At 38.3% G+C, this 144179-nt stretch overlaps 1 pseudogene; it reads left to right on the top strand.

The window, feature by feature from the left end:
• The first annotated feature begins 86217 nt into the window (after positions 1-86217).
• LOC149170244 (tobamovirus multiplication protein 3 pseudogene) lies at positions 86218-86841 on the top strand (annotated as a pseudogene).
• The last annotated feature ends 57338 nt before the right edge of the window (positions 86842-144179 follow it).

Genomic DNA, 144179 nt, shown 5'->3' with positions numbered 1-144179 from the left:
ATCAGAAAGCAGTGCGACTTCGCAGTTCAACCTCACACATCCTCTTACCAGAATTCAGAGCGAAAAACTTGGTATTGAACCCACTGAGTTTCCTTTACCCAAAAGGAAAAAGCCAAAGAAAAATACTGAAGGATCTGATACTGGGGATTTTTCTTCCACATCCTCCATTTCATCTCCTCATCTGCAAAGTCAACCAACCACTCCTCCATTACATATTGTTGTTCACCAGGGAATAGAAACCTCAATATCCCAATCTATTCACTCCTCATCTTCAACCCTTTCCAACACATCCGGAATCCCAGCAGTAGTCCCAACCACTGCCGCCATTATAATGGCAGATCCATGGACTAGGCCAGGAGCAGTCAACATGCCTGGACCATTGCATGATCTACCCAATGACCCCGAAAAATGGCTACCTAAATTCAATCCAGATGATGGGATCCAGGCTGAAGAACACATCAACAATTTCATGTTAGCAGTTAACCTAAAAGGAGTGACAGAGCAAGATGTCGTAGTAAGACTTTTCCCTTACATTTTACAAGGATCAGCAGGATCCTGGTATTTTTCCTTACCCTCTGGTTCGATTACCAGTTGGAATACATGCCAAGAGCAGTTTCTCACCAAATATGGAGATGATAGGTCCCTAGCAACTTTAATAAATGACCTCTCCAATTTGAGAATAGAGCACAGGGAACCAATAAAGGAGTTTAATGCCAGATTTAATAAACTACTGAATAAAATCCCTACCGCTTCTAAACCAAGTGAGCAAATCCGAAGCGAATGGTACATCACTGCCCTACCTGCCAACATAGCTATCTTTGTAGACAGGGCTGGCAAACCTACCTTAGCTGAAAATATGAAAGAAGCACTTGCCGTTGAAAAGCGCATCAATGCTCTTGAAAAGAAAGCTGTTCTAGAAGATAGAAAAGCTAAAAAAGTCTCGTTTAAAGAAGATTCCAAGAAGAAAACTCCGAAGGACCCATATGACATGGAAGGTTTACAAAAGGTCCTTAAAACATTGTCTAATGAAATGGTTGAGATTAAAAAGCAGGTGGCCGAAACTTCAAGCAAAAGACCATTTAGGACTTTTAAGAGAACCGAATCAAAGCCACCTAATGTTATATCTAACACTGATTCGGACCAAGAAGAAGAGGAAGAGGAAACACCTTCACAGACCGATGATGAAGAAGAAGTAGCTGAATGCCACGGAATGTGGGATTTTATACTCCCAAACTCTGATATGGAGAATGAAGAAGAAGCCTTTCCGGTTACTACAAGAAGTAAAAGCACTCCTGAACCCGCCCAGGCAACTTCAAAGAAGAGAAGCGCAGGCGCTACTACAACAAAGGAAAAAGTTCCCCCAAAAAAGTCACCTGTGGTAGTTCCTCAAAACCAGCCTTCAACTTCTAGTGCTCCTTCAACATCCAAGACTCTAGTGGTATCTGATTCAATGGAATATAACATTGTTGATGATATGAAGAAAACCAAGGCAAATATAACCATGTTTGAACTTAGTAAACTGAAACATCAGCAAAAGCTACTTCTCAAAGAATTAAACGCTGTTCCCTCTACTCCCCTTCCCAGTACAAGAGCTGCCAACGATCAAGGCCAGCCTCCCGCAGGTATGGTTGAAATTACTGATTCAGTCTTAATCGGAGATAAATCAAATTCTCACACTCCACCCTTCCTGCTCACTTATGATATTTATAATAGAAACCTACACAACTGTTTAATAGATTCAGGGGCCTCATCTAATATAATGCCAGCTTCAGTTTGCTCTAAGCTGAACATTGAACCCCAGAAGTCTGCAATTCATATTGTACAGTTGGATAGAACTAAAGTGCAGGTTGTGGGAGAAATTAATTCTGTAACCATCAGGTTGTCAGCCGACCCCAGAATTGTCCAGAGAATTGACATTTTAATCGCAGACATACCTGAATTTTATGGTTTGATTTTAAGCAAAGATTGGTCCGAAAAATTACATGGGTATATTTCCACAGATTGGTCACATATGTGGCTTCCCTACAAGGGAAAGCCAAATCAGATAAGGATCGATCGTGAGAAACATATGACCCACACAGTTACTGAATTCGAGCAAGAAAACCAACCTGTGGCATTCAACAACAACATTTTGGGGAATTATTCGGCAGAATCATTCTTTGGCAACTTTGTTGCCCAACCATCTCCTTTTTCAGTCAATCATTTTACATCTCAAATAGAAAAATTTTCACAAACTGATAGGTCCAGATGTTTTAATGATGCTGAGGAAAATGTAGATACTTTTGTTAATATTCCTTTATTTTGGTCTCTGTATTTTGATGGCTCTAAGTCCCCTGAAGGTTCAGGAGCTGGATGTATATTGGTTAGTCCGCAAGGAGAAAAGACAATGTTGTCTTGTAGGTTAGAGTTTGAGTGCACTAATAATATAGCCGAATATGAGGCTTTAATCCAAGGATTATATAAAGCAATCGGTCTGGAGGTACAATATCTAAAGGTTTTCGGCGATTCGGAAATCATTGTCAAACAGGTTAGAAATGCAATTCATTGCCTTTCGACTCACCTTAAACATTACCAATCGCTCGTTCAAGAACTTACCTCACACTTTCTTGCATTCAACATTTCTTCTATACCTCGATCTCAAAATGCAGCCGCAGATTTACTAGCCAATGTAGCTTCAAAGCTTCTACCTTCTGAAGACTACAGCCTTGATATATTTTCCGTAGAATTACTTTTCAGACCTTCGATTCCTGACAATGTCACTAATTGGAGAGTATTTAATCATGACGATGATATTTTGCAGTTTTTAACTTCTGAGAATTCTTATGATAAGCAAGTTATCGAGGAAGATGATCATGATTCCCAGATGAAAGGAGTGCCCAAAGAAAATTCGATCCCCAAACCAGTGGTAAAATTAGAAGACCTTTATGATATTAAAGACAGGTTCAAACCTGTAATTAACACAAAGCTTCAAAGTTCTACCCTTAGGTTTGAATTAATAAATCTAGGAACCAACGAGTCTCCTCAAAACATCAATTTAGGAACAGGACTATCTCAGAACGAAAAGGAAGCATTTATTAAATTGTTGAGAAAGAACAAACAGGTTTTTGCTTGGAAATATGATGACTTAAAGACATACGATACATCTATTATCCAACATACCATTCCTATGCTTCCTGATAAAAAACCAATTCAGCAAAAATTAAGAAAAATACACCCAAATTTGGAGAGCCAGATTAAGTCGGAGCTTAATAAGCTTTTGAAAGCCAAAATTATTTTTCCAGTCCGACATTCGAATTTGTATTGATTTCAGGAATTTAAACAAAGCGAGCTTAAAAGACAACTTCCCATTGCCCACTATGGAGCAAATTCTCCAATCGGTGGCAGGTTTTGAATTGATGTCTTTTCTAGATGGTTTTTTAGGGTACAATCAAGTTCTGGTACATCCCGATGACCAGCTCAAAACTACATTCAGGACAAAATGGGGAACCTATGCATATCAGGAAATTCCTTTTGGTCTTATAAATGTCGGAGCGACATTTCAGAGAGCTATGGATATGGCCTTCAGAGGGTTAATTAATCGATCAGTAGTCGTCTATCTAGATGATATTACTGTATACTCTAAAAAGAGAGATAATCATTTGCACGACTTAAATCAGATCTTTCAGAGATGCAAAAGATATGGTATTTCTCTAAACCCAAAAAAGTCCTTCTTTGCTCTAGATCAAGGAAAACTCTTAGGGTTTATAGTATCCAAAGATGGTATTTATATTGATCCTGATCGGATTAATGAAATTTCTGAAATCCCTTTCCCACATAACAAAAAATAAATGCAGTCATTTTTAGGTCAGATTAATTTTGTCAAACGATTTATTCCAGATTTTTCACAGATTGTATTACCACTTCAGACAATGATCAAGAAGAATTCAGTCTTCAAATGGGGATCAGAAGAAAAGCAAGCTTTTGATGTTATCAAACAGTCAATAATCAATGCCCCAGCCTTGAATACTCCAAATTTTTCTAATCATTTTACACTATATACTATCGCATCCAACACTTCATATGCTGCAGTACTCACACAACTGAATGATAACAACCTAGAAGCACCCATATCATTTTTCAGTTCAAATCTTCAAGGTGCCGAATTGAATTATTCAGATGTGGAAAAACAAGCCTTTGCTGTGTTCAAAGCAGTCAAACATTATAGACCCTTCCTTTTGAAAACCCACACGAAAGTGGTAGTTCCTTTCCCAGCGGTAAGACAACTACTAATTCAGAAAGAATTGGGTGAAAAAAGAGCCAATTGGGTTACAGCGCTTCAAGAGTATGATTTAGAAATAAAGCCAGCAAAGATTGTTAGGGGCCAAGGTTTTTGCAGGATGTTGGCAGGAGCATCAAACATTCACGAATCAAGCGATGAAGATCAGATTAAATCCATCAATCAGATAAGTGTCACTGATTCTGAATCTCAGTATGCTGATTTGATATTTTATTTGAAGAACGGTTATGCTCCTCCAAATTTATCTTACAAAAATAAAAGGGCCATTAGGTTGAAAGCTAAGAATTTCACTCTCATTGATGATGTGTTGTTTAAACAAAATTATGATTCTATCCTGCTAAGATGTCTTGAGAAAACTGAAGCACTAAAGGTTCTGCAGGAGCTACATGATGGACCAGCTGGAGGACATTTTGGAGCTGACACAACAGCTCACAAGATTATTCATGCTGGATATTATTGGCCTACTCTATTTAGAGATTGCCATGAGTACGTAAGAAAATGCCTTAATTGCCAAACATCTGGTGGAAGACAACGAAAATCCGCTTTCCCTCTGCAACCTGTCAACATTGAACAGCCATTCGAACAATGGGGATTAGATATCATCGGGGAAATTACTCCACCATATTCCAAACAACATAGGTATATCCTTACCGCTACTGATTATTTTACTAAATGGGTAGAGGCTATTCCTTTGAAGGCAGCAAATGCAGAGGCAATCATCGAGTTCATTGACCAGTTCATCATTACCAGGTTTGGTGTTCCAAACGCTCTTGTTTTTGATAATGCCTCTTATTTCTCAGGAAACGCTATATATGAGTTTGCTATTAAAAGGGGGTTTAAACTGAAATATTCTTCCAATTATTATCCCCAGGGGAACGGTTTAGCCGAATCAACTAATAAGAATCTCATCAAAATCATTAAGCGAACTGTTGAACAGAATCATAGAAACTGGCATAAATCTTTGGTCTTTGCATTATGGGCTGATAGAATAACACAAAAGGCTTCTATAGGGACCTCTCCTTTCAATCTGGTATATGGAAAAGAAGCCGTGTTGCCTACAAATCTTGTTCTTCCATCTTTAGCCCTAGTGCAGTTTATTCAAGAGACTCCGTCTTCTTCTATCCAACTTAGACATGACCAAATTCTCAAATTAGAAGAAGAAAGGGAAAAGGCCAGAATCACTCATGCCAAACATCAACAAATCATCAAAGCATCTTTTGACTCAGCATCATCCGATTCCAAACAACTTCAAGTTGGTGACTTAGTTCTCAAATGGGACAAGGCCCATGAGGATAAAGGTAAGCATACCAAATTTCAGAAAATGTGGCTTGGACCATTTCAGATCTGTGAAAAGATAGGCCATTCAACTTTTATATTGCAAAGCTTATCAGGGTTGAGAGATTCTCTCCCCGTCAATGGCCTGATCCTGAAGAAATTCTTTAATTGAGAAGGTAACCCCTTCTCCTTTTTGTAGATTTGCGTAGTTTGTAGGATTGGTAGGAAATAAAACTGTAGAGTATCTCCATTGACCTTTTGTTGTGTTTGAGGAAGCTGTCTCACAAAAATAATATAAATATTTGTTTTTAGATAATAGAACCCTCAATCAAAAGGAATAGTTTCTAGGAAACTAGATATCCTTGTGTTCTGAAACTTTAATCTAAATTTTGAAGACTCCTCTCAGGAGGTAAAAGTTCTGAATCATTTTCTGTTTCCAAAACTAGTCTCCAAAGGTTATCTGTTAAAAGAAATAGAGGCTAAACCATTTTTCAGTATCTTCAACTCTTCACTTGTCATCCATCTGCTCTTAAGGAGAGAATTGTTCACCCCATTCACTAAAGGATGTGATTATTCAGAGTGTAATTCTAAAATATAAAAGATTAAAGATAAGAGGTCTTATCATAAGCCTGCTTACCATGTTCATAGGGAAATAGCTTAACTGACATTACCAATACTGCCTACCAAAACAGGGTAATGGCTTGAAATTTCAAGACAAGGGGTCTCATCACGAGCCAGCTTGATCAGTTAAATTATTACCAGTGAATGGCATTGTCATAAGCTGGCTACCAAACCAGGACAATGGCTTTTTATCTTATTTATTACAAAGAAAAACAGATGAAAAATAAAATATGAAAACATTTTATGGATTCATTCTGTTAATCACACTCTTATGTGAATGGAAAAGTGGACAATACTATGGTTAAAAGGTATCCCTGTCGAGACTATAAATGTTTGCTGGCAACAGAGGCTCTACCTATGACAAAGGGGTTAATTATAAAGGCTGATGTGGGAAAGTTTTCTATTTTATCACTATGAACCAATAAAGACTTATTTTAAGAAACTTTTTATGTATTTGGTTTCTTTAAACTAAATGGGACGAAGTTAACAAAATGGAATTCACTTTTGTCAGAACACATGAATATCTAGTTATATTAGAAATTTCTCCTTCTGATTGAGTTTCTATTTATGAAAGGCTTGAATGTTTATGTTAATTTCAGAGATAACTGGTTCTACCAACGAATCGCCAATTGTTGTGCCCTACAACAACCCCCCATTTCATATCATCTGTATTTACAAATAATCAACATATGAAATGGGTCCCTTTTAAAAAATTAATTGGTATTAATGAATTAGTTCGAAAAAGGTATGATAATCAAATGAGTATGTAAATTGAAGCCTTTTTCGAATAACAATGTTTCCAAAATAAAACAATCTTTTGTTATTGCGATAAAGCGATCGCAAGATCGCATATCGCAATGACAAGAGAGACGCACTTAAACGGCACTTTGGCCTTTGCCGATGCGATATCGCTATCGGCAGTCGGCGTTTTCATTGCATACACAAAAAGAGCACATATCTCATACCCCGATGCGACGCTATATCGGCGATCGGCTATCGGCACTGCCTCTTATGAGAAAACGCTTTAAGTTATAAACCCCGACCCGATGCGATATCGCTATCGGCCGTCGGCGGTATCCCATGCATTTTTATAAGGCGCCCAGCTCTTTCCCCGATGCGATGCGAATTCGCTATCGGAGTTCGGCAAATCACTTAAATTGTATCTGGTAATGTGTTCATATGCTAGTCCGATGCAATATCGCAATCGGCGTTCGCCAGGGCTACTTTCAAACGATAATGTAACACTCTCCCCCCATGCAATGCGACATTGTTCATCGGTAGTCAGCATTTTCAAAAAACGATTGCTTTAAGCTTAAAAGTTATATTTAAATCTGGTTGATAAGGCGCAGATTTCAAAAAACCGTTAAATGCAGGGATAAGGTAATCCATGCGTATTTAATAACTTTGCCCCTTCGATTAACGAATACTTGCGTCTAATGCATAGCATATCTGTTGCACGCGTTGGGAGGTCATTCAACTGAATAACAGCGTAAAGGTCATTTAATGGGTAGCAGGCCTTAAAATCACCATTAATGCATATGCGATCTCTTACCAGTGATTGGATCCGCAGCCACTTTTCGAAAATTAATAGCGCCACGCTTCAAGTGATATATACCTTTCCAATTATGCTTTGTCTTCATTATTCCTCGTGTTACGATTTCTCTTGCACTTGTGTAGAGTTCGTTTGTTGAAGAAAGCCTGAACATGATGGGGAAGAAGAATAATAGGAGTTCTGGTTCTACTACAACATCTGTTGCAGGTCAAGCTGCTCCAATTTCGAAGAAAGGCTTAATCTCTGACACTACGTGCGCTGGTCTTGCTAGGACCACATGGCAGGGCACATATAATCTGTTGGAGGCCGAGCAACCACAAGTGACAGTGAGAATGGCTAGTGTTGATGTACTAAGGAAGTCTGATGCAACGCTCAAAGACTTGGCCGACTCCTTTTTACACAGAATAGCGGCCAGAGAGCAGGTGCTCCCTTACACAGATGTGGTGCGCTGGGCAATTGAAGAAATCCCTATCACTGATAGAACTTTCCATACAAGGGACGGAAGGATTTTCGGGTCATTCAAGCCTGATGACCTAAGGCGAATGTATCATCTGCCTGAACCAGAGCTAGTCTACAACAGAGCCTTCGTGGAGAAATTCGCAAAAGAAAATGAATCACCATCCGAACCCCTCCGAGATTGGAGGCAGAACCCAGCCAAGCACAAGCATGAAAGTTCGGGTAAGTACTCCAACGTTTCTTTGGCTTCTCCCTATTGCTATGCGGGGATTATGATGTGTAGATTGTGGGGATTACATGACTCTGTTAATATCAATATTGACATGGTTCCCTTAATGGAAGCGGCTATCAATAGTACAATTATGGATTGGGCCACTATTCTTTCTGATAAGTTGGTCGTAGTTGTTCGTGAATTTAGACACAAAACTAAAGTCACCGAAAGGAAAATCCCGCCATTTTATTATACCGCTTACATTATGGATACCCTGTGTTTTAATTCTGAGTTTCCTGTCCTCGGTTGGAGATGGACCACCCAAGATCCAACACCCATTCATTTATACCATCAGAAATTGTGGAAGTCCTATTACAAGGATCATTTGTACCAAATTTGTAATGGTTTCATGGTGCCCATTTACTATTCTATCTATGACAAACCCATTCCCAGAATTTCCTATGAAGCTTCTTTTGACTTACCAGCCATAGCGAGTTGGTTCGGGGAAGAGTATTTCACCTATATCAGAGTTTTTGGGAGTAAGGCTAGGCCACATGTCCTCCCTTTATATATCCCAGACAAGCTGTTAGCCCGGGAAATCTGCTACCAGATTATGGCTGAGAGTGTCACACAAACTCTCAAAGAGGAGAAGAAGAAAGGTTGGCCCCCTTTTCCTTTAAGAATTGGGGTTTTTACTTTGCTTAATTACAAGCATGCAGAAAAGGAAGCGACAAAACTCCAAGCTTTATCCCTGGCCACTCTCCCAAGCAGACTCTATGATCCAAAGCAAACTGCCTACACTGCCCTAGAACAAGCAAAATTGACGAAAGTTGATCATCAAGAGGATATGTTTGATGACCTGTTCGTAGGTACCGAGACAATCAGCCAAGCCAAACAGCTTGCAATAATGAAATACAATGATGAGGCGTTGACTGAGTTTAATAAACTTAGGGAGGAGAGGTTGCAAACTCTGCCTCTAGATTTATTATCCACAACTCCAGCGTCTTCCTCAAGCGAGCCTGGTCGGCAACAGATACATCCACCTCCTGTCACAACTAAAGAACAGGATAAACAACAGGAGGAACGGCAGAAGAAGCTGCAGGCTGAGAAGCAAAGAAAAGAGCAAGCAGAGAGGCAGAAAAAGGAGCAGATAGAAAGGCAGCAAAAGGCAAAGAAGGAAGAAGAGCAGAGGAAGAAGAAGGAAGAAGAAAAACTGAAGAAAGAACTAGCAGATAGGCAGAAAAAGGAATTGGAGGAGCAACAGCGAAAAGCACTTGAAGAACAGCAGAAGCTAGAACAAGAAAAAGAACGGAGCAAAGCCCATACAGAGCAACATAAGCAAACCTCCACCGATCCTGAATTGATTAAACAATGGAACCAATTCGATTCCATTATCAGTGGTAAAGAAGGCTCCAAAGACAAAGGCTCCTCTAAAACAAGCGATGCGCCCGATACCACTTCTTCTCAGGTTCTAGGAGGAACCAGCGGCCCACCCATTTCACAGGATGTCGAGGTAATCAATAAGGACCCTTCCGATCAAATTGTTCTCCAGGTGGAAGAAATTCCTCCCCTGGATATTTTCTACAGCCCAAAGCATAGAGCCGTTATCAAGCGCTCTAAGAAAAGACGAAGGCTTGATCAACCTTCTATCTTTCCTGAGCAAACAGTCACGGGCAATATGGTCTGGAAGGAGGATTTGGATCCCTCCGATGATCTAACAAAGTTGTCGCAATTCGCGGGAGCTTATTCTGCAGCAACTATCGACAAAGCATCGGAGGTAAGTCTTCTGTTGAAGACTAAGGACCATGAAATATATGCATTACAGGCAGAGGTAATTGAAGCGAAAAACAAAGCAGCACAGGTGGAAGAGCAGTTGCTGGCTCAACAGCAAGAAAACAATTTGTTAACCCAGCAACTGCAAATTGAAAGACAAAGGATAGACCAAAGTGAAACTCAGAAGGCAAAAGAATTGTCGGAGGCATTGTCACAGTTGAAAGCATCAAATGAGCTGATGATGAAATCAAAAGATGAGCGAATAGCTCAACTATCAACACAGCTCGAAGGTATCAAGAGCACACAGAATGTGAAAGTCTTCAGAGCAGAGGCAACTCAAATAAATGGCGCATTACTGTCTCAGATCAGACTTTTATGTCAAAAACTTGCTAAGGCTGAGCAATTATGCGAAATATCTACAACAGTGTGTGAGCAAATAGAGAAGGCCAGGAATGAGCTAGATCAGGCCGAAGAAGCCATATCCGATTATATTGAGTGGCAAGATACTGACGAAGGAAAGCGGCGAATTTGTCCCGAATCCATGAAGCGTACAAAGACATCCTCTTCACGGAATGGAACACTCAGGTAATGAAAGCAGAAAGGGCGGCTTCCAGGTGTAAAATAATTGCCAGCAATATGATCGACCTAGTCAATGATACACTTTATTTGGCGAACATGATCTCCAAGTGCACACCTAGAAGCATAACAACAGCAGGTATGCTTGAAGAATCAAGTTATCCTGACTTGGAGGAACAGAGGAAGTTAATTACCGGAATAAATACTTTAACCTCTGATGCATATTGGCTCTTTCTAATCAAGCCACATACTCAAAGGTCTGCTCTCAAGTGTTTAATAGATGCCCTCGGATACCTGATCCTCGACATTCAAGATGCTACATATGATGCCCAGCTAACTTCGCGTCTCAACACTCCACCAGAAGTAGAGCCAATGCTGGCGATATGTCAGCTAAGGAGTAAAGGCAAAGAACCCACCGAATGAAGCATTGCCGCCAACTGCCAGATTGCCAAGAAAGATGGAACAAACATTTATTGATGCCAATTTAATAGCTTTTCAGTTGTTTAGATATTTAGATTAGTATAGTATTTATAGACCCTTTCATTGTTTTGGAAAGGGTCGTAAAATTTTGTAATAAGACTTAAAGGCTGAAGTTTGCACTATTGTGCTTCAGTCTATATTCTTTTTGTGAAACTCGACCAACGGTCCTTAATTTTGATTTGAAGGTTGTTTTATACAATTGCGCACGATTGTCTATTGTTTGGAATGTTTTCCGATTTGAAGGAAGGACTGCGACATAGCGATTGATGTACTGGATTGATCGATCAGCTTACATGGTACTATTATCTGTATCTGTGTTCTTTCTGATTATATGAATTACTGTGTTATTATCTTTGCTATTGTTGAATGCATGTATGCGATATAACAGCGAATCGTCATTTCACTTCACTATTGAATGCTTGTGTTGATTTGTTATCCCTTTCACTCATGCATGTATCAATGATATGAATGATTAAGCGTAGTAATTCGCTCTAATCGCTCTGCATAACTAATTATGCAGAGCAATGTTTAAATGGTTTAAACGTCTATGCTTAAAGTGTTAGAGTCATTTATATGCCTGCCTTAAAGTACAGATCATCAAACGCTACGCTTTGCCAAGTGATAAGTCCCGGGATCCGATTATAGTTATTACATTTTGTTTATGGTTTAGCTGTCCGCTCATTACCATCTTATCTCATAAGTCATTCATCCATCCCATTCACTTATACTTCTTGGGAAACTGGTCCCATTATCCCCAGTCGGAACCACTATTCCAAACGGAAAAGGAGCTGCATTAAGGTCCGGACCGGGTGGTATCCCCTTTGTTGTGGCAGCGATTTTCGAGGCCTCAACACCATCTCACTATGTGAATCTCCATGTTGAGAATTTAATCTTAGTCCACCTACACACTCCACTGAGACTCCCCATGCCTACTCATGGCTCACAGAGCATGACTCTACTTCCGCATCACTTCTCCGTTTTTCATTTATTTCTATAATACGTGTATGGGATATCAGAGATGCCTTTCTTTCAACATTAATACAAGCCCAATAGTTCTTTGATGGTCGTCATTACTCCTATGACCAACTCCTTTGTTCCACATTCAATCTTTCAGTTGTCAACCCATATGCCTTTAACTCTTTGTATTACACTATCGGAGCCCAATATGTCCTATAATATTACAATAGTGTTATATCAGAGCTTTGCCTTATCGGAACTTTATTCTTAAAAGACATTATGAAAACAATGAGTTTTGATGTCCTTGGCCCTTTTTATTTAGCCCCTTTTGCTTAGCTCCTTATCGCATCTCCACCATAGGACCACTACCTATGACCGTCGGTATATAAATTAGGTTCTAAGTCCTTTAGCATCTTGTCAGGGGCCTTTCTTCCAATGTTATTGCTTTGCACCCTTAGTTTTCTTAGTTTCCTCTTGACCATGCACTAGCCACATATCGGAGCCCCTCTCATCGAAACTTTTTTAATAACCAACTGTTATAAAGTTTTGATATCCTCAATCCTTTGATATTCGAACTCTGATATGAAATCATCACTGCCACATGGCGACTCCTCGGTGGTGACATTTGTCACCTAGATATGGCCCATTAGGCCACCTCAAAATGCTAAAACAACCTACCACATGTCGTTTTGTATTGCTACGTCATGCTAACGTTAGCTGCCACTTGTCTGTTATCGGAGTCAATCAGATCCTGCCATGTTTTCTTATCATATCTAATCACATGTTTCCATGGGTCCTTATCTGAGCCAATCATATGCCACCATGTTTCCTGCTAGAGGAGACAGAAAAGGGCTCACCCACCTTTGGTTTTGCGATGAATTCCTTTGTTATTTCTCTTTTGGCATTCCTGACAGATTTTAACGTTATCAATGTTTTAACCATGTCCCAACTTTTAAAAGGTTCTCTCATTCATAAGTTCTGATAATGTGATTGCTGATCTCCGATGTCCTGATCTCCTCCGATCGTTGATATGCCTGATATGGTAACCTTCGATATGAAATCGCCGATATGGTTGATGCTCTGATGTGTGATCATCGATATGCCTAATTTCATTGATGTTGTGATGCATTATTATGTCTAACCTCTGGTATGTGATCACCGATATCTCTGGACCTTCGATCTCTGATATGTCGATATACTTTCCTAACTAAGGCTTCAAATCCATGAACTTGAGTAGGCCATAACTTTTGATCCAAGAGTCCATTTTTGGACTTCCACATATTTTTGGAAAGCTTGTTCAGAGAAATTTTTAATTAGGAGGGTCTGATATAGGCTTTGAGTCCTTTTGTTGCTTGTAAGGTAACTGCAAACTTCTCTGCCCATTGCCTCTTTGGCCAGTTGAGCACCAACTACCATGATGATCATTTTATGGTTTCTTCAGTAAGCCTGTAGCTACCATGGAGTTCCATCCAAACATCCAATCATCATGCTAACCCTTGTTTGACATCAATGCCAACACTTACACAACCAATTATACACCATCAAATGTCCAACATATAGTTGTGCATGTAGTGATTACTAAGATTTAGCAATCTAGTTGAGTAATTGTTAGTTGAACTCAGTTAACTGAACTCTAGTCATTAGTTGAGTCAGTTGAAGCTCAGTTGCGTAGTTAAGATTGTTGTTAACTCACTGATCTCTCAGTTAACTAGTCAATTAGATAAAAATAGACATAGTCATGCATGGAATTCGAATTGCCTAATTGTGGTGGAGGAAAATGCATGTATGTATTTATATTTGTATATTGTTGAGTGTATAGTGCTTTTGCACTAGGGAGGTCATCAATTCCTCAAGCTATTGCGCAAGGAAATAGGGAATTCTCCTAATTTTTAGGGGCTAATTCCTCCAGTATTGTGTAAGGAAATTGGAGGTTGGTTGAGGCTTGAATTGGCTAAGTGTTGGCTAGATAAAGTCAAGAAGTAGGAGAATAATATTCCAGTGAAGGGTGTTCTTCAGATTTGAAGCAAGATATTGTAATTGTTTCTCTTTTCATCGGAATTAATGCAAAGCAGCAGAGGGATTTTTCTTAGTAGGTTCCCTTAGAAATCATTGTGTACTTGTGGTTTTTCTTGTTGCATGTCTATGCATGTTGTTCTAAATTGTGATTTTCATTCCGTAGATTAGTACATTATAATTTGTGTCTCTTGATTTTAGTTCAAATTCTTGAGTAGTTTCAATTTCTATCACATTTCTACATTGTATCAGAGCCCTGAAGTCACATTAGAACCAATATTTCGAATTTGTCCCTCGGGAATTTTGAATTTACAGCTTTAGTGCAGCAATTTTCCATCAGATTTAGGAGAATATCTTTCAAAAGACTAAGAATTGAGTACTCCCTGAAGGGTACCTCAAATTTCATAGCCTAGAAGGATTGAATGGAAGTAGTGCTTGATGATAATGGTGTGTTAGAATATCTTAAAATTTATATTGCAATACCTCCATAGTTGGATGTACAACAGTTAACCCAGTGGAAGAAGGATGTTTCTAGAGCTAGGAGGATCATCCTAGAGGGTGTGAGAAACCACATTGTCTTGAAGATACATGGAAAGGAGACTCCATTTGCTATGTGGAAGACACTCACTTAGCTATTAGAAAATAGCAGTAAAGCTAGAAAACTTGGTTTGATGAAAAAATTGAGGATTGAAGACAAAGGGTATGATGTAGTCTTCCGCAATGGGAAGGTATACCTCAATCATTTTGCTTCAAGTCATATCAAGCATATTGGTGTCAGGATCAAGAGCCTCTACAAATTGGAGGAAGATTCATATGCAGCCTTGAGGAACAAGGTAGAGATTCCTCAAAGTAGACATGTGATAGTTAAGTGACAGTGGGATAGATCTCTCAAGATGTCACCTTCTAGTATGGAGGGATAATTGTGGCCATACCTCCATGAGTGAGGTGGGACAATGTAGAGCCTTAGTCCCAGAGTTGCAAAGATTTGTGTAGGATTCATAGGATAGGATTAGTAGTTGCAGTATACTCTTCTCATGGATCATTACCCTTCCTATAGGGACCCACAATATTCAGTAGTAGAAGGATCAGTGTCACTATATGCAGTCATAACTTGAGCGACGATTTCAAACTAGTTGAAATTAGATGTTGAGGAGCACACAGAAGTATTGATAGTAGTGTAAGAGGCACAATTCATAATCAACAAAAATGAAGTTTTCTGAATAGACAATGCAGAGACCAGTAGTAGTCAGATGCTCAGGAGACAGTTACAACTCAAAGACATATGATAGTTAGTATTTTGGATGCTTCTCAATTGTAGTTGTTGTAGTTGTTGGAATCACGACTTTCGTTACACCAAAACCTGCAAGTGTTAGTAAACGAACACATCGCTAGAGTTACCATATCCATGAGAGGTGGTTAATCCATGTCACGAAACACATGGGGAGTGCTGGATTATCCAATGCCCAACAATCTTCACCCCAACACAAGCCTGGTGTGATTTGAACTCGAGAACTTTGGCTCTGATACCTCTTGTTGGAATCACAATTGTCATTACAATAAAACCCGTAGGTGTTAGTAAACAGATGCATCGCCAGTGTTAATGAATCCACGAGGGGTGGTTAAGCCATGTCACAAAACACACGACGAGTGCTAGATTATCCAATGCCCAAAAATTGGTGACCATACTCAGGAACGAAACTAGAATCTCTGGTTTCACAGAAAAGCTTGTTGGAATCACAATTTCTATTACACCAAAACCTGCAGGTGTTAGTAAACGGACGCATCACCAGAGTTAACGAATCCATGAAATGTGGTTAATCCATGTAATGAAACACACGGGGAGTGTTGGATTATCGAATTCCCAATAATCTCCCCCCCCCCCATTGTGAGCCAGGTGTGATTCGAAATTGATACCTTTGGCTCTGATACCACTTGTTAGAATCATGATTGTCATTACACCAAAACCCACAGTTATTAGTTAACCAATGCATCGACAGATTTAATGGATCCACAAGAGGTGGTTAAACCATGTCATGAAACACATGGGGAGCGTTGGATTATCCAATTCCCAATAGTAGTAGCACAATAATATTGAGAGGGATTTTTGTTACATTTAATTCCTATAGGAGCTAGATTGGGGTTGTGCAAATCCCTTTTCTTGCTAAGAGGGAGTGTTGAAATTGTAGCAAGAAAAAGGCTCAATTTTGACTTGGGACTTAGTTGAATTGAATAAATCGAATTTCCACATCAATTGGACAACTTTTAGGCAGTTAACTTGTGTGACATGGCCTTCTCTACTAGTTTGCTCAATAAATTTGAGTTATAGGCTAGAAGTAGAGTTGTGCATATAGTGATTTCTAAGATTTAGCAATCTAGTTGAGTTATTTTTAATTGAAATCAGTTAATTGAGCTCTGGTCATTAGTTGGGTTAGTTGAAGGTCAGTTGAGTAGTTAATATCATTGTTAACTCACTAATCTCTTAGTTAACTAGTCAATGAGCTAAAAATAGACACATTCATGCATGGAATTCGAATTGCCTAGTTGAGGTGGAGGAAAATGCATGTTTGTATTTATATTTGTATATTGTTGAGGGTACAATTATTTTTTACTGAGAAGGTGATCAATTCCCCAAGCTCTTGCACAAGAAAATAGGGAATTCTCTTATTTTTTAGGGGCTAACTCCTCTAGGATTTCACAAGGAAATAAGAGGTTGGTTGAGGCTTAAATTGGCTAAGTGTTGGCTAGAGAAAGTGTGGAAGAAGGAGAACAATATTCCAGTGTAGGGTGTGCTTTAGATTCGAAGCAAGACATTGTAAGTATTTCTCTTTTCATCTGAATTAATTCAAAGCAGCGGAGGGCACCACTGTGTAATGAGATTTTTGAATACTGGAGTCACCACATGGAAAGCACAGTGAATGATTTCATATTGTGTCCACCATAAATTTGACTAGATGTCTGTCTTCCTAAGGAACTTGTTCAAATCATCCCTGGTAACGATGCTACAAGATGTTGGGGTCCCAAAATCACAATACGTTGTGCTATAATGCAAAGCCTGGGAACATATAAGTGTGATATTATCTGCTACTATTTTTAAGATATTCTATTTAAATCTGCATGTGATTCCATACATTGTTATCCAATGTTTCTCGATGTAATTTTTTAGCCCTTAGCTTTAATAATCTTGTTCATTTGTTCTTGGCTTAAAGTTTGCTAAAAGGTGTAGATGACTTGAAATGCAAGCAAATAAGATTATATATTTATATTGTTCTTCTTAATGTGATATTGTAAAATGACTATGTAATTATGTTTTGAACTTAATTAAAATTACAAATTTGAGTAGAGGTTCGAAATTCCTGATTTTATTTTCTCTATAAGGTGTCACAAGAAAGTAAAATTACATGAGGAATTTATTAGTCTCTACTTTTTCTTTAGTTGATTGGTTCTAGATGTTAAGTGATTTTTATTCAACTCTATCTCAGTGACTTCTACTTTGGTCATTTGATTAACATATTTTATAATTGTTCCAGATTTTTCCAAATATTCCCTGAAGTCCTCTTGAGTGCATTCATTTCTTTGCGGTTTAGTCTATAAATTTTTATTTTTTTCTTGAATTAGCTCTAGGTGCCCCCACCGCTTTTATTTTAATTTCATAATTTTATCCCGAATTGGTTGTCTCGCATATTTGAAGGTTTATTTACTGGGATGTTTAATTTTTAAGACTTCTAATTTGGCCTCAACCTTTTCACCATGCTTTTGTGCTTGATACATATCAATATTAGTCCCTTCCAATTCCTTCTCTTTAGGTTTCAATTCCACATCTCAGGATATGAGCAAGGCCTGAAGTTTTTTTGTGTCTTCAGATACTTTCAAGGATTCAACCTACCCTATTAGAATGTCAGGAGTCTTTTTTTGTTACATGTTCTCATTTGTCTTTTCCTTCATCCCTTGTAGTTGTGCCTCTAGCAGTGTGATACGATCCTAAAATTCTTTGTTCTTTGTAAGGGTTTCATGTAGCTTTACCTTTAGCTCTTCACTTTCCTTTTCCACTATGGCTAGTTCTATTGTTTGCATGGGATGTGAGTCTGGGATCTTCAACTGATTCCTCAAGGAGGGAAGCTCCCCATTCTTTTCCTCCAATAGCTCCTGGTATTTTTGAAATTCCTTAAGATGTGTAGCCAAATGTACAATTTTATCTTCCAAGTGTTTCACCTTTATCCTATTGGCCCTCCCGACTGTCTTTCAATATTTGATTTGAGCATTGTTCTTAGTAAATTTCTTTGATCCCTTCTTTATTTAACCTTTGTAACCTAGTTATGTTGGGAAACGACAACATATTTTTGATGGCTTCCTGAGTCACGCTAATTATCTCTGTTTCTTCTCGGAGTGGTGTGATTATTCTTTTTTCGGGTAGGTATATTTTGGCACACCAATCCACCATTTATGGGAAATTAAAAACCTGGAAGAACATCATAGAATAAACCAGATGCCTACATGTTGTTATCATCCTTTAGCACATTCTTGGTTTTCAACACCACTTGGATAACACTTTTCATGTCATGTATGGTTAACAGAGAGTCCCAGACATCTACAAGTTCATTTATGATATATGGTTCCTTGCCTTTCCCTTTAGATTGGACATCAGTAGAACTTTTGGTTGAAGATGTTTCCATCGAGAAAGTATGGAATTTAGCTAAGGGTTGACTGACTGAAAAGGCGTGACGGTGCGAAATATGAGACTCTCAGGCAATTCAAGGAGTGGGTACGAGCATGCCACATGGCAGCAAGATATTGGTCGATGGTTGGAGGGAGTATCTTTTGAAATTTATGGGTTTGGAGTAGCTGGTGCAGGTGAGGAGCATGGATTCTAGGTTTGCAAATTAATTTGAACTCAAATTTAAAACATTTGAGCAAGAATTTGATTTACATTCACCTAGTGCAAGTGAATTAGTCTTCGGCCTAGGGATTTAGTTGTTAAAATCAAGACTTTTCTTGGTCAAAAGGGTTTTTCTTTAGGATCCCACAACTTTGGGTTTTAAATTCCAAATTTTGGGGTATTTCACTCGTGGAATGACTTGCAAAGATGGGAAACCTACTAGGAACAGGTATGGTGGCTGGAATTATCTAATTTAGTCTTAAAATCATAGAATTAAGTTAGGTCTCCCAAGTGGGTTTGCAGGTGAAACAATAAAGTAGGACAAGTAGGATTATGAATATTTACTCTTTGACCCCCTTTTTATAAGAAAAATCGGCTCTGACATGTGGCAGTTTTTTATTGGTCAAAGGACTAGGTGACATCATTACGGTGTGGGTGGCCTATGTTAATGGCTAACTATGCATGAAAATTGAGTGACCATGATGAGGACATGATATTCATGGTTTTTTGATTTGGGAGGTCTATATGGAGGGCTACGAAGTGGCCTTTCGCACTGTCGGACCTCTAGTTTTTTGAAAACCTTGGGGATATGCAAAGTGCATGAGAGGTTTCCACGTATCACTCTCTACACCCTTTCATCACTTTATTATTTGCATACATTGATGCTGTGGATATTCTAAGACCATCGGATGAGAAGTCTTCACCACCATAATATCTAGTGGCATGTATATTCATCAGGCTAAGGTGACATCAAGCTAACGTGAGCCTAATGTGGGAACAGGCCACGTGGAGGCTGAGTGGATGGGAAAAGTGTAAGCGTGGTAGATGATGAGATGTGTGACATGGAAAGTGACACGATTCAGCTAGCTAAGTTTACAGTGTATATTATAGACATGTGGAAGATGACTGGGAAGCATCAGAGTGGACATGGCATAAGGAGGTGTTGAGTTAGCCTTCAATGTGGAGGGAACACATGGCAGCATTCTGCACTTGTAGGGGACTGACGTTTGAACTTTTTGGAGGCATGCGGGAAGTGTAAGGGGATGAAACATGGCTTCCTCTATATGTCATTTCCCGGTTATCTACCATCCAGCATCAGGGCGCAGAGCTCTTCTAGCCATTGGATGGGAAAACACTCCCATTGTCTGATCCTTGCGGCATGCAACTTTGTCGGCGCCCTTGCTTATTTATTCTGGCTTGACATGCCCACATTGCATGTGCCCTCTTGCGCCCAACACCCATGAGCCATGATGTGGCACTTTGTAATGTTGTGTGCCTATAACGGAGGAATGGCACTGAAACCTGTCAATGACAACAATCAGTGGGATAAACTTCAGGTATTTTCCCTTTAAGGTCAAATTGGACCTAAGTTGTTCCTTGTGCCTCATGGCCCCCAAATTTTTCACAGGTGTTACATTTTGACACCAATAGTTGGATTCGTTTCTTCTTTTTCAACCCCTAAGGTTGGTTCCTCGTGTATATCTTCTTCTTCTTCTTCCTTTAATTCCTCCTCTTCACAATCTGAGTAGAATAATTTCTTATCAGCACATTTATGACCATTAGTGTATTTTTATCACAACTATAACAAATCCCTTGTTGCCATAATTTTGATTTCAACTTTTCTTGCCATCTTGAATGTATTCTCTACTGGCTTAAGTTCCCAAAGGTGAACCTCATGTTGGATGTAATCCTTTAAATTACCTATGAAGACATCAATCAAATCCTCCTGTGGAGTATTAATACCTTGATATTCAATTTTTGGAAGTCCTTAATGTGCTCCCCAAGTAAACCCTTTTGTTTAGATTTATTAATTGGCTAAAGAAGGTATTTGTCTTTGTATCCTTATAATATGTTATCAATTCCTCTGTAAAAATTGTCCAAATGGCAAGTGATTTATGAGAACAAATTTATCAAAATCACAAAAACTGATTAGGCTTTAAATATAAAGACGTAATGCATACCATTTGTCTGTGTTGCACATCACGTAGATCAAAGAACTGTTCCATTTTTATTATTCATGTTACCATATCATTGCCATCAAACTTCTTCATATCTATCTTTGGAATATGGTTGGTCTTCAACCCAAAGTTAGATTCTCCAAAATCATGATTCAAATTCCTTGATTGGATTCTTTAAGATAAAGTTGTAGATTCTCCCACAATGACCTAATTATGGGTTTGTTCAGTAGATCAAACTTGCACGGGATTCCATGCGTCATTGTTTTAAAGGTAGGACCTGAAATGCATACCCAATAAGCTAAAGTATGTTCACTTTCAGTCACCTTTTATGAAATTCACTTTCGATGCTCAAAGAGTAAGTTATTTCAATTTTCCCTAAAACATCTATCAAAGACTAAATTATGGAGCATGCAGAAACCTTAACTTCCTTGGACCATAACTTTGAAAATATAGTGAAACAAATTCTGAAATTGTAACCATATGTTCATCAATATTTCTCCTTCACATATCAATTTCATGGTCTAAATATTTGTAGAAAAAAAATTTATAGCAAAACTTCCATGATGACCTATTTGAAGCAGAAAAACCCTAGGATCAAGAGCTTTGATACGAAATGTTATGCATCCAGATTAGAAACAAAATGGAAACATAAGAAAATATAGATCAACAACCAGATAATAAGCCACTTTGAGGGGAAAACCTCCCTTTACATCACATAAATGAACAATTCTTTGATGATTCAAATGACAAGACCTCCTGCAAAAGAGAAAATGATAAATTATTTAGTATAATCTACACTAGCTAAGATAGGAGCATTAATTACGGAAGGACTCCTGCACGTTCAAGGTTGACCTAGAAGCCTTGCTGCCTCTCACAGCCCCTCCACTTGGCAGCTTCCTACTACTGAGCTCTGCTAAGATCGGGCTCGGCCCCTCTTCCCTCTTCCTGCGCAGCCTCCTGCTGTTTCCTCTTGACAGTCTCCTGTTGTCGATCGCGCGGTGCTCAGGGATGGGCCTTCTACTGGTCTTGGCACTGTGTCCTCGCATGGGGGTTCCGCTTGTGGCCTAGTTGTGGTAGGTTGGTTCCCTCTTATCGTGGGTGGCCTCCTTCACCATGGATCTTGGCGGCGGTTCTGAAGATTCTCCCCCTCCTCCTCCTGAGCTGGAAGTGTTTAGGTCTCTTGTCGCAGCTACAGGGAAATGACAGTCCTCTGGCCCTCAGCAAAGGTTCGTTAAAAAACTGGGAAGCATTCCAACGGTGTCTCTGCCAGTGGAAGATACTTGTAGAACAGCACTGAATCTCACCGAAAGAGGCCTTATTGGTCAGTTTACAGGGTTATGGCCTTCCCCGAAAGCTGTCGAAGAGTGGGTAAAGCGTAACTGGACTCCCCTGGTCAAAGAAGGAATAAAAAGCCATTTCGTGGGCAAAGGTTTTTTTGTGTTCGTGAAACGCAGAAGATAGAAGCCTGATTTTCAGAAATGGGCCATATTTCATGGGCCCTCAAGGACTCTACTTGAATAAATGGTCTCCCGAATTTGATCCAGCTCAAGATGTGCCCATGGCGGTGCCGGTCTGGGTGCGCCTTCCTCATCTCTCTCTCCACTACTGGAGTCAGAATTCACTGCAGTCCATTGGAAATGCACTTGGAAGATACATAGATCAGGCACCAAGGAAGGATCAATACTCTTGTGCTCGAATATGCGTAGAGGTCGACCTTGAAATTGGGCTACCTGAAGCCATTAAACTCGCGGTGGTGGACTGGACTCACATCCAAGAGCTTGATTATGAGCAGCTTCCTTTCAAATGTTGTCACTGCCACGAATACGGGCACTTCGCAAGATATTGTAAGAAGAAAAATGAGGAAACTATAGAAAAAGAAAAAGGAGAGCAATGGAAGCAAGCAAAGAAAACAACAAATAATAGGCAGAACAACAAAAAAAGGCAAGGAGACAGGGAACAAATCAGGGCAAGAAAACGAGAACCTTCAAAACACTGGAAACAAGGAAGCAATCAGCACAGTGGAGGACAAAAATCCCTTTGAAACTCTCACTCCTCCCTTAGATCCTCCGGAGACAAAACAGGAAGATCCTCTCCAGCCAAACAACATCGGCTTCCAAGATCCATGTAACACATCAAATCGGAATCTACGTAATAATTCTTCCCCTTCATATGTTGACATAATCAAAAAAAGAAGAAGAAGGTAGAAAATGTAGGCTCCTTTGATGATGAGAATATTGAAAGGCCATCCAAGCGAGTCGGAAGGAGATCAAACAAGGAAACTAGGGAAGAAGAATCAGAAAGGAAAAAAACCCTTGGAAGTCAAGCCACTATTGAAATGACTCTCGGGTGGAATACCAGACCAAGGGCTTCCAAGGGAGGCAGACCCACCCCAACAAGTTGTAAATGATGAAACTGGTCTCTTGGAATTGCAGGGGTTTGGGGAATCCCATTAAGGCAGAGGCCATCAAAGATTTAATGAAAATGGAACCCATAGACATACTCATGCTCCAAGAGACAAAAATAGAAGGGGAGATCCTCCTTAACACCAGTAGTACAAAATGGAAATTTGACTCAGGAAAGGCAGTCAGTGCTAGAGGCTTGGCTGGAGGAATAGGCACATTTTGGTCCAAAAATTCCTTCACTCTAGACAGATCCTATGAGACCCAACATTGGATATATACAGAACTATGTCATACAGCAAGTAATACTAAACTAGCCTTGTTTAATATGTATGTCCCGGTGCATTATGAGGAAAAAACAGAGTGCTGGAAGACACTCTCGGATTACTTAGAGCATCTCAACCCTACGAATATTGTCATAGGAGGAGACCTGAACATAATATTATACCCCAAAGAAAAGAGAGGTGGATCATCCACAAGAGACCCCTTCCTCTCCATAATGGAAAACCTCATTCAGCTATGGGATTTAGTAGACTTTAAGCCTGTGAAAGGCGCATACACTTGGACAAATAATAGAACAGGGGAACATCATATTTCAGCAAGGCTGGACAGATTCCTCACCAGCAGCTCTATCATGATGGACAACAGAATTGTTTTTTCCAAGATTCTTCCTAAACTAACTTCGAATCACAAACCAATCCTATTGTGCTTAAAGGAAGAAGAAGACCTCGGCCCTCTTCCATTTAGGTTCATCCCTCTCTGGGTCGAAAGTTAAGGGTTTCTTGAAATTGTACAAACAGCATGGAAAACAGATGTCTCCGACTCCCCAAGCTTTGTATGGGAGCAAAAAATGAAAAACACCAAGAAGGCACTAAAAGAATGGATGAAGAAAGCCACTAACACCCCCACCAGCCAGAGGAAAAAAGCAGTAAATTAGTTGGAAGAACTTCAATTTGGTTTGGAAAAGAAAGATATATCACCCACGGATTTAGACAAAGAAAAATCCGCCCAAAGGAAAACATATAGCTCCTTCAGACACAAGGAAGAACACTGGAGATTAAAGTCTCGCAGCTTGTGGCTCAAAGCAGGGGACAGAAATACTACATATTTCCATAGACAATATAGAGCTTTCCTTTCATGAAACCACATCATAGAAATCACTACAGCTAGTGGTCAGGTTTGTAGAGGATTTGAACAAATTAAGGAAGCCGCTGTGGAGCATTACCAAAACCTCCTTAGCACTGGAAAAGACGGGAGCGAGGAGGATATCATAGAATTCCTCTCAAACATACCTCATCTAGTCAGTTTAGAAGACAATGATATACTCCTAAGCCCAGTCACGGAAGAAGAAATAACAAATATTGTCTGGTCCATGGAGCCAGACAAAGCCCCCGGACCTGATGGATTCTCAATCCATTTTTATAGAATATGCTGGGAGCTAATTAGACCTGATCTTCTTCGAATGGTTCAAGGTTTCATGAGGAAGGAAAAGGTCGGAGGCGGCATAAATTCCACCTTCCTTGCCTTAATCCCAAAGGAAGCAAGCCCAGGTTCATTATATAGGTATAGGCCTATCTCATTATGTAACTCATCCTATAAGATTGTGGCCAAGCTGCTAGCAAACAGAATCAAACCCCTTCTACAAAAATTAATCTCTCCCGCCCAAGGGGGTTTTGTGAAAGGGCGACACATCCTGGATAATGTCATTCAAGTACAGGAAGCACTGCACTCCAGTCATTCACGAAAAGAACAAGGTATGCTCATTAAACTGGACATGTGTAATGCCTTTGACAGAGTTAATCGTTCTTTCTTGTACAGGGTTCTATCATCTTTTGGTTTCAGCCAGGACTTCATCAATCTAATCAAAGCTTGCCTGGAGAAGATATGGATAGCACCAATGATAAATGGAAGACCTGCAAACTTCTTCTTAGCCACCAGGGGTTTGAGGCAGGGTTGTCCTCTTTCACCCTTTCTCTACATCCTGATGGCAGATTCCTTAAGCAGAAAGTTGACTCTGGAAAAACAAATTGGCAGTATACCAGGGATCAGAATCGTGAAAGGTATAGAACCAGTGAATCATGCTCTTTTCGCTGATGACTCCCTGTTGCTAGGGGGGGGGCTCTCCAAGAATAGCAAATACCTTCAGAACCATTCTCCAAAAATTTTGTAGCATCTCGGGAGCACTGGTAAGTGAGAGGAAGAGCGCGGTGTATGGTTGGAATACAGACCAACACACAATTGGAAAAATTGCAGAAGATCTGGGATATACAGGGCACGCAGAATGGGAAAAAATCAAATACTTGGGCCTCCCTATAACGTTGGGCTCCAACAGAAATCACCTGTGGGAGGAAGTAATCTCAAAATTCAAAAAGAAGATAGTAGCGTGGGGAGGCTTTTGGCTATCTACAGGTGGCAAACTTACGCTCATCAAATCTGTCCTCTTGGCTTTGCCCACATTCCAAGCTTCTCTCATGATGGCTCCAAAATACATTTTAGATCAAATCTCCAGACTCATTCGCAATTTTCTGTGGAACGGAGGGCGCAGGAATTCCAATAGATTTCATTTAATCAGCCAGGAAACTGTGAAACGACCAAAGGTGGAAGGAGGACTTCAAATACGTGATCCTGTGCATGCAAACTTAGCTCTGGGTTACAAGTTGTTATGGCAGCTTCGCGCTGAGCCTAGCCACCCAGTCACCCAGATCTTCGAGCAGAAATATCTAAAAAATCAGACTATCATGACCTTCAAGCCGGAGAAATCCCCAAAAGGCACGCAGGCCTGGAAACTATGCAACAGAGGCATCGAGTTCTTCATAACCCACCTGTATCGTATTCCTGGGAATGGTAAAAAAACAAAGCTGTGGAAATACTATGTCATGGGACACCTCCCTCTTGTTGAAAACAATGAGATTTCTGAGATAAGAGATTGGCTTTGAGCAAAAGGCATTTGGAAAATCGAGGACATCTCAGAATGGGATAGCAAAGGAAATTGGCAGAGATGGAAATTCCCCAGAGTCCCAAAGCAATTTAATGCTCAGTTGGCTGCCCTTAACGACGCAATCTCTGACTTTGCTTCAGTTCATACTGATGATGAAGATGCTTGGGGCTGGGGCAAGAATGGAGTGTACACTGCAAGCCAAGGATATTATCAAATGCAAAGCAAACAAGACTCGCCATACCTGGCAACTGTATGGAAACAGATTTGGGATAGCTTCAGCATCCCCAAAATCAATTTCTTTTTCTGGGCTTTATTCCACAACAAAATTCTGACTAGAGATAAATTGTGCAAAAGGAATATAGCAGGGCCACACAGATGTGTCCTCTGCAAAAGAGATCTGAACACTACAAATCATCTGTTCATAGCATGCGATTTTGCGAAGGAGGTATGGTCCATCTTCTTCATTGGGCTGAACGTGAATTCCTCTACTCAAAGCACGATTGCCACCATGTACACCTCCTGGAATGCCAGCTATCCCCACCATATTGTCAGTAAATCAATTTGGCACAAAGTGTGGATAGCTGCTCCAAAATACGTTTACTGGAAAATCTGGTTAGCCCGGAATGAGATTATCTTCAATAACACTGAGTTGTCGGCAGCAAAAGTGGCAGAACAGGCAAAGAACCTCCTCTTAGAAACCCTTAACCACTCTTCAGTTAAGGATGACAACTCCCTTAGAAGCGAAGAAAGGGCGTGGTTGGAAGATTATACAGGAAAGGCTAGACACTCAGCAAATACGCGCCCAACTCACAAGGAAAGATGGCAGATCCGTGAATCAGAGGACAACTTTCAGCAGTGGTGGAAATCCCAGGACAAGTGCACTATTTTCTTTGATGGAGCCTCAAAAGGCAACCCAGGGAGGTCAGGAGCAGGAGGTGAGATCTTCTTTCAGAATGGGAAAAAAGGAGAATTCAGCTGGGGACTTGGACTGAAAACCAACAACCAAGCTGAAATTCTCGGTCTCTTGAAAGCCTGTCAAATAGCCAGTAAAGAAAACCCAAACAAAATTCTAATCATAGGCGATTCAGAATTGCTGATAAAAACAATGGTAAAAAAGAGAAGGCTCAAGGATCCGGCACTGAATAAACAGCTAGCAAGAGTAAACAGAACTCTGAAAGACTTCCCCTTGGTTCAATTCTGCCACATTCTCAGAGGATTAAACAAGAACACGGACAGATTGGCAAATATTGGATGCTCTCTGCAAGAAGGAATGATTAGCATAAATGCAGAAACACCGACCAAGGCAATTATTCCTTAAGAAAAAAGAGTGCTTTCGTCATTTTTGGAAATTGTAATGGTCGTTTAGGCTTTGCCCGACCTACTTTCTATCAATAAAAATTAACCGTTTCAGTTAAAAAAAAAAATGACAAGACCTCCTCGGTATATATAGGGTTCTAAAGGGTCAAAATATAATTAGGGGATACATAACAATAATAATGTAAGGGAACGACAATAATAATAGTGGGAATCTATTGGGAACACAATAAAAATATAGGGGATACACTAGTATTATAGGGACCTAACACATTCGGTTGAAGACCAGTCCACGGAGGAGAGAGAACGTGGGTCCGGCGTATTAAATCTCATCATGTGGGTCGAGAGGGGACTCGTGCCCAAGCATAATTTGGGTATATTCTAAGGAAAATTCCCAAAATATTCTGAACTTTTGTGGCATCTTGAAGATTGCTTGACGGGTCTAGCGGTGAAAGTGACAAAATCATATGAAGTTTATAGTCATTTTTCACAAAATTTCAAGATCAATTCATTGGTGTAGTTATAATTGGGACTCAAGTAGTATATTTTTGGGGCATTTCTAGATATGAGGTATTTCCATGCATTTTCAATTATTTTGCTAAGATAATGCAAAGGCCTCTCCATTTTGAAATTGAGCCCGGATGTTAGGAAAAATACTGGGGGGAGGCGGGGTGTTGACAAGCTGAAATGTACCACCAAAAATTAGGGGGTCTTCCTGATGTGAAGTCCCAATTAGACCTCACACCATTTGGGATAGGATCCTTGTCTGGTATGTGAGTCTGACTGTCACCATGAATATTTACGCTCTTGGTTGCCAAATGAGAAAGCATCAGAGTGGGGACAAGAATGAAATTCCCAGGAAGTGAAAAAAAATAAGCCCAAGATTGACAAACTATAAAAGAAGTAAAAACAAGTCTCGACAGTGATAAGAAGAGGTATGCCATGAGAGGGATCAGTGAGCCAAAACCCAATCAGACATACATAAACAATAACATGCCAAAAGTTAATTGCAAACTAGTTCACAATAGATCATTGACATGGAAAGGAATAAGGAAAGAAAATCATACATGCAACAACTATGAAACAATCCATAACATATTGCATATATGAAAACACACACAAATACAGTGGGAATATCAAACAACCAATACAACCACCATGAGTAAGCATGGGAATCAGTGCCAAACATGAAGAACATCTTATTAATGTTGCTACAAATTCAAGTACATATCTTGCAATTGGTCAAAACCCAACAATGGAACATAGAATGCTCATATCATTGCACAATGCAAAACCCTAGCCTCACTATAGATCACTCTACTAGCTTCCAAGCGCTGAGTCCCTCTACCTCTCGAGCACAAATCGACTATCTAATCCTAACCTCAACTCAATTGCTAAGAGTTCCTTGAAAATGAGGCATGTGGGCACATTTATAAAGATTAGGTGATTGTTCACCTACTGTGATCTTTGATATCCCCTCATGACTCTTGAACTTCCTCACTGCTCTCTCATGCTCACTGCCTTGTACATGCTCAATTGATCTTAGCATAATTGCTGACACCGTAATGAGAACATTTACATATTGATAGAGGAGAAAATGTGAGGAGAATGAGTAGGGTTGCTGGAAACCCTAATGTTGTTGTGCAGTCATGATGAGCCACTAAATAGGGTTACGATCCATTTTCCATGTTGAATGTTGATTTTTCAGCCATTTTTCCTACCCTTATGGTTGACACAGTGTTTCAGGTAGCTGCGTGGATTCAGCTAGCCAAGTTGTCGAAAACTTGACTGCAAGACTTCTTGCAAGAAACCCTCGCTTTCTCCATGCAAATAAGCATTCCCACCTGCAAACAAATAACATTGTCATATGAATATGTAGATGCCAAAAACATAACAAATTAACTGAAAGTAAAACATCAACTTGGACCCTTTTATAGTCCTCTTCTACACCACGATGTTGTTGCGATGTGCAGTCCATATAGGGTGATCTTGATCCCTAATTTGAGAGGATTTCACAACTCATATTACAGTATGTGACCATAGGAGCAAATCCCAGAAGACAACCACATTTTCCAACTTGGTTGGCACCATGCCTCATGACAGCATATGACAAGTGTCTTTGGAGCGATTTATTCAAGAGGAAAACACATTCTCCTTGCATCTTTGACTAACTCTCAGTGTGCAGGGCGCCAACTTTTCCCAACTAGAAGAGGCCTGTCATGGGCTGTTTAAACATGCTAATGACAGATTTTACTCTTCGGATTCTCCTAACTGCATCATTCATTCTGCTCATGGAGATCACATCTGAGTTCACTAGGGTTGTGAACTTATCAATGTAAAACTATGGCAAAGATCCTTGTAGTTTATAAATGCATTGTTCTCGTGGACTCCCCTGCCATTCAAGATGCTTTTGAAGTCCAAAGGAGTTCTTTTTCATGGTTACTACCTGCTAGTCTTGTCAATACTAGATTATAGATTCAAAATAATATTAGAACTTTATTAAGCACACAGGTTGCATTTCTTTGAATATGTGGAGCAAGTCACAATTCCAAGAGTAAGCGAAGTCGCATTTCAGATGGGTGGACAAAATCGCAGATACATTCTGGTGTTGGTAAAGTCACAATTGTGACATTTAGAATAAGATGTGACCTGCGACTGCATCTATGACTGTTGGAGGTCTCTTTCAGTAAGAAAATAAAGGATATTTTATATTAGTTACCGAGAGAGTTCAAGTAATGGGAAATTATCAATGTGATAAATGTCTCCTGATGTGTGAGAATGAGAGCAACGTCGCTAGTATATGATGTGTGAGAATGAGAGCAACGTCGCTAGTATATAATGCCAATCTCACGTACTCCCTTTCCATGGAAACTTGAATTTGTTCTTGACGTATGAATTCCTTGTAAAGCATCCTTTCAAGATAGCTCCACTCTATGCGAGTCCTTACATTTTCGAGCTTTATAAAACGTCCAATTACGGTTTTTGGTGCTATTTGGATGGATTTTTTTCTATTTATATGAACTTCCAACGATAAAACTGCTAACTTGTTGTTTAGGGAAAAAAAACGTGTATATTTTTCCATCTGAAGTCTTCTTTGTGGCCTGTTGTACCTGTTGGTCAGCAAAAACAACACTAAACCTACCGAGAATACTCTCTTCCATCTGTAATATTAGGTAGAGGACAACTGTTTTTTCCCAATGTTCCATCGAGTTTCCGGGACAGGGAAACGCGGGAGCCCGGATACATACAGGGGGACAGGCAATTCCTATTTCCAACCCCATTGAAACATAAATGCAGCCTGACATGCAAGGGATATAGCAGTTCTCTTGTATTTATGTTTCAATGGAGTTGACTTTGGCATTTTAGCAACAAAGCAACTGCTATATCCCTTGCATGTCAGGCTGCATTTATGTTTCAATGGGGTTGGAAATAGGAATTGCCCAGGGGGACATATATAAGCAACACCAACATTTACCGAATTTTTGGGGAAACGGGGAGACACCAAAGTCATAAAAATTAAAAACTATTAAAAATTTAATATAGATAAAAAATTTAAAAATATATATATATATATATATATATATATATATATATATATCCCAAAAAAATGTCAACAATTAAATAGAAAATTTTAATAATTATGAAATGTACATCTAAAGTCTAAATATGATCATCATTAGATTATTATCGTTTATGAATTATCTTTCACATTTATGCATTGTAAATCTAAAAGTAAATTACTAAATAGTAAATTGAATCCATGTTTGACATTATGCATTGTTCCATTTAAATTCATGGTTTGGCTAGATGAAAGGTACATCTAAATTAAATTAATAAATTTATCATTTGACAATTGAAATTATGCAATGCACATCAAATTTTCAAAAATGATAAAAATTAAATTCATCATATGACAATGACATTGACATTATGTTGAAGTCTAAAATAGCCATAGAATACTAAACTAAAGGAAAACATAGAAAACACTGAGAAGTGAAATAATAGTAAATTTCTCAAAAACTACTAAATAATATCAATAAATACTAAGTTTTAATATACTTCGTTATTATTTTTTTTAAGTTTTAAATTTTAATATAATTTAATTTATTTATTTATTTAAAAAAAATCAAGTTCTAATACGTTTTAAGTTTTAATATAGTTTCATTTTTTTCATATATTTAAATTTGCATTTTTTTTATTTTTAATGTTTTATGAAAATTATTAGGCAAAAAAATTGGGCGACGTATGCCCCCCTTGCGTCCCACCATACCCCTTGCAAAGGAGTCGTGTTTCGTCACCAGAAAAAATTCCCCTTGGAGTTTTCCCAAAAGGGGACATGGGGGAAATGTTTCCCCAAGAGTTTCCCCATCCCCGAAGCATGGGAGAGCACTAGGGCGCGTCCCCATGGAACGTTGGAACTTTTTCCCCAGGTATATTGAGTAAACCAACAAACAGCTATGGTTTTCTTGCTGCAAGTTGCTAAAAACCTTCTGGTAGTTATTGTTGATTGATTGCGATTGTTTTCCAGTGATAGAAATTTCCTCAAACGATTCACCTCCATGCTTCAGTCTTACCCTAAAGCTATTATTCTCCTAATTATAATGAAAGCTAGATGGAAATAGCAACACCTAATGTTGGCTTTCCGTAGTAATTCATTGATTTGGAATACTTGTTATTCCAACTATGCTCTTTTAAAACCATACTTTATTAGTTGCAATTGTCAAATGTTTGTTGGAAATACAGTATAATCACTGCACTATCAATAAAACTTGTAATGAGCATTCTTGAGAAGTTAAATAATGATGGTGTATTATGGTTGAGTTTCGTAAAAGTAACATAACCATTTTCTCTAGATTTTCTATAACATCTCTTATGCTTATTTTGATCAAAAAGAATTGAACTAGGATTTAAATCAAGGATGGGATAAAGAAGAAGAGTGGAAGTTGACTTAGCATTTTCTATTTTATAAACATGTTAACAATAAGTTCATAGGGATTTTTTTGCTTAAATAAATTTAGCAATAAGAATTAGGGTTTTGGACTTGCTAATGTTATTAAATCAATTTAGACTTTTGTCTAGACCATTTAGGGTGTTTGAAAAGTAAAACTAAGCTAGAATAAGACCTAAATATGGTTATGCGAATTGGGGTTTTGGAAAGAAATTTTCAATTTAACCAATCAATCATTATGTTAGTAGGAGGTTTACTTCCTCTAGACCCTAAGTGTCACACCCCTACACTGGCGGTACACTTCCAACCGCACTATAGCGAGGTGTCGCACTACCAACCGTTTTCTTTTCACCAATACTTACATTTGTAAACTACGCTTAACATTCCATACTTAGTTTATTTTTCGTTACCAAGTATTATCTTTGTCCTTTATACAGTGAAAGCCCATAAAATTCACATAAATAGAATTATACAATAGAAATGGACAACAGTATAAAGGGAGGGGCAACTCCCTGCAATATGAGTTTGCCCGAATCAATGTATATAATCTTCTTTTATAAGTACAAGTTAAATCTTGGGAAACCCCAAATTTACACTTAGCCAAATTTCCAACTTCGGCAAACTCGGTTGCCTAGCTCGTCGACGCCTCTACACGGTTGCCACACGACTCACCAACCCTTCATTCACCTCGTCGCACGTCTTCACCCGACTCGCTCTTCGTTTGGTCAGCAAACGTCCAAATCATGCTATCCTACCCGACCTCCATTCGGTGGACCACACGCAGTCCTGCCTGCCCGACTCTTCGTTCATGACCTCCGGTTCCAACCTTCGTTTTGCCCTGCACGGCGCACCCTCACCCGGCTACCCATCCGCACGTTCACCCGTGCCTTCGCACGACTCACTCGTGTAGCCTTAGCACGACTCACCCGAGTCCGCCAGAACACCTTCACCTGAACAACTTCACCCAAGTCGCCAAACGACTTCACCCGGGTCGCCACACGACTTCGCCCGGTTCGCTCGAACGACTTCACCCGAGTCACCCAACGACCTCACTCAGCTCACCCGAACGACTTCACCTGGGTCACCTGACGACCTCACCCAGCTCGCTCGAACGACTTCACCTGGGTCGCCCGACGACCTCACCCGGCTCGCTCGAACGACCTCACCCAGCTCGCCCGAACGACCTCACCTGGTTCGCCCCAACGACCTCGCCTGAGTTTCCTGCCCGACGACCTCACTCGAGTTCTGCCTGAATGACCTCGCCTGAGTTCTACCTAAACGACCTCGCCCGAGTTCTGCCCGACAACCTCGCCTGAGTTTCTTGCACGAGTTTTTCGCCCGAGTTTCTCACTCGAATTTTCTGCACGAGTTTTTCACTCGAGTTCTGCCCATCGTGCAGGCTCACCCACGCACCACAAAACTCCTCTACTAAACTTGTGTTGGCTAAATGATGATGGCTCATCTCCTCAAACACTCCACCAATATATATGGGTGGATGGCGGGTTATGTCACCCGGCCAACCCACGCCCAATGCCCAAGCCGACTCGTTCAGCATGTTACCTTCGCCCAAATGGAGGGTCGGCCAGCCCAACTCGTGGCACTGCCCTCTCAACTTGCCCAACATCGTATAAACTCGCCCTTGTCTCGTTCACTTCATATTTCACACGAGCTCCTCGCCCATCCTTCGCACGGTGAAGGTGACCCGGATCGCAGGTCCTTACACTAAGGATCATGTCATATTGGGGCATGTTACCCACTCGCATGTATGGGTAACCTTAGGAGAAATTGTTTATTCTATGATGCAATCTTCTAGCCAGCTGACATACATTATTTATTATATGTTGTCTTTTTCTTTCCATTTTCTTTCACAAGATTTTTAGCATGTAATTAGGTTGGCATGAATGTGCCTAAATTTTCTTGAAGGTTGAATACTAAGTTCCTAAGATGTTCTTTTCTATGGTGATATTTTATTTGTTTTGTTTTTATAGGTCAGCTAGCCACATAGTGGCCATTATCTCCCAACTGAAGAAAACTTGTTCAAGTTTCTTTCTTTTCTGAGAAAAAATGGCATTAGCATTACTTATGTTGAAGTATATGTTGTATAAATCCTTTATAGTCTACTTTAGTTTATATTCCAATGTTCACTTCCTTTCATGTCTTATACTCTACATTATATCTTCCTTCATTTTCAAAAGAGGAACTCAATATTGATGGTAAGAATCAGGAATTGAAGAAAGAGGAGAACAATAACATTAGAGCGAAAAATGCAAAAGGAGAGAGAAAAGAGAACCAGTCTAGTGATACCCTTAAAGCCAATATCCTGCATGAGGGCACGCACATACAAACTGAGGGTCAAGTCTTTAGAGATGGTGAATTCACCTGCGATGCCTTGGCAACACAATGATAATGTTTGAAGTGATGAAACAATATTTCATGTGTAAATTGTAGTCCAACCAATATTATGTTGGAAACTCTATTAAAATAAGGAATTATTGAGGGGGGGGGGAGGGTGAATTAGTAATTAAGAAACTAATTTTCTTTTCTTATTATGCTTACAGTCCATTATTATACTCTTTAACTTGTGAGAGAATTCATTCAAAAAATAGTGAACCAAAAATATTTTAGACACACATATTCAAACAACAATCACATGAGCAACACACATTTGACATAGTGTTTTTCGATTAGAAACCCACAGGGAAAAAGCCACCAATATTTTGTTGTTTGTTTATGATGTAAATTAAGAACCCACTTAATTACATTTGGTTTTTTATACCACCCACTAACAGGAGGCATCAACCCCCTTTTGTTAGCAGACACCAACTTTCCAAGAGGCACCAACCTACCCTTGGCATTGTTCTACTATTTCATATAGTTTTCAAACTAAAAACAAAGGCATACAATCATACAATTAAAATAGAAATAAATGGAATTTTACAGATCCAAATTCTACACTCTACCTTCTGTGCTCACTTACAGCAGATATCCTCGTGTTTCTCACAGCAACACTTCCTCCGCACTTTGCCTTAATTGTCAAGGGTTATTCACTGACTTCTCTTCAACATTGCCCTTGAAATTATTCACACAACCCTCTCACTACTTTGTTGCTCTATTAGACAGATTCCTCTCAGGTGCTTCAACCTCTCTATCATGATGTGCTTCACTCACAACACAACACCCTCACTCATTTTCTCAACTCCCCCATATTCACTCACTCATTTTGCTGGTGATGTTTTTTGTTCCACTGTGTTATGAAACCAGCTCACAAAAAGATAGAAAAGAAAGATCAATAGCTTAGAATTCGGCCTCTTCGAGGGGGAAACCTCCTTTACATTACACAAATGAACAATTCTTGGATGATACAAATGACAAGACCTCCTTTCTATATATAGGAGTCTAAGGGGTCATAATATAATTAGAGTCAACGTAATAATAATAATGTAAGGGCACAACAATAACAATAGTGGTCTTCTATGGGGCAAAATAATAACAACATGGGGACTACAATATAATAAGGGGGTTTCACTAATAATAATAAGGGGTTACACTAGTAGTATAGGGACCTAACATGCCCCTCTCCTTCAAAAAGTGTTGTCCTCAACACTTCAATAGTTATGGATGCTTTTGTATAGAATTATCTTCCTCCCATGTGGAATATTCAGTGGGTAAGTTCTTTCACTTGATGAGATACTCTGAAACTGATTGATTCCGTAGCTGTTGATTTCTTGTTTCTGTGACTGCTTTGAGTTGCAATATGAATTTTTCTTCGTCAAGTTCTGGGAATATTGTTTGAACTAGGATCTTCTACAACTTTTGAATGAGTGCCCACACTTCTTCGTCATTTTTCCATTCATCCTTTGCTTCATTTATCGAATTTGATTGGATAATTATACCAACCTCTAACATTTTAGCAACCATATGTTCAATTTCACTCCTTTGGGCATATGGATATCTGTAAGGCCTGCTGTTTGGAGGAACACTTCCTGGAATCAAATGAATAGCATGATCATGATCACGAATAGGTGGGAGGTCTTTGGGAGTCTCAAATACCTTGGAATGATTGTCCCAGACTTTTTGGAGATCTGGAGAAATATATGATTTCGATGTGGGAACCTCTCGCGAACATAATTGTGCAATTACAGCTCTTTGTTCTTTCTTTAGAAGCTTTGCCATTCTGTTAGATATGATTATCTTTCTCGGTTTCCATGTGATACCCCTTAATTCAACTTCATTTCCTTCCGAAGAAAATTTCATGAAAAATTCTTGAAAATTAAAATCTATTGTACCCAAGGATTGTAGCCATTGGACTCCTAGTACAACATCAACACCACCCATTGGAATGGAAAGCATTGGGCTATTCAATACATATTCTCCTGTGGATAGCTTGATATTATGGCACTTTCTAGAGAAATTTATGGTTCCTCCACTTGCAACCATCACTTGACACTCTGGTGTTGGATATAGGAACTAATTCAATTCCTTGGCTATCTTACAATGAATAAAATTATGGGTACTGCCCGAATCAATCAACACTATTACCTTTTTCTTCATGATATGTCCTTCTATCTTGATAGTTTTAGGAGTGGTAATTTTGGCCAATGAATTACAAGATATTTTTGGATTCATTTCTTGATGCTCAATGTGATATTTCACTTCTTGAACCTTTTTCTTCTTGATATGTCCTTCTATCTTGAGAGTTTGAGGAGTGGTAATTCATGCCAATGCTTTACAAGATATGGTCGGATTCATTTCTTCTTTCTCTGGGGTTGGTTCCTAGTGTATATCATCTTCTTTTGATGTTTCTTGATCCTTTTCTTCCTCCTCTTCACAATCTATGTAAAATAATTTCTTGTCACCACACTTATGATCTTCAGTGTATTTGCTATCACAATTGTAACAAAGCCCTTTTTCTCTTTTTTCTTCTAATTGTTGTCATTTAGACCTTGTAGGCTGTGGAAGGCTAGGAGAAAAAACACTTCCATATTTATAGTTGTGAGTGGTAGGATTCCTTATTTCCATAATTCCGCTTTCAATTTTTCTTGCCAACCTGAATGCCTTGTCCAATGAATCAGGTTCCCAAAGACAAACCTCATGTTGAATGTTATCCCTTAAAGTCCCTATGAAGACATCAATCATTTTCTTCTCTGGAATACAATTTACCCTTATATTCAATTTTTGGAAGTCCTCAATGTGCTCTACCATTGAACCCTTTTGTTCGAGATTTATCAATTGGATAAAGAAGGTGTTACTCTTTGTATCCTCATAATGTGCTATCATTTCTTCCATGAAAATTGACCAAGTGACAAGTGCTTTATGAGAACAAAGCCCTTTATACCATAAAAATTGATTCAGTTCTAAATATAAAAATGCAATATGTACCTTTTGTAACAATTGCACCTCATGTAGATCAAACTATTGCTCCATCTATAGTATCCAATTTACCAGATCATTTCCATCAAACTTCCTCATATCACTTTTTCTTGATTTTAGGCGCTCGATATTGAAATGACTATAACTCTATAATTTCGGATCTTTAATCTCTAAAATTTAGACCTGTTATAGCCCTCTAATTCCTTTTTCTAACCCCACATGTCTGATCACAATTGGATTCTTGAAGAAAGAGTTATGCCCAATCTCCCACGATGACATAATTATAGAATGGCTCAATAGAGCAAACTTTTACGAAGTGTCACATGTCACTGTTTCGACCTTAGGTTCGACAAAATGATACCTGACAAACTACAGTCTGTCCAGTTTCTGTAACTTTTTACAAAATTTCAATCTGATGCTCAGAGCAAAAATTATGATTCTTTTCCCAAGGTCACCTACTTGGGATGTAATTAGGGAGCCTGCAGAAACCCTAAATTTCTTGGACTGTATCTCTACAAATATAACAAAACAAGATCTGAATTTCAGGTCTGAGCTTCACCATGCTTTCAGATCAAATGGGTTTTAATTTTAGAGTCCGAACCTTTGTCAAAAACAAATTATAGTGAAAAGGCCACGATGACTTGTTTGAGATGGAATTCTGGAGCTTTTAAAACCTTAACTTCCTTAGATCATATCTCCGAAAATATTGCAAGACAAGATCTGAAATTTGGACCCATGGTTCAAAACGATTTCGGCTCAAATGGGTTCGTCTTTTAGCTTCTGAAACGTCGCAGAAAAGAAGTTATAGTGAAAATTCCATGATGTCCTATTTGGAGCAGCGAAACCCTAGAATCCAAAGCTCTGATACCAAATGTTATGAAACCATCTCACAAAAAGATAGAAAAGAAAGATCAACACCTTAGAATTCAACCTCTTCAAGGGGGAAATCTCCTTTCTATTACACAAATGAACAATTCTTCAATGATACAAATGACAAGACCTCCTTTCTATATATAGGAGTCTAAGGGGTCATAATATAATTAGAGCCGACATAGCAATAATAATGTAAGGGCACAACAATAACAATAGTGGGCTTCTATGGGGGCACCATAATAACAATATGGGGACTACATGGGCACAACAAAATAATAAGGGGGTTTCACTAATAACAATAAGGGGTTACACTAATAGTGTAGGCACCTAACACGATGAGGCACTCTGTGCAAGGAATTTTTTCCAGTCTGTCCTTTAGTTGCCCAATTGTACTTAGGCATGGCTCCCCTTGCCTCTCTTGCATCTTCTAGTGGTTTCTTGTCATAGTACCCAAAAATAGAGATGGACCTTGCAGTTCTCCATAGTCTGACTATGTAGAGCTCCCATGCTGAGAAATTAATTCTCAGGTGACCTGCACACTTCTCCAAGAGTCCCAATTTCATTTATCGCTCCATATATTTGACAAATAATAGAGGTGATCGCTCTATTCTCATTTAATACAACCATTCATGCACGCGAAGCAGTTGATCACTTATTTCATTCTATAGAATTTATCTTTGCTACAAATGTTGTCCTTGATTTCTTATTACAGAGTCTTTTGCAGGTTCAGCCCCTTTCAAAATACCAACTCCTTTGTTCCTGTATTCAATCTTGCAGTTGATGACCCATATGCCTTTAACTCTTTGTACTGTCTTATCGGAGAAATACCACATCATTGCAATGCTCTGATACTCCTTAGTTCCGATATCTTTAGCTTGTCTATCGTTGATATCCTTGAGCATTTCTCCTCCATGGGACCAAGCAATGTGACCTGTCACTTAACATTAACACGTTAAGCCTTCAAACTCCTGCTCGGGGCCATTCTTCCTTTGTTAACTGTGTGTGTGCTCTTATTTCTTTGAACTCTCATGACCATGTGCTAATCTCAGTATTGGAAGTCCCTTTTATCGAAACTTTTCCAAACTCTAACTTTTCTAGATTTCTGAAATCTTCAACCTTTGATATGCCGACCTTCGATATGACGTCATCACTCCACATGACGGTACCTTATAGGTGACACATGTCACCCAGTTCTGGCTCATTAGACTACTAAATAGGGTTGAATATGCCTACCATGTGTCCTATCATACTTCCATGTCATTTTGACATCAGATGCCACTGTAGCTTATCGGAGCCAGTCATCTGATGCCATGTGTCCTGCTAGAGGAGAGAGAAGAGGGTTTGTCAACCTTTGGTTTTGTAACAAAATCCTTCGTTAATATTTATCGACATTCCTCAGTGCTTTTTAATACTATCAGTACTTTATCGATATCGTAGCTTTTAACGGTTCCTCACTTTAAGAAGTTTTGATACTTCGATACCCGATATGCCAATGTTCCAATGTGCCGATCTCTGGGGTTTCGATATCCTCCAACCTCCGATACAACCTGCTCTGATGTACCGATCCTTCGATATTCTGATATCGTGATGTGTCAATGCACTAATACACTGACCTCTGATATTCCAATGCGCCGATATGCTGGACCTCCGACATTCCGATCTCTGATATGCCAATATTCCTTCCTTCCTAAGGCTTCAAATCCCTGAAATTCAGTAGACCATATCTTTTGATCCAGGAGTCCAATTTTGGACTTCCACATATCATTGGAAATCATGTTTAGAGAAATTTCGAATGGAGAGGGTTCGATGTAGGCTTTGAATCCTTCTACTACTTAGAAGATGATTGCAAACTTCTCTACTCATTGACTCTTTGGACTGTTGAACTCACAACCACAATGGTGATCATTTTATGGCCTCTTCAGTAAGCCTTCTATTATGATGATTTTCTACAAGAAGCCTGCAACTACCATGGGATTCCTACCAAACACCCAATCATTATGCTGACGCTTGTTTGACATCAATGGCAACTCTATCACAGCCACCCATACACCATCAAATGTTCAATAAAGTCATATTGTAATACTTGACATTTCATATAATATAATTTATGTGGTTGAAATTATTTATAGTTGTACTTGATATTATTTAGTATTGTAATTAACATATGTAACTTTGCGTTTTCATATTAGATGAACATGCACATTGTATGACATTTTTTTAATTTAGTTGCAAAATCATACTAATTAATTTATGTTGATTAATAATGAACACATAAAATCAATCTAAAACTACCAAATTAGTAATTTATATTGATTAATGATGAACACAATTAAAATTAATATACAACAACTAAATTAGTCATTTATAATGATTATTAATAAAATTAAATGAAATGAATATAAACTACTAAATGAGTAGTTTATATAATGAATTTGAAACTACCAAAAAAAGATAAATGACTATTGTAAATAAATTTGTGATTACAAATCATGACTAAATTTTGCATATATACGACTATTAGTAGCTAAATTACAGTCTCTTATAACATGACCGAAAATTAGTCATATTTATTTGGTCATTAATTGGTTTCAAATGATGACTAATGTTTGCCTATATATGACTATTAGTAGCTAATTTATAATATCTTATAACATGACCAACATTTTGGTCATATTTCTTTGGTCATTAATTGGTTTTTTCAGGTGATCATGTAGTAATATATATTTTTGTGTATTTGGTCATTAATGGTCGCAATTAATGACTAAATCAATTACTAAGTATACTACTAGATGATAAAATTGAGACAACCAATTAATGATTAAGCTAAATATGACTAAAAGTTGGTTGCATTATAAGGTACTGTAAATTAGCCACTATTGGTCACCGACTGAAAAGTGGTTGTTTATATGCAAATTTTAGTCATTTTTTTAGTAACTAATTAGCCATTTTGTACTAGTGATTGTATAATTTGGCCACACTATTGATTCACCCCCCTCTCAGTAGTGTCCTAGTTTCCATTTTTTCTAACATATGAACCTCCCATGATCATGGATCCAGAGGAGAATGGTCAGGTTGCATTAGTGGACGATTTTTCTCCATAATACTTGGACAATTTTCCCAATGACATCATCCTAAATAGAAGAACCAAGACTTCACAAAGGGGAGATGTGGAGTACCTTCGAGTAGGTTTCAAAGGAATTCATACTAGTAAGGCATGATGGATTCAAAAGGAGAAAGTGAGGGAGAAACTCCCTCATCTTCCTGTTGATTGATAAGGATTTTGGAGGCCCAAAACCTCATCAGTTGAGAATATTGATCCAGGAGGATCCAAAAAAGATTAATATTTGAAGTCACCAAATCTTAGCAAAACCACACCAAGTCATAGATCTTGTTGAGATGATTCCAATAGCATAAATAACACCTTAATCTATGTCCATATGAAAAAGTTATGCAGAATTTGAAGTTTTTGGCAAATAATGAAAATTTTGGCATTGAAAGTGCCACGTGGCATCACGAGAGGGCACCACATGGCACCCCTAGAGAGCACCACATGTCACCCACTAGACGCTCCACATGGCATGACGTAACATCATACTAGACAGATGACATGGTAGGACAAGGGTGACCAACACACATGGGGGCCAATGGGATGGGGCCACATGGCCTAATCAAATGGCACCACATGGCACGCAATTGACAGCCAAATGGACCTATCCAACCCATGACAAATATGACACATGGAAATTGGTAGTTTTCAAAATTTGGCCAAATATGAAAGAAGTGGACTAACTATGGTGGCGGTTAGAGTTCGTTGGAACTAGGGTATATATAATATTGTTGTTTCACAAAAGCGGTTTGGATTCACAGGTTTGAACCTAGAAACCCTATCAATGAACATACCCAAATATCACATGCCAACTAACATGGAAACGGCCCAAATGTTGGTACATATTCTAACTAATATTATAAAGACACCTACCCATTCAACCAATGACCAGTCCACAGAGGAGAGAGAACAGAGGTCCGATGTATGAAATCTTAGCACGTGAGCCAAGAGGGGACCCATGCCTAGGTAGGAATAGAAATCAAGGGAGAATATTCTATATCATATTATGGGTATATTCCAAGGAATATTTTAGGAGAATATTCTTGGAATATTCAAAATGATTGTGGCATCTTCAAGATTCCCTAAGGGGTCCAGAGGTGAAAGTGATAGATCCATATGAAGTTTATAGTCATTTTTCATGAAAATTAGAGATGAATCCACTAGTGCAGTCAGAATTGGGATCAGTGTAGTAGATTTTTGGGTAATCCCCAACTATGAGATATTTCCATGTATTTTTCCATGTATTTGCCATTATTTTGCTGAGATGATATAAAGGCCTCACCACTTTGAAGCTAGGCCCGGAGACATAGATCACACATTATGAGTGAACTCTGTTCAAAAATCTTGGTGCATTGTCTATGTTTCCTTTTTTCTGTTGTTTCTTCATGAATGTTTAATTTATGGTATTTTCATGCTCTTTAAGCAATTTTGTTGAACATCATCAAAGAAAAGATCCTAGATCACTTATACATTGTTTTTTTTCCTATCAAACTCATGTTTTTAACAAGTCTCTAGTACTAAGGGGGATATGCATCATTATTACTCATTTATTCTCTAATTCAGTTTATATTTTATTGTATTCATCTACCTAATTACTTTGGGACATTGTTTCTATTTTTCCCAAGTCACAGGAAGGATGATCATGGGTTACCAAAGGGCGATGGCCTTGTGCATCAAGCCCATGTTACTAGAAGTGGTCATTAAAGAAGTTACCAAAAATAGGAATAACTATATAGTCATAGTCCAATCAAGATATTCATGCTTGTGATCATTCCGGCCAAAGCAATCTTGATTTTCATTGTTTAGGAATGATCTTCTTATTTAAGAATATTATTTATATATGTATTGTTGGTTGGACAATTGTGTCCTTTTGTTATATTTTTGTAATATTTGGCCACACAGTTATAGTTGTTCATTCATGTTTTTTGGCCTAAACCCGAGCTCTTTTAAAATATATATATCTCTATAATCGACCGAACAACGATAGTTTTGATTAGTGTTGGATTAATGTTGTGGCCATTTTTACATTTTCGAACTTTGTACTTCTCTTTCAGATGATTTAATATACATATAATTGTTGTTGTTGGTTTCTATTACCATGTAGATTTTATTTCGACCTGTAGTGCTCCCAGTCAAGCAAGGCCCCTTGAGCTGGGATGCACTTGCAATTTCATATTTGTGTTAATGTGTGAATAGTGAGAGTCTATCTACGGTTCTATTTGTTTAACTTTTGAATTGAATCCTTTTTATTTAATGTTTATAACACCTGTGTTATCTATTATACCATTTTTATTGTTGCGAATTGAGTTGTTTTTCTAAATGGAGTGAGGGCCTTTGTGTTTAGGAATAACAACTCAGGGATCCAATGGAGGTTTTGTGTGTAACCCTAGGACTTGGACTAGTATTCCTCAATTGATTGGATTGTCTTATAACCAACATGGTGTATTTTTTGTATTTATGAGCTAGTTTTATTAGTTACCAAATTGATTGGACATCTCTATGATTCTAATAAATAAGAATAAAAATTGAACTTAAATATATCATTCTTTTGTATGATATGTGAGGTATGAATTCATTTACTATAATGATAGACCAATGATAGAATGGTGTTACATTTGATTGAATCTTAACCAATTAAATATATTTCTACATATACTTTGTGATACCTCATCATTTTATGACCTCTTAGTCAATAATTTAATGTATAGCAATTTAAGCAATTAAATTTCGCATCAACAACATTATAACAATCTCCCCCATTTCCATTGACAGCAACCCTCATACAAATCTGGAAAAGTGAACTCCTTATGTTTACAAACTCCCCCATATTTGCAACTTCTCCTTTGTTTGCAACTTCTTCATTATCTACAACTTCTTCTTTTTCTACAACTTCTTATTTATTTTCAATTTCTTATTTGACTACAATTTCTCCCCATTAGACATCAATGGTAAAGGGATCCTCCTACTAAACTGATGTTACTCCTTATCTACAATTCTTCCCCCCTTTTTATACATATCAAGTGCACGATACTTCTTCCCCTAAACTTATGTTTCCTTTTAACTGACGATATGAGAGATATATTTCTCCCAACTTTAGTCTTAAATATTCAAATGTCTCTCTAGGAAGGGGTTTTGTGAGATATCTACAATATGTAAGATAGTAGCAATGTATTTCAGGTTGACATTCTGATAAGCTACCCACTCTCTTAGGAAGTGTTATTTGATATGAATATGTCTTGTCTTTGAATGTAGAATATGGTTATTTGAGATATTGATTTCACTTGTATAAGTTATAAAATATAGTCAATATTAGTTTATCATATTATTTCTTAGTATATTTCATATTTTTCTTCATCCAGAGAAGTTGAGTGCAACATGTTGTTGTTGTAATGTTTTCAACTTCAATTATGGATAGAGAAATTGAGGTTTATTTCTTTCTCAACCATGATACCAAAAAATTTCCCAAAAAGAATGTTCCTCCAATTGTGTTTTTCTTGTCATCTAGATCTATATTTTCTGTTAACAGAAAGTGTTTTCTTCTTGTGTACAATAAGACAAAGTCCATAGTCCCCTTCAAATATCTAAAAATTCTATTTATTGGATTGCACATGTGTCTCCTTTGGTGTAGATTTAAATATTGCAACCAATCCTACCACTTGCATGATATTAGGTCTTGATGTTGTAAAATATAATAATATGACAATAGTTGATTTATACAAAGTTTAATTTGTATATAGATATTCATCATGTTTTCTTAATTTTTATCCTTGGACCATGGAGTGCTAATAGGTGCACAATTTTCCATTCCAAATTTCTTCACCATCGCCTTAACATATTTAGTTTGGTAGATGAATATGCCTTTACTAGATTGAACAACCTACAATCCTAGAAAGAATGGAATTTCTCCCAACATGAACATTTCAAACTATTTATGCATCTCTATTGCAAAGCTTTGACTCATTGTGTTAATATCACTTCCAAAAATGATATCATCCACACAAAAAAATAAAAAATAAAAAATAAAAAATAAAAAATAAATAAAATAAATAAATAAAAATAATAAATAAATAATAATAAAAAATAAAAATAAAAATAAATAATAAATAATAAATAAAAATAAAAATAAAAAAATAATAAATAATAAAAAAAATGATTAACATATTTTCATTATCTATTTTTATGTAAAGGTTATTATTTTTTGCTCCTCTCTTGAATCCTTATTGTTGTAAGTATTTTTCAAGTCTTGAGTACCAAGCCCTGAGAGCTTTTTTTAGTCCAGGAAAGTGCTTTCTTCAATTTGCATACATAATCTTCATTTTCTGACAATTGAAATCCTTTTGGTTGTTCAACATATACCTCTTCTTTTAAGTATCCATTTAGAAAATATAACTTGACATCCATTTGATAGACTTTGAACTTTCTAAAAGATGCCAATTCCAAGAAAGTTTATATTGCTTATAGTCTAAAAATTGGAGAAAAAAATTCTTCAAATTCAACACCTTCGGCTTGTGCATATCCTTTACAAACCAATCTAGCTTTATTTCTTATTACTTATCCATCCTGATTCAACGTGTTCCTCTAGACTCATTTATTGCCAATATTATTCTTATTTTTTGGTTTAGACACAAGTTACCATGTTTCATTTTTCTCATTCTAATTCAGCTCATCCTCCATAACATTGACCCAATTCTCATCTTCACTAGCTTGTGCAAAATACATGGGCTCTATTTTGGATAAGAAAGAAAAGTTTGCATGCTTTAGTGTGCTTGTCAATATTCTTATAGTCTAAACCCTTGACTCTTTATCACCAAAAAAATTATTTTTTGGATGGTTCTTATGAAAATACCTGGATGGAGTCATTGGATGTTGATGTTTTATTTCCTCCTACTCTTTCTCTTGTTCTTTCTATTCTTCCATTTCTTCTTCTTCTTCCTTTTCATACTCTATGTCGATCGTCTCCTTTGAATGTTCATTTTATTGTAGCTTTTCCTTTTGAGACAATGTTTCATTTACTCTTACATCAATGTTTTTTACTACCTTGTGTGGTCTTTTGTTGTAACATTTGTAGCCCTTGCTTCTAGATGAATATTCCTTCATCTATTCTGGAACAAAATTTCCCTAGATTGTTTTCATTTATATTGATGTAACATTTGCTTTCAAATACTTTAAGGTATTTGACCATAGTTGATCTTCCTATCCATAATTCATAAGGAATGTTGTTTTTGGTCACTCTTATTTGAGATCTATTATGGACGTAAATTGTTGTATTACCTACTTCTTCCCAAAAGGTGTTTGATATATTTGCTTCATTCAACATTTTTCTTGTCATATCCTAAAAAATTATGTTCTTTCTTCCAATAACATGATTTTGTTGTGGAGTCTTTTCTATTGAAAAATGTCTTCTAATTCCATGTTTTTCACAAAATACATTGATTTCATTAGAAGTAAGCTCGCCTCCACTATTTCAACTCAAGCATTTTATCTTTAGATTGGTTTCATTTTCAACAAGGGATTTGAAGCTTTTAAACTTCTCAAATTATTTAGATATCTCCTAAAGGAAAGTAACCCATGTCATTCTTATATAATCATCAATTACAAGCATAAAATATCTCACCTATTAATGTTTTTTCCCTTGCTAGCCTACAAAGGTCTATATGAGCAACTCCCAATGGTTTTTTATTGAGTACTCTTTTGTCTTGAAGTTATATCTAGTATGCTTCCCATGTTTACATGGCTTATAAATAGTGTCATTTGGTTTTGATATCTTTAACATCTCTCTCTCTCTCTCACTACTTGTGATCTATTGAGTTTCACTAGATTTTCAAGTTGACTAATATAACCCATCCTCCTAAGCCATAACCAAATTTCTTCCAATTTCCCCATACACCAATTTTCTTTAACTTCATCGAGGATATATACATTACTTGAGGTTCTAGCTGCATTTTCCACTAGTCTTCCCTATCATGCTTTCACTCTCTCACATCCTTTAGAGCGAAATGTGAGATGATATCCTTGATCACACATTTCACTAACACTTGGAATATTGTGTTTTAAATCTTCAACATACAATACATTTTGATTGTTACTTCTTCCATTATCAAAAATGAGTGTGCCCTTTCTAGTTATCCTTGTTGATGCATTATTTCCAATAATAACACTACCTCCTTTGTCTTCTTTGAGAGTAAGTTTACTCTGATGTCTTGTCATGTGCCTTGAGCATCCACTATAGACATACCATTAACTCTTTATTTTGAGCATATAGTGCAAATCCACATTCTTCCTATTTTTCTTACTTCCTTTTCCATATGATTTTCTATTTCCTTTCGATTATTTTATTGAGGAACCCTTATTGTCCTGCTTCTATATTCCCTTTCCTTATGCCCATAGTTATTTCACTTATGACACTCAACATGATCCAATAGGGGAGAAAATGAATTGTAATTTCTAACAACATTCTCAATGAAACTCCTAGTATTATTGTTCACATAACCATTCCTTGAAGTCTTATAGGATTCTCTATTTATATCTCTCATATAATCATTTCTTACAAAATCTCTAGAATTCATTATTTTATGGCCAAAATTATTACAAGAAAAGAAATATCCCAAGAAGAGAATTTGATACCCAGATGTGAAAGGCCTTCTTGAAGAAATATTTATTTTGAACCCATTCTAGTTATCTTTGTGAGAAAACATAGGTTTATGTGAATCCTTAACTCAATTTCTGGTCCCGCTTGTATTGTTGATAGATCCATTTGAGAGATCATGTCTCTACTAGTCCTTACTGTTGGAAAACGTAACTAGTTTCAATATTCATAATTTTCATTATACCCATGTCATTATGTATATATTATGTAACAAGCAAAAGAAGAAAAATAAAAAAATCATTTTCAAGAATGGGTTTCATAATCAAGTTGATTTGTCACTAGGTCAAGCATGGTCTTCATGCTTCTAGTGTTTGTCAAGTCAAAAGAGTATTTTTCATAAGTCTTAAAGTCAAGTACCATAATTTGGACTTTGAAAATAAAGTGAAAAGAGAATTTTAATTTGAGTAAAACTGTCAAATTTGTCCCTACAAACCCAAGTTGGCCCTGCCAGCAAAAGTTCGCATAGGAGAGGCTTATTCGACTCCTTGAAGAAGCTATATATAGAAGAGGGTTTGAATCATTTGAATACCTTCCAGTCAAGTTCAATCTCTTGTGCAAGAAGGATATAAAATTAGTGAAAATAGCAAGGAAAGAAGTCAAAACCAAAGGAGGAATAAAGTGAAGTCTAAAGAGAGATAAATTTTCCCTAGAAAAGCTCACACATGTGAAAATTCAGAGTTGCAGGGAGGTCGAAGTTGTAAGTTTGTTACAGGGGACCGAGATATGTTGGAGGAGGCTGAGATTCTATTGAATGGAGTTGAAATTGGAAGGGTTCGACTTTGTTGACTTAAGGAGGCTTTGACTTTTTGGGAAGGCTTGAAAGGAGAGATGACTTAGGGCTTGTGAGTGGACTTGGTATTGACATTTTTCTCTTGAATTTCTCAATTGATATGGTTCTATAAGAAGAGAAGAGACTATTTTTGGGTTTTACCCTTTGGAGGGGATTTTCCCTAGCTTGGACCCTATATTTGTGTCCATTTATTTTATGATATTCATAGTTTATGCTCTTGATAATTATTTGATTAAAAGAATCTAATAAAGAATAACAAGAAGATAACATAAGTTCACAAGCTTTTATCAAGTATAGGGAGAATTGTTTTAATAGTTTCCCTACTAGATTCTCCAACATGGAATTAGAGCTAAGGTGAAGAGAAGGCAACTTGAAGATCATCTTGTTGGAATAAGAGAAGGTTTCTTATCAAAGGGAATCATTTGCAAAAGGACACATGGAAAGGTTTAAGGAAGAAGAAACAAGCTCTCATTGAAGGAAGGAATGTTACTACATCAAGCTCTCATTACATGCCTCATCATCTTAATAAGAACATTTATCTCTCTTTGAAGGATCTTTACTATTGAAGGACATCTTTGAAGTCTATTGAAAGTCATGAAATCATCAATATAATTGAAGGCGACATCTAGGAGGACACTTATTTGACAAGTAAGTACAATATTATTCTCCATGTCTTGGTTAACAAATCAAATGACTATGTTTTGCAAGGAAAACAACAAGCTTGTTGGATCAACAAACTTCATACCATGGAATAAAAGGATTAACTTGGTGCTCACAGAAGATGAAGTCATGGAATATGTTCTTGGAGAAATTACTCAACCAGAAAAAGAAAAAACTCAATAATTAACAAGATACAAGAAGGTAAAAGTGTGGCCATAAAGGATTCTTGTTGAATATATAAAGCAAGATCAAATTCCCTTTGTTGTTGATTTGATTACATCTAAAGAAATCTATGAAAGTTTGTGAAATTGTACTCCATAAGTATATCAAGTTATAAAATATCCTTGAGGAATCAACTATATAAAATAAGGATGTCAATGAATGAATATATGTCCATATATCTTATGAAGATATCACAAATGAGGGAACAACTGCAAGGGCTTGGGGAAGTCACCTCTGATTTTGAAATGACCAATTGTGTACTTAATACTTTGCCACCTAAATGGAGCAGTTTTGCAACCAGTGTCTACTCAAGAAAAGAAACTACTCCCTTTGATGAACTATGGGCCGAATGTATCTCAGAAAAAACAAGGATAAAGGAAAAGGATGACATCAAATCAAATGAAAAGTCTCAAGACTTTATTGTAAAATATAAGAAGAAGAATGGAATGTTTGGAAAGTCAAAAGGAAAATTAGATATGTCCAAGATAAAATTGTTTGGATGCAATGAGTATGGACATTTTAAGAGGGATTTTCCAAATAATAAAACCAATAAAAGGAAGGAACAAAGTGCAACTCACATAGCTGAAGAAAAGGAACAACTTGGGAAGAAGCCAAAAGGTGAAGATCCAAAAGATCTATACTATTACAGGGAAGCTCCATATCTATCAGGTTCATTTGCAGTTTGTCTTTCTATTATTAGAAAGTAGAAGTTAGAATAGCATGCATTATTGCATTCTCTAGAAGAGTCTTGATTTTTGTGGCATCATGAAAGGAAGCATGGAATCATAGAAGGAAGCATCTGATAGTAGAAGAATTAGAATCTAGATGATCAAATTTCTTTCAAAAAATTCATTTAGCTAACAAGAATGAGAAGACTTAGACCATCTTGCACATCATAGTTCATCCAAGTATTTTTCCAACATAAGTTTAGAGATAAAGGATCATCAAGATCCTCCAATAATAATTGTCATTCGAGGAATGTTCTTTAAAAGAACCATTATGACATGATTATTTTCCATTTAGTATGGAATCAATGATATTGAAGGATGAAGGGTTGATGATGATCAAGTTGTAGTTTGAAAGGAAGAATTGAAGTCCTTCTCCCCTTATAAAGAAACTTAACTTCAATAAGGATAGAATCAAGATCATTCAAAAGAAGAATGGCTAGATGGTTATATGAAAGAAAAAGGTATGTGTGTCTAGTAACTCTTCTCTAGAAGGTAGAATTCATATCTATAAGAATCTTGCAGAAAGAGTTGGTCGTAAGAATGTATTATTACTCTATGCTTGGAAAAAGAAGTTTTGTATTCTTTGGAATGGTTAAAGATTAAGACTCTTCCATAAGATGGCATGAATTAGACATGATGATATTGATCAACATCAAATATTGTATCTGGAAAAAAGAAAGGGAGTTCATAATGGCAACTCTAAGGATGAATATATTGTAGCTTGTTGATTAGTTTGTTCCATGGGCACTTTTGATTAAAATAAAAAGCATGGAGAAGGATTCTTGTACAAAATGGAGAGAGACCATGCAAAAGGATGTTGATCTCAAAAATAAAAGTAAGCCAAATTTGATATCTTGATGAAAGGCCATCATGTTGAGATAATTATGATATTAATTTTTTGGTATTGGTTATCTGGTTCGTATATGGTTTTTCTACCTAGAAAATTGTTCAGAAATGCACAATGGAAATTGGGGCAAGTGTATCTACAACTACTTATTTTTTAACTCAATTCAATGAATTCATGAATTGAGTGGATGGATTTGGTAATCATTGGAATATTATGGGGTTAATCTGTCTACATCATCTTGGGATTGAAAGGTAGTAGTACAAAAGGATAACATGTTGTTTAGGTTTTGATGATAATGAAGATCACTTTCATGATTAAAGGGAGCTATGATTAGCTATATTTCAATTGGATCACTATAATGCCTTTGTTGATGATGACAAGAGGAAAGTGAAATAAAAGGTTGATGGCGTAAACACTATCACAAACTGAAGAAAGTTTGGATCCTTTACAAAAGCTTAATATGATCATATGCAAAGGGAATGAGGAGACATGCAACTAGTACTTGAATATATCCATAAATAACTAGTCGTTGATGTATTGATAAAGGCACATGTTTATGACTTCCCAATTGAAAGGAAGTAAGGAATCTCCTCTATGTTTGAGAAGGAGTAAGAAGTCTCCCTAAAATGTTTAAGGAGTAAGGATATTTCCCTGATCAAGAGGGAATGGGGATTTCCTCTCTGGTTGAGAGGGAATGATGTTAAGATATCATATTCTCCATGTTTCATGCACTAGACCAAGGCTAACAGTCGTAAGTCTAAGTGAAGGCACTAGGAATGAGAATGAAGGATTGGATAAGAATCTAAGATTTCCTTAATGACAGGGAATCGAAAACAGGAAATAGACCAACACTCTTTAAGGATTACACAAGTATCCAAGAAAAGAGTGGTCGAAGAGGACAAATATTCTTTGAGGATTGGAAATCCAAGAAAAGAATAGTCCAAAAAGGACATACCTAGTGAACATCCAGATGGGATATGTGCCTTAAGAGGTAGTATGGTATCTCATGTAAAGCCTCCAAGGGTATGATTTGATATAAATATAGCTTTACAAGTTAAGGCCTTACTATGTTGAAAATGTTGGTTATGATTTTGATGCCTAAAATATGGATTATCAATCCAACTATTCTTATGAGAATATTTCAGTTTGAGAGAATCCTTGTATCAGTTGTACAATTATGAATGCCTTTCTAGTCAAGAGGGATTGTTGGAAAATGTAACTAGTTTTGGTATTCATAATTGTCACTATACACATGTAAATATGTATATATTATGTAACACGCAAAAGAAGAAAAATAAAAATATCATTTTCAAGCATGGGTATCATGCTCAAGTTGATTTGTCACTAGGCCAAGAATGGTCTTCATGCTTCTAGGGTTTGTCAAGTAAAAAGAGTACTTGTCATAATTCTTGAAGTCAATTCCCATTTAAACTACAAAAATAAATTGAAAAGAGAATTTTATTTTGAGTAAAAATGTCAAATTTGTCCCTACACTCCCAAGTTGGCCCTGCCAGAAAAAGTTGGCCTAGGAGAGGCTTATTCAACTCCTTGAAGAAGGTATATATAGAAGAGATTTAAACTCATTTGCATATCATTCAGTCAATTTCAATCTCTTGTGCAAGAAGGAGCTAAAATCAATGAAAAGAAAAAGGAAAGAAGTCAAAGCAAAAGGAGGAAGAAAGTGAAGTCTAAAGAGAGAGAAATCTTCCCTAGAAAAGATCACACGTGTGAAATTTTAGAGTTGCAGGGAGGCCAAAGTTATAGGTATGTTGCAAGGGACCAAGAATCAGTTGCGGGAGGTTGAGATTATGTTGCAAGGAGGAGAAATCTAAATTTTTACCAGCTTTTGGAAGGGTTTGGCTTTTTTGACTTAAGGAGACTTTGACTTGTTGGAAAGGCTTGAAAGGAACCTTGACATTTGGGTTTTGGATTTCTCATTTTATCTGATTCTATAAGAAGAGAAGAGATTATCTCAGGCTTTTCCCCTTTGGAGGGGTTTTTCCCTAGCTTGGAGCCTATATTTTATTTCCATTGTCTTTTATGATGTTCATAGTTTATGCTCTTGATAATTGTTTGATGAAAATAATCTAATAAAGAATAGAAAGAAGATAACATAAGTTCACAAGATTTTAACAAGGATAAGGAGAAATGTTTTAATAACTGCCCTACTAGATTCTCCAACACTTACCTCCTCCCCTGGTGATGCTTTCATTTCCAATAGGATTCTTTAGCACATTAGCAATTCTTTTGGGTTCTTCTTTACATTCGTTCTCTTATGTTTTTGTGCTTGATTCTCCCTTGAAAGTATCATTATTTTATTTATAGATAATACCTATTTTGATGGATGGAGACCTTTTTAAAATGAGAATGTCATCTACCATTTTAGTACTTTTTCCAAATTTCAAGCTTTCGTTCAACTGAACATTTTCCTTTTCTAGTTCCTTCTTCAAAGAGAGGATTTCTACTTATAGCTTCTCACAATTTCATTCCTTTTCATTCAATTTGTTTATCAATAATTATTCTATTATTGTTTCCTCTTTTGATAATTATGATCTTTCATTTCATATTTATGCAATAAATCATTATTTTTAATATTTCCTTTAAGTCTATCTATTTTTTCCAATGCACACACAAGTTTTGCATCAAGATTTACTTCTCCATCATTATCTTCTTCCTCTGAATATGTTTCCTCTTTTTGGATGTCTTCATTTTCTTGATCAAAATTTTGAGCATCCATGGCTATAAATATGAATTCTTCTTTCTCAACATTAGATGCATATTCATCACTCTCTTCTAAAGAGAAATTATCTTCGATGGAGTAAGAAAATTTCTTCTTGAAGGATCTTCACGTTTTGTGTCTATGAGATTTTCTTCTATTTTGATATTCTTATTCATCATCATTATCTTCTCATTTTGCATATGGATGATTAGCAATGAAATGACCTATTCTACCACAATTAAAAATTTGTCAATCATATACCTTTTTACTTGTCAGGCCCTCTTTTAACTATCTCAAATTGAGCGTCTTTTGCATCTGATTTATAGTTGGAGTAATCAAAGTATTAATGTATTTCTAGATTATTTGATTCTTTGAAAGCTCCTTCTTTTAATATTGAATCTAATTTGCTATCCTCATTTCATATGTAATGAGGATCCTATGTAGTTCATCCATCTTCAGACTTTCTAGATATTTCATTTCTTCAATATTTGAGACGTTTCCATTGATTCTCAAGGGAAGAAGTATAAACACATTCTATATAATCATTGATTCATCAACCTTTTAACTAATTTCTTTGATATTATTGAAAATATCATCTACATGAAGAAACAAGGATGTAATATTTTTTTCATCACTCATTTTCAAACTCTCAAACTATCTTATATGAGTTTGAAGTTTTTCTCTCTTTATCTTTCCATCTTCTTCATAGCTATTTTGAATTTTTTCCCAAATATCTTTTATAGAATCACACTTATTACTTTGAAAAACTCAGATTTGATAGGCCACACAAGATGTCATTCATGGCTTTTGAATTATGTACAAAGGCCTTCTTACCATCTTGATTAGAAGAGCAGTTGCTAGAGCTTCATAACCATCCCCTATACATAGTCAAATGTATAAACCAAGAGACATTAAATAAGTCCCTGTCCTCACCTTACAAAATGAATAATTTTTTCCAACAAATAGTGGAGCTTTGTTTGTGAAAGAATCATCTTGACTAGTCATGGTCCCATTGAGATCTTCCTCCCAGCATTTAGGCTACTTTTGAAGGAACCTGATCTAATACCAATTGTTGAATCCAAAATTATACTTAGGGGAAGGGGAGGTGGTTGAATCAATATGAGACAATTTTTTATTTATTTCAACATTCAAGAACCATAAGAAAATAATTTCATAAGCAATTCTTTAAACACAAGATATATGTGGAAACCCTTTCAGGAGAAAAACATAATACTTCTTTAAATAACAGTTCTTTGTAGGAACCAACCTACAAGGGAAACACATCGCATCATATTCGAGAATTTGTAGGTACCAACATATAAGAGACATTAATCCCCTCTATTAACTACTCTATAATCTATTTTGAAATGGTCCACTTTTCTTCTTTGTATCCTTGCATTCACCTTCTTTTGTGTTACCCTGAACGAGGTGCTTCCTTCAACCCAAACATGTTTTACCAATGTAACACTTTCATAATTGGCACTTCTTTCAACTCAAACTTTCAAAATAAATGCGTCTTTTAATTCAAACTTTTCAGACCATGCACTTCCTTCAACCCACTTTTAAAAACTTGATGCTCATACCACTAAGCACTTTTACTAGCAACAACGTGCAATTGAAAAAATCGTACAGCCCGTGCACTAAACACATATACCACATGCAACACTGTAATTTGTCCTCATGGTTATCATATTATTGGAATATTTGGATTATTCCCAAAAGAATTAAAAAAGAAAATGCTTTGAAAAATGCCTCCTTTTTTTTACCCTCAAGATAGGAAAACTTTATGAATATGTCTATAAATTCTTCATCCTTTGACAACTAGGTCCACCGATATATTGGGATGCCAGAGGGTTGGATGAACACTACACTTATTAATTCTCTAGTGTGGAACTATCAAGTGTGATAGACAACACTTTTTGGTGCTCTATCTATCAGTTGTTGTGACTATGGGCACTAAACACCAATTTTTTCCTTTGCATCAGAATATTGGGAAATACCTAAAATTGTTTAACATTGAAAATCCTAACAAAACCAATACTTTTGGGGCCTAAATGACCACACATGTTTCTATCATATGTTGTCAACCTTTTTTCAATTTATGGGCCTAGACACATGGATATCAGGATAATTACAACTTTGTATTATAATCAACCTCCCAATGTGGCGATATGTCAAGGGTTCTTAAGCCCTTAGGTGCTATAACCCAATGCTTTTATGACCAAGTGCTAAAATCAAAGCTTTACCAGATGTCGAGAAATCGGAAAACTCCAACATTGCACTGTTTTCTTAAATGTTCCATTGTGATATGCTAACGTCTTTTAGCTCCAAGTACTATAATTTAAGATCCTTGCAATCAAGGGTTGTGACTGGGGGCTTCCAGGTATAGGGATATGAGAATATATGCAAATGTGTGTTTTGATCAAATGTATGGTAGGTTAATATGTGAAGGGGCTAAAGCCCTTAGGTGCTACAACTAAACACCCTCATGACTAGAGGTTATGACTAAGAGCAACAATATACCCGAATATCGAAAGAATTTAGAACATACCTTATAAAAAAATATTATATACCAAGGGTCCAATTGATGGACCATTGACAAACGACAAAAAATTATGTCGTCTTAATTGATTGACACGATGTGGCAACAAGGTTTTTACCAAGATTTCATGTTATAAAGAATTTTAGGTCTTTTTGAATATTCTTAAGATACTTAACTCATACCTTCTTTCACACCACAGACCTACCTACAACTTCCTTGGCCCACTATTCCTCACTTCATATCCCTGTTCCTTGACATAGTTCCTTCATGCTAATCTGCTCCTTATATCACATTTCTCATCGTTACAATTCACTAATGCACTCACTAATCATGTTATCTATATAGATTGGGTTCAATCCTTTGCTAAGACGACTTAAAACACACTCCCCTTGACTTCGTTCGACCAACTTGAAACCTTGGTTTAATCGACATGTAAATGATATCCCTTTAAACTTTGGCATCAATGATAGCATTACAACATTTTGATCCATTATAATTTTTTCATATAATTTGACAAACATTAAGCTTAGAAATTTCAAGATTGTTTAAAAAAATATTAGAATAGAAAAATAGATTAGATTCTCTTGATGTGGAGATTAGGTCCCATTTCCTTCCCAATAAAATCAATAATAATCAATGATAATGCACAATAAGGAGAAATATTTTAAAACTTCTTATATAAGAGGACAGTGCAATGAAAAGCATATCAATACTTGACATATTAAAACTTCATTTGTTAATAAAATAAAATAGAAAAATAATCCATATATAATCTAAAGCATTAAATTTAAAATGCCCTTTCTATGTATTAATCATCTATAAAATCTTAAAGAAACCCAATCCAAATTTATTAGCATTTAAAGATCTAGTATTAAAAATTTAAATGAAATTTCTAAAGTAATTAATGAGAATATGAATTCATATAAAGCTTTTCTTTTTGTTTGTGACATTTGAAACTAACCAATGGTTTAAGAAATTGCAATCTTGGGACATCAAAAACATCAAAATCAAATTGCATCCAATCTAGGTCACACCAACCCTTAACATTGTTGGATTTTGTTTTTATCTCTTCCCTTCTACCTTTTGCGTTACTAAACAAAATGCTAAAATCTAATATTATGATGAAATTTTACATAAATTCATATAAAGCTATCTTGAATGTTTTTCCTCTTATTCTATAATAAGATTTGGACATAAAAGCATATAAAACTACCTTGAATTGTTTTTCCTTTTATTCTAACTTTGTATAAGAATCTTTATTTGAATTTTCCACCCATACATCACATATCTTCATAGCTTGAGTATTTGAAGTTTAAACTTCTCATTTTTCTATTTAGTGATTTGCATATAAATTGAAATTTGATAATAAAATTTCCAAAACAATATAGGTAATTAATTTCAAAATAATATATGTTAATATAATTGTTTTATATTTTTTATAAAAGAGATTTTTATATTTTGATATAAAAAAAATATGTATAATTTTTTTTTATAGAGTTGGTGTATAATATTTAAAAAAATATTAATAACAAAAAAAAATCATTCTCAATTATAAATAGAATACTTTAATAGTTCCTTTAAACAAATATAAAATATTTTAATGATAACTTTATATATATATGATAATTAACTTTTAAAAAATTAATAACAAAAAAATTCTCAAATTTATCTATATATAAAAAGGAAAGAAATTCATCTTGAAAATTTGATTATTTATTATTTATCGGTAAATATCTCAAAGTGAATTTTTTATTTTGTAAACCAATTTTTTTTTGAAATCTTTGCAATTTTTCTTCACACATAATATATCTAGAGGTATTTCTATGAATAAAATTATAAAAAAAATAGCTTACAATTAATCAAATTGGTTTATGGTTTTTTCTTTTTTGTTATATTCGGTGACGATAAAAAGGGAAGCTTTTGGATTTTTTTTTACAAAAAAAATAGTTTGATTTTTTTGTTGTTTAAAATGCATAAATGGATTATGTGCCCTATAAAACTTCTAGGACACTCAAATTGTACAAAGTTCATAGTTCAAACTTGTGATTCCAATAAATATCTCTTGAATTTTGGGTAAATTTGACATGAAAATATTTGGGAGCTCTCATTGTCAAATTGCATAGGAAATGGCTAAATCAAAAAATCAGATTGCAAACATTTTGTTTCATAGGCTATCTTTAGCCTCGTGGATGTTAAAATTCCTTCTTCTTTTTCTTCTTTTTCTTCTTCTTCTTATTTTTCTTCTTCTTCTTCTTCTTCTTCTTCTTCTTCTTCTTCTTCTATACCCAAAAGAAACTTCAAAATATAGCACAATTAGGCTACAATTTGCTTAAATTGAATTTTTGTGCTAAGAGGCCCTCTACATCTCAGCATATGAGGGAGATGTTGTCACATAACATTACAATCTATATATATATATATATATATATATATATATATATATATATATATATATATATATATGGGTTAATATTGAATATGTATATGAAGGAGATGTTGTATGTAATGTTACATTACCAAAAAAACAAGAAAATATATGTCGACTAATATTGAATATGTATATGAGGAATATGTTGTACGTAACATTACATAAAGAAAAATAAAACTAAAATAAAAATATATATGTATGCTAATATTGAATATGTCAGCTCAATTAAATTTTTAATAATTAATAACAAGAAAAACACATATATACAATCACAAATACAAATATACAATTTGTTTCATTCAATTTAATAACAAAGTATAGATCTAATAACAAAGTATATTACATATTCGATTCTGTTATCAAAGTGCATGGATAACAAAGTGTATTTTGATTCTCTCAAAGGAGTTTTTTTTGTTAGTACTCAAGTAAGCCGCATTTACATTTTAGGTTTTAGGTCAAGAATAGTTAATGTTGAATTTATGGTTCCATTAAGCATTATATGTTTCTCATCCTTTCGATTAAATTTTAAAATTTTATTTACTTTTAATTTATATTTGGCCCACAAGCTTAGTCTAACATGATGAATAGTAATTGAGATTAAATTCTATTTCAAAGATGTGTTTTCATTTTGTTATACACACCTGTAGGGAAAACCCTCTTCTTAGCCTCTGGATCAAGGATGCAACTGTATTTCAATTTCTATTAGACTACACTTTAAAATGAATGCGGACACTTGATTATGATGACTAAGAAACTTGATTTAGAGTTATTTTTTCTAAACTTTTTATTACCTTTTGTGAGATAATTCTATTCTAGACATTGGTATAATTGTATAATCAATGAAATTCCAGCATTGAGAAACACACATACAATGTCTATACAATTGTACAATTTTGTATAGAATTATTATCTTTTTAAATAAGATGGTGAAGTTATCACTGGTATTCCAGAATCCAGATAAGAAATATAACTAGAGCTAATATTTTAGTTTTGTATGCATAAGAGGAAATTTCCCTACTAATGATGAATACAACTCAATGCAGTGGCACTAGAAGCACAACCATGGCTTTTTCCCTTTCAAGTCTAATACTCAAAGTAAGATTGATAAATGTTTTCTCTCTTTTACCCACCATTCTATTTTACCCATAAATTATTTTACTGTGTATGCCACCTTAACATTGTTTTGAGGAAGATTTATCTTTTTGAATAATATGGTGTATATAATTTATCTTTTTGTGGAAGAATATATCTTTTTAAATGTATAGAAAATAGGTTATGAATTTATTAACCTTTAGAATTAATATTTTCATATTTAAATTGATAATATCACAATTCAGATTTAGGTTATGAATTTATTAATATTTAAAATTATTATTTTCAAATTTAAATTGATGGTATCACATTATAGAGTTACAAAAATAAAATTAGAGAGTATTATAATTTGTAATGTTTTAATTTTGAATTTATTATATTTTAAACTAATCAAATTTTGAGAATTATAATTTTTTTTATACTTTGATATTACTTTTTAATGTGTCACATGTCAATATCATGTTGAATATGGAAGGAATTACACATGTATCTCATAGTGATCATTATACCATTAAAAGGTATAGAAAATAATGATCTTAAATATATTCAAGTAATGCATTAGTTTAAGTGTGGTTTAATTAATTGATTTCAATGAATATTGTTGGATTGTATTGATTTCAGTATATATTAATGGATTGGAGGGTGAAGAGAGAGAGGGGGGGAGTTGCAAGGGAGAGAGGAGAGTGGGAGGGAAGAGAGAGGGAGAGAGAAGAAGATGGAGGAAGATAAATAGATAGGTACGGATAGAGAGTGTGTATGTTTGTAGGGTGAGATAGAGAGACAATGAAGGAGAGATGGAGGTGTTAAGGAATTTATCCGAGAACACAAATTAATTACGGAGAATTACTGAGAGGAACAAATATAAATTAACTAGAAACAACGATAAACACACATGTTTATCCGGGAAAACCCCAAATCCAAGGAAAAACCCAACCTAATGATATTTCATTAGCATTGGCCAAAACCCTGGCCAATCTGACCAAGTAAGCCTTCACCGCTCACCTCCAGGCCCTTGCATTACAATGAAGTCCTTCCAGTGTTTTATAAGCTCCATTACATATAATACCATGAGCAGAATACTATGGGTGCACAATACCATGTGCCGCAAAACCATCACTTGTTTAACCTGGTCAACTTTGACTCTATCCCGAGTCAAGTTTACCTAACAATTCCCCCTTAAACTTTACTTGGGGTTCCTTGACTAACTCCAGCCAAACCTGCTAAGTGAGACAATCCCGCTCACTCTAGCCCTTACCCCCCTCAGAGTTTTTATCTGGGGTATTGTTAACCCGACATCCCCCCTATCACCTAGGTCTAACCATACTTTACTAGTGATTACCCAGGGGTACACATTCCTTACCAGCTCTTACAGTAGTATGCCCATTTACATGCAATAATTTTCACTTCATTAATATTTTTTTTTGTTTTATTATTGCTCTTCTAACCCATCCTCTCTTATTCATTCAGGTGACATGTGTACATGGTCCGGAATAGTATACTGCGCTTAAACTGCCAACGCCTTTCCTGATGATGATGATACGACTGTTGCTTCAGCCACCATTGTTTGCCACAGAAACATCTGCACCTGCTTGAAATAATGCTTCAACAACATTAGCATGTCCACTGCTCATAACAGAATGGAGTGGAGTTTACCCTTCCTCGTCACCATTGTTCACACTGGTTACAGATGGATCAAGGTATGCTAATATGCAAATGACCTGATGATGGCCTGCAGCCGTTGCAACATGGAGAAGAGAACGCGCGTCCTCATTCCTGATTGATCTCACTCTTTTAAGCTCTGTAGAAATTTTGAATAATATAACACTTATTCATAGAGATTATCCTGATTATACACTATTGTGGAATGCATGCATAATACATAACCTCCTCTATGTTGATCATCAATTTTGTGAAATTAAAAACAATGAAACATTAATTGCATGCGCACATTAACACAGTATGTACTGGGGAAAGCATACAGCTGAAAACCCCCAACTATCTGTATATTATAATGATAGAGAACATGTAACAATACATAGTACAATACTCCTCACAAGCACTCAGTACTATCTCCACCTGTTACACACAAACTAGCTCAGATCTGAATCAAGTCATAGGTTCAAATCTCTTCCGCTGTCTACCTGCCTCTACTGCGCAATCCAATGTGAGAATGTGAGAATAGATATGATCCAAACTCGTTTTCCCTTTACTTTTACCACGCAATCCTCATTGGCAATCTCCATCATTGATTGTGCAAATCTCATGCACAGCTATAGTCACAACTAATAGCAGTCTCCACCTCTAACACTTGTCTCCACTAAACTATCCATGCACTGAGTTAACTGATGTAATCTTTAGTTGCTTTATGAGTTAATAATTAGTGAATTAATTAATAATTAATTCACATCACTCATCACTAGTGTATTCTACAGTTAGACTAAATACAACTAGTTCAACTAAGTCAAACTGAACACAACTCCATCAACTCCTCAATCAACTCCACCAAGCTCAATCAGTTGAGTTCTAACTGAATTCCATCATGCAATAGCTCAACTGACCCATAATAAAAGCGTATTTCCTTCTGGTAGTTGCATGTGCCACATCCATAGCTCGAACTGAAGTGCTCCAAGAGGATAAGATAATGTTTATAGTCCAAATATTATTAAGAGCTAATAATATTCGACTGTTCTATTTTTAGCCTGGCAGTCTAAAAATAGACTCCACCCATATGTCTAAAAATAGAAGTCCATCTATTTTTACCAACATGACCAATCATCCACAAATAGCATCCTGCAACTCATAGACCATGATCCATATGTCTAAAAATAGACATAGTCTAAAAATAGACTTTGCGCCAAAAATAGCCTGTGGGCCCACTTAGTGAAGGCGACTCCTTTCCACTAAGCTCCATCATCTTGTTGCATTTTCAACACTCCCTCTCAACAAGATATGGATTATTTGCAACCCCTATCCTACAACTCTAGAATGTTCTGCATGCAACACATTTGCCCGGTCCACTTGCTCTAACAACACTTGGAACAAAAACACTCCCAACTGACCACTCTGTTGGGCTAGGAACATACTCTGATGCTGAAGCTCTACCTGCTGCTGACAAGTGCTCCCTCTCTGAAATCTGCGTTACTACAACATCTCCATGCATCTCACACCATTGCACACTTCTCTGTGCCACCTAGCACTGTGCAAAACACTTGTGCCTCTTGCATTGCTGCAGCCTGCTAGCTATGCACTGTCCTGGGATTCCCTACACTATCGCTCTCAATGCCGCTCCATCCACATCCGTCTCTACCCAATCAGTCAGTTCCTGCTACCCCACATCGGGGCTCCCGTAGCAAGGTCTCATCCAAGAGGTTGGGTACCTCAAGGATCCTGCCCCTCCTCCTTGGGACAATCACTATATATCACCCCACCTCCTACCTGGAGGTATGGCTGCATGTGATCCCTCAGCCCACCTGGCTCGAAGTTTCCCCCTACTGGAGTTCTCTACTCGATCTCCTCTCAGCTTCCCTTGTTGTGGCTGCTCCACAACCTCCTGAAGCTGCTGCACCAATCGTGGCTCCTCCACTATCGTCTGAGACTTCTTCTGGCTCTGCATGTTGAGAGGTAATATACGCTCCCTCTCAACCACCAAGTCTCCATCAGTTGCCTTACTGCTCAAGGCTTTGCATGCATCTTGAACCTCAAGAGCATATAGGTTCTTGACCCGTGAACCAATCTGCTTCACCTATCTAGTGATGATGTGTCTAAGGAAAACCTTTCCCTTACTGAAGACTACATCATAGCCTCTGTCTTCCAGCATTGCGATCGACACCAAGTTTCTCTTCAATCCTAGTATATACTTAACATCGGTCAAGGTAAGGCGAGCTCCATGCTCCCTCTGAAAAATAACCATGCCTACACCTGAGACACTATACTTCTCATCATTACCCATCGCTATGAGTATCTGGAGATATTTCTCCTCCAAAGTACTGAACAAACTCTTGTCACCGGTCATGTGGAAAGAAGCTCCACTGTCAAGAAACCAACCACTTCCCACCATGGATGAAACCATGCATGTGAAGAGTGTGAAATCCAACTCAAGCTATGAAGCAAGTGCCTCACCTTCAGATCCTTCCCCAGATCCCTTCTTGGATTTCCTCCATGGACAATTTTCAGCATAATGGTCCACCTCATGACAACGAAAGCATCACACTTTCGATTTGTCAACCTTCTTCCCATCATTGGAAGAACTAGATTCGGAAAGAGAACACTTCTCCTTCCCCTTCTTTGCTTTGGTAGCCAAAGCGCAATTTTCTTCATCAGATGCCTTTGATGAAGATCCATCCCTGGTATTCCGCCTGATCTCCTCCAGCACAAGATCTGACCAAAGTCTCTCCCATCCTGGAAATTTCTCCCGACCATTGACAGAGTCCTGATAGGAATGCCAACTCTTCAGAACACCAAGGAGAGCCAAGCTCACCAAGTCCTCATCATCGACAGTCACCCCCACACTTCCCAACTCATCCCGGCATTGGGTGAACTTCGTGAGATACTTGGGCATACTGTCTCCTTTCTCACACTTAATGTTTCTGAGTTTATCCTTGAGCACCAACTTCCTCTGGTCGCTTTTTCTTTGGAATAAATCTATCAATGCTTTCCACATCAAGTATGGAGAAGCCTTTCCATGCAGGCTGGACATAATGTGATCCTTCATGCCCTCCAACAGAATCCTTCGACACTTTGTTGTCTTCTTTTGCCAAACCTCAACGTGAGCAGCATCAGTAGGCTTTGGGACCTTAGCCTCTATGAACTCCTTCAGCCCATTGTCATCTAACACCGCCTCCATCCTGTCTTTCCATGCAATATAATTCGAGCTGCCCTCAAGAGCATACTCCAATCACAATCTATTGAAATACATTTCAACTTTGACAACAAGAAAACACTGCTGCAAATTCGAATTCCACCAGCTCAAAACTCAATCGCTTTTGATCTAAAATTAGTGAGAACAAAGTATTTCTCGTATAGAGATTGACTATATGGGCTTTTACTGGATATCTCACCTTCCAAAGGAAGGATGAATCCAGAGGTTACCTGGCCCGATTACAGACTCTGCCTGAAGAAATAAAATGTAACCACTTTCTGAATAATAGATCTGATGATCAACTCTGCTCTGATACCATGTAGAAATTTTGAATAATATAACACTATTCACAGAGATTATCCTGATTATACACTATTGTGGAATGCATGCATAATACATAACCTCCTCTATGTTGATCATCAATTTTGCGGAATTAAAACAATGAAACATCAATCGCATGCGCACATTAACACGGTATGTACTGGGGAAAGCATACAGCTGAAAACCCCCAACTATATGTATATTATAATGATAGAGAACATGTAATAATACATAGTACAATACTCCTCACAAGTACTCAGTACTATCTCCACCTGTTACACACAAACTAGCTTAGATCTGAATCAAGTCACAGGTTCAAATCTCCTCTGCTATCTGCCTACCTCTACTGCGCAATCCAATGTGAGAATGTGAGAATAGATCTGATCCAAACTCGTTTTCCCTTGACTTGTACCATGCAATCCTCATTGGCAATCTCCATCATTGATTGTGCAAATCTCATGCACAGCTATAGTCACAACTGATAGTAGTCTCCACCTCTAACACCTGTCTCCACTGAACTGTCCATGCACTGAGTTAACTGATGTATTCTTTAGTTGCTTTATGAGTTAATAATTAGTGAATTAATTAATAATTAATTCACATCACTCATCACTAGTGTATTCTGCAGTTAGACTAAATACAACTAGTTCAACTAAGTCAAACTGAACACAACTCCATCAACTCCTCAATCAACTCCACCAAACTCAATCACTTGAGTTCTAACTGAAGTCCATCATGCAATAGCTCAACTGACCCATAAGAAAATGGTATTTCCTTCTGGCAGTTGCATGTGCCACATTCGTAGCTCGAACTGAAGTGCTCCAAGAGGATAAGATAATGTTTATAGTCCAAATATTATTAAGAGCTAATAATATTCGACTGTTCTATTTCTAGCCTGGCAGTCTAAAAATAGACTCTGCCCATATGTCTAAAAATAGAAGTCCATCTAATTTTATCAAAATTACCAATCATCCACAAATAGCATCCTACAACTCATAGACCATGATCCATATGTCTAAAAATAGACTTTGCGCCAAAAATAGCCTGCGGGCCCACTTAGTGAAGGCGACTCATTTCCACTAAGCTCCATCATCTTGTTGCATTTTCAGCAATCTCCACCTCATCCCTTGAGAGCTTCTCGAATATCCCTGAATCTCCACCCTCTGCAGCCCTGAATAGATCCTCGTCCTCAATGCCAGTTACTTCTTCTTTTGTGTCCACGTCCATGTCTTCCGCCATGGCTTTGCTTTCTTCAAAACACTGGAAAAGAAAGACCTCTTTGTCAAATTCAACTCAGAATGGCGTTTTGACTGTTGTCGGCACCCCTCGTAACAAAAATGGCGCAACAGCTTTTACTTGTTTGCACTAAACTGAAAATTCTAGAAATAAATAGGCGCGTCGGACCTTTGCATCTCAGCCCGGCCAAGATGCTAGAGCTCGAACCCCACAACGACACATTGAGGGTCGAGAAATTCACCAGAATGGTCCTCATTCCCGTTGCTACAATAATCAAGGGTTCCGCCTGTTGCAATAGCCATTCAATCGTTTCTCCATCTGACTTATGCCCCAGTTCCCACGTGAGCTAAAAAACCCTTGCTGCACAAGTAGCAAGCATACGAATCCGCCTCCCTCTCCACTCTCGCCCTGGGAAGTCCTCACGGCCACAACCATACTCGATCCATCGGTCGTTAGCAGTTATCTCCACCCAATCCTACTGCCACACTCCCACGGAGCTGTATGTGGTGCCCAGATCGATTCTGATGACCTTGCCTTCCGTTTTCTTCAGATACAAATCTTGTACCATTATTTTCTAGACCCAGATCTGTAAAAAATTTGCATTGATCTCATCAAGCCCTATAAACCCCTGGCATCAAAGAATCTCTTTGAAGCCAATATCTAGCTCTAATACCAATTGTTAAGGAATTTACCCGAGAACACAAATTAATTACAGAGAATTACTGAGAGGAACAAATATAAAGAATAACTACTGAGAAGAATAAATATAAAAAATAACCATAAACACATAAAAACACATGTTTATCTGGGAAAACCCCAAATCTGGGGAAAAACCCAACCTAATGATATTTCATTAGCATTGGCCAAAACCCTGGCCAATCTGACCAAGTGAGCCTTCACCACTCACCTCCAAGCCCTTGCATTACAATGAAGTCCTTCCAGCGTTTTATAAGCTCCATTACATATAATACCACGGGCAGAATACTATGGGTGCACAATACCATGTGCCCAAAAACCATCACTTGTTTAACCTGGTCAACTTTGACTCTATCCCGAGTCAAGTTTACCTAACAGGAGGGGGATAGAGATATAGATGGAAGTGGAGAGAGATGAAGAGAAAGACAAAAAAAGGGAGGGAGGGATAGGTAGATAGATATGCAAAGAGAAAGAAAGCATGTGTATTTGGTGTTTGAGATAGAGATACAAATAATGAGAAATGGAGGGAGATATAAATATAGATGGGAGGGGAAGAGAGAGTGAAGAAGAGAGAGACAAAGAGAGGGAAGGAAGGGCACAAAGAGAGACATAGAGATGTGGGAGAGAGAGGTGGGGGGAGAGAGAAAGAGAGAGGGAGGAAGATAAATGTACATTAACTAGATGTATGATGTATGGTGTGCAATGATTTTAGTATAAGTAAAAAAAATTGACAATGTGCATTGATTTATGTGTTACATTAATTCAACCATAAATAGCATACTTGAATTTTCATCTTAAATAAAATGTTCACTTACCTTAAATGTTTGCTTCTTGAAACTATAAACTATTTGTAATTGACTACTACATTTTAATGTGCCACATGTCAATATCATGTTGAATATGGAAGGAATTACACATATCTCATAGTGAGCATTATACCATTAAAATGTATAGAAAATAGTGATCTTAATTTTCAACTAATGCATTAGTTTAAGTGTGATTGAATTAATTGATTGCATTGATTTTAGTGAAAATTGTTGGATTTCATTCATTTTAGTACATATTAATGGATTGGAGGTGTAGAGTCTCAAAGAAGGTATGTTTTGATGGTTATTTCAGTATATTTTTCATTAGGATATATAAACCTTTCTGCATTTTAAACTTAGATAATAACGAAACACATGAGGTTAATAGGAAAAACTGATAATTGTCGTTCCTACGTGCAGGAAGGAGGAAAAGCAGAAATTAGCCATCTCAAAGGGAAAGACGAAGAGGAGCTAACTGCTGTCCCTTTGACGGGAAACCGCAAACAGACCAGATCAAAACGGACCAACCCAGAAAAGGAAGCGGAGATACCAGCTCGGAGTAGAAAAGGAAAGAAGTGACTCAGGGTTAATGATTCTGTGAATCCCTCAGGATCTTAGATCCTGAGGGATCGCTATTTTATCTATTTTCTATATCTAGATATCTCCGTCATCATCCTTATATAAGATATAGCATTGTTGGGTACGGGGGGGGGGGTTCTGTTGTAATTCCTTTTTAACAGATCAAGACTATGATCTTTATGTCCTGTTAAGACTTGCTTTGCTGTAAGTTTATTTCATGCATTAATACAGACTTGGTTACTCTTTTATCTTTGATCCTGGATCAATCTTAAGCAGTGTACCCCTGGAGGCTAAGGGCCCGGCCCTGGAGGACACTTGCTCTTGTACCATTACGCGTGGTTTCTGTGTGGTTTGTTCATAGGCGTAATCTGGTAATCTGTTGTGTTTTATGAACGTTATATTACATGCTCTGTTATGTTTAACTTGTTTAATGTTCCTGCGAATTGAAGTCTTATATTGACACTGTATTATGTTACCAATTCATTAAAGTGTTGATTAATCTCTACAGGATATTATCACTCCAGTACAGAGTTCATTGTGATTGTGCTTTAGCATTATGACAGTTATCTTGAGAAGTCTGATTTCAGATGATTATTGAATGTTACTGTTTATATCTTGAGATGCAATCGCATGCGTTTATTTAGATCAATAATAGAAGCAGATTAAGCACGTTGTGTTTCTAGGGTTGTAATTGGTAGTATTGCTCTATAGTATGTGTACATCTTTTAAGACTACATGATTGATGTTTTGATTGGAGTGGTTAGATAGAGTCGCAGCTTGATGAACTTGGTTATTGCTTATTCCAGTTGTTGTTCCATTTAGTTGTTGTTCCATTTCTGAATTGTTGTTCCATTTAGTTGCTGTTCCATTTCAATTGCTGGTCTATTTCAAGATTGCTGATTTGTTGTTTCATTTACTTTCCATTTCTTAAGGACAGACTCAGGCTGTAGTGAGTGTCAGCATCTGCTATTTGGCTCCCAAACCTCTGATCTTCTCCCATCAGCTATGAAAGGGATGGGTTATTGCTACTAAACCCTTGGCTGATGTGTTGTTCTATATCATAGCTATTTCCTTTACTTGCCGTTTCATTTATATTCATCAAGGACGATCTCAGGCTGTAGTGAGCCCCAGCATCTGCTACCTAGCTCCCAGACCTCAGATTTTTTCTCATTAGTTATGAAAAGGATGGGTTATTGCTACCGAACCTTCGACTGATGCAATGCTTGGTGTGATTTAGCCTTTTGAAGTAGTTAAGTTGTAGACATGCAACCATTTACTTTCGTAGCCTTTAAGTAGCTGTACTACGAGCATTACTCTGACAAGTGCTAAGCCTCAAACTGAGACACTCTTTTGAAATAGCAAGACGTTCCCGGATTGACATACTAATGTGAGGTAACTAGAGGTGAAAGAGACCCTTTTTATATCTCTACATTTTGGCGTCGTTGCCGGGGAAAGAGTGTAGCCATTTGTCTTTTTCAGGGTAGTGTACGAACCTGCTAGGGAAGAATTGGGTTTTGAAAATGGAAGGTAAGAACCTACGTGCGGAGCATGTAAAAGCCCTGCTCCTTTGCCCGCTTTCCTGCAGATTTGCTGCTATCTGCTTAAGAAAGATTTAGTAGTTAAATTGAGTGCATGACTAAGCAGAAAAAGCCGGAGAAAAATCCAAAACCTTTGCCGAAGCCAGAAAAAGCTAAGGGGTCGGTGACCCTTGGTCGAACAACATTCATAGACGAAATCTATAAGAAAACCGAATCTCAGCCTTCAGTAAGACCTAGGAAAGTTATTTCTAGACAGCCTACTAGCTCCCTTCAGGCCACAGGTTCACCATCTGTAGCCTTTGCTGAGGTGCATAGTCAAATTGACGAACAGGACTTTCAAGAAATTGAAAATTCTATTCCAGAACGATTGCAAGAAGGGAATTTTAGTAATCTTTGTGAAGGAGAAGGGGAAACAGGGAGATTAGAGAGCCGAGATCTCCTCCTAGGATAACTCAGCCATTGAATAGCCCAGAGAAAGGAAGTGCGGTAAAAATTATTATTGAAGAGATCTAATCCCCTCAGATAGAAATTCCAGATAGAGGAAGTGCTATTAAAACTAATCCTGTCAAAGCCATTCCCGCTCAACCAAGGAACACTCTTCTAGATATTCCGGAAGGTTATTGGCATATATTTGACCCAATGGCTCAAAATCCACCAAACACCCAAACCTCTACATTACAATACCCCATAGTGGATTTTGCAGCAAATGCCCCCATGAAAGCAATTCCCCTTCAACATATCCCTACATTTCAAGGACTTACATCAAAAGACCCGGATGCATTTTTATTTGAATTTGATGTACTATGCAGGGGATATGACTACACCACTGACCCCCAGAAACTAAAATTGTTTCCGTCGACCCTGAAAGGGGCTGCTTTAAGATGGTTTATTGGATTATGTGGTGGGGTTATAAATAATTGGGAACAAATGAAGGAACCTTTTCTAAAAATATATCAAGATTACTACAGGTCTAGAGAACTAAAAGATGAAATATTCCAGATGGTGGCTAGACCAAGTGAAACATTAGAAGAATATGTGGAGCGTTTTCAGTATAATTTGCAAAGATCTCCCTATGCATCACCAGCCTTACCCAATAATGTGTTGAAAACAGCATTAATAAGATGCATGAAAGAACAATGGATTGAAACATTAAACATTATGGGAAAAGGGGATATTTATCAGGAAAGTTTTGCTGACATAATTGATCTATGTATCAGGAGTTTGAGAGGCAGTACACGAATCAGACCAGCAGAACATGATCGGTTTGCAAGAGAAAACAAAATTTCATCAGAAGGAGTAACGCAGGCTGAAATCGGAAATTTATTGGAAAACTTTAAAACTGATATACTAGGAACACTGACTACACAATTGGACGTTTTGCAGGCCAAGCAAAAGCAAATGGAGGCAGAACAGAATTTAGCTATCTTCTGCCCCAGATGTAGGAAGAAGCATAGCCATAAGGAATGCCCACTAGATGCAGTCCAAGCATGTGCCATTTGTACAAAGGATCATTCGACAGAAAGTTGTCCCTCACTACCTGGACTAAAAGCAGTATATAAGGAGGCAGAAGAAGAACCAGAAATGGTGTATATGCTCAACCAGCGTCGTCAGTGGCAGCCGCGACAAACTGGTATGTTTTCAGATCCAACTTCTTCTTTTCAGTATCCCCAGTATAATGCTCAACAGTATAATACATGGCAAAGCCAATTTCAGCCCCCATTCCCAAACTGGTCACCACAGTCATATCCTTCTGTTAATCCATGGCTAAATCAGACGAGCCAATCCGGTTGGTCGAATCCTCCTTATCCCCCACCATATTGGCAAAACAACCCATATCCTCCACAATGGACTCCCCCTACTTCACAAAGTTCAGCCTGGCAGAATAACTGGCAGAGACCAACAAATCAGCCAGTAGGAAATGTCCCTCTCCCTCAACCTACACTGCCAGCTTTACAGCAAAATCCCCAGGCTAATCTGAGACCGCAACTCCCAGCCCAGCCCAATCCCAATCCAAATAACAGACTGGTCCAAGCACTCCAAATTTTAGAAACACCAGAAGAAGGACCCGATCTGAGGGAGTGCAATGATCTTCAGCTAAGATCTGGGCGTATTATCCAAACAGAGGGAAATAAAACAGTTCAGATTGAAGATCAGTTACCTAGAGAACATCTGTCACAAGAAGAGGATGTGAATAGACAGCAAACTCATAATCAAGCAACCACATCCTCTCCCCCGTTCCCAGAACGTTTAGTCATACCTCGACCGATACAACAACCTAATTTTGACATTCTGGGAGAATTACAAAATTTGTACATAAAAATTCCATTTCTTCAGGCCATTCAAGACATCCCGATATACGCAAAAACTATTAAAGAATTGTGCGTAAAAAGGCCAAGGAGGAATATAATAGATAATCCAAGATTTCAAGTAGTCGGTACTTTATCTAACCTATTGTCAGGAAAGGAAACACCTATTAAGTATGAGGACCCAGGAAACCCAATAGTAACTGTTCAAATTTATGGTCAAACCCTAACCAATGCCTTAGTTGATCTTGGAGCTGCAATCAATATATTGACAACTACTACTTGCCAAAAGCTAGGCATTACATCTGCAGAACCTACCTCAACTCTGCTAGAATTGGCCGATCGGTCTGTGGTTAGGCCGCAAGGCATACTGCATGATGTCATGGTCTCGGTTGACTCCTGGGAATACCCAACTGATTTTCTAATAATAAACCCTAAAACCCGACTTGATGGACATCCATTGATCTTAGGAAGACCTTGGCTCGCTACCGCTGATGCCTATATCGGCTGTCGGCAAGAGAACATGATTATAACCAAGGGGGCGGATATCAAGAATTTAGTACTATATCCCCCAGCGTAGCCAAGTATCACTATAGTTAAAACTAATAGACACCCTGTATCATATCTTACTGACAACATCAGATCTCCATTAACTATACAAGAAGCACTAGAGTTCAAAGACCAAACAGAAGATGATGCAATCAGTAATTTCATTAGTCAAACTGAACTCACATGTCGTACCCAGTGTCATATGATAAAAGCAGCATTTGATAACGAAGTAGAAGAGGAACCTCTGAAAGATGCGCATGATCAAACAATCCCTATCACTTCAGTTGCACATAGTAAAATTGTGGAAATGGAACCCGGAAAGACCTTAAACATTAACGCCGACCTTACACCCGAACAAGAAACAAAACTCATCTATATTTTAAGAAAATATAAAGAGGCATTTGCATGGGATTACCCTGATATGAAAGGAATTGACCCCCAGTTATGTACACACCACATCTACATAGAAAATGATGCAAGACCTGTTAGGCAGCCTCAGAGAAGACTAAACCCTCACCTAAAAGAAGTAGTAAAAGCTGAGCTTCAAAAAATTTTAGATGTTAACTTCATCTACCCTATCTCTGATAGTAAATGGGTCTCCCCGCTTGTGGTGGTACCGAAAAAGAATGGGAAGTGGAGGATCTGCGTGGACTACAGGGAGCTAAATAAGGCAACGCAAAAAGATCACTTTCCTCTCCCGTTCATCGATCAAGTATTGGACACTTTGGCAGGGAAGAAATTCTTTTCTTTTCTCGACGGCTTCAGTGGGTATAACCAAATACAGATTGCCCCTGAAGATCAGGACAAAACTACTTTTACTTGTCCTTGGGGAACATTCGCCTACCGAGTTTTACCTTTTGGTTTATGTAATGCCCCTGCCACATTCCAAAGGGCTATCCTTAGCATTTTTGCAGATCTAATAAATGAAGGACTGGAAGTATATATGGACGACTTTACTCCATACGGAGATGAGTTTGATCCAGCATTGGAGACACTAGAAAAAGTCCTACAACGTTGCATAGCTACCAGGCTTTGTTTAAGCCATGAAAAATGTTACATGATGATGACAGAAGGACTTATTTTAGGACACTACATTTCAGCAGCTGGCATTCAGGTAGACCCAGCCAAAATCCAAATACTTTTGCTTATTCCTACTCCTACTACTCAAACAGAGGTACGTAGCTTTCTTGGATTCTCTGGTTACTACAGAAGATTTATAGAACATTATTCACGTATTGCTGCACCATTGTATGCATTAACTGGTAATATTGATTTCTTTTGGACAGAAAAATGCGAACGTGCCTTCAACGATCTGAAGAAGCTCGTATCTACAGCCCCAGTTCTTCGGGGACCAAATTGGGATTTGCCATTCCAAATATCATTTGATGCCTCAGATACAGCCATTGGAGCAATCCTTGGACAGGAGGAGGATAGAAAACCATATGCAATTTATTACATTAGCAAAAATCTATCCCCTGCTGAATTGAATTATACTGTCACTGAAAAAGAATTTCTAGTTGTTATACATGCTATCAATAAATTCAGACATTACATTACTGGATATCTTGTTATCCTATACACAGATCATTCTGCTATAAAATATTTAGCAAATAAGCCTGTCACAAATGGCAGAATAACTAGATGGCTGATTTTATTGCAGGAATTCGATATTACAATTAAGGATCGACCCGGAAAAGAAAACCCAGTAGCTGATTTCCTCTCAAGAGTGCCAAAACCAGTCGATGCAGCAGCAGTTGAAGATCAGTTTCCAGATGAGCATCTCTTTGCTGTTGCTGTTCAAACACCCTGGTATGCGGATGTCGCCAATTACCTAGCAGTAGGTAAGTTACCAAAGCATCTAACCCCTAATGAGTGAAAACAGATTGTCCAGCGAAGTACCAGATTTTCCTGGATTGGGGGTTATTTGTTTCATACAGGGGCAGACATGCAAATCAGAAGATGCGTTAGACAAGATGAAATTTTTGATATATTGAAAGCATGCCATGACCAACCATGTGGTGGACATTTCGCTGATCGTAGGACTGCACATAAAGTATTACACACAGGGTATTATTGGCCCACAATTTTTAAAGATGCAAAGAAATTCGTCCAAGCATGTGACAGTTGCCAGAGAGCGGGACGCCCTAGTCACTCAGATGAGATGCCTTTGAAACCACAGTTAGTCATCGAACCATTTGAGCGTTGGGCTCTTGATTTCGTGGGACCAATCAACCCACCATCAAACCAAAAAACATACATTTTGGTGGCAACAGAGTACGTCACCAAGTGGGTTGAAGCAGAGGCCTTGCCTAGAGCTACAGAAGAATCTGTTATACAGTTCCTGCTCCATCTATTTGTGCGTTATGGCCTCCCTAGAGAGATAATTACAGATGGAGGGCCACAGTTTGCTGGGAACAGAATAGCGGCAACACTCAATAATTATCATGTTCAACATAAAATTACCACCCCATATCACCCACAGGCAAATGGGCAAGTAGAAAGCAGTAACAAAATAATAGAGACGATTCTAACAAAAACAGTTGCATCACATAGACGCGACTGGGCAGCCAAACTACCAGAAGCACTGTGGGCTTATAGAACAACATGGAGAAGCACCACTGGTCACTCACCTTACCAGCTAATGTTCGGAAAACAACCTATCTTTCCTATAGAATTTGAAATCCAGACATTACGAACAGCACAACAAGTTGGTTTAGATTTAACTGAGGCACAGACTAATCGACTACAATAGATTAATGAGCTGGATGAAATTAGGCTCTCTGCACTTCAACACACTGCTCTGATACAGCAGCAGAGAGCTAAATGGCATGATGCTCTCATTAAAAACATAGTCTTCCATGAAGGAGACTGGGCTGTTTTGTATGACTCTAGATTTCAGGACTTCCCCGGGAAACTCCAAACTCGTTGGTTGGGACCATATGAAATTCAGAAAGTGCATGACAATGGGACCCTTACCCTGACTACTATCGATGGTTCTGGATATACCTTCAAGGTAAACGGCCATCGAGTCCGTCTCTATCGCAAACCACTTACTCGGGAGTCCTTCTGCCAACAACTACGCCAAGATTCAGATATGGAGATCTTAGGGGAGGAAGACAAGTCTTCCCCGCCTGTAACTCACTAAAAAATCTACTTTTCTTTATAATTTGTATATAACTTATCGAATTATTTTTGTACATATTTTTGCAGTATGTTTTGTTATTTCTGCTGTTCCTTTTCCAAAAGGAACAGCACTTTTGATTTTTGTTGTTCCTTTTCCAAAAGGAACAGCACTTGTGATTTTTGCTGTTCCTTTTCCAAAAGGAACAACACTTTTGATTTTTGTTGTTCCTTTTCCAAAAGGAACAGCACTTGTGATTTTTGCTGTTCCTTTTCCAAAAGGAACAACACTTTTGATTTTTGTTGTTCCTTTTCCAAAAGGAACAACACTTTTGATTTCTGTTGTTCCTTTTCCAAAAGGAACAACACTTTTGATTTCTGCTATTCCTTTTCCAAAAGGAACAGCACTTTTGATTTCTACTGTTCCTTTTCCAAAAGGAACAGCACTTTCTGATTTCTGCTATTCCTTTTCCAAAAGGAACAAGCACTTTTGATTTTTGTTGTTCCTTTTCCAAAAGGAACAAGCACTTTTGATTTTTGTTGTTCCTTTTTCAAAAGGAACAGCACTTGCAACTTATGATTTTTGCGGTTCCTTTTTCAAAAGGAACATCACTTGTGTGTTTTTGCTGTTTCCAAAAGGAACAGCACTTTTGGATTTCTGCCGATTTAAAAAAAATAAAAAAATGAACGGAATCTCTTTGAAACTACTGTTCCTTTCTCCAAACGAACAGCATCTTTGAACTGTTGTTATGACCTTCCTTGAAAGGAACATTACTCATACGATTTTGAAACAACTCGGTCCTTCTACTCCAAATTAAGGATGTTTATTGTTGATGTTCTTTCAAGTATTTTGGAATACGGCTATACATTTATGTGATTAAAGCAAAAACGCAGCATACGGAAATCAGTAAATCATAAATCGTTATCTTTATAAGAAACTGCCCTGAGTTGGTGAAAGGATGCGGAGAAAGACATGCTTATTTATCATCTTTTGCTGCCATTGTTCTACTAACTTCGTTCTGATTGGTTATCTGTATTATGATGGTTCTTTTTCTTTAATTATCATATGGCAATATGATCAAAAGATCTATACCTTTCTATTGGGATATTAAGACTTCTTCCACCATTCCTACTCTTAAGGAGTGTTGAACCACCCTTTGTGCATAAACAGGAAAGGCTCTCTATTAAAAAGAAGCAAAACAGAGTTTCTAAAAACTGTCAAATTGCAGGATAGGAAGTCTCATTACGAGTTGGCCTACCATGATCATCAAGATGGAAGCGAAGTGGCATTCCCATTAGGGCCACCACACCTGGGAAATGGTCCAAAAGGTATATCAAACAAATAACCCTTGGAACAGGAGGTCTCACCACGAGCCGGCCTGCCCACTATTCGCTCCTTCCTCGTGAATGGCATTATGACTAACTGGTCACCAAGCCAGCATAGTGGCCTACATTTTGACATTACACAAACGCTTCCTGGCATACACAAAGGACTATGGTTCCAGGGGTGAAACAAGCAACTCTGCCAAGGTTATGGACACCTGTCGGCAGCATTGCACTGTTAATGGTATTGAAGTCGTATGTTTACACCAATAGGTAAGAAGATTACATCCTTTTGCTTCTTATGCCATGATAATTAAATTATATAATATTACCCAACCATATAGCGCATGACTATATATCATCGCCAATCATTATGAAGCTACTGACAGTGACCGCATGAGACCCTCTATTTATGGCAAATGTCTTATCCCCGAACTTCCATCAAATCACCGCAGCCCCTTACATATTAAAAGCGATCTAACTTTTTACCTCGATTTCAGTATTAGGCTGTTTTTGGCGAACATGTCATATATCCATAAGCTGTTCCATAAAGACCTCGCGGCAGAACAGATGTTGCTCCTTTATTTGACGGCTGGGACAGCCTATCACATTGTGGGGGGGGAGGTAACCTCATCATTCCCCAGAGTACGTGTCAGTCTGTTATTTGAGAAAATTTTGTACTCAAGCACGGCATGGCTCAACGGTATGATCTTTTGTTATTTTTGTTTTCTTCTGCATGAGCTGACGTTCGAAGCTATTTCCATTGCATACGCTGCTGCATTTAAATTTGAACGAGGAATACGCTACTAGCTTCTCTGCGCTTCAACAAACAGCTGTTGTTCCTTTGAAAATTGGAAGTGAAACTATGGGAGGAAGGTCAGTCCGCCGAGAACCGCAAACATTAACTGTTTCGGCTGCAGCCCGAAGAATCCTGAAAAGAGCAGGATGGTTGACCTATTTCAACCACCTGGAGGAGTCATAGAAACCTTATGAGGGCTCTAGGAGTGATTGAAGCGCTAGGACCTATGCATGAGGCAATCATTCGGCAGGGACTTGAATACTTTTCCTCTATTAAGGACCCTGCCATTGATGCAGCTAAATTTCGATATCAAGTATCTAATCCGAATATTCAGTTCAGAGAACCATTTAAATACGAGAACTTTAGACTTGCTGCTAGCCGTTTTCCCCTCTATGGCGAAATTGTTTTGAGGGCAGGGCCATCCTGGTTAGGATATAGGTTCTGGAGTCCAATCATTTGGCATCCAGCACCCAGATACCAAGCCCTATATGAGATGCCTAAGGGTCAGACAAGCCACTTCTTTGATTATTTAGTTTCGCATCACGGCTGTAGACCCTCACATGAGATTCCATCTCCAGCTTACTCACTCACTGCATTGCATATCAACTACAATGTTTTCATGAGGCCATGAAAAAGGGTAAGCTGGGGGGTGTGTAGAGTCTCAAAGAAGGTATGTTTTGATGGTTATTTCAGTATCTTTTTCATTAGGATATATAAACCTTTCTGCATTTTAAACTTAGATAATAACGAAACACGTGAGGTTAATAGGAAAAACTGATAATTGTCGTTCCTACGTGCAGGAAGGAGGAAAAGCAGAAATTAGCCATCTCAAAGGGAAAGACGAAGAGGAGCTAACTGCTGTCCCTTTGACGGGAAACCGCAAACAGACCAGATCAAAACAGACCAACCCAGAAAAGGAAGCGGAGATACCAGCTCGGAGCAGAAAAGGAAAGAAGTGACTCAGGGTTAATGATTCTGCGAATCCCTCAGGATCTTAGATCTTGAGGGATCGCTATTTTATCTATTTTCTGTATCTAGATATCTCCGTCATCATCCTTATATAAGAGATAGCATTGTTGGCTACGGGGGGGGGTTCTGTTGTAATTCCTTTTTAACAGATCAAGACTATGATCTTTATGTCCTGTTAAGACTTGCTTTGTTGTAAGTTTATTTCATGCATTAATACAGACTTGGTTACTCTTTTATCTTTGATCCTGGATCAATCTTAAGCGGTGTACCCCTGAAGGCTAAGGGCTCGGCCCTGGAGGACACTTTCTTTTGTACCATTACGCATGGTTTCTGTGTGGTTTGTTCATAGGCGTAATCTGGTAATCTGTTGTGTTTTATGAACGTTATATTACATGCTCTGTTATGTTTAACTTGTTTAATGTTCCTGCGAATTGAAGTCTTATATTGACATTGTATTATGTTACCAATTCATTAAAGTGTTGATTAATCTCTACAGGATATTATCACTCCAATACAGAGTTCATTGTGATTGTGCTTCAACATTATGACAGTTATCTTGAGAAGTCTGATTTCATATTATTATTGAATGTTACTGTTTATATCTTGAGATGCAATTGCATGCGTTTATTTAGATCAATAACAGAAGCAGATTAAGCATGTTGTGTTTCTAGGGTTGTAATTGGTAGTATTGTTCTATAGTATGTGTACATCTTTTAAGACTGCAGGATTGATGTTTTGATTGGAGTGGTTAGATAGAGTCGCAGCTTGATGAACTTGGTTATTGCTTATTCCAGTTGTTGTTCCATTTAGTTTCCGTTCCATTTCTGAATTGCTGTTCCATTTCAATTGCTGGTCTATTTCAAGATTGTTGATTTGTTGTTTCATTTACTTGCCATTTCTTAAGAACAGAATTAGGCTGTAGTGAGTGTTAACATCTGCTATTTGGCTCCCAGACCTCTGATCTGCTCCCATCAGCTATGAAAGGGATGGGTTATTGCTACTAAACCCTTGGCTGATGTGTTGTTCTATATCATCGCTATTTCCTTTACTTACCGTTTCATTTATATTCATCAAGGACGATCTCAGGCTGTAGTGAGCCCCAGCATCTGCTACCTAGCTCCCAGACCTCGGATCTGTTCTCATCAGTTATGAAAAGGATGGGTTATTGCTACTAAACCTTCGACTGATGCAATGCTTGGTGTGATTTAGCCTTTTGAAGTAGTGAAGTTGTAGACATGCAGCCATTTACTTTCGTAACCTTTAAGTAGTTGTACTACGAGCATTACTCTGACAAGTGCTAAGCCTCAGACTGAGACACTCTTTTTAAATAGCAAGACCTTCCTGGATTGACATACTAATGTGAGGTAACTAGAGGTGAAAGAGACCCTTTTTATAGCTCTACAAGAGGGTGGAGAGAAAGAGAGAGGGAGGTGGGAGAGAAAGGGAGAGAGAAGGAAGAAGAGAGAGAAGGAGAGAGAGGGAAGAAGAGAGAGAAGGAGAGAGGGAAGGAGAAAGATGGGGAGTTGGATGGGGAGAAATAGGGAGGGAAGAAGAAATATATAGAAAGATAAATATGGAGAGAGAGGGGGGGGGAGTGACAAGGGAGATATGGAGAGAGAGTGAGGGAGAGAGGAGAGTGGGAAGGAAGAGAGAAAGGGAGAGAAGGAGGAGAGAGAAAGAGGGAGAGTAATAGGGAGGTAGAGAGAGATAGATATACACGGAGAGAGAGTGTGTACGTTTTGGGGGTGAGATGATCCAGGTGGATATTGGTGGTCACCCACCTATTCCACCTAGACCTCTAGTTGGTTTCCTTTATTTCCTTGTTTATTGCAGTATTTATTATTTTTTGCACTTTTTTGGGTCCTGAACTTCTGGAGCAATTTTGACCCCATAAACAATGTTTTTTTTAGGTATTCAGCAGGCCCATAGCCAGAGGCAAGGGATTGTTGCAACCCCTGTAGTACTCAGAGAAATATTTCCAACAAGGTATCGTACGCACCAAATGGAGATAATATGACCACGTTATGACCCCGAGAAGTTGGTTGCCCAACTAACCTTAACAAGGCCCACGAACTCTTGGTGTTCCATCTCCTGGGGTTAGGGTTCTGGTTGTTTAGGGTTTTCCCTTATTTTTCATTAATAAGTAGGCCCTTGAGCCTCATTGTCACATGGTTCATAGGCATGTAGCTACCACATCTCTTTTGAAAGATAAGCTACCATCGCCCGAGCTAATTTATTCTTATTTTTGTATGTAAGCATATTTCAGTTATTTGATATTAATGAAATGAATTTTTATTTATGTTGCATCTCTCTGTATATGGGTATTTCTGTATTTTTTTCGTTCATGCATAAGACCGGACCAGTGGCATCAGAGCGGTCTTCTCTTTCTCTATTTTTTTTTGCATGTCCCCAACGAGGTGAGGGTATAAGGATTTAAGGCTCAAAATGGTTGAACCTCTACAAGACCAACCTCGCAAACCCTGATGACCTCCCATGGCAGAAGAAAATAAAGATGAGGGGGCAGAAGATCCTTTCAAAATATTTCTTGAGGAAGCCCTCGAGCGACAGAGGAACGCAATGATGGATAGATTTTCCCATATCCTTCGACGATTACCCACAGGCGACACACCTTCATCCAACAGCCACTCTGGAGGTGCCACTCCTTTTAAGGTACAAGTTAACTTTGATATTATTTAAGGTCCAAATATATCTAGACGTCATATATAGATGGTTAAATATGTTATAAGGATATTTTTTAGATCATGACTTTTCCAATCAGGAAGAGATTACTTTTTCACTTCTCAAAGTCACCCCACGCATCAAGGACTGGTGGGAAACCTATTGTGAACAAAAGGACGAAAGGGAAACCTCATTGTTTCCAGCTACACCCACTTGGAATTCTTTTTGAGACACCATCAAGGAACAATATTACCCTGTTGGGAGCTATGAAGATAAATACATAAAGTGTACCACGATATGACGGGGAAGGGACCAATATGTGTCAGATTTCACAAATGTTTTCCATACCCTTCACACGAAGTTGGGTATCAAGGATTTTGAGCAACATTTGGTACTCAAGTACCGTGGTTGTTTACACAAGTACATCCGGGATGATTTGGAGTTCTTGGACATCTCCTCACTCGACATGATGTACTGATACGCTATCAATATTGAGCATAAGTTTAAAAATAAGAAGTGAGACTTTATATTTGCGAATTTGAAGCAAGGATAAGCCCCCCCCAAATGATAGAGCAAAGGACAAAGTCAAGTCAGGGCAACCTAGGACAACCTGCTGAAGCTACAAGTAAAGAACAACACCACGAAGACAAAGAAATACATGGGAAAATGGTATGAGTTCCATAAGAGCTCCACTCACAACACAACTCAGTGTCAGGCCAAGCAGTTACTGGTGGCTGAGCTGAAGGCTTCTGAATCAGACGCATATTTCGACTCTGAGTTAGAACCCAAAAATGGGAATTAAAAAGTGAAGCAGATCATTCACGCGGAGCCCCCACCAAGATCCAAAAGAAAGAGCGTGAAGATCCAGAGGAGGCAAAACACCTCTTCCACTCACAGATGTGGGTGAAGGGTTCTCCACTACTGTTCATTGTCGAAAGTGGGAGCCAAAAGAACCTCATTTTAGCAGAGGTCGTGAATTGGTTGGGCCTACCAACTACAACATATCCACAACCATACAACATCGGGTGGCTTCACTAAGGATGAGATCTTCGCGTCAACCAACAGTGTTGCCTTCCCTACAGCATCAAGCCCTTCACGGATGAGGTATTGTGTGATGTTGCTCCTCTTGAAGTTTGTGATGTATTATTAGGACAACCATACTTGTGGAAGTGGTATGATGTATATGAGTATAAACCTTGCTCTGTGATTATTACTTTGAAAAATAAGTTATACAAGCTATTAGAGGTAGCCACGCCTACCGCCATCTCTTTGATCACTACAAAGCAATGCAGAAAGATCATTTCCCAGACCAGAAATTTTTTTTTATTCATGATTCACCAGCAGGGCAAGAAGAAGGTTGTGGCCACAACTTCCAGAGAGGGTTCCTCCACACAACAACAATAGATGAACAAGGTCGTGAAGTGTTAAACACACACATGGCAGCAACAAATATGAAAGATAAAACATGAGAATCAATTTTTATTAACAAGAGATATACATTTATAGTACATATTGTGACCGTTGGGTTTCACATCCCAAGGTCTCTTGGACTCCTTTTGTCTATTCGGCTTCCACACTAACCCATTGAGGATTAGGTGTCCAACATCCCCCCCCCCCCCCCCCCCCCTTAATCTGAAGGGTTATGTATGAGTCCAAGAAGATAGTTGTAATACAAAATGTGAAAAAATGCATGGCAACACTAGGCTGAATGTGCTCTCTGAAATGTTGGTATAAAAGGTGGTGGTTTAAGGATGACCACCAACACTGGAATGCTTAGTGCAGTTCCTGGAACTCTTCCAAAAATGGCAAGAAGCTGAAGTCTTCTGCTAGAGGAAGTGATCCTATTGTTTTGAAGAGGGAAACCTTCAACCATGAAAGGGAGGTCTCACCTTGCATAAAACGGAGAACTTCAACCTGAAAAGGGAAGTCTCAACCTGTGATGGTTTAAGGATGACCAACAACTCTGGAATGCTTAATGCAATTCCTGGAACTCTTCCAAAACTGGTAAGAAGCTGGAGTCTTCTGCTAGAGGAAGTGTTCTCAATTTTTTTCCTGGAATTCTTCCGAAACTGGCAAGAATCTGGAGTCTTCTGCTAGGGGAAGTATCCCAAATTACCAACTGAAGGCATGTTCACGGGTATCTTTGTCTCTGGCTACAACTCTGAAACTGGTGTGGCAGGTTGTGGCTTAGGCTCGCTTGATGTGGCTTTGAAGCTTGTAGATGACCATCATTTCCCCCCCTATGAGATACAAGGTGAGATGATGGAGAAAACTCAACTGCAAGACTGTTGAATACTCTAGAACAAGTTATGACATGTGTTTGGAATATCTTCTTGGGTGTTGATGCCCATTGCCAAGAAGCGATCCATCCTAGATGAATCTTTGTTCTTGCAGGACGTTTATTTCTGAAGCATCTGTGTGAAGAATGATTGGTTTTATGATAGTGCTTACATGGATGAAGATCAAAACAGTGATCTTTCAAATGGCCAACTTGGTCACAGTGTTGGCATTTCACAATCTGTTGTTGTTGCTGTGGAAGAGGAGCAGAATGAAGAGCAGGTGAACTGTCATGAATGAATCCAGCACTCTGAAACTGAATGGGCTTTGAGTAGTCTGGAATATTTAAGGACAAGTCCTTGTCATATCCAAGACTAGTTCTGTGCTTGTTGTGGAGAAGTTGTTCCCAGGGTCTGATGATGGGCTTAGGAAGTGCAGACTAAGTTTCTGCATCTGTGTGTACAACTACTGCTTTATTGGGCACTGGATCTGAATGAACTTCAACAATATTGACTTGTTGTTTATGGGAGTCTGTTTCATTGTTCTGAACAGAAACAGGTTCAAAATGATGATTCCTCTGTTTTAATTCTTCTTGCTGTAGCTGAGTTTCAAGCTGCAAAAAATCAATCTTCTCTTGTGCATTTTGTAGACAGACCTGAATGTCTATGAGAGAATCTTTGCTAAATTTTAATGTATCATGATTAGTAGACAATATCAGAGTTTTAAGGAACTCTAATACTTCACTGATTCTGGCCATTTTTTTCTTCAATGTCTGATTTACACCTTAAAAATGAGCAGCAGGGCAAGGCCAGGAAGGTTGTACAAGCGCAGAATCTCTGGTTTGCAATTTTAGAATCTCAGATAGAAACTGGCAATTCTTATATGTTGTACAAGGACTCGTGCAACAGGAAGAGCAATTAGCAGAATTTGGGAACAGTCAAGTCTTCAAATCTTTGCACAGAAATTATCGAGTACACTAGCCCAACAGAAAGTGCAGGTTGTAATTTGGCATCAATTGCTCTGCCATGATTTGTAAGAGAAAAGGGTATTCCTATTGAGTCTCATCCTTCAAAGCTTGTTGGCAGCCTGGGTTCTAAGAACCGATACTTTGATTTTGATAAGCTAGGAGAGGTTACATCAATTATTACTCAAAACCCGAATAAAATCATTGATGTGAACTACTATCCTGTGGAAACTTGAAAAGATCGAACTGAGATGCACTATGGAATCATTGCTGGAAGAGTTCTTTCATCTCACTTCCCTTAAACATTTGAGAATGTACGCAAGCGGGAAGTCGCTAACGCTGCCTGAGTCGTTCGGGAATCTTACAAACCTTCGTGATCTTCACTTGACTGGCTACTCCAAGTTGAAAAGGCTACCAGATCATATGTTGGCTGCGTTTCCGGGAAATCAACGTTCTGAAAGAGGAATTGGAAGAGTGGGGACAATCTCAAACACTGGACGCCACTGGTATGATGCTAGCCACAAGAATAAAACTGCTACCCATCAGAAGGACCATACATGCTACCACATTTCAGAGAGGAACCTGCGATTTTGCTACATGTTTTGCTTGATATGCCTGGCCTGCTATTTTTTACCACGTATACTCTGTTGGTCCTATTTTGGGCAGAAATATACTATCAGGCACGGGCAATATCAGTAGACGGTTATAGACCTGCTTTTATCACAATCAATGGTATCATCTATCTCATTCAGATATGCATATGGATTTACTCTTGGTGGAGCCCTAGTCCAGTTGTTGAGATCCTCTCCAAGTTATTCTTTGCAGGTGTCTCCTTCTTTGCAGCGTTGGGGTTTTTACTTTATGGTGGCAGACTGTTCTTCATGCTTCGACGTTTTCCAGTTGAATCAACAGGACGCAGAAAGAAGTTGCAAGAGGTCGGCTATGTTACTACAATCTGCTTTACTTGTTTTTTCATAAGATGCGTCATGATGTTTTTCTCTGCATTTGACAAAGGTGCAAACCTTGATGTTTTGGATCATCCGATCTTGAACTTCATGTATTACTTGATAGTGGAAATAGTTCCATCTTCACTTGTTCTCATAATAAAACTGCTACCCCGTTTCAGAGAGGAACCTGCGTATGTGCCCTCATTAGTGTCACCAAGTGCAAGGTTGTTTTGAGGCGAACATGGGGTGAAAACATAGCTTATGCCAACACTGACAGCAGGAATTTACAGGCTTGTATTATGATAATCACTCCATCTCTGTTTGCCGGTCAACTGAAACGTCAAGCCTTTGAAACGTCGAACATAATCTGGTCCAAATCAAGTCAAAATAATACAAGCGCAGAGTCTCACGACAAATACAGGCGCAATGGTAAAAAAGTACCAGAACTTGGTTATCTCAGACAGATCTTCACAGCGTCGAATCTCTCTCGCAGACAGAGAAGATTGCAGCCTGTTGAGGCAAAATCGGTGGCTCGTGTTTCAAGAAAGCAGCAAACGTTGCGTTCCACTTGTTCCAAGAAAGCAGAAAGCCAACATTGTCATAAAATTTTACCGAACAACACTTTCATACCATTTGACTCCTCGATCAAACTTCTACCAAATTCTAAGAGAGCATTTTGTCAGCATTTCAAGGATCGGCGACAGTCAGAAGAGAGTTCACGAATCACATTAAATAAATCAAGTCCTTATGAATATGTCCAATATAATAACACCTCCTGCGGTGCACTTTGAACTTTGAAGCCATCAAACAGAATGATAACTAGTGGATGATTGGCGTACGACATGAGAATAAATCTTTGACAGAAATAAGATCTCCCTCGTCTCTGCCGTATGGAAATGCTCCAGCATCCGCCAAAACACAGATAATCCTTTTCCAGTGAGATCTTGAGCAGACATTATAAAACCACAAGTTTAATAACTACTTTGTCACAATATTGCATGCCTATCGACGGATTTTGGAACCCTTCGAACTCTGGTCTGACATGTGGTGATATATATATCGGAAAGTATGGAAGTTTATTTTTATATATATCAGAAAGCATAAAAGTGTATCTTACGCCAACAACACCATTGTTCAAATGCTTCTCTCTGAAAAACTCGAGAACCCGCAGTTAAAGCCGAAACGAACCCAAGCAACCGCCGTCAGCATACACTTCTTAGGCCGAGAATCATCTGCAGAACGATACTTGTTCTCAAGACAGCTCCGGTAGGAAAATGGGCAGACCCACTTAAACAGAGGTTGAGAAACCAAATAGACAGGTAAAAAAAATGCTTACTACAACTACCAGTAAACGACATGCGCACAAAACCGATTCAGGTTCAGAGAAAGAAACTATGACCCAACAAAAAGCCTTGAGTTATACACAATAGCATTTAAGCTGAGATAAACAGAGGCACGACACATATCCAGACAGTTGGCGGAATGAGAGATAGCAAGGGATGACTACGAAACTTCCCCTGATGGTTAAGAGCACCAGCTGTCGCAGCCCATTGGGTCCTTCATCATTCAGCACTGTATCTCATTGGTAGCGAGGACGGACGAATCGTTGGTTCACGCGGGTTTGGATGAAGCGTTATGCATACAATGCTCTGTTCTGACAAATGCTCTGGAGCAGCGTTCAAATGAGTAACACATTCAATGTGTATTCCTGCGTGGAGGCACCATACAGCGTTCAGCGTTCAAGGCAGAGAGCCCAGAGAAAATACCAGGTCAGGGGTGTCAGTTCTGAAATATGGGCAGAACAGGAAAATAGGCAGAAAATGGAGTTACAAAGGCAGGAATACTAAAAATAGGACCTGCTCATAAATACCATAAAACAAATGGCTCAAAGAAATTATGCAGGGCAGGAATACGCCTGCTCTGATACCATGTTAAACACACACATGGCAGCAACAAATATGAAAGATAAAACATGAGAATCAATTTTTATTAACAAGAGATATACATTTATAGTACATATTGTGACCGTTGGGTTTCACATCCCAAGGTATCTTGGACTCCTTTTGTCTATTCGGCTTCCACACTAACCCATCGAGGATTATGTGTCCAACATGGAGGAGTACAGGGACATTTTCGCCTCATCTGCAGGGGTACCTCTGCACTGTCAGGTCAAGCACTCCATTGATCTGACCCCAGGCGCGCTACTACTTAATGGACTAATCTGTCAACATTCTGTTTTGGAGAACGATGAGATCAAGAGGCAGATTCAGTATTTGTTGCACAAAGGGCACATCAGGCCAATCTCATCACCCTGTGGGAGCCTAATTGTATTGGTACAGAAGAAGGACAGTACCTAGAGTCTTTGTATTGACTATCGGGTGTTGAACAAGATCATTGTCTGGAATAGGTACCTAATCCCATGGATTGATGACCTTCTGGACCAACTCAAAGGGGCCAAATATTTCATCAATATTGACTTGAAGTCCGGTTATCACCAGGTGCCTATCGAACCCTTCGATGTGTGGAAGACTACCTTCAAATCCAAGGAGGGCCTTTTCAAATGGTTGGTCATGCCTTTCGGGTTAATGAATTCCCCCGAAACCTTCATGAGATTGATGGATGACATCTTGCAACCCTTCACCAATGCATTTTTGGTGGTGTATTTAGATGACATCTTAATCTTCAGCCAAAGTTGGGAAGAGCACCTCCACCATATTCAACAGGTCCTCTAAACCCTGTGACAACACAAGTTGTGTGCCAATATGGAGAAATTCATTTTTGACACCACCTAGGTTCAATATCTAGGGTACATCATTGATGAGAAGGGTGTGCATGTGGACCTAGCCAAGATACAAGTCATTCAGGATTGGCCAGCCCCAACCACTCTAACATAGATCTGCAGCTTTTTGAGTCTTGCCAATTTCTACTACAGGTTCGTGTTGGGGTGCTCTCATATCACTTGGCCTTTAATTCAAGTCACCAAGGGCAGAGCGAAATCAAAGTGTTTTTGGTCTGAAACCCAACAGAAGGTGTTTACCGAATTGAAGCATCGCCTTTGCTCTGCACCAATGCTCACATTACTAGACCTGCAACAACCATTTGAGATTGAAACAAATGCCTCTGATTATCCTATTGGTGCAGTTATTACTCAGTGGGGGCATCCAGTGGCTTACCATGATGAGACAATTTCAAACATAGCCCGAAAGTGTCACACTTATGACGAAGAAATGTATTCCATTATGCAATCCTACCATCAATGGAAGCATTATATTTTTGGGAAGGAAACAGTCATCCACACAGACCATCGACCCCTACATTTTATACAGACACAAGGGAAGTTTCATAACAATCACCATCATAAATGGTCCACATACCTACAACAATTCCATTTTGACATTAAGTACAAGAAGGGCAACACCAATAATGTTGCAAACTGCCTCAGCTAACCACCAGTCACGATGTTGATCACTGTGCTCAACTCATGCGGGTACGAGACTTCGGGGTAGCCGCATCTTTACAAGAGTGATACAGAATTCGACAACACATACTAAACACTCCTGGAGGTAAGCAAGTTCCAAATTTCCACCTCTAGGATGCACTGTTATGCCACCTGGGACACATCTGTGTTCCTTCAAGTGAGCGTGCCAAGATGATTTAGGAGGTGCACTAAAATTGAGTTGTTGGACATTTTGGGGTAGAGAAAATAGTGGCAGTACTGCAAAAGTATTTTTTATTGGCTAAACCTTCGTCAGGATGTTGGGAAGTACAACAGATCTTACACCGCCTGTGTCATTGCCAAACCAACCATCAAGAAGCAAGGCCTATAGACTCCTCTGTCTACTCCTATTCGACCTTGGGAATCCATCTCCATGGACTACATGTCAAGCCTTCCTTCTACTAATAATGACAATGACTGTGTTTTCATGGTCGTCGACAGATTCTCTAAGATGGTCATTATGGTGGTCTGCAAGAAGAGTATTAGAGCAAAGGCCACTACTAAGCTCTTCTTTGAGCGATTATGGGTACACTTTGGGATCCCACAGTCCATTATCTTAGATTGAGACAGAAAATTCCTAAGTTCATCTTAGTCAAGTCTATGGTCAATGTTGGATACCAAACTTACTAAGTCCATGACTTTCCACGCCCAAATTGATGGCCAAACGGAGGTCATCAACAAGATGATTGTACTCATTCTACGCATGTACAACTTGAAGCATCCATGCACATGGGATGAAATCCTCCCCTATGTCTAGCACATCTACAACAGAGCTCTCCATAGATCAATGAGCCACAACCCTTTTCAGGTAGGGCTGGGAGTTCAACCATTATGTCCCATTAATGTGACTATAACATTTGCAACTATTGAGGAAGATTCAGATCACGCCCAGTCCGAAACCAATAGGGCTAACAGCTTCATTGAGTGCATTCAACACATCTTCCAACAAGTCCATGATATATTGGACCGAACCAATGTTAAGTACAAGTAGCACCATGATCAGCATCGAGTGTCGCACAAGTTCCAAGTGGGCGAAAAAGTTTGGCTACATTTGCAGAAGGAGCGCATCATTGGACCCCACTGAAAGCTTCGCCTGCTCCGATATGGGCCATACGCCATCACCAAGGTTATAGGGGATAATGCCTTTAGGCTCAGCATTCCATCATTCCTTGGTTTTCACCTAGTGTTCAATGTACACCACCTTCGGCCATACTTTCCACCATTGTTGGACACATCCAACATTGCAGAATAACTCATGCCAATAGAACTAAACCCGGACTGCATGGAACATGCCACAACTGATCAGATCATGGACACGCAGATCAAGAACACTTGCCAATAGAGGATCCAGCTATATCGAGTTGCCAAAGTAGGCCATCTCCTTCACCAGGGCAAGTGGTTCACTAGGGACCAAGTTCAACAGACATTTCCTCATCTCATGGAGGATCTGCACACAATGGGGACCATTGCTTCCTAATGAGGGAGGACTGATCCAGGTGGATATTGGTAGCCATCCGCCTATTCCATCTAGACCTGAAGTCGGTTTCATCTGTTTCCTTTTTTATTGCAACATTTACTATTTAGCAATTTTTCGGGTCTTGAAATTTCGGAGCAGTTTTGACCCCCTAAATGGCATTTTTTTAAGGTCTGCATAGGCCTTAATAGCTCTACACAAGCGTTTGCCACAAATCCTATAGTACTTGGAGAAATATTTCCAACAAGGTATCGTACGCACTAAACAGAGATAATATGACCAAATTACGACCACGGGAAGTTGGTTGCCCAACTAACCCTAATGGGGCCCACACACTCTTGGCGTTCCATCTCTTGGGGTTAGGGTTTTGGTTGTTTATGGTTTTCCCTTGTTGTTCAATAATAAATAGGCCCTTGAGCCTCATTGTCACACAATTCAGAGGCGTGTACCTACCACATTTCTTCTCAAAGATAAGCTACCATCGCCCAAGCTAGTTTATTCTTATTTTTGTATGTAAGCATATTTCAGTTCTTTGATAATTATGAAATGAAGTTTTATTTATGTTGCATCTTTGTGTATATGGGTATTTCTGTATTTTGTTGTGTTCCTGCATAAGATTGGATCATGAGATAGAGAGACATTGAAGGAGAGATGGAGGTAGATAGAGATAGAGTTGGAGGGGGGAGAGAGGGAAAAAGAGAGAGAGGGAGGGTAAGTGCTGGGTAGCAGAGGGCCCGCGTAATTGTTTTGGGGCTTAAAGCCCACAATTTTGGGAAAGGTATGGTAAGGACTTCGCGAAGTGCACGAAGCGCGAATGGTAAATAAGTCAAGTCAAAGGGTTGTCCGCCCAAAAATAATGTAAAATAATAGGAAATAAGTCAGCTTGCCCATGGTCTGCAGACCATGGGAATGTATAAATAAAGTGAGGCTCTATGGATAGAAGTTAGTCTTTTGGTATGTACTTTTGGATCTGGACTGTAATGGGTTTTTTAGGAACGAAGTCTTGAAGCATCTGTAAGTCCGAGTCAAGGGTGTCGATAGATAGATAGAGGCTATGAAGCTATGTGCGCAGAGGCCTAGTAGAGTCTGCAGTTGTGTGCGCGTACCCCTGCAGCTGAGTGCGCAGGGTGGATCTGGATGTATTGGTGAAGAAAGTAAACAAAGATAAGTTGATTCTGAATTTCTGTTTTGGCTAATTTATGATTGATATAACTAGTTGATCTATGCGCGAATACTTATGAGTCTATGTGAATCTGTACCTTTTCTGGGTGTGCGAACTGGTTATTTCTATTAAATGTTTGCTTAAAGACCATAAAAAGTAGATCTAATCTATAAACAGCGCATTAATAAGTATTAAGGATTTTCCTGGGTCCAGATCTACACGGAGCAGAGTGGTGCGAAGCCACAGAATGGTGCACGAACCCTCTAGACCACATCAAGACATCCCAAGGGTGCGGAAACCTGGTTCCAGCACCCTCCCCTGCTACCTCGAGTGAGACCTTAGTCCGCGCTCCGAGGGCTATTGCCGAAAGGGCCAGTAGTTGCGATTTGTTTAGCTAAATAACTCTTCCGAACCTAGGTCAGGCCCATATAAGCCAACAAATGGTTCCGTTGTCGAGACCAGGATCTGCCTAAGGGATGTCTGATGTCAGAACACTGGAATCCTACAAAGAAAGAGCTTAAATATTGGCTAGATCAGAAGCTTCAAGAATTCGTGGTTTAGGAAAACAAAAAATCGCGGATATTGGAGGAAGGGTGGTTGGATCGTTACATAGACACAGATATCCATGAAATCTTCTTTGTAACATTCCCGATAGAGTTGTACGAGTGGATCGCGAGGTTAGCCAATAGTGTGGGAAGGTGCAGACTAGATCAACCTATTGTGTGGACTCCAGAATTGGTGCGCAGGCTAGAAGCATCCGAAGATAAAATCGCACATGCAGTAGATCACTGGTTGGATCGGGTAATAGGAGGGTTTATTACTGAGTTTGCAATAGACACAACCGTGAGCTATAGTGAAGCAGAAAGGCGCTTTCTCCAAGGACCGCGGGGTAGGTACATCAAATCATTGAATACTTGGATTAAGATGTTGTTGTGTGAAAAACATATTATGCGCATTTATTGATGTCTGGCGTAACGTGGAGTGGAAGAGGCTACCGAGGAACCGAAGGATTAGAGAACAGTCTGCTAATTTCTATTTCACAGGAAAGTGAGGAGGAGCTCATGAGGTTCTCCCCAAGAAGCACGGTCTGGTTGATTAAGTAGCGCTTTCCACTGATACCACCTCCGTCTACGCCATCACCTACTTCACCAACATCAAATCCATCTTCACCCACTCCACCTCCACCTCCGCCACCACTGAAGGTTGGGATGGCAAGTGCAGTCAAGTTGTTGGTATTTAAGGGTGCAGGAAATGAGGAACTAGGTCAGTTCTGGTTTGTGGTAAGAGCTGTATGGGAAACCCAAGGCATAACAAACGATAACATCAAGAAGGCTACCCTGGTGAGCGCGCTGCAGGACCGCACGTTGACATGGTATATAAAGTACTCAAGCGATCATCCGAATGCGGGAATAACAGCGATCCAGGACGCATTGAACAAAGAATTTGGTCGACCAAAATCAGAGACCCAGTCGGTCATTGGGTTCAAGGAGATAGTGATGTTACCGGGTGAAACCCCATGGGATTTGGATCAGAGATTAAAGAGCACAATCTGCGAGGCTAACATGACATTGACGAATGCGCAGCACTGCGTGTGGTTTGTGGCATCATTGACACCACATCTAAGGATGGCGCTATCATAGCAAAAGATCTCAACCCAAGCCGAAGCATTAGAAACTGCGATGAGATTGCACGAAACCCCAATACAGGACCCGGGGTTGGGAGTTAAGCAAGTCCACGTGCAACTACAAAACATATGCTTAGAGATGTGGAGTTTGAAACAACGACAGGCACCACGGTCAGAAGGGCGTGAAGAAGTATGGTGTATCAAATGTAAGGGCCAGGGCCACGAAAAGGAACACTTTCAGTCTTTGCCAACTATGTGGTGGCGGGGGACCAATACCATTGTGACCAGAGGTACAAGCAGGGCCAACCGCGGTGCCCGCACTCTGGTGCGCGATATGCCAAGAAGGAGGAAAGCATGCCATAGACAACTGTCATCTATTACAGAACCTGAGACAGCCTCCCCCCCCCCCCAAGTGGTTATTTTGCAACTTTTGTAGGACGGTGGGCCACGATGAAAGAAACTGCCGAAGTTATGAGATGTTGATGGATCGAACACTTGCTTATAAGATGCAGTTGGAGGCGCATGGGAAATATCTTACCGCAGCAATAGCGCGGGGCAGATTCCAAGGACGTGGACGGGGCTGAGGGGGAATGGGACCCAGATGCGGACAAGGACAATTGATTTGCTATAATTGTGGAGGACCTGGGCACTACACACGTGATTTCACGAACCCAACCAGAACCTGTTGCCCATACTGTTACCAGTTTGACCACGAAGCAGTCGATTGCCCCACGATAATTGGTCATATGCAAGAAAAAGGAGTGCTTCCAGCCAACCTACTCAGAATGTCCAAATGTTGAAGGTTGAATCGAGCGTGGAAGACCCTAACATGAATATGATGCTTAGAAGTGGTGCAACTATGGGAGAAGATAAAGGGAAGCGACCAGAGGAGGATGCATGGGTTTGCAAGGCTCCCGCAAAACAACCAGAGTTTGACTTGGAGCGCGTGAAGGAAACATTTATGGAGGCCAAGAAGAACTTTGCGAAAGCTTCCACTTCAGGTAGCATGGATCAAATAGAGTCAGAGAGGGATACTTCTATGCTAACTACCTTCTTAGAGACATGCATGAAGCTACTCCGGGATACCAAAGCGGTGAAGGGATTGCAAGAGTTAATAACTAGGTGCATAGGATCGGACGAACCTCGAATGGTACAGAAGTTGGGCAAGCATGCGTTGCGAACGGGGCGGGAAATGCGGTTGACTGCCCAGATTGGGGACTATGAGATGGATCAGGTTGTTCTGGACTTGGGGTTAGATGCAAATGTCCTACCTAAACAAACTTGGGAGTGCATGGGCAGGCCTGCACTACAATGGTCCCCTATCCAGCTGCGGATGGCGAATCAATAGAAGATCTTGCCTATGGGAAGACTGCAGGGAGTTATAATGGACATCAATGGTGTAAGCACACTAACCGATTTTGAGGTCATAGAGATTATGGATGACAGTAACCCATATCCTGCATTATTAGGGATAGACTAGGCAATGGATATGAATGGAGTCATCAACCTAAAGAAATGAAAAATGATATTCGAGAAAAAATCTCTCCGCGTAGTGGTTCTGCTAGACCTAGCCGAAGGAGCACGTTATACCGAGCTAGTTCGCAATGAGGACAACAACAATGAATTGGATTGTATTTACTAGATCACCGCGCAAGATCAGGACTGAGTGAATCCGACCATGAACGAATGAATCTCATGGGACCGTGACAGTTCTTGCACATCGGACTCAGATGAAGAGATTGAGCGGTGGCAGAACTAATTGCATGAGGTAACAACACTAAATTGTAATATGATGGTTAGATCGCTACACCATGAAACCATGGAAACAATGGATAGGCCAATGGATGAGGATGCCATGCAGGCAATCGACCAATGCGAAATGACGGTTCTGAGACAAAGTCCGCAGGATGACCCTGCAGAGACACGGTGCGCAATGATTGTCCACGAATGGAGCACATGCCCAAAGATTCGGCAAAAGTGGCGCGGATATCAGAAGCAGGTACGCGCAAGGGTTAGGGGGCAGTCCCATTCACCAGCAGCCAGTGACAAAGTCTACAAGGGAACACGGGAAATTTCTCTCAGTGTTCACTCGAAAAAATGACCCACGGGAAATTGCAGATACCATGGGTTCAATGGGCCTATACCAGAAGGGAGGCACAGATGACAGTGTCAAGAATTAAATAGACAGGAGCCCAGACTAAGTGGAGTAGCATCAAGTCTCATGAAATCGAGAACCTATGGGCATGGCTCTGGAATAAAAGCATGCTAGTTGAGGAAGGAAGCAGCAAAAGAAAGGTAGTGACATCCACGAAGGCCACGCAAGCCTGCGCATAAGGGAATCAGGCCCAGTTGGGTATCCCGCAAAACGCGAACGCGCCATGACCCTGCTATCATAGTTGCGCCTGCACCTATGGAAGGATACACCCCACACAACGGTGCATGAAGAGATAACAGCTACAAAGACACTTAGAAGGTGCTCGCAGCCCGGGCTAGCAAGGGAGGTTCCGAAATCGTACCAGGGGTGCGACCACCTGACTAGCTATAGGAAGCATAGTCTTAGCACCCCAAGTAGTTGAAAGAGGGCGCGGGACTATAAACGAGTCTTCGGGAGGCCGACGCGGCAAACAAATTCTCTACAGAGTCATATGCAACATCGCGGCAGTGCCCGGGTGATGGCGTTGCCATGCGGAAAAGTCGATAATTGACTGTTAACATCACTATTCCTGACAAGAGAGTCTAGTTATGTCAGGGAGAAGCGGGCAGTGGGCCATTAAGACGAAAGTTTCGAGCTAGATACGAAAATATCTACCGCCTAAGAGATGTTAATAAGTTGGAAGTACAGGGAAGGGATTCCTTCAAATTTACATGTTCATCTATTAACCTCTGGACAGCACCGAGATATTTGAGATTGGAACCAGTAACGACTAGCAAACACTCAGCTACCAAGGTTTCCATGAGTACCATGGCAAGAACCCAAGCACGGTTCGTGGAAGAACTATACTCAACCCAGGAGGTACTAGATGAAGCCGTCGCAGTCCCCAAAGTCCCAAAATCCCCATGCACGTCATGGTCTCGGAAAAATAAGCAGCCGACGGGGCCAGTCAGGATATCACCGAGGTTCAATAAGCTATCAAGAGTTGAAAAGGGCAAAGCAATAACCACTGACCCTGAGGAGGACGATGAAGATTTGAAAGCTTTGATCGATCAGATTGACGCATAAGATGAGGACGAAGAGGATGCTTTCCAAATCCCATCACGACCCCCATATATTCCCCCATGGATCGGCACGGTCAAGCTACCAAAGGACGTGGACACTGCAAAGAATACGCTCCAAACCCCACTTCTTCCGAATGAGATAAGGTTTGATGGGATACTGCTGGGCCGAGTCCTGAGTATAAAGTTTGAAAACTGGGACCTTGCTGACAGCGACAAGTTCCCTGAATTGGCCAAAGACAAATTACTGCTATGGAAGTGGCTACTAGGTGTGGAGAAGGCGAGGTTGCTCAATCTAAGGTGGATACCTCACTATCACGCACAACCCTCACCATCTGTGTTATCCTACAGTTACTATGTTTGGTACATGATGGGTTTCTCTGGTTGGAGGAGCCAATTCCGATCATAGCTGATTTAGTACACCAGATTACCCACTTGCCGGTAAAAGGGAATGACCCCACAAACATAGCCGGAACAAGTAGCGATGCGGGTCGCGCTGAAACAATGAAGGCTAAATATAAGTTGGAGAAGTGGAAGTGGGGGTATGCAATAGCAAGCATCAAAGACTGAGGGGTGCAAATTGCTACCCAGTTACTAGCCGATAAACTAATGAGGAAATGTCATGCAGATGAGGTGCCAGCTCCTGTCATTGCGCTTGCGGAACAGTGCGCAACAGGGTTTCAGTTTAACTGGGCACAATTCTTATGCGACGAATTTTTGACAAACTGTTAGGAAGCACAGGACAAAGGTAAGACATTTTATATGCATGGTTACTACTATCAACCCTTTTGGTTGTAGGAGAGCTGCCACAAGGTAGCCAGTTTCCCAGCATTGAAGACAGCCTACCAGAAGTAGTGCGGTATACTTCACTCTGGGCTACAAAGGATGCAGCGAGGGCCTCTGACATCAGGGATTTTTGGATCTTCATGGAGGGTACTATCCGGACACGAATTACCTGCAAACCCCAAATGTCTCCAACAATCTACAACACTTTGCAAAGCATGGTCGAGTTCAAAGCAGACATGCATAACTTATATATCCGAGCGCGGAAGGATCCGAAGCAAGCATGGGTCACGCTTTTGTTCATGGCAATAGACGATGCTATTTATACGGTGTTAGCAACATGGCCCCCAGAATGGTGTGCCCCCGTCAAGGCTATACAAGAAAAAATGGCGGCGCAACAGCATAAAAAGGACCTCCAGCAGCAACTCACTAACTTGGCAGCAAAAGACCCGTCAAGGACAATAGGCAACTTTGCAAAAGGAAGCACCCAAGGAAGTGCTAACTGAAGGAACCACAACAGATAAGGAAATGGCCTCAAATGATGATCTGCAATAGGAGAAAGAGATATAGGAACGCACGAACCATCTTACCGAATCAAACCCCGTCAAGCAACCACGCAGCACGGAATCACTGTACACACAAAAAAAGTCAAAGACAGCCAAATCTTTGGAGAAGGAGTTTCTTGACAGCAAAAAACGGCCGATTAATGTCCGTACCGATGCATTGACGAAACTGATCATCGAGAAGACAACTGTGTTGGGAGAGATCTTAGTGCAGTTGCAGGCGCTACAGGTGTGACCCCGGGCAGGGTAAGGCTACAATTAACCGAGGGCATAGCCGCAACTGACTAGATGGTGCGCACCACTACAATGAACACCTTAGTGTTTCCAACAGGTGCTGTCTTGGCCGAAGTAGAGGGGGATGTGCGAAGTTGGGGATTGAATATGGCCGCTCTTCCTAGAGAAACATTATACCAACTACAGGATGGGGTAACCACTAAGCTTCGTGCCCGAGAAGGCCGCGCCCTCCAAACAATGATGGAAAACAAATCTGGAGTAGGTCAGTCTCCAATGAGATGAGTTGATCTCACAAACCCAAGACGTGGAACAGGCCATGATGGTTTCTTGCAGCAAGGTCCCGGAGTTAGCTATCCTAGCCGAACTTCCAACCACTGACAAGATTCATTGCATGGCCATAGGATTCCGTACGGCCCAGGAGGAGGCCACGAAGGCTCAATGGGAATTAAATCTACAAATTGCAGAGCTAAGATTGAAGGCACAGCCGGCCACACCACTAGAAATCCGGGAGCAGCGCCGCATGAAATTCAAGCAGGATTAGAAATGATAAAGTGCGTTGTAAGAGATTGCCCGGGACTATTAGATCAGTCCCTCCTGACGCTTACCGCCCTCCAAGAAGACCCAGCCATACAACAGGTAGAAACCAAGGCACGGGAGTTGCAACAGGCTTACGACACAGTCCATGGTCACTATCACGCAACGGTTGGCTAAAATGAAGGAGGCCCAGGCTCTCAAGACACAAGTTAACGCCGAGCGGCAAAAGGAGGTAGTGCTTAAGGAACGCATCTAGCCTTGGATTGATGAAGCATTCACGGTCTCCACAGGCATATAAGGAAAGGTAACGCACATGCAAGTAGTATGCGATCTCGTACAGGTAACTCCAAGTGATACGGATGCATCTGGCTCGCGTAGAACAGGTACAGAAGCTAGTGGCTGAGTGTGTTGCAAGCACAAGCGATGCACAAAAATTGTTGAACAACCTACGCGCGAAGATTATCACACCAGCCGAGTGACTCGGGACAAGTCACAATGATTGTGTTGGGGGACTGTTGGGTAGCAGAGGGCTCGCGTAACAGTTTTGGGGCTTAAAGCCCGCAATTTTGGGAAAGGTATGGTAAGGACTCCGCGAAGTGCGTGGAGCGTGAATGGTAAATGAGTCAAGTCAAAAGGTTGTCCACCCAAAAATAATGTAAAATAATAGGAAATAAGTCGGCTTGTCCATGGTCCATGGACCATGGGAATGTATAAATAGAGCAAGGCTCTATGGATAGAAGTCAGTCTTTTGGTATGTACTTTTGGATCTGGACTGTAATGGGTTTTTGAGGAACGAAGTCTTAAAGCGTCTATAAGTCCGAGTCAAGGGTGTTGGTAGATAGATAGAGGCTCTACAGCTGTGTGCGCAGAGGCCTAATAGAGTCCGTAGCTATGTGCACAGACCCCTGCAACTGAGTGCGCAAGGTGGATCTGGATGTATTGGTGAAGAAAGTAAACAAAGATAAGTTGATTCTAAATTTCTGTTCTGGCTAATTTATGGTTGATATAACTGTTTGATTTATGCGTGAATACTTATGAGTCTATGTGAATCTGTATCTTTTATGGGTGTGTGAACTGGTTATTTCTGTTAAATGTTTGCTTAAAGACCATAAAAAGTAGATCTAATCTATAAACAACGCATTAATAAGTGTAATGTCCCTTAATAATAATAATAATAATAATAATAATAATAATAATAATAATAATAATAATATAATATAATATTAAAATACAAGAAAATAAATAATAAACAATAAATAAAAAATAGTAATAGTAAATAAATAATAAATAATAATAAAATAATAAATAATAATAAATAACAATACTAAAGCTCTAAATAAATATAAATAAGAAATAAAACAAGAAAGTAGTAAAAATCAGTAAAGCTATCAAAAAGTAAAAACAAAAGAATAAAACAAGAAAGTAATAAAGTTGCATGTTGACACATGGAGTGTGTGCATGTAGTTCCCCTTCCAATGTTTGCTCTATTTAATAGATGGGGAGGAAGATGAGAGGCATTCCATCATTCCATGATTCCACCTTCCATTCTCTTGGGAGAATAGTGTTGTGAAACAAAGGACACCTTGGTAGTAGTACGTTGATTAAAGGCTCGAGGGTGGCTAGTTGTAGCAAGATTTTGTGCAACTGAGCCTACAGTTGGGTGGAGAGTCGTCCCCAAAACCTTGTTGCAGTAAGTAGACTTCAACTGAAATCATAGGTAAGTGTCTCTACTTATATTTTTGAACTTTGATGTTAATTAATTGATAATTGCATGTTGATTATAAATTACTTGATTAATCTAATTAATTACATGTTTATTTTGGGTTGTTACAATAAGTATCAAGGATTTTCCTAGGTCCAGATCTACGCGGAGCAAACTGGTGTGAAGCTACAGAATGGTGCGCGAACCCTCCAGACCACGTCAAGACATCCCAAGGGTGCGGAAACCTGGTTCTAGCACCTTCCCCTACTACCTCGGGTGAGACCTCAGTCCGCGCTCCGCGGCTGTTGCCGAAAGGGCCAGTAGCTGCGGGATTTGTTTGGCTAAATAACTCTTCCGAACCTGGGTCAGGCCCATATAAGCCAACAGTAAGAGAGATAGATAGATTTGGAGAGAGAGTTTGTGTGTTTGGGGGGGTGAGATAGAGAGACAAAGAAGGAGAGATGGAGGAAGATATAAATATAGATGATGGAGGGAGAGAGAGGGAAGAATGGAGAGACAAAGAGAAGGAAGGAGATGTGGAGAGATAAACAAAGAGATGTGGGAAAGAGGGAGGGGGGAGGAGAGAGAGATGGGGAAGAGAAAAGAGAGAGGGGAGGAGATAGATGTAGATTAACTAGATGTATGATATACATTAACAAGATGAATGATGTATGGTGTGCATTGATTTTAGTGGAAGAAAAAAATATTGACAATGTGCATTATGTGTTCCAGTAATTCAACCATAAATAAAATACTTGAATTTTCATCTTAAATAAAACGCTCACTTACTTGAAATGTTTGTTTCTTGAAACTATAAATTATTTGTAATTGATTGCATTCTTATTATTCTCATTTTCCATCATTCATCACTATTAGTCACTTTGCATTCAAACGAGGTAATAGAAAACAAGTACATTTGAAACTTTTGAGGTTTAACACTCCATAAATCACAATGATTGACTTTGGAGAAAGATACGATTAATATTGGAGAGAAAGAGAGACAAAGTATGACATTTACTACAATAGTTCGAGTTAAAGATTTGAATGATATATGATTTCAATTGCCCTTTTCATATGATCAATATGTAAAGATAGCAAAACTAACAAGTGTGAAAATAGGAACAGTAGAAGAGAATAGTTTGAGATTGATCACAATGAAAACTGTTTGTAATTTCCCACATTCTTATATTCACATTTCTATCATTCAACACTATTATATTGTCACTTTGCATTCAAAAAATTTATTTCATTATTTTTCGTCATATAAGTTATTAAAAGTTTCTATAAATTTAAAATTAAAATGGCCAAATTAATCTTATACATATTTAACATATTTAAAATGATCAAAATAATTAGATGTTCAACATATTTAACATATTTAAAATGATTAGAATAATTAGATGTTCAATCAATTTTGTGTGATCATGCATGGTTGAAACCAACTTAGATCTATCTTAACTCTGGATCTATCAAGTGTCGAAAAAAATCAAATCTCTCGAAGTGCAAACATTTCCTCAAAATTTTCACTCAAAAATGATCTAAAATAATTTAAATTAACACTGATTTCATATCTAAAAAATTTAATTAACAATGATTTTAACATTCCAAAAAACTCAAAGATATATAACACATAAAAATTATATTTAATTTAACAATGATTTCAACATTCTAAAAAACTCAAAGATATATAACACATAAAATTGATATTTTTCCAATTTTTAAGTAAATAATCAATTCACTATATTACTATGTTAAAATTAAAATTTACAATGGTATACAACAATGTTAATAATTGTTTACAAAACAAGCATCAAAAACCTGCCGTCCCAACAGACTTACTTCCTTTTCTACCTCAATATCAACATAGATGAAAACTTCAACATAAATATACTAAAGCTAGTATTGCCCATAATGCAATCATAGTCCTACTGCCATAGTCACATGTAATGTTAACATGTGTATCTTATGTAATATGCACAATTAGTTAAAAGAGTAGCATTGGATGCATAATGCATAACATAGATAACTTGAACCATAGTTTATACAGTTAAGCCTTAACCACAGTTACTCAATTTACATAGTTGTCTCAAGCATGATTATTCACTATCTTAAACAAAAGACAAGGTAGCACCAATACTACGTTGAATTTAGATGCAATTCCTGTCACATGCACTCATATATAATCATCTCATGCCCACAGCTAACATAGGCAATTCTACTCATGCATAGCGGTCACATGCACATTATTCAATCAATTTATATGCAAGAACAACCTAAGAAATTTCTCTTATATGCTTCAGAATTGACAATATAGAGAGTAAGAGTCAACATACAAACATCCCATGCAAACCATATTATCTGAAAGGATGTCACTTGGAAAACCGAGCACCGCCACCCAACCTAGAACTGCCTGCTTCCAGTTCACCCCTGAGCCGAGAGTTCTTTCCATGGATCAACTGCCTCTATTGATCTCTTCAATGGGTATTTAATACCCTCTTTAATGATATGGTTTCCATTAGTGGCGTCTCGCTTTTATGGATCTTTTTTATCCATTTTCCTAGGTTTTTCCTAGAAAAGCTTGCCTTTCTCTCCCATGAGGCTTTTCCTCATAAAAGCTTGCCTTTCTCTCCCACAAGGCTTTTACATTTTTCTTATCTTAACATCTTTCTCTAGCTAACTAGCTTAATGGATATTTATCTCCAATCCATTGAGCTTATATATAATTGGATCTAGAAGCCTTATCATGAAATAATTATCCCTTCCCATTCACCAATGGGATTTGGCAAGAAATTTCATCTCTTGGTGTCTCTCTTTTCCAAGTGACTAATTATTTTATTTATTTCATAAAGTATTTACTTTTCTTGTTACACATCAGACCTAGCTTTTCTCAACTTAGGTTAGCAAAGTTTTACATACAAGTGAGGGGTTTTATAGCCAAGATGATTTGGGAGGCGCACTACATTCGAGTCGTTGGACATTTTGGGGTAGAGAAAATAGTGGCAATACTACATAAGTATTTTATTGGCTAAACCTTCGTCACGATGTTGGGAAGTACATTAGATCTTGCACTACCTGTGTCATTGCCAAACCAACCATCAAGAAGGAAGGCCTATATACTCTTCTGCCTACTCCTATTCAACTTTGGGAATCCATCTCCATGGATTACATGTCAGGCCTTCCTTCTATTAAGAACGAAAACGGTTGTGTTTTTATGGTCGTCGATAAATTCTCTAAGATGGCCATTATGGCAATCTGCAAGAAGAGTATCACAACGGAAGCCACTACTAAGCTCTTCTTTGAGCGAGTATGGGTACACTTTTGGATCCCACAATCCATTATCTTAGATCGGGACATCAGATTCCTAAGTGCGTTTTAGTCAAATCTCTGGTTGATGTTGGATACCAAACTTACTAAGTCCACGACTTTCCACCCCCAAACTAATGGCCAAATAGAGGTCGTCAACAGGATGATCGTACACATTCTACACATGTACAACTTGAAGCATCCACGCACATGGGATGAAAGCCTCCCCTATTTCTAGCACAGCTACAACAAAACTCTCCATAGATTAACGAGCCACAACCCTTTTCAGGTAGGGTTGGGATTTAAGCCATTATGTCTCATTGATGTGGCCATACCATTTGCAGCTACTCAAGTAGATTCGGCTCACGTCTAGTTCGAAGCCGATAGGGATAACAACTTCATTGAGCACATTCAACACATCTGCCAGCAGGTCCCTGATATATTGGACAGAGCCAATGTTAAGTACAAACAGTGCCATGATCAACATTGAGTGTCGCACAAGTTTCAGGTGGGCAACAAAATTTGGCTACATTTGCATAAGGAGCACCTCACTAGACCCCAATGCAAGCTTTGCCTTCTTTGATATGGGTCATACGCCATCACCAAGGTTGTAGGAAACAATGCCTTCAAGCTCAACATTCCACCGTTCCTTGGTCTACACTTAGTGTTCAATGTAGACTGCCTTCAGCCATACTTTCCACCATTGTTGGACACATCCGACATTACATAACAACTCACATTAATAAAGCTAAACTCGGACTGCATGGAACATGCCACAACCGATCAAATCATGGACACGCAAATCAATAACACTCGTCAACAGAGGATCCAGCTATATCGAGTTGCCAAAGCAGGCCAACTCCTTCACCAGGGCAAATGGTTCACTAGGGACCAGGTTCAATAGAAATTTCGTCATCTCATGGAGGATCTGCACACAATGGGGAACATTGCTTGCTAATTAGGGAAGACTGATCTAGGTGGATATTGGTGGCCATCTTCTTATTCCACTTAGACCTCCAGTTGGTTTCATAGGTTTCCTTTTTTTATTGTAGCATTTACAATTTAGCAGGTTTTTGGGTCTTGAACTTTTGGAGCAGTTTTGACCCTCTAAATGGTGTTTTTTTTTTTTTTTTTTTTTTTTTTTTTTTTTTTTTTTTTTTTTTTTTTTTTTTTTTTTTTAGGTCTGCAGTAGACCTCTTTAGCCATAGGCAAGGGTATGTCGCAAATCCTGTAGTACTCGGAGAGATCTTTCCAACAAGGTATCATACGCGCCAAACATAGATAATATGACCAAATTACGACCCCGGGAAGTTGGTTACCCAACTAACCCCAATGAGGTCCACACACTCTTGGTGTTCCATCTCCTAGGGTTAGGGTTTTGGTTGTTTAGGGTTTTCCCTTATTGTTCAATAATAAATAGGCCCTTGAGCCTCATTGTCACACAATTCAAAGGCATGTAGCCACCACATATCTTCTCAAAGATAAGCTACCATCGCCTGAGCTAGTTTATTTTTATTTCTGTATGTAAGCATATTTCAATTCTTGATAATAATGAAAATAAAGTTTTATCTATACCGCATCTTTGTGTATATGGGTATTTCTGTATTTTGTTGTGTTCCTGCATAAGACCAGATCATGGGATAGAGTGACAATGAAGGAGAGATGGAGGTAGATAAAGATATAGATGGAGGGGGGAGAGCGAAGAAGAGAGAGATGGAGGGTGAGAGAGATAGATAGATATGGAGAGAGAGAGTGTGTGTGTGTGTGTGTTTGTGGGGGTAAGATAGAGAGACAAAGAAGGAGAGATGGAGGGAGATATAGATATAGATGACGAGGGGCGAGAGAGACAAAGAGACGTGGCAGAAGGGGGGAATGAGAGAGAGAGGGAGGGAGATAGATGTACATTAACTTGATGTATGATATACATTAACTAGATGAATGGTGTATGGTGTGCATTGATTTTAGTGTAAGAAATAAAATATTGACAATGTGCATTATGTGTTACAGTAATTCAACCATAAATAAAATACTTGAATTTTCATCTTAAATAAAATGTTGACATGCCTGAAATGTTTGTTTCTTGAAACTAGAAATTATTTGTAATTGACTACATTCTTATTATTCCCATTTTCCATCATTCATCACTATTAGTCACTTTGCATTCAAACGAGGTAATAGAAAACAACTACATTTGAAACTTACTTGAGGCTTAACACTCCATAAGTCACAATGATTGACTTTGGAGAAAGATACGATTAATATTGGAGAGAAAGAGAGACAAAGTATGACATTTACTACAATAGCTCGAGTCAAAGACTTGAATGATATATGATTTGAATTGCCCTTCTCATATGATCAATATGTAAAAATAGCAAAACTAACAAGTGTGACAAAAGGAACAGTAGAAGAGAATAGTTTGAGATTGATCACAATGAAAACTGTTTGTAATTTCCCACATTCTTATTATTCACATTTCTATCATTCAACACTATTATATTGTCACTTTGCATTCAAAAACTTTAATTCATTATTTTTCATCATATAAGCTATTAAAAGTTTCTATAAATTTAAAATTAAAATGGCCAGATTAATCTTATACATATTTAACATATTTAAAATGATCAGAGTAATTAGATATTCAACATATTTAACATATTTAAAATGATTAGAATAATTAGATGTTCAATAAATTTTGTGTGATCATGCATGATTGAAACCAACTTAGATCTATCTTAACTCTGGATCTATCAAGTGTCGAAAAAAATCAAATCTCTCGAAGTGCAAACATTTCCTCAAAATTTTCACTCAAAAATGATTTAAAATAATTTAAATTAAAACTGATTTCAGATCTAAAAAATTTAATTTAACAATGATTTCGACATTCTAAAAAACCACATTCTTATTATTCACATTTCTATCATTCAACACTATTATATTGTCACTTTGCATTCAAAAATTTTATTTCATTATTTTTCGTCATATAAGTTATTAAAAGTTTCTATAAATTTAAAATTAAAATGGCCAGATTACTCTTATACGTATCTAACATATTTAAAATGATCAGAATAATTAGATGTTCAACATATTTAACATATTTAAAATGATTAGAATAATTAGATGTTCAATAAATTTTGTGTGATCATGCATGATTGAAACCAACTTAGATCTATCTTAAGTGTGAATCTATCAAGTATCGAAAACATCAAATCTCTTGAAATACAAATATTTCCTGAAAATTTTCACTCAAAAAAGATCTAAAATAATTTAATTTAACAATGATTTCAGATCTAAAATAATTTAATTTAACAATGATTTCAACATTTAAAAAACTCAAAGATATATAACACAAAAATGATATTTAATTTAACAATGATTTCAACATTCTAAAAAACTCAAAAATATATAACACATAAAAATGATATTTTTCCAATTTCTAAGTAAATAATCAATTCACTATATTATTATGTTAAAATTAAAATTTACAAATGGTATACAGCAATGTTACTATATTATTATGTTAAAATTAAAATTTACAAATGGTATACAGCAATGTTAATAATTGTTTACAAAACAAGCATCGAAAACCTGCAGTCCCCAACAGGGTAAATTCTATTTTTGTCCCAAAATCAGACGTCATTGAAATCTTTCCGAATCACAAATAAAATAAAATAACTTCCAAATTTTAGTTAAAAAATTGAACTACTGCCCATAAATTTTAGGCGATTTCCACGATTTCATCATTATGCGGAGTGGCATTTTTTATATTTTATTTATTTATAGTCATTTACGAGAAACTCTGGTTTTCCGCCGGACAAGGTGGACCCCACTTCCCGACAGCGAGTAATCGGTGAGGACTGCCGTCGCTTTCTCTTTCAATATTGGGAAAAATGTGGTCCCGAGGTTGAGAGCGCGCGGGCCCGCCGGCAAAACTCTCGGAATTGTCAGAGTGAAATCTGCTGAGGATTGTCGTGGCCGAAAGAACTGCCACCTGTGAGTTGAAATGACGTGCGCGTCGCATCCTCCACTCTCCACTTGCACTGGTCCCTGTCGGCCATGTTCTCCCCATCATGCATACATACGTCATATGTCATCATATCTCTCCTCCATGTACCTCATGGCCATGCATGTATGCATGTCTAAGACTTTGCTCTTTCTAAAATGCTTTTTTATATTTTCAATAATGAAAATTTCCACAACATAGAGGGTTTGGTGTCATGAAAATTGTGTGCATACTAAATGAAGTCAACAGCAGCCATTTACGTATACAAGTTAACTAGGTTGATAGATATTTATAGTAATTAAAATATTTAATTTGTAATTATCAGAATTGGTTAGTGAAAAAATTATTAGAATTTTTTTATTTTATTTTATATGAATAAGCATATTTTTAGTTTATTAAATTTAAATTATTTTAAATTTTTAAATTTTTTTTAAAGAATATAAATTTTGGAAGTCTTGTTTCAAAATAGACCACTTTTATTGGCTAAATAAAATTGATATAATAATTTAATTTATTTTTTAAAGAATATAAATTCCCGGAGTTTTGTTTCAAAATAGATTATGATTATTGGTTCAATAAAAAATATATAGTAATTTAATTGTGTTGTCTAATTATTTTCGGTTTTGGTTTTTTTTTTAATTATATATTTTTAATTAATTTTATTCGAAATTGGGGAATTTGTAAGTTTGAAGTATGAAGTCTGCACAATTTAAATTTCAGTGTATTGAATCTATTTATGCATTTAAGAATGAGATTGAACCAACTAAAAATTGCAATGGTGCAAGGAATTAGATCATCTTATTCTCACTAAAAAACCAAAACATAGAAAGTTAAAAAATGCCTAATTTAATTGTTTTATAATTTATTTTTGTTTTATATATATATATATATATTTATTTATTTGATCAACTTATTCTCTATTTAGTAATGATTGGCTAAACCTATAAGATAGGTGAGATTGAAGTTGTTAGCCATTAATATTAAACAAAGATATAGAAAGAGAGTGTATTAATAAATACATTTTATGTTTTTTATTATTTAAGTTTTCCATCCTTAGAAAGGGAACAATTTTATTGAAATTGCAATTTTGTATTGTTAATATAAAAATATATTCAATGCATTCAAATACATAGATTATGCAACAATAATATTTGATATATTCAATTAAGTCAATCTAAATTTATTTAAGCTACATTTTAGGCCAAAAATCTTACTTTTAGTTCTCGTTATTTTGTTTGTTGGAAAATGGCCAATTGGTAATACATTTAAACTATGACATGAGTTAATAAGTAGACAAACTCAACCCTGTTCCACATAAATTCTTTCCCAAATCCATTAGAAGTTTTAACAAAAGTTATTGTTTGACTTTATTAATGGAAAGTTTGAGCATGAAACTTTGCTCTTACGAGTATTGATCCATTTGAGATGATTCAAATCATTAGAATTGGGCAAAAAAAAATGAATTAATCAAGGAAAAACTTTATCTTACAAGAAAATATAAACTTATTAGAAAAATTTAGTTTTGTCCACTTAATAACTCACCCCTGTATATCATTGACCATGAGATTAAATGATCATATGAGACAACAAAGTTTGTAGTTTATGAACCATATCTAAAGGAATAAAGCAAGAAATTATAATAGATATAACTATTAGTGTAATAATTGAGACCTAATCATGGACTTGTTATGCTCACTTTGATATGGTCCCTTTCATTCTACATAAAAAAACCTAGCTACCCTATCTACTCTACTCTCAATTCTCTCTATTTCTTGTTTGCATCATTTTCTTAGTGAATCTTGTAGTGTCTTCATTAGATACTCATGAAACATCAATTCCTAGTATCTAATATGGAAATCCAACCTCTCTTTCATATGCAAATGCCCTATTTGTCACTCAAGGGCTTGTGAGAATTAAGTAGAATACTAGAAATCAACTTAAAAACTCACATCCCAAAGTCAAATGTCTAAAATAACAATTCTTTTGATGAAGACAATATCTCATAAACCAAAAGATCACAATAGAACAACAATAAACAATAGATATTCACAAAAACACATAAACATATGTAAATAATATTAATAATAAAACATAGAAAAATATTATCACCTCAATAAAAAAAATTATATCCCACTAAATCCTAAACCATCATTTTTTATTAAAATAATACTTCTTAAACCATTTTATTTCACAATTATCATTTATATAAATTTATTCATAATAAACATATCTAGATGCACAACATTCCAAAATTTTACTATTTAATAATAAACATATCCTACATACACATTATTCCCTAATACTATCTAATAATTTGATACAACGATATTCCCTAATTTTACTATCTAATGAAAATGTTACTTTTACTAATAATTCACTAAAAACATTATCTCCTATTCATCTAATACCCTCATGTAACACTAGCACATTATCTCCCATTCATGTAATACCCTCATGTAGCACTAGCATTTATTCATAACCTCAATCACAGCCCCAAATTAAGGTCCTTCGTTTTATAATCCTTTCACATATTGTATGGGATTAGTGGGTGATCTCCAACGAATATTGGTTCGATAGAAATGTTGCCCCCTTATTTTACAACCAGCTCAGTTGGTATAAATTGTTGGGAAATGCATGCCATGCTTCTCATGAGGGAACAAAGAGTGTCCATACCAAGCTACTTGCTTATTATTAAAATAGAGGGAATCATGTAATTCTCTCATGGGGAACAGACATTGTCCCTTGCAAGCAACTAGTTAGCATTAAATTAGAGAAAATGATGCAATTCATTTTTTTAATAATCTTTCTTTCACATTATGCATAACCTTTTCAGGGTGGGAATTAGGTAATCCTTAACTTAAAAAAAGAAAGTTATATAAACAGAAGATCAAATAGCTTTGCCATATTAGAGAATTACTAATAATATTCTCATATAGGAGTTAGATTTTTCATTTTCATAATTGTATAAAATGCAGGCATAACAAACATTTATAATAAATTGCAGGTTAAGTACAATAGTGGTGTCATCCTCGCTTTAATTTTAGTTATGTATACATTGCATGTTGAGTGCTTTGTCCAATGCATGGATCTCCCACATTGACAATAACCACTTTTAGCTTGTGGGAGTCATTTCTTTACAACTTTAAAGAAAATGACAACTACCACATTTCAAGAATGTGACATCATTGCGATTTTCATTTGATGCTTAAAAACAAGTGACATATTCATATTTGGAAATTGATTAGGGATTCCAAGGGTATGGAGAAAGAAGTCATAAAGATGTACATTTCAAGAGTATGACATCATTGCAATTTTCATTTCATGGTTAAACACAAGTGACATATTCATATTTGGAAATTTATTAGGGATGCTAGGGTATGGAGAAAGAAGTCATAAAGATGTACATTTAAAAAGGAATTTGGTATATTTTATATGTGGTATAAGTGATAAGATGATTATTATCAATGTGATTTATTTGGCAAGAGTTTGGTGCATTATTGTAGCATGGTGGTTTTTTTGGTTTTTATTGAACTATTTTTTTTTGGTCATGTGAATGTTTTTAGGTATTTATGTGGATGTATTTGTATGTATATACAATGCGGTTGGTTATTTTTAATTAAATAGTGATTGATTCTTTATTTTTATTATAATGTAATGATTATATTTTGATGGATAAGTTTATATGGAAAAGAAATTGTTACATTGTAATGTTAATGTTATAATTGATAAGTTTATATGGAAAGGAAATTTAGGATAGTGGGAATCTTCAAATGGGATGTTTATATTTACATCGAAGGTGTTCTTATAATGGGTTTCACTAGGTAGATTCAACCAATCAAATCTTTCCATTTTCGTCTTCCTCCGGCAAGTGATTTTTTTACCACATGGCACTCTCATTTCCAAATTGCATGTTATGAAACCAGCTCACAAAAAGATAGAAAAGATAGATCAACACCTTAGAAATAAGCCTCTTTGAGGGGGCAACCTCCTTTACATTACACAAATGAACAATTCTTGGATGATGCAAATGACAATACCTCCTTTCTATATATAGGAGTCTAAGGGGTCATAATATAATCAGAGCTGACATAACAATAATAATGTAAGAGCACAATAATAACAATAGTGGGCATCTATGGGGCACAATAATAACAATATGGGGACTACATGGGCACAACAATATAATAAGGGGGTTGTACTAATAATAATAAGGGGTTACACTAGTAGTATAGGGACCTAACATGCCCCTCTCATTAAAAAATTGTTGTCCTCAACGCTTGAGTAGTTCTTGATGCTTCTATATAAAATTCTTGTCCTCCCATGTGGAATCAGTGGGTAAGTTCTTCCACTTGATGAGATACTTTGAAGTTGATCGATTTCGTAGCTGTCGGGTTTTTGTTTCTGTGACTGCTCCACATTCCAATATGATTTTTCCTTCCTCGTCAAGTTCTGACAATATTGTTTGAACTGGGATCTTTTGCATTTTTGAATGATTGGCCACACTTCTTCATCCTTCTTCCATTCATCCCTTGCTTCATTTATCAAATCTAGTTGGATAATAGAAATAACACAAAACAATGCTTCCACATCCTCATCCTTTCTTGAGAGTACATCTGCAACAACATTTTTCTTCCCTTTTTTGTTGATGATTTCAAAGTCATAACCCAACATATTTTTGACCCATTTTTTCTGTTCTTCTAAAGATAATCTTTTTTCTAAAAAGTATTTAAGACTATCATGATCCAAATTTACCTTGAAGTGCCTTCCCATTAGGTATGGTCACCATTTCTTAAGTGCATGTAGTAATGCCAACATTTCCTTCTCATAAATAGCTTGCTTGAGATGTAGCTGTAAAAATACCCAATCACCTACATCAAAACTTCTTTCACTGTGATGTTGATCTGCCTGTTGTTTCATTTGATTCTGCACCAAAGTGGCATTATCCTTTAAAAGTTGGAGAACTTGTTGTTGATGCTCGATGTGATATTTCACTGCTTGAATATTTTTCTTCTTAATTTGTCCTTCTATCTTGAGAGTTTTAGGAGTGGTAATTTCTTCCAATGTATTACAAGATATGGTCGGATTCATTTCTTGATGCTCGATGTGATCTTTCACTTCTTTAACATTTTTCCTCTTGATATGTCCTTCTATCTTGATAGTTTGAGGAGTGGTAATTCCTGCCAATGCATTACAAGATATGGTTAGATTTATTTCTTCTTTCTCGATGTGATCTTTCACTTCTTGAACCTTTTTCTTCTTGATATGTCCTTCTGGCTTGAGAGTTTGACGAGTGTAATTCTTGCCAATGCTTTACAAGATATGGTGGGATTCATTTCTTCTTTCTCTAGGGTTGGTTCTTTGTGTATATCCCCTTCTTTTGATGTTTCTTTATCTTTTCCTTCCTCCTCTTCATAATCTATGTAAAATAATTTCTTCTCAGCATACTTATGACCTTTAGTGTAATTTCTATCACAATTGTAACAAAGCCCCTTTTCTCTTTTTCTTTCAATTGTTGTGGTGTAAACCTTGTAGGTTGTGGAATACTAAGAGAAAACACACTTCCATAATTATAGTCGTGAGGGGTAGACTTCCTTGTTGCCATAATTTTGCTTTCCATTTTTCTTGCCAACCTGAATGCATTCTCCAATGAATCAAGTTCCCAAAGACAAACCTCATGTTGAATGTTATCCTTTAAAGTCCCTATGGAGACATCAATCCTCTGCTTCTCTGGAATATCATTTTCCCTTGTATTCAATTTTTGAAAGTCCTCAATGTTCTTTGCCATTGAACACTTTTGTTTGAGATTTATCAATTGGATAAAGAAGGTGTTTCTCTTTGTATCCTCGTAATGTGCTATCATTTCCTCCGTGAAAATTGACCATGTAATAAGTGGTTTACGAGAACAAAGCCCTTTATACCATAAAAATTGATCCGGTTCTAAATATGAAGATGCAATACGTACCTTTTGTAACAGTTGCACCTTATGTAGATCAAAATATTGCTTCATCTGTATTATCCAATTTACCGGATCCTTGCCATCAAACTTCCTCATATCGCCTTTTCTTGATTTTAGGAGCTCGATCTTGAAACAACTATAACTCTGTAATTTTGTAACTTCCAGTTCTGAAATCGTGATTTGTAGTAGCCCTCTGTGTCCTCTTTCCAATTCCACCAGTCTTATCGAAATTGGATTCTCCACGAAAGAGTTATGCACAATCTCTCAAGATGACCTGATTATATACCTTTCCAGAAGAGAGAACTTGTATGAAGTTCCACGTGTCACTGTTTTGACCTTCGGATATGAAAACGATACACAGAAAACTACAGTCCGTCCTCTTTCTGTAACTTCTTACTAAATTTCAATCTGATGCTCAGAGAGGAAATTATGACGATTTCCCCAAGTCACCTGTTTGGGATGTTATTCAGGAGCCTGCAGAAACCCTAAATGTCTTGGACTATATCTCTGAAAATATAGCGAAACAAGATTTGAAATCTCAGCCCAAGCTTCCCCACAATTTTGACTCAAATGGTTTTTAATTCCAGAGTCTAAACCTTCATAGAAAACAAATTATAGAAAACTTTCACGATGACCCATTTGAGATGAAATTCTAGAGCTTGCAAAAACCCTAACTTCCTTAGATCATATCTCCTAAAATATAGCAAGACAAGATCTGAAATTCAAAACCAAGTTGCAAACTGATTGCTTCTCAAATGGGTTTTTGTTTTAGCTTCTTAAACTACGTAGCGAAAAAGTTATAGCGAAAATTCCATGATGACCTGTTTGGAGTAGTGAAACCCTAGAATCCAAAGCTCTAATACAAAATGTTATTAAACCAGCTCACAAAAATATAGAAAATATAGATGAACACCTTATAAATAAGCCTCTTCGAGGGGGAAACCTCCTGTAATATACCTTTGAGTCCTCTTTATAACTCCACAAGTTTGATTGCAATTGGATTCCCGAAAAAAGATTTATTCCCAATCTCTCGTGATGACCTAATTATAGACTAGTTCAGTAGAGTGAACTTGTACGACATGCCACGTGTCACTATTTCAACCTTAGGTTCTGAAAATTATACCCAAACAAAATAAAGTCCGTCCTCTTTCTGTAACTTCTTACGAAATTTCAATCTGATGCTCAGAGAGAAAGTTATGATGATTTTCCCAAGGTCACCTGTTTAGGATGTAATTCGGGAGTCTGCAAAAACCCTAACTTCCTCAGATCATATATCCAAAAATATAGCGAGACAAGATTTGAAATTCGGAGCTAAGGTTCAGACCAACTTCTTCTCAAGTGGCATTTTTTTTTAGCTTCTGAAACTTCATAGCGAAAAAGTTATAGCGAAAATTTCCACGATGACCTATTTGGAGCAACAAAACTCTATAATCCAAAGCTATGATACCAAATGTTATGAAACCAACTCACAAAAAGATAGTAAAGATGGATCGACGCCTTATAAAAATAAGTCTGTTCGAGGGGGAAACCTCCTTTACATTACACAAATGAACAATTCTTAGATGATACAAATGACAATACCTCCTTTCTATATATAGGAGTCTAAGAGGTGATAATATAATCAGAGCCAACATAACAATAATAATGTAAGGGCACAATAATAACAATAGTGGGCTTCTATGGGGTAAAATAATAACAATACCCGGACTACATGGATAGAACAATATAATAAGGGGTTGTACTAATAACAATAAGGGGTTACACTAGTAGTATAGGGACCTAACATTGCAACTTTGGTTTTTCAGCCTGACAACACTAGCATTCCTTTCCGTCATCTGCAAAAAGCCTGGAGGCAATAAGCCCAAGCTTTCAGTGAAAGATTTTTTGGAAAAAAAATATACAGGAAAATACAGTTGAATATCCCTCTGATCTTTTAGTAGATAGGACATCTTAAGAGAAAATGATCATTGGTCTCGGGCTCCTGTAAATGAAATAGTAGACGAATCATGTCTGACCATGGGATTTGGTGGTTGGTCTAAATCATAAGCAGGGGGGCATTTCATGCATGCCCAATCAGGATGGAAGTGAAATCAGAGTGTTCCTATTCATGTCCAATTTGGACTGTTCACCACTCTCAAGATTTTTCATCAGGAGCAAGAGGGGAGCACAGAGGGCACCCGCAGGGGAACCTCAAACACTAGCAAATACGAATGAATAAATGAATGAATGTGAATAAATTATACGTGAAAGGGCCTCATGACTTGAGGTTTACAGGGAGGCCCAACATCCAAAGTTTCAATTGGTTCCATATGAGCAACGTGTCATTTAATTTCAAATTTGTTTTCTAACACCACATCAAAATCAGGCTTCACATACCCATCATAATTGCAAGGAGCCTCGTCAAAATATCCATCAAACATATAATTTGCACCCATTTGTTCAAGCATCATGGAATTCTCAACGGGTTCTCCAACGAGCTTGAACATGTGTTTGAAGATTATTTCATTCTTCATGCTCTCATCAATTGGCTGAAAATTGTAAAAATGACGAAAACACTTAAGCTTTGCTATGATTTTTTTCACCTCAAGGAACATGTTGACAGGTATCTGATACTGGAGGAACTCACATATCTCCTTCTCCAGCAGGTGGAATTGAAGGCATATATGAGGTTATGAAAATGGTTGGTTTTCTCACGCCATTTCATCAATTCATGAACATGTTTGGGAAGCGTTTGTTGTGGTATTTTGTTCATTTTGGGGATTTTGTAAATCAATAAACAGATCTGCTAAAATATTCAAATAAGGTTCGTGAGTAGCACATCTAATCTACTACATCTTGTAATTGATCTCGCCATCCTATAAGGGTCAATGACATAGTATCTCAAAATCAAATTCTTGCAGATTTTCCCCTTTTGATATATCTAGCAAAATGTTCTTTACTTCAAATCGTTCTAACTTCAGTGTGCATTTTCCCTGCATCAAAAGTTTTATCACGGTGCAATGCATTGGTTGAAGTTCAGGAGCAGAAATTTGTAATTATCCATGGGTAATCGTGGTGAAAATGTGAGTCATGTGTCATGCCTTGTACATTCAAGGTGATTTAATTATTAGTTATGTTACTTTGTGTGCTCCTACCTTGGTCTAACAGTTATTTGGAAACCTTTTGGGCATTTTGTTTCTCAAATTTTAATGTGTTAGAAATTATAAATTTGATATTTAAATTTTTTACAATTAATTGAATTTATTTATCTATTCACATACACATTCTGAAATTCAATTTACAACCATCCAAATTAGTATTTTAGAGAGAGTCGATCTTTTTTACAAGTGGATAATCTAGTGTCTGAATCCGAAGAATCTCCTGTAACTCCAATGAAGTCCAAAAGAAGTTGATAAAATATTTTTCTCTTGTTCATTCCAAAGCAGGAAAGTACTTTGGGGCTTGTATTGATCCAACTAAATATTGTTTTCAGAAAATAACCTTAAGCCAACAATATTATCACTCATTGCAAAAGGGAGTTTTGTAAGTGATAAGCTGAAAATTTATCCTGTGAGCAAGGTTGCAATTCAAAAGAACAAGAATCCAAAGAACTGCAATGTTCATCTGAACTTTATGTATATTAGAGTTGCCAAAGTAGCTTCCATGCATGAAAATAGTGGAAACACTTTTACCTTTACATGCCTAAGCAATATGGCACATTCAAGGTTATTTATTTAAGATGTGTTGTTGGCAAATCACTGGTTGTTATTGATCACTTTCCTTTTGATTAAATCTGTTAGTATGGTTAGCATGATGTGAGTATACATAAATTTTGCATCGTATATTCAAAAATATATTTTAAAGGACATTTTTTTATTGGAAAACTTAAAATATAAAATATTTCAACAAACAACCAACACTCATTTCTCTATGCAGTTACATACTATTTCTTTATGCAATTACTTGTCATTTCTCTATGCAGTTATGTGATATTTACACCGAAGGTGTTCTTATGATGGGTTTGGTTGGGCAGATTCAGCCAATCAAATTCTTCCATTTTGTATGCCTCTAGTAAGTGAATTTTTACCACGTGGCACTCTGCTTTCAAAAAATTATGTTAGTTCTCATTTACTTTGGAATCAATTATAATTTATTTAAATCTTTATTTGCAGGCTTTCGCGACAATGTGTTCACATAAAAGAGAAATTCTTCGGTAATCGTATCTCTAAGTTTAAGAGTGGCTCCAATGTCTGGTCAATTTTTTGTTTACTTCTTTGAAGTTTTCCCTTGGATTAATTGGCATGATTCTCTTACACTCTTGTGAAGTATCCATAAAAGTGGCATGACGCCCTCCAAATGCCATCAAAATGCTAAACCTCCCTCGAAGACTTTAATATTTTTCAAAGCCAACAACTGTGGCCATGAAAACATTAACACCATTGGCATGTGCATTTCTAACAATGAAAGTAATCCCAAACATCCTCTTCATTTCCAAAATACTCGACGAGAACATCGAATTAGTGTCGACTAGACCAATGGAATCTCATTGGAGGACCCATTGTGCAACATATGGAGAAATTCATTGGGCTTTAAGGCCTCAACAAAGATCGCTCTCAAACACCCTGGTGGAAATTCGAGCTTGAAAACACTGTATTATAGAGAAAAGACAATTAGTCAGGCGTGCCACACCTGGAGCAATGTTTGTCAACACTTTGTGCTCATGCATAGGTTGTGAGAAGTGGGGTCACCTCATGGTGCTTGCATTGGAGAGTTTGGTAGACCTTATGCACATGCATTCAATAGTGGGCTATGTTCATGGGGATATGATCTTCCCAAATATTATATTCCTTCAGTGTCCCTTTTCACCTTTAGGGGCAATTTATAATTTTATATCAACTAAAGAAAACTTATTTAATTGTTATTTATTTATTTATTTAGTATTATGGAAGGTTTTTTTCCCCTTGTGCTTTATTCATCATGTAGTTGTACTTATTGTTTCAGTTTAATTTCTTTGCAAGTGTAATTTTTATTATATTTGAAATGAATTGTGCTTTTTAAAATATTTCCTTTTACTATCTTTTTGTTGTAAAATAACTATCTTTTTTTTTTTCCTTTTTCTATGTAAATAATTTGTATTTTTCCTTTTCCAAATATTTTAATTCTATCATGAAGAGATCTTAATGAAAAGTACAGTATACTCCTTCAATTCCTAAGTTAAGTTTTTGAGTTGCTAAATTTATTTTTTGTAACAACCCCAGTTAAAAATCAATGTAATAAAGTTAATAAAGGAAAAAAATAAGACCAAGGTCATGAGACATGTATTTCAAGTTGAATGTTGGGAAAAAACATAGTGATGGGGATAACTTGTGATTAATAAATGACTATGAGCATTGTCAAAGGCAATGGAAAAGGAAAAGAGGCATTAATTGACATTTTATTTATGAAAATAATGGAAAATAGGAGAAGTAGTTGAAAGGTCACATAATTGCATGTGAGGAAAATTGAAGGAAAAATAGAGGAAAATGAAGAAAATAGAGGCCTCAATGATAAAAGGGCATATGAGGATCAATTCACAACCTTTTTACAATTTTAGCTTGGAGATCTCTTTTATTCTCTCTCTCATACGCTTGCACACTTCAAGTTTTCTTGGAGAACTCTTGGAAGTTTTGGGCATATCTTGGATTTGGAGAAACAAGGAAAAGAAAAGGCAAAGTAGGAAAGTGCAAGAGGACAGTGAGATCATCAACTACAATGGGTTTGCTTTGTAGGTACCAAGTTTCATGCATGATTTCCTTGCTAGTTTTGGCATGCATGTCATATACATGTGGTTGTTTTGTTATGATTTATCATTGGCATGGAGGATTCCCTATATTGACAATGGTTTTGCCTAAGCTTGCCTTTTCTTGGATAGCCATGGTGTTGTGGGTTTTTCCCTTTTGTTTTCTAATTGGTTCTCATGTCCCTTATGACTGTGGGTTGAGTTATTAGTTCCTGGAGCCTTGGTTGGACAAACGCTCTAGAAGCCCTAGAAAAACTTATGTTGAGTTACTAGTCCTTGAAGCCTTGGTTTGACAAATGTTATAGAGCCCTTGGTGGGTTGAGTAACCAGTCTTGGAGCCTTGGTTGGAAAAATTCTCTGGAGCCCTGCAACAACTGTGAATTGAGTTACTAGTCATGGAGTCAGGTTGGAACAAATGTTTTGGAGCCCTGGACAGTTTGGGTAGAGACCGATATGGTGATGGTTAATGATGTTCAACTGTGAGGTGGAATCACTAGTTGAAGGTTGAGGTGGTTTGACCTCTCAAAGCCATCATTTGGTTTTGAATGGTTATTTCCATGAGATCCCACATTCATGCTTGGAATATGGTGTGGGGGTGATTGACTAAAAGAAAGATTTGGTTCATGCCAACCTATGGTCGGGTGGTATGTGGAATTCCCTACCTTGGATGGATTTTCATATGTTAATATGAGCTTCTTTCCTCTTGTACTTCATGAGTATTTATACTTGTTATTATGTGGCTTCGATGGTTGTTCTACGATTATTATTATGTTGTTTATATGTTGGTTGTAAGCATGGTTTTATCACATATTTTAGTTGTGTCTCTTGATATATTTTGATTAGAAAATGAATGGTTATTGAATGCATGACCTAATATATGATTTTGTAGCTATTATGAGATGGAAATAAACCTTCTTGTTGATTTTTAGATAAATATGAGACCCCTATGTTAAATTATGTAATTATGACCTACATATTACATGTTCACGATGTGTTTGACGAAACATATGTCATGGTTAGGCCTTGTTAGGTAAAGTTATTGTCTACGTTTTATGTTAGTGTCTTTATCCTAGTATTATTCATCATTCTGGAAAGTTCTATCAAGTTCTGGGTAGAGGTCTGGATCCTAGCCCTAAAAGGTGGCTCAAATATCAGCGTTGCAAGCAAAAAACTGAGTAAATTAGACTACAGTAGTTGGGAGGCAGGTTATCCATGCAACTGGAGGCTTACAGTTGCTGGATTTCCTTGTTATGCATGCGACTGACAGTCTAGGTCAATGAAAAAGTAAGTTAACTCAGGGTTTCGACACCTAGAGTGGTTGTTTGGCTCCTGGGGGTCTTGTAGCTACCGAGGAAGGTCAATATGGTTTTAGTACATCGATTCCACTTCCTTAACAGTACTTAGGAGGTTGAGTCATATCATAGTAAATCTTCATCGCATATTTACCCCATTGGACTAGTGAACTTGGGTAAGTGTGGGAGGGTGGTGTTACAGAGTAGTATTGGAGCCAAGTTTCATTCTCTTTGAGTGATATCTGATACCATAGAGTGGTATCAGAGCTCCCAGGTTCAACACTTGGACTAGATGGGAAAAATGTTTTTGTCATGCATTCATGTAGGTTGTATATGTGCTTCTTATGTATGCATGTTGATGGTCATTGTTGTAGTTGTGTTGTCATGTAGAAGTTGACGATGTTGTTGTTGGCATGTGTTTGTCACGCATACATGTTGGTTGTATATGTATTTTTTATGCATATTATTGTTTGTATGTTTGTTATTCATGTATGTTTATGCTAATGATTGCCATGCATGAGTTCATGGTATGCAATTGGTGTTGTCATGCATGATGTTGTAATATTGATATGATTATATATACATGTAAGGTGCTAATCTGGATTGATCTTGTAGATGAGATAACCTCCCCTAAAATTCAATTAGGTATGTTTGATCATGTTTATATTTGGTTTATCTAACATAGTATTCTTTGCAGGAACAATATCAAGGTGACTAGAAAAATGGTGGACTACAATTCACGTGACTCTCCCTACAGATCAAATGAGAAACATGGTGATGAGTACTCCCCTCACATAGCATATACGTTGAGAATTTTGAAGGCAAAAATAAGAATTTGCAAGCAAGATAATTATCGAATCATTTCGTCATAAGAGAGGCTTGTTAGGGCACAGGAGAAACAAGAAGTGGTTAATGTAGTCATTCTTCAGACTCTATCATATTTGTAGAGACAGGTAGCACGTAGGATTAGTCATGGATAGGAGGAAATGAAAAATGTGGGATATGGAAGTAGATATTGATCAGGACACAATTTGGATAGAGAGGATATAGTCAGAGATGACATATTTCTAGATACACCTGACTGGAGGGGTAGTGATCATGGGTTCTATCCTAGTTCTGGTTTAGAGAGACAATATGGTCATCATTGTCACCATCCGTATAGGAGGAGTGAGAAGAAATATTTTCCAGAAGAGTTCAAGAAATCAAATCCACCTACATTTGATGGATAAATGAAGAAGTCATGGGCTAGAAAAGCTTGGTTTCTTGGGATGAATAAGTTCTTCAGATTGCATGGCTATTCAGAGAACATGAAAGCTAAAATAGCCACCTTCAGTCTTAAAGGTAAAGTAGACATTTGGTGGGAAGAAGTGAAGAATGTCAGAGGGTATTCGAGAAGAGGAGTTAACTTGGAAGGAATTTGAAAGACTTTTTAGGAAGAAGTATCTATATGAGAGATATTATGATGACAAGGCAAAGGAATTCTATGAACTAAAGATGGGATCTATGACTGATGAGGAGCATACTAGAAGATTCTTGGAGTTGTTGAGATATGTGCCTTATCTTAAGGAGGATAAATGGAATATTCAGATATTCATCAGTGGATTTCTAGTAGCGTTCAAAGACATGATTGAGTTTGTTGGGACTACATCATTGGAGAAAGTGATTAGAAAGCTAAAGCATTGTTATGATTAATCAAAATGTAGGTTTGAGACTAAGCAGGATTGGAAAGGTAATGGTAAGAATAAGGGAAAATGGTATAAGAAGCGAGGAATACAACATGAAACGTGTAACAAAGAGAATTAAACATTGCATAAGAATTTTAATGCATCTGACAGAGGACATGGATTTCAGTCGGAGGAGAAGAACAAGGATGGTGGCAAGAATCCTTTGTAATGTTGGACTTATGGCAAGGATCATCGCAGGAGAGATTGTCCACAACATCAGGGTGGTAGACCATAGATCTATAGTGCTCAGGAGGAACAGATAGTGGGGGATGTTGGGTAGAGTATTCCTTGGATTTATGCAACATTGGATAACAGGCATGCGGATAATCAAGAATCTATTATCGAGATGGATGGTAAGATTTGTGAAAAAGTTGTTTCTATTTTGATTGACCCTAGATCTAATTATAGTTATGTTAATCCCAACTTGGTGGATAAGTGTGGTTTGAATAAATAAGTGCATGTAGGGTCTTGGTTAGTGTAATTGGCTACACGTACTAAGAAAAGGGTTCATTATTGGGCAAGAGCTTGTCCATTTGAGTTTAATGGTATGTCTACATTAGCGCATCTGAATATTCTTCCGTTGGGATCATACAATATGTTGTTGGGCATGGATTGGTTGTATCTTCACAAGAATAAGGTCGATTGTTATGAAAATGATATTGAATTCTTAGATGACAAAGGATAACAGAGAGTCTTGTAGGGTAAGAAGAAGCCAACATCAATTAGGATGGTTACAATTATGCAAGCAAAGATTAGTCATAGGAAAGGGTGTGTATTACTTGCAGTGCATATTTCCAGTGATAAAGGTAAGGATATTGAGGATGTAGAGGTATTCAAGGGGTATCCAGTTTTATAGCATTTTCGAGATGTTTTCCCAACATATATTTCAGGGTTACCGCTTCACAATGAAGTGGAATTTTATATTGAGTTAGTACCAGGAGCAACAACAACATCAAAGGAACCTTATAGGATGAGCACTTCAGAGCTAGTGGAAATGAAGTTACAATTGAAGGAAATGTTGGAAAAGGGATTCATAAGTCCAAGTGTGTCACCTTGGCGTGCACTAGTGTTGTTTGTGAAGAATAAGGATGGTACTCTCAGATTGTGTATCAATTATATGAAGTTGAACAAGGTAACCATTAAGAACATGTACTCATTGTCGAGGATAGATGACTTATTTTATCAGTTGAAGGAAGCATCAGTGTTCTCGAAGATTGATTTGAGATAAGGATACCATCAAGTATGCATCAAAGAAGAGGACATCTACAATACTAATTTCCAGACCAGGTATGGGAATTATGAGTTTGTTGTAGTTCCTTTTGGTCTAACTAATTCTCTGGCTACTTTTATGTGCTTAATGAATATTGTGTTGCATCCTTATTTGGACAAGTTTGTGATTGTATTCATTAATGATATACCGATATATTCTAAGAATGAGGAAGAGCATGTTAAACACTTAACAATAGTGTTAAGACTACTAAGGGAGTATCATTTTTATGCAAAACATAATAAATGAAATTTATTTCAAACAAAGGTACATTACTTGGGACATGTTTTCTCCAAGGAAGGCATACTAGTGGATTTGGAAAAGATAAGAGCTATCATGGAATGGGCAAATCCTAGGAATGTGGATGAGTTTTGATCATTCATGGTATTAACTTGTTATTACAGGAGGTTCATCACGAACTTCTCATAGATTTCCTATCCTATTACATCATTGTAGAGGAAAGGAAAGAAATTTGAATGGATGGAGGATTGTGTAGCAAGTTTTGAGCAGTTGAAATAGTTGTTGACAAATTCTCCAGTTATAAAGATTGTAGATCTAGATAAAGAGTTTGTGGTGTTCACAGATGCTTGCAAGAGAGGACTTAGTGGGGTTTTGATGCAAGAAGGATAGGTAGTATGATATGAGTAAAGGAAACTCAATGAGCACGAGCATAAATATGTGACACATGATCTTGATTTGGTAGTAATTATTCATGCACTGAAGATGTGGAGATATTATCTTCTTGGCAGAATGTTCATTCTGATGAGTGGTCATAGTAGGCTGATATACTTTCTCGATCAACCAAATTTGAATGCCAATAAAGCTAGATGATTGGCCATGATCAGTGAGTTTGATTTTGAGATCAAGTACATCAAGGGTAAGGAGAATAGGGTTGTATATGCTCTTAGCAGGAAAATATACTTAAATCACACAACAGTTATGAGTTCATATGGGATATATTTACAAGATCAGATCTTGCAAGTAGGGAAATAGGATGAAAAGTACCAACATCTTATGCACAAGTTACAGTAGCAGGGTACAAGTGAACATGATGTGGACTATCATCTCATGGAAGATGGTTTGGTGATATTTAGGAACAAGATCTATATGTTGGACAATAATGAACTCAAGAAGCTTATCTTGAGGGAATTTCATGCTAAGCCATATTCAGATCACCCATGATACCAAAAGACATTGACATATGTGAAGAAGTTCTACTACTGGCCGAATTTGAAGAAGGAAGTGGAAGATTTTGTGGCAAGATGTTTGGATTGTCAATAGGTAAAATCAGAGTGTAGGCATCCAAGTGTATTGCTACAACTGATTTCGATTCCAGAGTGAAAATGGGAGGTCATTTCCATGGAATTTTTTACAGGTTTGCTGAGGACATCTAGACAACATGATTCTATTATGATTGTGGTTGATAGGTGTTGGGTCAAGAAAAAGGTATATTTTCTCCTTGTTAATAGCTTATTTAGCACTCATCCTCACATGATTATCTTTGTTTATGGATAAAAGTAGAGGAAATAACAACTAAATTTGGGTAAAAGTAATCAGTAAGAAATTAGATGAATCTAAGTAGGAAAAACTAGTTTTTACTATCTTTATGTGTAGAAGACGCGAATTAGACAATAGTTGTTCAATTAACAAAACAACAACATCTCATAAAGGAAAAAGACAACGTCAAAGGCAAGGAAGGACAGTGGAATACCGGGCAGACTGATGCTATTTTATGATTGAATTAGATCGAGTATTGCAAAATCCTCAGGATCCCCTGATCCTGAGGATTCTCTTTTATCTATTTACTTTTCTAATTGGTATATATAAGGCCGAAAGGAAAAACTGCACGACTAGTTCATAAATTCATAGTTTATAATTATCTTTTGGACATATAATATTGTTACTTTGGCAATGCTATATCTATGTTATTCATTTTAATGAAGAAGACTACGTTTAAATCACAATTATATTATGAGTATCTCATAGCGGAGACTTCTGGCGACTCTGAGGCCAGTCAAGAGAAGATCAACTGTTTCACCTGTGCTATAATCTTTTCTATTTATTCTTTATTGTTTGTTAATGTTAAGTTAATATCATTTTTATTATCGTGAGGATTATCGATTCTGATTTTCTTTTACTATTCATTCGAGATTCAGATTGATCCGTGTGTTATATATGAGTAATTCTTTTGATTGAATTGGTTATGCATTAGATCGTTGTTCATTCCAGGTAATGTTATCATAGATTTCGGAGATAGAATTGATCGCTTTCCATAATATAGTTATTTGTTGTATAGATATCATCTGTTGTTCTATTATCATTTGTTGTTCAATTATTAGTTGTTGTTCAATTAGGATTTGTTGTTCAATTGTCGTAGTTCTCTTTATGATTGAGTGAGTTAGTTTCAATTCCATTTAAGACTGCCAAGTGTGATTCTTTACAGTTGTATTCAGATTCCTTTACTTTCATAATAGGTTAAGTAGAATTGCAAAGTATGTTATGGAATTATTTCAGAGTTACCTCTTTCAGAATTGTTTGGATTGAGTTTGATGAGATAGTCATTAGAAATTACAACGATTTATTAGTTAACCTCTAAATTCACTGCATATATAGTGCAGACACTCTTAAAATAAAAAGACTTGCCTTTGGTTGAAAATTAATGTAGGAATTAAGATTGCCTGTAAAAAGACATCTTAGTGCACCAACATTTTGTCTTTGTTGCCAGGGAGAGTGTCTAAATAGGAATAGCTTTTATGAATGACTAGGAATAGAAAGATAGAAAAGTATCAGAACCCCCCACCTAAATCCACAAAACCCAAGGGATCTGGAAAAAGTCCTATTGTAATCCCTTAGGCATAAGGCTCACCATCTATAGCTTACGTTGAGATTCAAAGCCAAATTAGAGGATCTGAATAGAGTCTTTAGGTTACAACAAATTTACATTCTGATGCTTTAAAAGAGGGAAAGTCGTGTAACTTAAGAGGAGAGGGAGAAACCAGTGGAACTGCTAAGGCATGACCTTAGCTGTCGAAAGAAGGATCTCCTGTGATCCAAGATCTAGGTAGTGTTGCAAAGCCAACCTGGATTGCTAATCCTCTGCTTACTCAAAAATCACCCCTTGAAATCCCTGAAGGATATTGGCACATCTTTTACCAAATGGAAAATCAACCACCTCAAGGTCAAACCTTGACATTGGAATACCCCATAGTCAACCAAGTATCTAATGCCCCCATGAAGTATTGAAAATGGCAACAATAAATGCTAAAAATAGAAGTGATAAAAATAGCACTGCTATAAATAACAGTTTGGGTACCAGTGTCAGATTGAGCAACAGGGAATGAAAAAAAGAAGTGCTAAAAATAACATTCTATTTTTAACTGTTCAGGATGGATTCCTATTTTAGTCAGTCCCTAAACTTAAATAGGAAGTAAAATTCGAATTTGAACTTAACAACTGTTTTAAAATAAATTAATTAATTCACCATGAGTTAATTAGTTGTGAAAAATCAAACATGAAGTCTATGCGAGGACATGCAACAGTTTCTCCATTAATTGAGGAATTTATCCATCAGTTAAAGAGATAAGGATGAGTTCTAATTTGAGTTGTAATTAGTTGGCTCAGTTAATTGAGTCAAGTCCAATTAGATTCATTTAAATAGTTTGTTTAAATTGATGTGAGTTCAGTTAGTTAATGCATGCTTGCATATAACTTTTGCACTTCAGATATGAATATTCTCTCACGAATAACTCATGCATGTTAGTTCAGACAGAGACCCAGTTGAGATCAGAGGAGGGACATTGTACTATCGGTTGGATGGATTTTTCCTATAAAGGAAACTCATACATGGAGAAGGATTTATCTCCTTCAGGATTACACAGCTACTAATAGGCCAAGTGAGTAGTGTGAGGTGGGAATTCACATGTGTGGAAGCACTGGACCCCAAGAAAAACTGCGCAAGGAAATAGGAGGCTTGGAGGGCAGAGGAGAAGGTTTGTGAGAGGCATTTGACTGCCTATGAGCAATGGAGGGATTATATTGAGAGTTGGTTGGCTTCCAAGCTAAGGCTTTGTGTAATTCTGTGACTATTTTCCACTTGTATGATAATACAGAGTTAGGGTTTTAGGTTGAGGCTTTCCCTAGGTTATTTCTTCTATGTTATGTGTGATTTCTTCTCATTCTCAGTTATATGTGTTCTCATTGATCATGCTCAAATTTATTAAGCTTCCACAAAGTGTTGTATAAGTAGATTTTGTATTGTGTTTTAGTATATTGCATAATCTATTGATCTACAGTGGGAATTTCTACATGGTATCATAGCAAAGGTGATCAAGGCAAAGAACTGTATACAAGAAGGAGAGGTTCAAAGTTTGGTTCCTGAAGACAGAAATCGAGTCCTTATCACATCTCTATTTCACCTATGGCGTTCAGTGGTTTAAGACTCGATTATGCCCTTGATGGCAGCTCGAATTATATAGCTTGGAAGAATCACATGGAGGCAGTATTAGAGGATAACGATCTAAATTACTTCATTGATCAAGAAGTCCCCAAGCTGACTGATGCTACTCAACTTGTGGAATGGAAGAAATGTGTGGCTAGAGCAAGGAGAATCCTCCTGGAGGGAGTTCGAGACCATATTGTCTTGAGCCTCCATGGGAAGGAGACACTGTTTTCAATGTGGAAAACATTGAAAGATCTACATCATAATAACAGTGATCAGAGGAAGCTGGCACTGAAGGACAAGCTTTGGAAGATCAAATGTGAAAAGGGCAACACGATCTCTATGTATCTGAACAAGATCACCACATGCAGGGATAAGCTTAGAAGTGTAGGGATCGTGACAGCGGATGATGACATGGTGAGTCTCGCACTCCTCAGCCTTCCTAAGAGCTGGCATAGATACCAGGACTCAGTTAATGGAAGAGAGAAACTAATAGATTGGGAACGAATTTAGTCGGATCTGATGTAGGAGGAGATAAGAAGAAGCACCAAAGATGGTTCTTCATCCATGCAGGATGAAGAAAACTGCGCCTTAACGAGTAAGGCGAAGAAGGGTAAGGAGAAGGATTCTCTTTCCCAATCCAGTTCTTCCCAAGGTCAGAAGAAGTTTGACAAATTGAAAGTGCGATCCTTTCATTGTCATGAGGTGGGCCATTTTGCTACAAATTGTCCACTGAGGAAATCCAAGAAGGGATCCGTGGAAGGATCAGAAGGTGAGGCACTGGCCTCACAGTTCGAGTTGGATTTCACACTGTTCGCATGCATGGTTTCATCCATGGTGGGAAGTGTTTGGTTTCTTGACAGTGGAGCTTCTTTCCACATGACCAGCAACAAGAGTTTGTTCAGTGCTTTGGAGGAGAAATATCTCCAGATACTCATAGCGATGGGCAATGATGAAAAGTATAGTGTCTCAAGTGTAGGCACGGTTGTTTTTCAGAGGGAGCATGGAGCTCGCATTACCTTGACCGATGTAGAGTATGTACTAGGACTGAAGAGAAATTTGGTGTCGATCGTGATGCTGGAAGATAGAGGCTATGATGTAGTCTTCAATAAGGGAAAGGTTTTCCTTAGACACATCATCACGAGATAGGTGAAGTAGATCGGTTCACGAGTCAAGAACCTGTATGCTTTTGAGGTTCAAGATGCATGCAAAGCCTTGAGGAGCAAGGCAACTAATGGAGACTTGGTGGTTTAGAGGGAGAGTACATTACCTCTAAACATACAGCCATAGGAGAAGTCTCAGACGATTGTGGAGGAGCCACGAGTGGTGAAGCAACTTCAGGAGGTTGTGGAGCAGCCACAACTGGAGAAGCCAAGAGGAGATAGAGTGGAGGCATCCACTCATGCAGAGACCTCTAGTGGGGGAAATTCGGAGCCAGGTGGGCAGAGGGATCACATGCATCCTTACCTCCAGGTAGGAGGTGGGGCGATGTGGAGTGATCATCCTAAGAAGGCTGGAATAGGGGCAAGATCCTTGAGATACCCAACCCCTTTAATTTGACTTTGCTATAGGAGCCTTGATGAGGAGTAGCAATCCTGGCTGAGTGGGTAGAGACAGATGTGGATGAAGCGACAGAGAGAGCTATAGTGCAGGAGTCCCAGGACTGTGTAGAGCTAGCAGGCTGCAACAATGCGAGAGGCACAGGAGTGTTGCACATGTGCATGATGGCACAAAGAGGTGTGAAAAGGTGTGAGATGCATGGAGTGTTGCAGCAGCTCAAAGGTCAGAGAGGGAGCACTTGTTAGCAGCAGGTAGAGCTTCAGCATTAGAGTATGTTTCTATCCCAACAGAGAGGTCAGTTGGGAGTTTTTTTTTTGTTTCTAGAGTTGCTGGAGCAACCACACTTGGTAGAAGTGTTGCATGCAAAGCATTCCAAAGGTACAGAATCAGGTTTGAGTTGAAGCCTTTCTTGTTGAGAGGGAGTGTTGAAAATGTCAACAAGAAATGATAAAAATAGAAGTGCTAAAAATAGCACTACTATAAATAGCAGTTTGAGTACCAGTGTTGGATTGAGCAACAGGGAATGAAAAATGGAAGTGCTAAAAATAATATTCTATTTTTAGCAGTTTAGGATGGTGGTGAGCGATAGTATTGCAACAAGAATGCTGCAACTCCTTGTTACACTAAAAAATGTCACCATGGCTATTTATAGTTAGTATGGCTCTATCAACAGTCATGCTACCCTCTTAGGCAAGTCTTATGCCTCTGCTCTCCATGTCAAACTCCAAAAAGAGAGAAAGTCTTTATAAATGTATTTATCTCTGGGTACGCAGGTTCTCTCAACCTTACCTGCGGGTACGCACCCAATGTTCACAAAAGCTGCGTACTTGTATGCTCTGTATGTAAAAGGGCAGGTGCGTCCCCCTGTAAAGGTCAAAATGCGCAAGTTTCATCTTTAAAAAGTTACTTGTAGTCATTTCTAGAGCATTCTAGAAGGTTGTTCGACGTGTATTGAGTGCCTCCAGATGGTTCATGTACCCCTACCAAAGAGGAACTTATCCCATCAATGAGGGAGCTATCCCATCCAAAGAGGGGATTATCCCATTGATGGTGGACCTGATTAACTTCCTCTTGAGCACTATAAATACAGGCATTGGGCCAGAAGGAGGGGAGGTTGGAAGCTAAACATTTCTAAGGGTAGATGCTGTTGGAATTAGGACTCCCATTTAGAAGCTTGTGAGGAGAGATTGCCATCTTTGCTTGTTCTATTTGGAAGTGGGTGAGCTTTGTCAAAGTAAAGGAGAACTCTTGATGGACCCTGGGAGGGACTTGCACAACACCAAGGCTCAGGTTGTAATTGTTCCTTTTGTTTCCTATTAATGCAAATGAGTCCATTCTTCTCAATAACTTGTTATTTATGAGTTGTTTCATGTACTCCTTGGTCTATGTGTTAAATATGTTTTATTCTATGAGATTATCAAGTGCTATTTAATCGTTTGATTGTTAGTGGATGCAGGTTTCAAAGTGAAGGAGGAGCTCATCCGGATCAGTGAGGCTGGACTGCTACAACAGCGTTGGACTACAGGTAGGATCTAAACACTTGATTTCTTATATAGTAAATGCATGTTTAGAGAAGGATTGCTCTTGTTTGTCTTGTTTGTCACTAGAGAGTCTTAGGCTCCTAGGGAGGTTGGTTGTGTCCGCACTATCGACTCTTTCCGCCTGACAAATTGGCGACTCCACTGGGGAATCCATTGATGTGAAAGTCTTTTCCTTTGTATGCAACTTTGATCTGAGAAAAGTCATTTATTTTCTGGTTTTTGGCTCTGTGACTTTGTTTTTGGGTGGGTTAGCTTAGGGTTAGATTCAATTTAGTTTTTCTTGAATTTTCCAGTAGGACGCACCCTCTGAGTATTGCACAGTGCGTCCCTGTACGCACTGTCACTGTGTGCACAGAGCGGGCCCGCACCTGTCTTAACGGGTTGCCTGTGTCCCCTGCTAAAATTTAAGAAAATTCCATTTTTTGCATTTTTTCTCTTAGATTTTGCTTTTTCTTAGTTTTTACTGCCCAGATCCATTAGTCTCTTATCAAAGATCTTCACCTGAACTTGTTTCGATAGCATTGAGTGTTTTAGTGGATTTCATAGAAGTTTAAGCCCTAGGGTTTGATTTTTGGGTAGGTCTTGTAGTGACTTTGGCGGTAGAAGTTGTCAAGCCTTAGATCTCTCTGGTTTTGTCAGCATTCTTAGAAGTCAGACCTGTCATAAAGTCTACCTGTGAGAGCAACTTACCTTTGAGTTGTCTCTTTGGCAAATTTCGAAGTGCTTGTTGATTAAGTATTGAATTCCATTTTACAAAAAGAACAAAAAGATTTGAGTTTTGTTTTGACTGGTCTTTTGATTCTGCATCAGCTGGTCCTTGACTTGATTTTGGTCAAGTAAAACAACCTAGAATCATCTTTGTAGGCTTTTGCCTCGTTAGGTTTGCTTAGAGTAAATTTCTTTTTGATTTGCTTGTGAGTCAAGTTTTCATAGATTTTATATCTTTTGAGATTGATTTTCGTTAAAATAGATTTATATGCTTTATTAAATAAGAGAAAATACAAAAACATCTCCTTTGAAAAGTTTTGTTTCAAGTAGCTTTGAAGAGTTTTGAAAGAAAAAGAGTTTTTCGTGCACGTAAGGAGTGGTCATATTTGTATGCTTGGAAAGATAAAGAGAATTGTTTCTTTGATTGTCTTTACTAAGAAAGTTGTTTTCTATAAAATTTGCATTTCTCAACTCTCTTAGTTAGGAATTTCATTGAAAGAGAAAAGTAGCGTAAATCATCTTAGGTGCATCTTTGTAGTGGTTTGAGTCGAGTCTACACACCATTGGTTTCACTTCCGCTACCTTTTGTCTTTAAGAAAAACCATAAAATTAACGCTTAAAGTAAAATCAACGTAGTAACTGTTATTTACTAGGGCTCTGAAACACCAATTTAGATCAGGCTAGTGTCTTGGAGTAGGAGAGTAATTAACTCTCCAAGACAACAAAACCAAACAAGTAGCTTATCTTGTGATAGAATAAATCCAATTGTCTCATTTGTACTCTGGGAAAGCTCCTCTTAAAGGAGAAGCACGAGCTCGTGTCCGAACCAGTGAGGGGATCAATCCCTCCTCGTTGGGAACGATGCCAGACACGCACGTATTACAAACGGTAAACCTCGGATTAACCATTGTCGAGGAGCCGGGGGTCACTTGTCGGTAAACCTTGGATTATTGTCAAGGAACCGGCAAGGGGATTGAGCTTGATACTCTGCCCTTGCGTGCTGTCGGAGTGTAGAGTGTTCCCCCAGGTGCATTTGTTGCGGTTGGTAACCTTAGTGACCATTATCTTTAGGATTCTACCGAGGTGACGGTGGAGGGAAGATCCCACTGTACCTGGAGCAGACGTCGGCTAGACTCACTTGGATTTTCCGGGGGGTTCACTTCACTCGAGACGGTTAAAGTGGAGGAACTTGTGCCGGTCTATTCATTAAGCAGGTTGCCGGGGTAACTGTTCCACCCGCCACTTCTGTACTGAATCCGGCGATGTTGGGTTTCATCTCCAACTAGCGTTTTCGGTCTGGAAGGCTACTGTTTGTGCTTGGTTTGACGCCCTAGATTCTTTAGGCGTGTGATTCAAATTTGTTTGGTTCTTTAGAGACTTTAGGCGGTTTGATTTGAGATTTTACTTTGTTTTCATGTGTAGTAGTTAAAAGTTTTTAGCTGTGGCGGAATTACCGAGACAGTCCCGTAGACTTCGGGGCCAGTCTCCTGAAGTTGTTTCTGTGGCCGAATTGTTGAGAAGATCCCGTAGACTTAGGGGTGAACCTCCTCGAGACGACCCCAGTAATCTAGAAGGTTTAAAGGTCCTTGTAACTCCTCCTAGTGGCAGTAGGGGTTCACCTAAAGAAGGAGAATCTTCCTTGGTAGTCCATTCAGATTACCAAGGTCTAGAGACAGGTTATAATCCCGAAGCTGTTACAGTTTCTGAGCTTGTTGGTAGTTTTTCGTCTACTAGTGATACAGGCGAAGAACCTGAAATATCTGAACCTGTTACTCCGACTTCTAGTGTTCCAGATTCACCAAGAATAGAACGAGTTATCACCGAAAATCTTCCTACCGGTTTGATTGCTATCGAAGAACTTTCTCCAGAGGAAGAAATAGGCGTCTCTAACCTTGAAGATCAACTTACTATTGATCTAAGGGAGCGTGAATCCATATTTTACAGTCCTCCTAGAAGTACTACTTGGTACCTTTCGTTAACCAATTATTTAGACAACTCAGGGGTAGGTTTTTCTACACCTCGTACTCCCTTTCCACCTGGAGGTATTTATACTCCTGTAAATATGTCTGGTCAGTCGTCCGTGTTTACTCAAACTCCTGAATCTTTCTTACACGGCGGTCCTTCTGTTCCCACCGGGTATCAATCACTTTCTGGTACCTTTGCGGGGGCATCTCCTCAACCCGTTGATCATGGGTTATTAGCTGGAAACAATGGTAATATACCATTGGGTGTAGGAGACATTTACATGATGTCAGGTTCAGTTCCCGTTTCCCAACCTCAAGGTGGCCAATTACCGCCTGGGGGGCAGCCTCAGTTAACGCCTGGGGGGCAACCTCAAGGTACACAAATCGTGTCTGGGGGGCAACCTCAAGGTACACAAATCGTGTCTGGGGGGCAACCTCAAGGTCAGTATGTACCTATGGTGCAATACATGCCTCAAGGTCAACCCCAGCCTCAATATGTACCCCAGGGTCAACCTCAGTATCAATATCAACCTCAAGGATGGCAACCTCAAGGGTATCAACCCCAAGGGTATCAACCTCAAGGTCAAGGTCAACCCCAGTATCCGTATTTACCTCAAGGTTATCAACCTCAAGGTCAATACTCGAGTCAAGGTTATCAACCACCTCAAGGTTAGTCATATGTTCCAGGTATGGGAACTGCACCTTTCAATTATCAATCCTATCCTCAATCCGGTTATGGATCTCAGTATCCTCAACCTGTTACGGGTCAATACCCCGGAATGTTAGTGTGGGATCCATCACAGGGTCAACAGGTGTTGCAGCCAAGTTTACAGTTGGTACCTCAAGCTGGACAACTCGTAGTTTCTGGTCCACCCCAGCAACCGCAACCTGTCCAGTCAAATGTTCAAACTTCTGTAACTTCGGTAGTTACTCAGCTGCCAATTGCACCTAGTACTCCATCTCAAACGGCTGCTGCAACTACCGCCACATCTACCATACTTACTTCTGGAGTATCGACAGCTCCGGTTTCTACTGTCTCTGCAACCACGCCTCAAACATCTTTACCGTTGTCTGGATCTACGATTCAAACCATGGTCCAGATGCCTACAGGTCAGCCTGGTATAAGTACGGTTGTCACTACTCAACCTCAATTTGTTCAACAACCGTACCAGGGACAGTACCAACATGGGCAAGCTGTCCAACAGCTGGTTTACCAGTATCAACCATATCCTGGGTACACTTATCAACAACCTCAACAACCCCAGTACGGTCCGGTTAATCCTGGTTTTCCAGGAGGATATAATATCCCTAATGCGACTCCTGTTCCTAGTTATCCTGGATATCCTCCTCTTGGGACTGGTCTTGTGACCCAGAGTTTTAGAGATCCTAACCAGCAGTTACCATTTATCGCAACTTTGGATTTACTAGACTTGACGCGCCTAACGAATGATCCAATTCAATATCTTCAGTTTTGGCCGCCAATGCCAAATAAGTTGCCCAGTGATATACCCAAGTTCGAAGGTAAGTCTGGAGAGGATCCGTCCAATCATGTGATGACTTACCACCTCTGGTGTGCTTCAAATTGTATCTCGGATGATTCGATCCGCTTACGTCTTTTCCAACGTACACTCATTGGTCTCGCGGCCAAGTGGTACATTGAGTTACCACGGGCCTCTTTTTACAATTTCAGCCAGTTAGCTGCCTCGTTCCTAACTCATTTTCAGTTGCCGGTCAAATACGATAACGGCACGGAATTATTAACTTCACTAAAACAATCGACGTCCACGTATATTTCTGATCACATTCGTGAGTGGAGACGTCGAAGAAGGTTGGTGAAAGTTTTCATCCCGGACAAAATCTTAGCTGAATGGTTTGTTAAATCATTATTACCGAAGATTACTGAAGATGTAGCTAAGGCCGGAGTAGTTACTGAGGAGCAAGTCATTGCTCAGGCACAATACCTTGACTTAGTTTATACTCAGTCGGGTACGTTACACGAGAAGATTCCAGATCTTCCAAAATCGAATCAAATCGCTGCTGCTCCTTCGGGATCTCATGCCGCTGATGGTATGATTGGTATCGTGAATACAAAGAGTAAGAAGAAGTCTTCCAAGGCTTCAACTACTCCTATAATCACTTTGCCCGATTCCCCGACAGGAGAGTCTTCTCCTGAACTTTCCGCCGATATTCACGCTGTAGAGTCATCTACGGCCAAATCAAAAAACGGTGGAAAGAAGAAAGGAAAGAAGAAGGCTAAAGTAGACAAGGCTCCGAAGGAGAAAACAGAAAAGTCGGAAACCAATGACGAAAAGCGCAAACCTCGATATCCTTGTCTTATTTGTGAAGAGGATCATTTTACGAGAGATTGCCCTCATCGGGCCGAGGTTGTGAAAATAGTCAAAGGTTCTCCTACTCCTGCTGTGTTAAAAGATCCATTTCCAAAGCAGGAGAGTAAGATGATAGGTTCTTCCTTGAGTGCCAGTGAAGAACCCATTTTGATGATGTCTCATGTGAGGATTACGACTCGATCGCAAGATTATGGTAGTAAGAATCCTGTTGATGGTAAGGAAGCAGAATATTCTCATTCTAATCCATCAACCTCAGCTCCTGGTTCCGATCCACTACAGATCGAGAAACCTAACCCGGACTTAGTAATCAAACTGCTCGCCAAGGGTGTACTTCGAAGGTCTGCTTTCAATCCACATGCGAGAGCAGCCCAGAATTACAACATCGTTGAGGACTTAGCTGTTTCACCCTCAGCAATGTCGGCTTTAGAAGTGCTGCAATCATGCCCAGCACAACGAAAATTACTTTTGTCGGCTATCGGAGCTGTTGATGTTCAGGACCCGAATCTGATAATCTTCGATCTAGAAAATAGTACACCGCGTCTACCCCATCAAATGGCTTTCCAAATTCCAGTGATAGTAAAAAACAGGCCTATTCATCGGACTGTGATTGATGAGGGAGCTTCTACGTGTATTATGTCGATTCAATGTTGGAGATCGCTTGGTTCTCCTTCGTTGAACCAATCCCCGACCATCCTTAAGGCCTTTGATGGCCGTGGGTTCCGTCCGTTTGGTATTCTACAGGAATTACCTATAGGAGTAGAAGGTAAAACCATTAGTCTGGATGTGGAGGTGGTTGATGCCCCTCTAGACTACAACCTTCTTTTGGGTCGAAGTTGGTCATATGCTATGACAGCGGTCATTTCATCGGTCTTCAGAGTAATTAAGTTTCCATATAACGGTAAGATCATGACTATTGATCAGCTGACATACTTTTCATCCGACCCAGCCTCTTCAGAGAGTATCCAACATGTCGGTAAGACGACAATCCCTTATAGGGACGTTGGCGTAGGTTTAGTTAAAGATTCCGGTTTACTGGGAACTTTTCCTTTCCCTCCAATCAACGCAGACCCTTCATTTGCATCAATTCATATGATTACATCAGAAAACATTATTTATGATGATCCTTGGATCGTCCCATCTGAATCTGAGATAGACTCGTTCGGTGATGTTATGCCTTTGAGTCCATATGAAATTGCTTATGAAGCTGTCATGTCTTTTACCGACTCGCGTTCAACCCAAATCGACCAAATGAATGTGGTCAGTGAAGAATCACTTTTCACCTCAACCTTAGAACGGATAGCGTTTCCCGAAGTCGTGTCATCTGACGAGCAACTTCGCGAAATCCTAAGTGTAGACGATCTACCATGGGAAGATCTTCATCACAGATCTTCGTTTTTACCTAAGGATGATGCTTTTGAAAATGATTTTTCATCTATCTTTACCGCTGAATATGTCAAAGACGCTCAGAATCCAACGAAACATTCTGATTCAGAGTTGAATTTAGGGAATATTTCTCGTACTATTCCCATTGATATTTCAGTGAAGCACGGAATTGAGGAAAACATTCATATAGGTGCCTCATGTACAGAAGATGAAATCCAAACTTACAAGGCCCTATTCCAAGAATTCCGCGATGTGTTTGCCTGGTCTTACGAGGAAATGCCGGGAATCGATCCTGCCATTATTGTTCATGAAATAAAGACCTACTCGGATGCTAAACCCGTCCGGCAGCGGTTGCGTCAGATTCACCCTCGGAAAGCGGCTGCAATTAAAGCAGAAGTCGAAAAGCTGTTGAAAGCAGGTTTCATTTATCCAATCTCGTTAACGGATTGGGTATCGAATATTGTTCCGGTCAACAATATTCGATACCCAATCCCGCATGCTGACACAGAAACTGTGGCAGAGGAGTCCATTGCGGATGAATCTTTGTTTCTTATCAGTACTTTAGATCCGTGGTACGGGGATATAATCATCTATCTCCAAACCCAAACCTTTCGGCCTGAAGCTTCAAAGTCGGAACGTCGAAAAATTCGGTTTCAATCCCAGCAATACAAGATTATTGGAGATACACTTTATCGCCGGGGGGCAGACTTAGTTTTTCGACGTTGTTTAACTCATGAAGAGGCTGAGAGGGTTTTGAATGATTGTCACTCTGGAGCCTGTGGCGGTCATATGTCTGGGTATGCCACAGCTCAGAAGGTGTTGCGCGCTGGCTATTTATGGCCGTCTATGTTTAAAGATTGTATCATTGCAGTCCGGAAGTGCCACAACTGTCAAGTGTTTGATCGCAAGATGCGCGCACCACCTGCTCCTCTCCACCCTATAATTGCCGTTGGTCCATTCGCCAAATGGGGTATCGATTTTATTACTTGTAACCCTCACTCGGCCGGGGGGCATGCGTATATCATCCTTGCGGTTGATTATTTTACTAAATGGGCCGAGGCGATGTCTACATTCGACGCAAGCGGCAAAACAGCTGCAGTTTTCGTATTCAATCATATTATAACTAGGTTTGGTGTCCCACAAGCAATCATCACTGACCATGGGAGCCATTTTCGAAACATCATGATGACTGAGCTTACAAGCCAGCTTGGTTTTCGCCACGATAGCTCTACTCCTTATTATCTGCAAGCCAACGGTTTGGTTGAGTCTATCAACAAAGTTCTGGTTATCATGATCCGACGAACCATTGGTATTCATCGGTCAAATTGGCATAACATGTTATTTTCAGTGCTATGGGCATACCGAACCTCAGTGAAAACTTCAACAGGGTTCACTCTTTTCCAGCTAGTTTATGGCTTGGAAGCTGTGTTACCCATTGAATGCGAAATCCCATCACTTCAAATGGCTGTCGAATTACTTCCAGCTACTTCCGAAGAGGAGAAGCGTTTATTATACTTAGCTAAATTAGATGAGACTCGACGTGACGCTGCATTGGCAATCGAGACTCACGCGAAGCGAATGAAAGCTCAGTATGATAGAAATGTGACCCCTCGAAGTTTTTCGGAGGGAGACCTAGTGCTATTATATGATCAAGCTAACGATAAGCTAGGTGCTGGAAAATTCGTTCCTATGTGGCATGGACCCTACATTGTAAAGTGAAAGCTAGCAAAAGGGGCTTATGAGCTGGTAGATTTTGATGGGGACTCTTTGGGTAAACCCAGAAATGGACTTTACCTAAAGAGGTATTATGCTTAAATGGTGGGTATGGAGAATTTTTAGTTAAGTTAGGTTTTCTTTTTAGCTAGTATGTTTGTTAGTTTAGTTAGTGTGCTTAGCTTAGAGAGTGTGTTTTTCGTCGTTATTCTGGCTTATCTTGGTTTTACTCTTGATATTGCGGATGTCGACGCCTCTCCAAACATACATTGGATTTGCTGATGGTGCTTGTCGTAGTACACGGAATATCTCTTCCGCAGCTTGGGTTATCTATTCGCCCTCTGACGAGTTAGTTTCTATGCATGGGGTAAGCCTCGGTCAAACGACGAACAACATTGCAGAATACAGTGCAGTGGTTGAATTATTATCTGAATCTATTTCATTTGGAATTCGACGTTTGATAGTGAGGTTATATTCTGAACTTGTTGTATTACAGCTTAATAGAGTATATGCCATTAGAAATCCTGTGTTATTAAGGTTGTTTTTGAGAGTGCGTCTCTTGGAACGTGAATTTGATTACATTGAATATCAGCATATTCCAAGGTCTTTAAATACATTAGCAGATGCAATTGCTTCTTGAATGTTGGACAGACATTTATGATAATCATGCAAGTAAATTTAAAAACATTTCATCACATATGTTAAACAAGATAAGCCGGTAATAATGATATATATATAGATAGGAGTGTGTCAAAAAATATACATCGTCTTCGATCATAGGTTGAAAAACACCTTATGATCAGCAAAAATGATAAGTACAAAAAGCCAAAAATGTCATATGTGTCTACAAAAGTGACTAGCCAATCACTGGTGGTGCTCTCTATACGAAACCACTGCCCGCGCTACCCTACACAAGAACCTCCTAAAAGGTCCTGGGACTGCGACCACATAGCACTGAAGTCGAATGGGAATGTCATCTATGGTGGTCTCTGGTATATCCGCCGTCAGACGCTCTAGATCTTGTTCCAGCTCGGCTAAGGTCTCTGCGGCCGCATCCTGTGGGGGTGGTGCTGGTACAGCTGGTACTCTCCTCTCAAAAGGCCGGAGGTTGGCTGGGCGCTGTGGACCAACATCTGCATTTTGAAAATTTTTACTGTCAATTTTGAGACGATATATATAAAAAAAAAACAAAAAAATATATAATTTGAAAACTTGTGAAAAATAAAGTACCTCTATCGTCCCATTGTTCTCCCTGTGGAAGAACCATGTCCGGATCACCTCGAAAATCTACTCCGGCATACGGAAAGTCCTGAATCGCAAAGACCTGGTCCTCTAACCAGTGAAAATAACCATCAGGGAATCGAACAACTGCCGCGCCCTCGTCAGGATGCCGGGCCATCACTGTAACCCATCATATCAACTTTGGCTCCCGAGGACCCAAGATATCAACAGTGAGTTGCTGAGGGATCAGCATCGGAACTCTCTCTAAGGCAAAGCTCACAACTAGAGGCCCATATCCAAAGGTCTTCAGTTGTCCGTTCTTTGCCCTAGTCAGTTGGCCCTTCATATTGGCCGACACAGCATCGCACCAGTTGAAGATGGTGCCTCGGAAACAGTCAATCGCCATCCGCATTTGGGACTCGGTGGCAATATGTAAAGCGGCTGCACTGCAAATTTTGGTAACCGTGAAAGCTATAACCTTGAGTTCACGCCGAGAGATGTATTTGATTTCTACGCCTTTCGCATGGTTTTGATTTGGTATGCACCAGTCTGCCCGGAGACTAGCAAGGGATTGGCCACCCGGCCTAGTCCCGGATAGATTGAGTTGCTCGCCCCTATTTGGCAAGCCAGTGAGAAAGTATATGTTAGAGGGCTCTATCTCGAGCTGGTGCCCTCCGATGTAAAAGCATTGCTCATGAATGTTCCATCTCTCAACCAGCCACTCCAAGAATCTCACCTGAGCCCTCATGCCAGGTATGGCCCAGTATTTATATAGTCCGCATGCTTTTAGGGCATCAATGGAAGGTTGGTGATTAATTGCGGCTAAATCAACGTCCTCGTGCTCTCTTTCTCTCCAATCCAACATGGTGAGTGCCCTACACACCAAGAAATAAAGATTAGAATTAATTTGGGAAATTTTAAATGGTTATTTTTGGGGTTTGGGGTTTCAAATTCCGCCCTTCGTGGGGGACGCACCCCGCGTTTAGGACACAGAGCGCCGGGACGCAGCTGGCCTGAAGGTGGGCTGCGTACCCCGACCTTTTTCCTGTGTAGGAAAAGGTCGGGGGACGTAGGTCACCCTTAGGGCACCTGCGTACCCCGCAGAGCGGTTTTTAAAACCTAAAACCCCCCAAAAACCAAAACTAAAACCTAAAACAAAATTTTAATCGGATGAAATTGAAGAGGAGGATGTTGTGAAATACCTGGAAGAGACGGCGTTCGATTCTGATGGTCGGATTCTCCGCAATGACCACGGGAAGTTTCTTGCCAAAAGCCCTTTTCTCAACCTCAACAGTAAAATGGTAAAAATGACATGGTAAAAAGTCTTTTTATAGGTTTTTTGGATGAATGAATGCTAGGTTTGTTTATTTTTCACCATGGAAGGATATTTTTCAATGTATTTTTGCCTATCTTAAACAGGTATGAGTAATGCGTCGTTTTTTGTGCAGGACAAAGGGATTTAGAGGGAAAATTGTCATTTTTCACGAACCAAAATATCAGAGTCATCTTTTAAGCTCTTTTCTGACTCCTAAAATATGAAAAGATTGCCGAGCGTTTCTTTTACACTCGTTAAAACGGAATTAAAAGACGGTCCCCTTATAGCCCTTTTCTCACCGTAAAAACAAGAAAAGATTGCCGGGTTTTTGTCGTTTCAAACTCGATACGGAAATAAAACGACGTGTCCTTGATCGCTTTTTACTTTTCAGGTCAGAGACACTAATCATGAAAGTACTCCTTGGTCGCAAGATCAAGCGGTTCCCCCAGGTATTATTTTATACTTTTTCGGGCTTGAGGGACACAAATCTACGAAAAAGTTCAACTTGGAGTCTTCTTAAGTTTTTCAGACTCTCTAAAATTGAAAAACGCCGAGTTTCTGCTATACTGGACTCATTAAAATTTCACAGTAAAGGACCTGTTCAATTACAAACAGGAACGAACCACTCCTTCCTAGGGTTCGAATCAAAACTAGGTTGGACTCATCCGAAGGATGAGCTTATAATCAAGCATATGTTATCCTCCTCAAGCTTGTTAAAAATAAAGAGGTACTTGCCAGAAATTGTGGGGGAAAAGAGAGAAGAATGAGCCTATTTGTTATCTTTTGTCTCAGAAGAAACTTTATTACCACTCTTGGACACGACACTTTTCATTCACCTGGGTTGGGAAATCCTTTACCTCACAGTTGATCAAACCACTTTGAAAGTCTTCAGCCGGGTTCCGGGGATTAACTTTGAGTTGTTTATCACCAAGCCATCTGTTGTGTCGTTATGTGTTCAAGAGGTCTGCAAGCAAAACTTTCATCTGCAAAATACTTGTCATCAATTCGACCATCCCTGAGTCAGTCCTTACAGCAACATTTCTTCAACTTGAACAAATGATTTCGTGTTGTGGGCTTGCCTGCAACGGGTCGCTTTCTATCGACATCAACACATTATCTAGAGAGATGACTTAGAAATCGTCAGTACCTTGAAGTCTGCATGCATCAATGGCAGGTTTCTCGCCTTTGACATCAATTTACATCATTGACTTTCGATCAAAGGATTCCGTGAAATGTTCGACATCAACTCATTCATTCACATCTCATGGATTGTACTGGGTACTTTGAGAACCATTG

Source organism: Pinus tabuliformis, chromosome 4_2, assembly GCF_031772625.1.
Source record: "Pinus tabuliformis cultivar Carrire ecotype Pingquan chromosome 4_2, CPIR1, whole genome shotgun sequence".
NCBI classification, from domain to species: domain Eukaryota; kingdom Viridiplantae; phylum Streptophyta; class Pinopsida; order Pinales; family Pinaceae; genus Pinus; species Pinus tabuliformis.
This window is presented reverse-complemented; position numbering and strand designations above follow the sequence as displayed.